This window comes from Phocoena phocoena, chromosome X (genome assembly GCF_963924675.1).
Source record: "Phocoena phocoena chromosome X, mPhoPho1.1, whole genome shotgun sequence".
NCBI lineage: Eukaryota > Metazoa > Chordata > Mammalia > Artiodactyla > Phocoenidae > Phocoena > Phocoena phocoena.
In genome coordinates this window covers 38,365,618-38,489,686 of record NC_089240.1, presented here as the reverse complement: position 1 = coordinate 38,489,686, position 124,069 = coordinate 38,365,618, and the positions used below count along the sequence as shown (strand labels likewise).

Sequence of the window (124,069 nt, the reverse complement as noted above, 5' to 3'; positions counted from 1 at the left end):
AGGAGAATGTATAGGCAACTTGGTGTGATGTGGTGGTGGGTTTGTTGTTTGTTTCCTGTTAGTTTGTCTTTTAAGTGCTGAGGAAGACTCATTTGAGTTGAAAATTCTCCTGGAGATTGATCTTAATGACATCTCAGCCTGTGGACACTAGAAACCAAGCTCCTGTATTAGAAATAGCTGATCTAATCAGACCCTGCACTTAGCCTGGGCTGCTACTTTCTGATGTGATTGTTCTTGGCATTTCTGCTGAGATCACGCAATGAGTCACTGACAAGTCGTACACAACTCCGGCAGAAAGACATTCCAGCCTCTGGCCTCCATCCATGATCACCTTGACCTCTTCTTTCACCTTTCTTTACATCTCTAATCCTCCACCATTTCTTCCGTAAGCATTCTGGTTCAGTTTATTCTCCTTGAAAATCCATTTCCCTGCAAGGCAAAATGCTGAGTGGCACTGAGCTTTTGTTCTTGAGTTTGACATATCTCTTTTACCTCTAGGCCATTTCATTGTATTATAGCTTCTTTTCCCTAACCCGCTGTCAAAAATCTTTTTAATACCAGAATCTTCCTTGGGTTTTAGAAAATCAAGCAGAAAGTCCTGGAGTTATGTGGGAATAGTGAGAAGGAGACCACCAGCTGTTTCAGAAAAGACTTAGAGCTGGCCTGGGCCCTAAGCCCCTCATCCCCACGGTTGATCCCTCCTTTCTGGTCTCGTGTTGTCCTCTACCTGCCCTTCTCCTCTTCTGCTGTTTGACCTCCAGTGCTGTCAAGGGCTCAGGCCCTTAGTCCACTGGTGAAGCCTGGGTTTGAATAAATATAACTCTTTCTGGAGCTCGAAACTCAGTGATAATGTTGGCCCTTTGGACTATGCATCCCTATATTTTGGAAGCACTCCAAGGACAAAATTTGTCTTCAAAATAATGTCCTCTAAAAGTTGCTTGGAGGGAGTTCCCTGGTGGTCTAGTGGTTAAGATTCGATGCTTTCACTGCCATGGCCCAGGTTCAATCCCTGGTTGGGGAACTGAGATCCTGCAAGCCATGTGGTGTGGCCAAAATAAAATTAAATAAATAAATGAATACATAAATAAATTAAAAACTGCTTGGAATGTTAAAACCAGGAAATACGTTATGTGTCTTTCAGAAATATAAGAGCCTCCCTGCCAGCTCCCTGAATCCTTGAGCTTCCTTTGTTTTAGGTGCCCAATGCCACAGGCGCTACTTAAGCAAAGGACAGTGTAGGCAATGAAACCCGGCATAGAAAGGAGCAGTATAACGACAAGGTTCACAGAGGGAGCCCTAGGCATCACTGGTCGTTCCCCAACGGCCATCTCTTTTTGAGCCACAAGTTAGGACAGAAGGTTGGGTATTAGACTTACGCAATATTCATCCTTCCACTTCCTTCCTAGTAGAATCTTGATTTTGTTTAGCTATTCACCCACCACTATGCCTCAGGGTAACTAGGCTGGCCACATCCTCAGTCCTAAAAGATGGGCACTGGTTAGTCTAAGCTGATCGTGGTGGGCCTGTTTCCTTTGTCAATGGTTACCTTAAGCCTGGGTATGTTACGTAATTCTGGCTAAGGGCAAAAAAGAAGCCTTCTTGAGGGGTGGGGGGTGGGGGGGCTGGAGCTTCTGGAAGAGAGTCTGTCACTCTTAAAAACAGACCCATGAAAGAAAAAGTCCCATCCCATCCTTTCTCTGGACATCATAAGTGTCTGGATGTGACACTTGTAATGGCTGCAGCCATCTAACTTTCAAGCTAAGGATGAGGCCCATACACAGAAAAGGTCAGGGCCAGAAGAGTCACAAAAAAACTGAGTTGTGGTCCTGATGCACCCCGCTTACAGCCTACCCTGTCCTATGAGTGCTGGTCATAGGAGAAATAAATTCAACAAGTTTGCATACAGATTTTCTGATACTTACAGTCCAAAGCATCCTAAAAGATACACCTGACTTGGCAAAAATTAATACCTTCTTCTAAGGCTACCTTTGGATAATAATCATGCTTATTGTTAATTATAATAACAGCTCCTTTCATTAAACATGTATTATATAGAAGACACTGTACATTATCTGATTTTATCATGAAATCACCCCCACCTACATTTGACAGATGAGGAGTCTGAGTCTCAGAGATGCTATGAGGCTGAGGTCTCAGAATCAGTAAGTACTGGACATGGCTTCACACCTACCTGGGAATTGTTCTTAACCTATGAGTGTTTTCTTCCCTGTCTACACTCCCTGATCCAGCCTTATAAGATCACTTATCCAGAATACTTAGGACCTGCACTTTTTTTTTTTTGCATATATCTTTTTAAAAATATATCTTTATTTGAGTATAATTGCTTTACAATGGTGTGTCAGTTTCTGCTGTACAACAAAGTGTATCAGCTATACGTATACATATATCCCCATATCTCCTCCCCCTTGCATCTCCCTCCCACCCTCCCTATCCCACCCCTCTAGGTGGTCACAAAGCACCGAGCTGATCTCCCTGTGCTATGCGGCTGCTTCCCACTAGCTATCTATTTTACATTTGGTAGTGTATATATGTCCATGTCACTCTCTCACTTCGTCCCATCTTACCCTTCCCCCTCCCCGTGTCCTCAAGTCCATTCTCTACCTCTGTGTCTTTATGCCTGTCCTGCCCCTAAGTTCTTCAGAACCTTTTATTTTTTTAGATTACATATATGTGTGTTAGAAGACCTGACCGTTTTTTTTTGTTTGTTTGTTTTTTTGCGGTACGCGGGCCTCTCACTGTTGTGGCCTCTCCCGTTGCGGAGCACAGGCTCCGGACGCGCAGGCTCAGTGGCCATGGCTCAGGGGCCCAGCCGCTCCGCGGCATGTGGGATCCTCCCGGACCGGGGCACGAACCCGTGTCCCCTGCATCGGCAGGCGGACTCTCAGGCATTGCGCCACCAGGGAAGCCCAGACCTGACCTTTTTGAATCACTAGTATTTCCAAAGCTTAGACATTTTTATTTTCGAAAGAGCTTTTTCTTGCTCTCTTACCACGCAATCTAGTCCCAACATCTTCTTGATGATGTTCTTTTGCCTTTTCCACAATGTGGATCAAAGAATGAAAATCATTCAACAATAACTCAACAAATATATATTGAACACTCTCTCTATTCCAGGTATTTTTCTAGGTGCTGGGAATAGAGTCGTGAACCAAAGTGAGGAAGACTCTTTCCTCATGGAATGTAAAATCTAATAGGTAGACAGTAAATAAGTCAGTAAATAAATAAATGAATGCTGCCATATATTCTGTCAGTGGAGAGACTGACAGTGTTATCAAGAAAATGTAAGCAAGGTTAGGGGGTGGGCAAAGGGTGATGTGGCAGTGCGGGATGGCTACAGGAAATTTGGTGGTCAGGTTAGGCTTCGCTGAGAAAGTGACTTTTAAACAGTGGTCTAAATGAAGGGAATGAAGCATGGTGCTATTTGGAAGCAGGGCACTGCAGGCAGGAGAGACAGGAGGCACAAGGCCCAGAAGGGAGAGGGGATGGTTGGAGTAATAAGGGAAGAGAAAAGGGGCCAGGGTGACAGGAGGAGCGGTAGCAGAAAACGAGTGGCAGGAAGAGAGGCTGGAGAGTTAGATAGGGGTCAGATCAGGTAGGGACTCTTAGGCTATACATAGTAAAGGCTTTGGCTTTTATTCTAACTGTGAAGACAATCCACTGGGGGATTTCTAGTAGGGGAGTAGGGCTGACAGATGTTTACTAGAATCACTCTGTGGTAGATACTGTGGTGCACTGCCCACATCCTACCTTCAGGACTGCTGCCCTCATTCTCCCAGCTGCTGGAAGCTGGGAGGCTGACAACTCATGGCTGTGTCCCTTTCTGTGGGCTGAAGAAAGCCCCCAGGCCCAAAGATATGCCCCTTCCTAGGGGGAGCCCACACCCAATGACTGAGCAATGAGGACCATCCCAGCTTCACAGCTTCCGTGGGGTCAGCTGATGCCTCTGTTGTAATTGCATCGGAGTTCAACTTCACTTTCTGCCCCGTTTTGCTTCCTTCACTCCCTCCCGGGTGTTGATCCCAAGGGCACCCTCCAATAAACTTTGTGCGTTCAAATCTCCATCTCAGTGTCGGCTCCTTGGGGAATCCAGTCTGCGACACGCTTTGCAATGTGGAGTCACGTACAGGAAGAGGGGAGGCAGGAGGCTAGTTCAGAGGCCAGGGCAGTTGTCCAAGCCAGAGACTCTGGTGGCTTGGTCTAGTGTAGTAGACTGAAGATATGTATTAGATATCCGTGGACATCCAAGTGGCAATGTTGGGTGGTCTGTTCACTATATCTGTTACAGTTTAGGGGAGAGGTTGGGGCTGGTGATATAATTTGGGGAGCCATGGAATTGAGTGTAGAGAAATGTCTCCTTTCAGCATTTCTGTTATATACTTCAGGAGTTCACACACCTGGTTAAACAATCTGCTGCTATATTTAGGTATTTATTGTCTGCTACCTCCCAAAGAATTTGAGACAACATCCAGTACATGTAAATATAAAGTTAATAAAACAAAAACAGAAAATCAAGGCTCATGCCAAAAGGAGTTGATAGGTGAGCAGTCAGTGGATGAGGAGAATGTGGACACGGGGAAGGCCAACTGCTACATAAGTGGGGAATCCGAGGAACTTAGCAGAGACACCCTGACCCAGGCCTGAAATGTAACTATTTCATTTTGTCGCACTGGTGAAATATTACGTCAGAAATCCTGTGGGATGGGGGTTTCTCAAAATGCACATTCAACTCACCAAGTGGATTCCTGGCACATCTCACCCTAGTGTGAATAAGCTTCATCAAATTGTAGTCAACCAGGAATAAAATCTACTCTGAAAATGAACTTCTGGGCAACATCAGGATGTTGGGAGACCCAGTGACTCCTCCTTCCCCATGACTTCCTGGGTTCCTCTTTCTGCCCTTCTCCTCCATGTCAGCTTTTCCTCGTGTCTCTCCTTGGCCTCCTCCTGGAGCCCTTTCAGTTGGTGACCTCCTCCTTTCCCAAGGTCCTGCTGATGCCCAGAGATAAGCCCACGCACCCATGGTCAGCTAATCTACAGCAAGATTGGCAAGAATATACGATGGAGAAAAGACCGTCTCTTCGGTAAGTGGTGCTGGGAAAACTGGACAACTCCATATAAAAGAATGAAATTAGAACATTCTCTAACGCCATACACAAAAATAAACTCAAAATGGATTAAAGACCTAGATGTAAGACCGGATACTATAAAACTCCTAGAGGAAAACATAGGAAGGACATGCTTTGACATAAATTGCACCAAGATCCTGCTGATGGAGGGAAGAGGGTCCCATGTGCGTGCAGTGCTTCCCAGGGGCCAGCAGGGGGATGCTAAAAGATACTTCATGGCTCGGCCTCAGAAAGATGGGTTCCCTATTTGAAAGAGTTACATGAAAAAATGGATGGGTAAGAGAACTAAAATAAAGATAGGTGAGGGGGGGAAGACTGCAATGAGTTTGACTGGCTTTTTGTCTACCCAGCTGACTGTGACCTGAGAACCTCCCCCTGGGACTTGCCCCTGTGAGCAGTACTATTTCCTCTCCCTTGGGCATCCTTCCCTATTGTCAGCCTGGAGAATGTCTACATTTTGTCTTCAGCCACTCAGCTCCAGAATATCTTTCTTCAGGAAGCCAAGGAGAGGAGAGTCATCTGGGTCCAGTGAGGGTTTTCCCCCGGGGCAACGCATCAAGGCTCTCAGTGCCAATCACACTAGAACACCTGGCTTGGTAGGGTGACCCAGACAGGTGAGCGGGGCAGAGCACAGGATCCCAGGTCGGGCAGGCAGGTGATTTAGTCGAGGTTCCATGGAGACTAGTGCAGGTGGATTCAGGGGCCCAGACCTCAGCAGGGGTATGAAAAGTCATATTCAGCAGGAGGGTGGGGAGGGTAGGAGATTGGCGGTGCCTGGGTTCCAGCTTTATCCCTGCTTCCTAGGGAGACATGGTGAGAACATGGTAGTTAAGGGGCACAGTGCAGACCACTGGCCTAGGACTGGATCTCAGGTCCCATATTCTCACGAAGGGTCTGCCTGAGGGGACAAGACAGAGGATTCCATGCCCAGTAGCCATCAGCAGTCCCCTGGGAATTCTGTGGGAGGCCTAGCAGCCTCTGCTTCTTTTGTGTGTGTGTGTGTGTGTGTGTGTGTGTGTGTGTGTGTGTGTGTGTGTGTGTGTACAGGTCCTCCTGCCTGAACTTGAAAGTGTGCCCTGCCCTGGATTAAGATTTGCTGCTGTTATTCTCTGCCAACCTCCCTAGAAAACTTGACTGAGGCTCGCTGGACACTTGCATGGCAAGCCCATCTTTCCCCCTGAACGTTCCCTGACCACCAAGACTATCGTTTCCCTTTGCTTACCCTGGCCATGCCCCTATGTTGCCTCTGCCTCAGGAGATGGAATTGTACCAGGCACAGTCTCCTTCTTTCTGTCTCAGGGGGACTGGCCATGCAGATCCAGTTTTCCTAGACATTGATCCATGAAGGATGTTATCTGCCAAGCGCTTGAAAGCACCCACCTGATGCTAAACAACCCTCATATTGTCCCAATACTGTCTTCTCTATTTACCTAACCAGGAATATCTACTTTGGACAGATTCATGTGTGTGCCTGGGTCTGGGGGCACAGAGGGTGGAGGAGAAGGTTGGCCTGACTTTGAGAAGCCAGGGGCTGCCCTTCCCGGGTGTGCCCTGTGTCAGTCCCAGCCCTTGAAGTGAGCTGAGGTGAGGCTGGATTTGTTCCTTTCTGTGCTTGTTAATTTTAATTTGTTAATTTTGTATTTCAGCCAGATACCCAGCTTCCCCTCAAGACTGGGCATGTCATAAATGATTGAGTGAAATAAATAATGAATAAATGCTTCTCACTTGGATTCCAATTTAAATCCAGGGAGCCCTGGTGAGATCTGAGGACTGGTCTTGTCAATTATTTCTTCCAGACTAACCTCCGGTTACTAATTGGCTCATTTAAATTCCTTCTTTTGAGGACACGTTACAATGGAAGTAAGATAATTAAAGAGCAGCAAACTTGAATTTGCGGTTGGATACGTTTGAAGCTATGTCATTACCATTGTGATACTGGGCACCATATGAAATTGTGGTCCAGGGAAACAACAGTCAGTTTTAATCTTTCTCCTGCAAATGATGTTTCATAGTAAAATCTGAATATTAACGGTGATCCTTGATTCTTACTTGCTTATATCTCTATGTGTACCCAAAATACTAGCTTTAAGGCAGTAATTTCCAAACTTTTTCACATCAAATTACATAGAAAAAAAATGACTGTATTTGTATGGCATATTTTGTAAATGGATAAGGTTACTCCATGCCTGGAAGTGAAGAGCTTGAGGGCTCTAGGCACGCGAGACACATCCCTGTGCCCAGAGGGCTGATGGCCTCCAGATCTCTGCACACATATAACCCATTTGGGGTGGGACTTATCATCTGGGGAGACATCAAACATCATTTAAACAAATATGTAATTTTAAATCTTTATGGAGGGAAAGTAAAGATAAGGAATTATGATGGTGAATTAATTGTGAGGAAGGGATTGTCAGGAAAGGCATCTCCTAGGAAGCGATATGTCATCGGTGACCTGAAGGATTTAGCCAAGTGAAGAATGGAGAAAAGAACCTTCCAGAGAGAGGCAACTGAGACAGAAAAGGACCGGCTATGTCTGAGGATTTATAAGCAGAACTAGATGGCTAGAAGGTTCTGAGGGAGAGAGGAGGGATAGGCGAGGATAGGGAAGCAAGCAGGGGATAGACCAGGCGAGGCCTTGGGAACCATGATCCGTCATATCCAAAGTGCAACAACAGCTATTGAAGGGATATCGTCTCTGACTGAGGATCAGATTTGCACTTTTAAAGAGATCACTCAGGCTACTGAGTGGTGTGGTTTAAAAAAACAAAAAAGAAAGAAAGAAACCAGGGCATTTTGATAGAAGACTAACGGGAGACATGATAGTAGAGGAGAGAAGTACTTCAAGATGTATTTTTAGAAGTAGTAGTAATAACAGACCACAAACTGCTACTGCATCTTCATTTTTTAAAATTAATTTTTATTTTATATTGGAGAATAGTTGATTTACAATGTTGTGTTAGTTTCATGTGTACAGCTAAGTGATTCAGTTATACATATACGTATATCCACTCTTTTTCAGATTCTTTTCCCACATAGGTTATTACAGAATATTGAGTAGGGTTCCCTGTGCTATACAGTAGGTCCTTGTTGGTTATCTATTTTATATATAGTGGTGTGTATATGTTCATCCCAAACTCCTAATTTATCCCTCCCACCCATTCATTTTTGTTTTTGAGGCTATCACTTACTGTTACTAACAGCTTCACCTGCCTTATCCTATTCAATGCTCAGAACAAGTGAAGAACTCCACTTAACAGGTAAGAAAATCTACACTCAATACCTAGATTCAAACCCAGGACTAGCTGGCTCCGGAAACCTGAGCTCTTCACACTTATGCTCTTCTACCAAGGAGGGTGATTTAACCAAGAATCTGTTTCCAAAGCAAATTCTTAGGGCTAATAAATCAAAATGTACATGTAAGAATAATAAGTATTCTCAGTTCTGTGTCAAATCTAAGAACTACAACCAACATACTTTCCTGTCCCTGAGCTAAACAATATGAGAACGAATCAAAAGTAACTTGGGGGCTTCCCTGGTGGCGCAGTGGTTGAGAGTCCGCCTGTCGATGCAGGGCACACGGGTTCGTGCCCCGGTCCGGGAAGATCCCACATGCCGCAGAGCGGCTGGGCCCCTGAGCCATGGCCGCTGAGCCTGCGCGTCCGGAGCCTGTGTTCCGCAACCGGAGAGGCCACAACAGTGAGAGGCCCGCGTACCGCAAAAAAAAATAACAATAATAACTTGGCTACTTGTCCCAGGAAGTACTTGCTCCTTGTATACAAAACTTTGAACCAACAAAAATAGACTATTTATTGAGATGAACAGCTTGCTCATCAAGACCCACTTCAAGACCCCCGCTTCAGTGTGCCTACCATCCTAAGCTATTATGTCATAGACTCTGCCAATCCAAACCAGTTTTCTGCCTTTCAAGACTGGCCTTAAAAATCACCCACCCCAAACTGAAACTTATAAACCCTATAAACCTATAAACCCTATAAACCTATAAACCCTGCCCTAATTTCTCCACTCTGAGACGCTGCTGAGACCCTGTCAATGTGATATTCGCCCTTACAGCAGTGAGTCTCATAAACTTAGCTTTGCTTGATCGACATGTTTCCTGGTGGTCTTTTGGGTGGTCAGTGGTTGACAAGTGTCTGGTAGAAAGCTCTGTTACCTATAGGGAGACCTGAGAAGAAGGTTCTCATAAGAGCACAGTATTCAGTTGTGTGCAGAATCTGAAAGAATTTGGATTAGAGAATAGAAATTTATTTGGATTGGAGAACAGAAATCTCTGTTCTCTAGTTTATTAAAGGTGCAAAATTGAAGTCTAGCTTTGTGCTTACGTAAGACAAATACACTTCTCAGGACCACAGATTCCGATCTTTTTGTGTCTAAAAAGCAAAACTGGGAAATGGCTATATTCAGGTGTGTGGTGGGGCAGGGGATGGGGCATTGGTGGGAGCAGAGGACAGCCCATATGGTTTTAAATCATTCAAAGTTCTACTTAATGCTCCAAATTCAGGTGCCTGAAATAGCAGGAATTTGAGGACAGGCCAATACTGGCATTTAACTCTTCCCTCTCAAGAACATCAGGGCCCACGTGGTAAGCTGAATAATGGCCCTGGAAAAGATGTTCACACCCTAACCCCAGAACCTTATGTGGGAAAAGGGATTTTGCAGATGTGGTAAGTTAAGGAGAGTAAAATAGGGAGATTATCCTGGGTTATCCGAGTGGACCCAGTGTAATCATAAGTGTCCCATAAGAGGGAGGTAGGAGGGTCAAAGTGAAGAGGAGGTGATGCGTTCATGGTAGCAAGAGATTGGGGTGATGTGGCCATGAGCTAAGGAATGCTGGCAACTTCTAGGAGGTGGAAGAGGCAAGGAATGGATTCTCCTCTGGAGCCTCCAGAAGGAACCAGCTTTGTTGACACCTTGATTTTAGCCCTGTAAGACCCATTTCAAACTTTTGACCTCTAGAACTGTAAGATAGTACATTTGTGTTGTTTTAAGCCACTAAGTTTGTGGTAATTTGCTACAAGAGCAATAGGAAACTAATGCAGCCCATAAAATTAAATGGCTGACATAGCAAAGGTATTCATGATGACTGTGAGAGAAGCTGATCTGCTCTCACTCCCTCTGGCCCACTTCCCAATGAACTTGACTTCAGGGTGCACATTATGGCCTGCTCTGCACGGTTCAACACCAGCAGATGGGCCCCCATCTGCACCTCCTGTGTTCCCTGGCTGATGTTGATACACTGACCCACGGTAGCTGGCTGAAGACACTTACAGGGCAAGCAGAACTCCTTTACTCATTTTCTTAATAAAATCGAATTCACTGCTAGACCTATTTGGTGTCTATTTAGTCTGCGGTGCGTGGTTTACCAGCTTAGATGTCGGTCTTTTCAGGGTAGAGTGGCTGAGGTTCTTTATGTTTAGCTCCACTGAGATCCCATAAACGGAACCTACAGGACTCTTAGGCATCGTTCAACATGTCAGGCACTGTTAACCATATATTTTTTGAATTCATATAGCCCAGAATAATATAGGCTGTTTGGGGGACCTCCAAGTTAATCCCAGTACAATATAATGTGTAATCACAATTTTGACTCCCAGTGCTCAAAGAGTGGTTGCAGCAGTTTATTGCACCAAACGACTCCAAGTCAAGCTTCCCCTCAAACCCTCCTTACATTCTGTCTCGCTACGCTGTCAAGGCAGCTTTTGAAAACCCCTCCTTCACTCCGCCTGCACTCCAGAGACCCAAGTTGATTTTCTGAAATTTTCTCTTCTTCTCCCCACTTCCCTTTTCTTGCTTTTCCCGGATTAGTTCCCTACCCGATTTAAGGTAAAAGCCATTCCACCTCTCTCAGCTCACACCAATGTTCTTCCTTACCCATTACCGAGATGGACACAGCAGAGACTGAAGAACCAAGCAGTTCTAACAAAAAAATCTTACTGGGAGATTAGGGCAGTGGAAAGGCTGTAGATACTAGACATGAATATTTTTGATCCATGTCACAACCGGAAAGTAAGAGAACCACAGGTAGATGTGTTTGGAGGAAATTCTGGAGGTGACGCCTTTTTAGTTTAGAGAAGGATGAAATTGTCTTGAACACTAGGTTTTCCGTTGGAAGGAAACAGCAGTGTTTGGCCAGAAGATGGCACTCTTTTAAAACAAATTTAGGCAGCCCTTCAGCACAGGGGGCTTGGGAGACAGTGAGTCCTAGTTGATAAAGATCTCGGAGTTCGGAGAAGGGCCAGGTAGAAGGGAACAGATGACTGTAGGGGTGAACAGTAGTCAGTGGAGCAAAAGGGATTTAACATTCAGCACTTAGTGATGCTTGTTGTGGTTTTCCTTAACATTTAGCCATGCCATCTGCTGCGGTCTGAATGTTTGTATCCTCCCAAAATTCATGTTGAAATTCTAACCCCGAAGTTGCTGGTATTCGGAGCTGGGGCCTTTGGGAGGTGATTAGGTCATGAGGGTGGAACCTTCATGAACAGGATTAGTGCCCTTACAAAGAGGCCCAGCAGAGATCCTTTGCCCCTTCCACCATGTGAGGACACAGCTAGAAGTCTATGAACCAGAAAGCAGGCCCTTATCAGACGTCGAATCTGCCAGTGCCTTGATCTTGGACTTCCCAGCCTCCAGAACCGTAAGAAATAAATTATTGCTGTTTAAAAGCCACCCAGTGTATGACATTTTTGTTATAGCAGCCCGAACGGACTAAGATACCATCTCATTATTTTTTATTTCCTTTCTCTGCCCTATGTAGTGTTCTTACCGACTTGCTCCACAGTGATGCTTATAGAGGTTTGAGGACAGATCCTCAAAACCTCCCCTTAAGCCTCATGTCCTTCTAGAAACTCCCCTTGCGTTCATAATATCTCAGGCTTTCCTGCCATAGCCACAGTGAATGTGTTGGTGTCTACAGTAGGCTATGTTCTCCACGAGGTAGCTGTGGCTCTGTCTTGTTCACTGCTGAATCAGGGAACAGAGCCCTAAGTTCTGATAGAGGAGAAGAAATTCTTACTGTTATCCAACACCTTCCTTTGTTTCCATCCTGGCCCTCCAATGTCTCAGCCAGCTTCTCCTGGCTAAGGGCTATGTCTTGCACATTTACCACGATCTCGGTGTAAAGCGGACAGTGTGGTTTTAAAAAGTTAATCCATTCAATATTGATGTGCTGCTTACCAGAATAATATCATAGTCAGCAGAGATTAAATGCTGACAAAAGAGCTACAAGTTCTATCTTATATAGTGAGGGTGCAGTTTTTCTAATAAACTTTGGCACTGCTCTCATCATCATGGCATTGACACAGCAGAAGATAAGGATTGTCTTGGGATGGGCTGCTGGAAGGGTTATTTCTTGAGGGGAATTTCTGGTCTAAGAGGGCTTTTTTCTAACTTTTTCGGCCCTATCTTTTTGCCCTTAACCAGGTCTTTCTTACCCATTCCCAGTAGTTTTACAAAATGGTTGCTGGTCTTGGTACTCGTTTTTCAGAAAATCAAAGGCATCCAAAAAGAATTTGTCATTCACGTGATGTAAAAACCAAACCTTGCATTTATTTATTAGAGACCTGAGAACGATTTGGACCTGTGAGTAAAGCCTTCATATGTTTTGCTCGGTTAGGAATCTTTTAAAGGAATTTGAATATAAACGTTCTTCTGAGGGGCAGATACTTCCCAGGTCAACCACAGTCCCTACTACTCCCTAATGTCTCATGCCTGCTGCTGTTCATTTTTAGCTGCCTGACTCCTGAAGACGTTGGATTTTGGACTCCTGCTTATAAATGCACATTCCCCACACCTCCACCTTTAATCTTTCTATTAGTAACCTGTAGATGGGGCTCCTTCATTGAGACAGAGTTTGAATCATTTCCAGAGTACCTTCCAATTTTGATTTTTGATTTTTCTTCCACATAAATAGTGAAGAATACAATCTCCTATAACACAAAAATAGTGCAGAAATACAATCTTCTAAATGCAACTCTCTTACCTAATAGGGATATGTTCACAGAGAGAGCTCCATTCTACCCGTAAAATCAAAGCTCGAGTCCACAATATCTTTTACCTGACAAAGGGCAACTCTCTATATTTTTGGAGCATGTAAAGCGGATACCGTGGGTGCCCCTCTCTGGACTCCCCAGCAGCAGGGATTCCAGGTGGAGCTCAGTACACAGCTGCAGTTCCTCACCCAAGGTAACACCCCTTCCTAGAGGGGGATACAGAGGCCAGACCCCTTTGCCTCAATGGGGGACGATCCTGAAGGGCCTCCCCAGCTCCCCTTTAGGATCTGCTGAGGCCCCGGCTGCAACTGCTTCGTAGGTCAACTCCTGCCCAATCCCGCCTTCCTCACCCCCTTATGTGTATTTCCTGAGAGCCACCCCCAATAAACTTTCTAACCTGACTCTGCATGTCAGAGTCTGTTTCTAGAAAACCCAACCTAAGACAAGCAGTGAACCGAGATACAGAAAGGCTGAGTGACTTGTCCCTGCCGTACTGATAGGCGAAGATAGATAGAATTCTGGCAACAAATGCATAAATCACATAATGTTGCTGTGAAAAGAATCCTTGGAAGCTATCAAAGGCAACCCACCCTTTTCCAGACAGGGAGACTGAGGCAGAGAACCAAAGCATTTGTTCAAGGAATCATAAGCTAATTAGGTGAGAAAGCTCTGCTCAAACTCCACATTTTCTGTGGCCCAGTCGGGCAGACAATATTCTAGCATTTAATCAGCTCCCAGGAAACCTTGAGAAAAATAAAAGTCAAACTGAACTTTGAGAATTTGGAGTCAATACCAGGTGGCTTTTTAAGCCCATCCTCCACGGACAACGTCTCATTGTGACCTCCTGCTATATGAAGCCATTTAACCTTCAAACCATCACCTAAATAGAGGAGCCAGGTCTGAATCCGAGGTGATAGTGTACTTTATTAACAAACAAAACAGTACCACACAGGCAAAATCGTACTTCAATGGCAACACATACACACATGTGTACTCCCACGTGTAGCACTGGGGCACGTTTCAGACAGAACATTAGGCGCCAAGTTCACAAACTAAACACAGTTCACAATCGTTCGATATTTTGTCTTCAGGCTAATATAAGTCCTTATTTAACAGCTGTGACAAAAAGGTTAACTTTTCAAATCTCATTCTCAACCTTACTATGGAGTGAGGCTGACTCAGCCTTCAGAACTGTGAAGCGGCTGACTTAACAGGGCCAGGTTCGATCAGCTGCCTAAACCGACTTGAGTATCTCTGGGTGGAAGAGAAGACCTATGGCATCTTGGTGCTGGACCACCTCATGTATGTTGGGAGCCCTCAGCTCCAATTTCATGCCTAAGGCACACCTGGGCTGGCCTTTATTTTTGATAATCTGGAGCTTAATGGGGCTGATCTAATTAGGATGAATTCATTGGTTTGCTAAAAAGTTTGAGGAGAGGGTGAATCACATACTCTGGAGTCCTTCAACATTTGAGACTTAGATATGTTAACAAGCTGATGACTGTTAAAACCATTGCCAGTTAAGTTGAAGTCAGCATTTCCCAAAAGGTGTGTCAGAACCGAGTTATTCAGTAAGCAAACAGAAACAACTGAAATAGATCAGGGATGTGATTTCTCAAAGCAGTTTGGTATAAAATGCAGCAAGTCCTTATGTATTGGAGCCTATCCAAGACAATACCATAATTCCCAAGTTAGCTAAAACACTTTTCAATTGCAAGGTAAGGAGTGGCAGAAAAAATCCTGCTCTTTGCTTTGAGGATGTAATTTTGGATTTACAATAAGGTTAATTATGTAATAAATTTGGGTTGGCTCCTCTGGCAATGTTTAATTCCCATTCGATAAAAAATAGACAGTGGATTAGATTGCGTTATGGGGAGATATAAAGGATATGAAACGAAATACTGAATATGGGAGAAGGTAGAAGCAGCAGACTCACCAGCTATAAAACAACTGGGTGACATTTAGTACAGGGGCAAAGACAAGGGTATCACTATTAAAAATGTCATCATTCTACTATAAATGGTATACTCTATGATAAAAGTATAAAATAATCCAGATGCAGAATGATTGACCTGATTAATTTTAAAAAAGGAATTTAATCTAGCTTATATAATAAATGTGTGGAAGTAGGTCCATCAAAATTTTAATTGATTTAAAAATTTTGGCACATAAAGAATAAGCTTCAGCTAGCTAGAAACTTCATTTAAAATGAAAGGCCTCGTTCATCAATGATGCAGGATAAGGTATTACTGGGTATCTACCACCTGGGTAGCTGAGTCCACAGAATCTTCTTAACGGCTTTATTTGATCACATCTGTGTTGATTTTTCCCAGATATTTATATTTAAAAAAAGATACTTTATGGCTGAAACCTCTGGAAGGGGTTTTTAAAAATCTGACAGTCTTTTTTTTTTTGGCTGTACCTCAGGGCTTGCGGGATCTTAGTTCCCTGACCAGGGATCGAACCCAGGGCCCCCGGCAGTGAAAGCACCGAGTCCTAAGCACGGGACTGCCAGGGAACTCCCCTGACAGTTTTTAAAATGGGAGAGATAAGAGGTGAGCACTGTTCTGAGCCCACATTTCTCCTAAGACAGAGAACTTAGTCTTCATATATAAAATCACTCAATTTCATGTCTTTTATAAATCTTAATAACTAAGGCAAGTGGGGTTATAGTAAGAGCCCTCATTTCCTTTCAGTATTTGATAGTCTTGAGAAATAACACTCTCAGCGCCCCCTCGATGCTCTTAGCTGAGTGTCCCACGGAGCCCAAAGCATTTACTTTGAAAAAATTAGTGTTCAAAGCAGGCCCCCCCCAAAAAAAAGAAAGAAATAACAATCAGAAATTTGTCATGTATTTCAGTACTTATTTGAGAGAAATTGGCAAGATGGTATTTACTCAAAGGTAACCATGTTGAAGACATGTTTAAGTTAACAGATCTGCCTAATTTTACTATGGCTGTAGAAAAAAAAATGTGCCACTAGGGGCCTTCAGAAGGCCAGGGTGTACCTGAAAAAAGGAAACTACAGTTTCCCTGGAATTGGCAGAGAATGTTATGGACAACAAGCCAAGTCTAGCCACCTTCCAGGAGGACGAGAAGAAGCCTATTGCAGTCGGTCTCACGCAGAGCGAGTCAGGGAGGCCTCCTGGGGGACACTCTTGCCACTATCTGAGTCTGCTCACCTGGGGAGCTACAGACAAGTCACAGCAAGTCAATTTATGCATTCTACCTTGGTAAACACTGTCCTCTTTAAGAAGAAAAGGAGGACAAATACAAACAAACCAGCACGAAGCCTAGATGTCTAGAAACTTCACAGGCATTAGAAGCGGTCAGGAGATTCCTGAGGCAGCTGCCCACAAGATGTTGTCCCCTCACTGGTCTGAGGGCCTGAATCCTACCTCCACTGCTTTCCCTCATCCAAAGTGGGAGCTGCTCACCTCAGGAAGCTGTGAGTCTCTGGGGTCTGGGCCTACACCTCACCCTTTGTTAAGGACTTCAAAGGACAGTCACAGGCTGGGCCTTAACCTACTCGGCCTCTACAGGGAGAAAGTTAAATGCTTCACTTCTGCGTTCATCAGACGTTTTGTGTTAAAGGGGAGAAAAACAGGACACAGAAATTGTTTCTTATGAGCATGTCAACTTTAACTTCTTGAAATTAAGAAATTGATCACAAGGTTATCTTCTACCAATCAATACGAGCTGGTCTACAGACAAATCACAAGATGGAGTTTGATCTTACGGAAATTAAGGAGGTGATACACTGAGACTAAACTGAGGGGTTAAATCAGTGCACTTAAAAATGATCCGATGACACAGCCTTTCAATTTGTCAACATTTTGCTTTTGATGATGCTGGGAAAGAGTAAGCAGAAAGCATGAAGCTGAAACTTCAGCATCGGGTCAGCAGCCTGAATTTGCACACCGCAAACCACAGGGCAGTTATCGATGTGGCAAATCCGACGATCTTCAGCAGGCCTGTCACGGAAGGCAGGTTCCTCTCCCAGAAGGTGTGGGTGATTTCTACAGCTGGAACATCCTGGATGAATGAACATAGATCTTTAGCAGAAAACTCTTACATGGACAAGGAGGGGCAAAACATATCTGTAAAATCAGTGCGTGGATCTGCCCTGGAGAGTGGCATCTACAATGACATCAGAGGCTAGAAGATGAGAGATTTTTACGTGCAATTCCTGGTCTATGCAGACGGAGCTGCCAAACTTACCTCTGATTCAGGTTCTTGGACCCATATGTCTTTCTTTGCCACCTTCCCCAAAGCATTCAAGACCTGAAAGAAAGTGGCCATGGTATTATGAAATGAGGTTCTTCGACAGATTCAAGGCCCTGCTGGCCACAGATGAGCCTCATGCGTGGAGTGAGGGGCAGAGAAGTGGACATATAGACCATCAGTGGTAAGATCTGGAAAGACCAGATGCCAACTATGTTGCTGGACTCGGGAGGGAGGGTGACTAGGCTTCCTGTCTTACCTCTCTAGCTGCCCGTTCTCCGGCCTCTACTGCTCCTTCCATGTAACCGCTCCACTGTGTGGCCGTCTCCGTGCCAGCAAAGTAAATCCTGCCCACGGGCTGGCGGATCACCCTTCAAGGGAACAGAGAGGCCACACAGAGTTACCTGGGAAGGTGCTGAGGATCAATGAGCCAATCACTGCCCTCATCTACCCCGCAGAAGACAAGGGAACTCTCAGATTGTTTCCAAAACTCTCATGCAACTCAGCCAAAGGTGAAAGGTTCCTCCTCGTTTCCTGGGCCTGCACCGAAGGATCTGAACTTTCAAGCCAGAGACGATCAGGCCGTCAGTTCGTCAATCACTAAAGGTGATGATGACCTTTTTCTAGCCAGCCAGAATTAGAAATATAAGAATGTGCATTAAGATCACACTCAGATCTATGTGCTGCATGTTTCCTGTTTGCAGCCCGTTCTGCTACCTACAGTAAGGGGTGAGTTCTTCATGAGATCACATCTGACTGCAGACCCCAGCCATGCAGATACTCCCAGGGTGCCGGGAGAAACCATGGTGGTGAGTGGGAAGACAGGGAGAGAAACTGATTTCTAGCAAAGGAAAGACCCTAAGGATTATATGTCTATCTCCTTAAAAAACAACCTCTGGTGGGCTTCCCTGGTGGCGCAGTGGTTGAGAGTCTGCCTGCCGATGCAGGGGACACGGGTTCGTGCCCCGGTCCGGGAAGATCCCACATGCCGCGGAGCGGCTGGGCCCATGGGCCATGGCTGCTGAGCCTGCGCGTCCGGAGCCTGTGCTCCGCAACGGGAGAGGCCACAACAGTGAGAGGCCCGCACACCACAAAAAAAAAAAAAAAAAAAAAAAAGAACAACCTCTGGGAGTTTGGGGTTAGTAGATGCAAACTATTATATATAGAATGGATGGACGACAAGGTCCTACTGTATAGCACAGGGAACAACAGTATATTCAATGTCCTGGGATAAACCATAATGGAAAAGAATATAAAAAAGAATGCGTATAAGTGCATAACTGAGTCACTTTGCTGTACAGCAGAAATTAACACAACACTGTAAATCAACTATACTTCAATTAAAAAAAAACTTCTGTACAGTTAGTTTCTATGGATTTATCTAGAGACTGCCTGAGGGTAGCAAAATGGGCCTTCTCTTATGAAGAGGTCCTAGTGAAGAGACCCACGGAAAGGTTGGGCTGAATGAGCAACTGTCACCTCCTACCTTGTCAGCTTTGACTCCTGCCACGTCTGCAGCCATTTTCATGAAATCTCCTAAACCGTTACCTCCGCCCCAAAGGCCTTCACCTCAACCCACTGTCACGCCTTTTTCCAACTCAGAAATCCTTAGCTTCAGCTATTCATGATCCTCATCCCATCTTCTAGACTCCAGAAGCACTCCAGTTCATCAATACAGTTATCCCTAACAAAGGCTATTCATTCTCAGCTTGAGATCTGACACAAATAGCCAACACTAACTGTCCTTTGGAAAAGGAATTGTAAAAAGCACCCAAGACCTAAGTAGATTTTCCCATGAATCATTTAATCTTTCATCAGATATTGATGACTTTCACTGAAATACTGCACAAGTCTAAAATGATTGATTCTGGCATAAACCTAAAATTGAACTAAAATCATTGCTTATTTAATAATTCAATCAAGAAAAAACAAACAAAAAGCTCATGTAAGGTAAGGGTTAACAAACCCTTCTTCCTTCTCTGTGGACACACGTGACCTTGAGTTAATCTTCTAGTTCTGTTCCTCTAGAAACCTGATGAAGGTATAATGCCATATGTGTTGCCAGGCAGCACTGCCTGTGGTGAAAATGGCTCTCTTGCATCCCCACATTGGTAAATTGTATCTGGGATGGGAAACTGTCATGAATTGTAATTATCTGGGAAGAGTCTATATAACTTTGGGCTTTCTTGAGTGTGGTACATCTTGTAACTGGGCATGTCCCTTGCGGGGACCCTGGACACTGCCTATGAGGCTGTTATAAGAGACCATGGCTCCTGTGACGCATGGGGCTTCTAAGCTAAGGTGAACTCTCCCATCTTGCACGCGTGTCAACTCCCCGTGAGTGAGGATGCTTCCCCGTGAAGAGGAATGTCTGATGCTGCTCTGCCGGCAAGACATGTTTAGCCCATGTCCTTCTATGTAGACTGCTGTCCAGGAGCCTAGAGTAGTTGTGCGAGACTAAATGTTTAGTTGAGCTCGAGAAGGCCCCTTGGAGGACACTGCAGCTTGCAGAATTCTCACACGTAGCGCCAACATCTGAAATCCTCACCAGTGCTCTACGATTATTTTATGTGCTGTCAGCTACTGTCCTAGGTACGGACATACTTCTTTTCCTATGGACATCCAGAAATATACAAACTATCTGGGACATTAGAAATAAGAATGCTGATTGCTATTTTTTAAAATTCCCATTGAGCTTTGCTTCTCTATTTCTAAGTTTGGCTCACGCCTTGTATCAACTGGTATAGCGTCTGGGTAGTACCTTCCGTACTGAGTCATGATACCCGGGGGGAAGTAGGCCGTGTAGCAGCCCCCGGAGTACTGCTCCTCACACCAGTTCTTCTCTTCATAGTGCACCGGCTGCAGTTAAATGGGGAGAAAATTTCAAAGGGAAGACAAAGCTGAAAGGCCACCAGTCAACAATAAAGGCTCTTATGTACTTTGCTTTAACAGAAAGTTTACATGAAAAAAAAAGCAGCACTGCTCCTGGGCTCTGCGACCACGTGTGCTAGACTATCTAGTCACCTTCTCACGGCCACCTCTTCCTGTCTCTCATTTACAGATTCAAGGCATGTGTATGTCTCCTTGTTAGAATCTGCACTGCTTAGGAATCTTGAGAGATGAATCTTCTCTACCTCCAGAAAGAGGGACTTTAAATGTGGGAAGTTAATAAAATATAAGGAAAGTATTCAAAGACGTTGGATAGCTACAGATGATTAAAATCCATGAGGATGAAGATTTTAAGTGTTCTGTGAGAAATAAAATTATAGTCTGTACCAAAAAAAAAGCAGCACCGTTTTTCTAACTTAAGGGGAAACACGACAGTACCAAGTAATGGCCTTTTGTGAGGTACCAACTGACAAAACGTGTATACTTTGACTTTCTCAACCTCTTGCCCAGGAGAGACGTGAAGTATTCCAATATCTGGAAGACAGGGCATCTCCATGCAGATTCTGATCAGAACCTGATCAACAATCAGATTCTGGAAAGGTCTGCTCCAATCTCCGCATTCTCTAAATAACAGACTTTACTTCCCCATCTACCAAGGCATTACTGCCGGGAAAAAAAAGGGTGGGAGGGAGAAGGTAGAAGAAAAGCACAGTGTCTAAGAAAAAGGCTTTTTTCAGAACCCCTTCTCTCAGCTGGAAACGTGAATGATGGGAATCCTGCTAAAAAGGGAACAATTAAAGATGAAAAATGTTTCCCAAGGGACATGAGAGAACCTTCTCTGATCTCCCTAACACATTCTGCAAGTTTATTCTTTGAACAGTTCAGAGATAATCCCCTGAAAGAGCCCCCAGCTATCTGGTAGGGCCTTTAAAAAGAATTTCATTCTCATAATTGCTTTCAGTGGTGGATTGAAAGCACTGAAATTTCTAAATGAAGTGTGAATAGAGTCTTCAGATAGAAAAACAAATTAGTATGACTTTGACCTGGGCAGAGAGTCCAGATTCAGTCTATCTTATCAAGTATATACTACTGTGCCTTCACCAACAAATGACGATACAGCTGGGATTTTATTTTGCAGCAGTCATTTGACATTGACAAGAGGGCAGGGCCTCTGTTCTGGGAACTGATCTCAATCACCCTGGAGATAATACCTGTAGCTCCTGCCTCTCATTACAACTGGCTGCCAGTTATCCAGTGAACATTTAAACAGCCCAGGAAACTGCTGCATCAGAAATTGCATGCACTGACAGCCGCTTTTAATGGTGTTTTGTGATTGCTGAAGTTAAACCGCCAGTAAGCATATTCCTTCTCTTCATAACACTGTCAGGAAACCAGAATCTGCTTTGCTTTACCACTTAGAGCAAACAGAGCAGAACCTGCTAGGGATTAAAGCTGGGGATTTCTTACTTGTAAAGCTTCTTGGGATCCTAGCACTTTGGCGTACAGCTCACAGATTTTCCTCTTCCTATAAAAAAGAACCAAAAAATGTTAAGGAAGTAATGACTGATGAGTACAGAATAAACACAATGAGTTCCAGGGCTCTTGCCAATGAACTAGATTTATTAAGGGAAAAATGAAAATCAATGGCCTTCTGTATGAACACTTCCATGAATCTCTGCACTCAGATTAACTCTTTTCCTGAATACAGTCATGTGCTTTGAAGATGCAACAGAATTTTTCTTCTCTTTTACATTTTTGCCTCTTTCACTACCTAATACCATAGCTATTCAGTTAAAATGGGGGAAATGAGATGAAATTCAGTTTTAGGAGTTGATTCTAAGTCACTTTTCTGGAATATGTAAAATTCTAAAATAATCTCTTTTACAAGTCTATAGTAAGTATGATGGTGTCTTTTAACTATCCTATATTTATGTTTTAAAGATCTATGAACATATAAAGCTCATTTAATCTTTTTTTTTTTTTTTTTTTGCGGCACCGCATGGCACGTGGGATCTTAGTTCCCCAACCAGGGATCGAACCGCACCCCCTGCCGTGGAAGTGCAGAGTCTTAACCACTGGACTGCCAGGGAAGTCCCCATTTAACCTTTTTTTTTTTTTTTTTTTTTTTTTTTTTGTGGTACGTGGGTCTCTCACTGTTGTGGCCTCTCCTGTTGCCGAGCACAGGCTCCGGTCGTGCAGGCCCAGTGGCCATGGCTCACGGGCCTAGCCGCTCCGCGGCATGTGGGATCTTCCCAGACCAGGGCACGAACCTGTGTCCCCTGCATCGGCAGGGGGACTCTCAACCACTGTGCCACCAGGGAAGCCCCCAATAAAACTTTTTTAAAAAGCGCTCCAAAATATTTTTTACAGGCTAATAATCAACTGTAAAAAAATATGGAAAAGGGTTTAATTCAAATCTGTAAGACAAGCATTAGAAGCTAAAGAGACAAAAGGCAAAACAATGTTGAGCTGGGAAGAAAGGGGGGAAGGGAAGGTTATAGTTATTAGTAATAAACAGATTTTAAAAGACGCCAATTTTGGAATTCCCTGGAGGTCCAGTGGTTAGGACTCTGCACTTTCACTGCCGGGGGCCCGGGTTTGATCCCTGGTCGGGGAACTACGATCCCGCAAGCCATGCAGCACAGCCAAAAAAAAAGACGCCAATTTAATGTTGCCAAGTTATATTAGAAAATATTTTTTAAATGTGTCCCCAATCTCTCTGAATAATGTGGGACAAAATGTAACTTTATAAATTTATCCAAATGCTCACACTTACACCATTTATACAGCTCCTTCAAGGAGCTGTTCATACTACAGATCAATAATGATAAAGGAAAGGCAGAACTGGAAGAAGTCTCAAGACTACTGTCCACCTGACTGCCTCTTTCTGTCTAATCCAAGCCCCTCATTTCAGACATGAGGAGGCTGAGGCTCAGTGCACGGAAGAGGCTGGCTCAACATCACTCAGCTAATTAATGGCAGGTCGAGGGTCTACTCTCCTGAGCATCCCTCCTATAGTAAGTGCTCAATAAAATTTTACTGAATCAAAATCCATCCTCAGCCAAGTATGGTACCATCTTTCCTATTCTATGATAAGATAGGTGACTGATTCTTACCTACTTCACATGAGTGTTACAAGAAATAATTCTGACATTTTGAGTCAATTAGAAAACAAAAGTATTGACAATCATTATTCTGAAAAACTCAATAATGCTTAACTTATTTTCAGTATATAAAGAATAATAAAATCTTTGTTAAAACAGAGTGAACCTTAAAATCTAATCAACCTACTTCGTAGGCAATTTTTCATTCATGAACAATAAACTAGTAATAATAGAAATATAAGTCATTATTTACTATACTTCACATTATTAAATGAGTCAAGGATTAGCTCATACAAACACATCAGGAAATTATCTTCTCCATCCCTTCCTCCCATTAATATAAAAATTTTTTAGAAAAGTTATATAAGATAAGGATGTTGGAGCAATGCACCGATTGATTAGCTGGACTCTAAAAATAACACAACATACTTTACTATTTTTTTTTAATTAACTAATTAATTATTGGCTGCGTTGGGTCTTCATTGCTGCGCGAGGGCTTTCTCTAGTTGCAGAGAGCGGGGGCTACTCTTCGTTGCAGTGCACGGGCTTCTCATTGCGGTGGCTTCTCTTGTTGCAGCGCACAGGCTCCAGGCGCACGGGCTTCAGTAGTTGCAGCACGCGGGCTCAGTAGCTGTGACTTGTGGGCTCTAGAGCGCAGGCTCAGTAGTTGTGGCGCACGGGCTTAGTTGCTCCGCGGCGTGTGGGATCTTCCCAGACCAGGGCTTGAACCCGTGTCCCCTGCATTGGCAGGCAGATTCTTAACAACTGCGCCACCAGGGAAGTCCCAACAGAGCATACTTTAAATGATGGCCAAAAGAGGTCATTGTGCAAGTTGAATTTACCCACTGGTTTCTAAATCTGGCTGCTCATCATAATCACTCAAAAAGCTTGTTAAAAAATACAAGTACTCGGGCCCCACCCCTAACCTACCAAATCATAATCTACCAGCCTCAGAAAAATTTTCCAAACATTCTTTGGGAAATGTTGATGCAGTTGGTCCTGAGAACCATTACTTTAGTCAATGACATTCGGAGTTCTAAGGGTTTTTGCCTTATAAAAATTTTGAGAAGTTTAGCCACTATGTGGAATCATAACCAAATGTCTACATCCAGGCTGGTATTTATTTTACTATTAATAAGGAGGGAATGCAGGAAATCCAAAAGAAAATGTCAAGCTTAGTGTGACGTAATGAAAAAAAGCACACATTCGATGCTATTTTTGACTTTGTCAGAAGCTAGCGGTGGAGCCTTGAACAAATCATTCCCCATCACTGGACCCCCAAATTCTTCCTCTATTGAGTGAGTAGGCGAACAACAAAAGGGTTCCCCCTTCCTGACATCAAATCTCACGGCTGCTCAAATAAACAAATCCGTGTGCAAACGTGGGAACTTCTGTGGCCTTTCTCTGACTTGCAAAGTCATCAAAGTAGCTCTCAAAGCAAGGGCTGCTAGTGGATTTGCTGCTTAATTTTTAAATCAAATGCAGAGAGAAGTATACATTTGCCTGCGTATTGGCCCTCTTCAAAAGCTAACAAAGGATTTAGGGTTACCCTAAAGAAGGGAAGCCCAGAAATGTCCAGAGGCAGCCCCCCCCCAACAGCCTAATGAGTGTTTCCAGGTAAGAGTTCCAGGTAAGATTTTACTTGAACAAAGGATCCCAGTGCAAAACAAAGCAAAACAAATACAACAAAACAGGAAGAGAGAAAGGGAGACAAAAAGAAAAAAGCCATTGTCCTAAAATAATTGTTTTCTACTGGGAAGCTCTTGGGAGAAGGGAACATCAGAGCTGTATCCCAGATAATCAAAGGAGCATACTTTTATGTATACAAGTTGGAATAGGTTGGAAGACCTATGTATAGATTTGCTTTTCAGAAAAAGTACATGTCAGAGAACCTTGGAGAAAGACTAATGGTCTGGCAAGGTGATTGGGACTTGTCCTTTTAAGCTTTATTCACAGCTAACTTTTTAAAATGATTTTTCTCCATCCATTTACTGGGAAAGCCTACCTCCCGACCACTGTAAAATGAACACAAAGATGTGACACTAAATTGCTATACGCATATGGGCAAGGACTGAGTCAAGGGGGCGTAGTGAAATACAAAAAGGTTGATTTGTTGAGATTTTGAGATTAATGAATTATTGCAGTTTTCACAATGCTGTCATCCTGTTGTTAGTGCAACAAGCACAATATAAAGCTAACTTTTTATACGTTTCAGGTGTAAATACTTACCTTAGTTCTTTATGGACTTTAGCAAGGCGGTCAGCTTTTCGAGCAAGGATGAAGCTGGAGAGAGAGGTTACATTTGAACGATTAGGCGACAGTGGTTTATCTTAAGAGTTGTCTCTTTAAAGTGTTCTTGCCTCCACCTACTCAGCATTAATAGACTCTCCCACACCCTCCCATTATTTCCCTCTACTAGAGCAAATGCCAGACTGTCTTCATCTGCCTCTCTGTCCTCCCTGCTAGGCTGTGGGATCCTAAACAACAGGTCACCTCCTACTCAATATTTTACCCCCAAAGTTTAGCACAGTCCTTGGCATACAGTAGGAAATGAACTGTCAGATGAATTAATGTTGCTTTAAATGATTATCCTGGTAATGACTGTTGCTGTCTGACAAGTACTTGATAAAAGCTGGAGAAACAAATATCAATAAGTGCTTGTTGGGAATTCCCTGGCGGTCCAGTGGTTAGGACTCTGTGCCTCCACTGCAGGGGGCACGGGTTCGATCCTTGGTCGGGGAGCAATGAGATCCCGTATGCCACGAGGCGTGGCCAAAAAAAAAAGTGCCTGTAGTGGCTGCCATGGTGGGCCACCCAGATCCCTCTTCAGGACCAAATGCTCATTACCCTCAGCTCACAGCCAAACCCCTCCCTAGCAATTGCACTCTGTAGCAGAGAACTGCCTGGTGCAAGGTCCCATCCCTTCCCAGAATGACTGGCTCTGTTGTGTGGTGGGTACCAAAGCCCACCCCCTCGTCTCAGTGCAGACACCTCTGAAGGGCCATCCCCGCTCCAGAGTTTCCCAAGGGATGGCTTTGGCCTCTGTTGGGGCAACACCGGAGCCCAGCCTCTCCCTCTGCTCAATCCTGATTCCTTCCCTTCCCCCCAGGTAGCGGTCCCCATAGCAGTTCCTGAAGAACCTCCTGCACCCAAATCTCCATCTCCGAGTTGGCTTCCTGGAAAACTGGCCTAGCATAGTCCTCAAATTCAGTGACTCAGTAAAACTCAGTTATAATCTCTCTGCTTCCCTTTAATCAAATAGATTCTATTTATTATACTGATATTACTAATTGCATGTATATTTTAAAGAATTGAATTGTGACAAGAAATCCTTAGTTATGCTATTATTAGAAAGCTTTCAAAAAATCCAAATGAGCTAAAGGACAATGAAATTATTTCTCCATTTAAAAAAAGTTTTAAAATTGTATTCTTTTGTTCTAGACCGAAAAGACAAGTAGATCAAGACTGAAAATGTGAAGGGCTGAAAACAGGTATTTCATCCTCTCCCTCAAGCTCCCCTCCCAATTAAACTGTTCTTCAATTTGATTGGCAATTCCTTTAGAGTTGTTATTCGAGATCATTCTGCGAAACAAAGATACAAAGCTGTGGACTGTTTAAGAAATTTGAACCATTGAACTTCTGGGGACATAGTCATGATTTTGGTTGATTTAACTAACACTTTATGTTGTGGCTTGCTGGTAATGATTTTAGTTAAATTTTAGGTTTCTGCAAGAATCAATCATTTTAGACTTGTGCAGTATTTCAGTGAAAATCACCAACATCTGATAAAAGATTAAATGATTTATCTGAAAACCCTTTTAGATCTTGGGTGCTTTTTACAATTCCCTTTTCTAGTGGGAAGCAGCCGCATAGCACAGGGAGATCAGCTCGGTGCTTTGTGACCGCCTGGAGGGGTGGGATAGGGAGGGTGGGAGGGAGGGAGACACAAGAGGGAAGAGATATGGGAAAATATGTATATGTATAACTGATTCACATTGTTATAAAGCAGAAACTAACACACCATTGTAAAGCAATTATACCCCAATAAAGATGTTAAAAAAAAAATAAATGGCAGTTAGGTTTGGCTATATCTGTCAAATCTCAAGTCATGAATGAAATAACCTCTTTGATCTAATTGTAACAACGGACAACTATCATTGAACTTCCTTTGGTGTTTTATTGGAGAAATTAAACATCCTGGCTTTGGGTTGGGAACATTTCACAGCTCTAAAGTACAAGGTCCTTTCTAGTTTCCAAAAGGCACTAGTTATCACAAACAGTGCTGGGCAATTATACCACCCCTGTCTTCAAGGCTTTCATTGCCTAGAGCAAAGAGCAGGGTAGAGGCAATATAGCTTCAAGGCAAGAACAGGGTGGAAGCGATTGTCCAGATAAAACAGATCAGAGTATCACTTTCTAGGAGCTGCCTAAATAAGCCCATTACCACCTAGAAGGCTTCTGCAATACATGTCCTTGTTAAAAAACATAAAGAAACGCCGGAAGAGCAGATGCCGCAATATTTAATACCCAGGGCAAGAAGAACATCAATATTCTTTCATCTACAGTTGGATTGATCTTGACCGACAAGTCTCCTGAAACCTCTGCCTCAACCTCCTGCATTTCTTTGGCACATAGAAGGCGACGGCAAACTGCCCAAACAATCTATGTATTTTCTTGCCCGGGGGGGGTCAGAGATGAACAGGGTGCAATGTTCCTATAGTCTTTACATTGTGAGCACCTGCCCTTACCAGGGAGGCTGGTGCTATTTCTTATATTTTACAGCCAGAGAAGTAGTTATAAAATGTCTTGTTGGCAGTCCAGTAGCATAGCCTTTTTCTAAGTCCCTAGGGTCATGGGTCTGCTCCTTTTGATTTTGTAATTTCCCTTCAGTGACGCAATGCACATGAGCTCAACTCTCCTCGGGGTGAAGGGGAAAACCACTGGTTTCTAGAGTCACTGACTGCTATAGAAGCTGTGCTCTTTTATTGCAATGTGGTAGAATAAATAGCCCTTTTGTTTGTATTGCTTTGAGGAGGACTAAAAGACATGGCAACTGGGAGGCTACGGCACTCCTTAGAAATCTCTTTGTGGGAGCTCCGATTCCCTCTCTGGACCCCTAGTCTCCAGAGGGCAGAGCAGCTGTGTGAGGGGATGGTAGGAGAGAAAGAGAGCTCTCCTCTTCCAGACACAGAACCTTGCCCTGGACCATCCCTGGTGAAGTAGCCATAGAGTGACCTACTGGAAAAAGTGCCCTACACTCAAGGCCTGGTTCTCCTTTGAACTGCACTTCCTCATTAGTCATCCATCTTATCTCCCAGGGTAATAATTAACATATTTTTCTTCACTTTCTTTCTTTTTTTTTTTTCTTGGCTGTGCCACACAGCTTGTGGGATCTTAGTTCCTCGACCAGGGATCGAATCCGGGCCCTCGGCGGCAAAAGCGCGGAGTCCTAACCACTGGACCACCAGGGAATTCCAACAATTAACATATTGACACTTGCTAGGTAGTGATGTCTAGAATGGAGAAAGGAATAAAGCCCAGAAAACATTACTTTGGAAGGTTTTACAGGATAAAACAGTTCTCATTCCAGAACGGTTGTCAACATCCTGTAGGCAAGGTGGTCTACCATCCCGCCTGTCTAGCTGCGTTTTTTTCTCTGTCCTCCACGTGTAAGTTTATGGGGGAAAGAAACATATGGGCACAAGTTCAAAGTGGTGTTAATTTTAGTAAAGTTTCTCAGTGTTCTTGTGCCACATACTCTAATATTTTCATACATGGAAACGTGACATAAATTGTAGGGCTATTTAGCATTGCTTGAGCTCTAGTGCAAAACAACATGTTCTGCCAGCACACACACCAATACATCAACAGAGTTTGAAAAATGCAGAACACCCAGCTCTAACTTACCCCATGATGGCGGGCAGCGATCCATCTGGCTTGGTGTCATCCAGGGTTATTGAAATCGGAGCTTCCTCGTCTTCGATGATCATACAGCCACAGTAATCTTAACCAGAAGAAAATCAATAGGAGACTGAGTAACCTCACCAGAGATTTAAGAGGGATATATATATATATATATATATATATATATATATAACTCTTTTGCTAAGAGGAAGGCAAATCTTAAACTATTGGTCTTTGCCCCAACTCTAGAAGTTATTTACTATTAAATACGCACACTGACTATACAAGGATGTTTGGTTGGTCACCCAGACACATTAGAAAATGACCCATCTCGGTGACCTTTACATAAAGGTCAGGTATGATCAGTGCATGAGTAAAATGAAGATGGCCCTGGAGTCCTGGAATACACGGGAAAGAGGGGGGTGTGTTAGAGGGAATCGCCCCTGTGGAACCATGGAAGAAGTGGCAGGAAGGAATCCTTTGAGTGTGAGCTGGAGGCTTAGCGACAACAGACACCATATCTGCGCAGACTCTGCCTCATTTTATCCTTACAACACCCCAACAGCAGGTCTCATCACCATTTTACACAGAGGCTGAGGCTGAGAGAGGTGAAGTGTCATTTGAGGCCTCACAGCTCGTAAGCAAGTGGAGCCCAGGGATGTGTAACTTCAAAGGAGTGCTCTTTCCATGGTGCTCCTTTGTCTCTGCTCATGAAGAGTAAGTGGTGAGACATATGCCAGGGGTCTGGGCAATGTGGTCCCGCGACCAGAGGGACCTCTTCCTTCCCCCCCACTGCCAGCAAGCGCTCTTGGGGTCATTTTGTGTTGCCCGGGGCTATGAGGAGTGGACAGACTGAGATTTCTGATCCTTTCTCTACCAGCTGGAAACACTTATCTTTTTTTCTGTTCGGTGTGTAGCATAAAATGTTCCTAAAAGAGCATGGTCTTTGCTTAATACAATTTAAAAATGAATAAGTGCAACCTACCCTTTTTCTTCCAAAAGGCCTCCTTGTAATACATCATGCACTTAATGACAGCCCCCATTGGAAGACGCTGAATTAACTGGTTTCTCTCTGAAGGAAGCTCTGGTCTGAAGTGTATCTTGGCAGTCAAAGTTGGAGGGACGGCACTAATTACGTATCGGCACTAAAACACACAGACACAAGATACCATCTCAAACCTGAGTCGCAGTCTTTGCAGGGAGCGTGAAACATCACATTTACCATTTCGAATGACAGTAAGCAGTAACAATGTACAGTATGAGGCCACTGTGAGGCAACAAAACAGAATAAGGCAGTCGACCAAGTCCGGTAATTTGGAAGACCGAGTCAGAAATACGCCAGCATTAATTACGCCACTGCTTGGATTATATTTAGTTAGAAGCTACAGAAGACAGGAGACCTATTTAATATAAGTTTCTCTTTTTTTTTCGGCCTTGATGTGCGGCATGCAGGATCTTAGTTCCCCCACCAGGGATCGAACCCGTGCCCCCTGCTGTGCAAGCGGGGAGTCCTAACTAATGGACCACCAGGGAAGTCCCATAATATACGCTCTTTTTTGACGAAACTGAATTACCTCATAAAGTTGATGATTCAATGTCTCTATCATGATGTTGTCACCTGACTGGTCAACATAGGTGACAGGACACCTCAGCTTCACTCTGTCCCCGAGGAGCTGCATTATCCGCTCGCTTACTTGACCAGATCCACCTACAAACTTCCGTTCCTACAGGAGAAGGCAGGCAGGGAAGGAAATGTTATAAAAGCCCAAGGAAGGAAGATCATATTTACCACTGATCAGAAACCTCCAGAAAGTCACAGGCCATATACCTCCACCCTCTGCACCCTTAACTATTGGAAGAACTCATTAGGACAGAGGCAGTCTACCAAGATACCTCAATCATAATGCTCTACACAGCGTCTGGTGACAAAAAGCTGTTACCAGCTTATAAAATCACAGAATGGCGGGGGAGGGATAAATTGGGAGATAGGGATTGACACATACACACTACTATGTTTAAAATAGATAACTAATAAGGGCCTACTGTATAGCACAGGGAACTCTACTCAATACTCTGTAATGGCCTATGTGGGAAAAGAACCTAAAAAAGAGTGGACATATGCATATGTATAACTGATTCACTTTGCTGTACACCTGAAACTAACACAACATTGCAAGTCAACTATACCCTAATAAAAATTTAAAATAAAATCACAGAATCAGAAGGAAGGTTCCCCTATACCACTGGCACCTTGACCGAATGCAAGTAACAGCAAGTCCGTGGGCTTCAAGTGCCCAAGAGTGCAGTGCATAGAGGGAACCCTGGGACAGGGAGGATGCTGCACTTCTCCCAGGGTATGCGGTTTCTTTCTTTCTTTTTTGTTTGATATTTTAAATAATTTAATAGTGAAAAAGTAAAATATATAAACCACTTATATGGTATAATCTTAATGAGGAAATACATTAAAATGTTAACAGTAGACGGGGTGAGATTATGTGTGAAGCTTTTGTCTTTATTCTTTATGTTCCAAGTATAAACACAAACTATAATGACCTTCTCTTTGCTAAAAACTGTTCAACTCAAGACAACAACCCTTGATTGATCTCCTTCAACGGGCAAGGCCCTGGCATTAGGCTCATTAGAAGACACAAACAATATAGCAGACATGAAGTTGCGTGATTTTTGGAACCAAAAAGGCCCACATGTGACCCAGCAGCCGATGGGTAGGGGGGCCTTGGCTTCATAGTCTGTACGGGAATCTAAACTTTCAGAAGATTTCTTTTTTTTTTTGATTAATTATTTTTTTCTAGTTTCACTGAGATGGGGATGCGGTGCTCTCAAGGATCACCTGGTCATCACCCAATGATGTTCTAAGAATCCAAACCTCAGCTCTTGAGAAACTTTTGCCAAAATGCCTGCAAGTTTCACTGCGGGGGCCGAAGGGTGAAGACTGTAAGACCACAAGTGCTCTGCCCTACTGCCATCTGCTACACTCACCATGGTCACGCTTCCAGCTTAATCTAGGGTCAGTCCGTAATACAGTGCATTTTGTAAGAACCAGGGGGAATGTCCTTAGCCTGCTGTAGAAGATTCTTTGAATGGTTACAAATACATGTAGGTAGACTGAAGAACAGCCCAACATTTGACAATCACCTTCCGGAAAGCCTGTGTCAGCAGCCACAGAATGATTCTTACACTTGAATAACTGGCTATTGTTCTAATGACACAACCACAGTTCTTTATAAAAATATTCCCAAAGCAGTTTAGCCCTAAATTCATGATCCATCCTTCCTCACAAAACTGGGACCATTTAATTTATAATGTGACTTCTGTTTTCCGAGAGTTACTTTGAATGTTAGTATAGTGGAAAGACCATGAACTATTTCCATTTGTGTTCACTATCCACTCCTTCGCGTCTAGTATTTCTGGAACTAAACTATTAAAGGATAAGTCTAAGTTCTTTGTAAAGATACTGTGATAATGGTCTGAGATTCATAATGTGAACTGTGCCCTCCAAAAGGTCATGTGGAGTTTGCCTAGAAGTATCTTGGCTCCCCTGAATGAGGGATGTAAATATAAAATAAGTCACGATATCTCGGAAAGTAAAATATAGGTTAAAAAGAGTAATGTGGGATTTCTAAGTGTAAAGACACTTAAAAAATGCAACTGCCTTAAGTTTGCTAAAGCTAAGGGTTAAATGGGCAATAACTCTTGGGACCACGAGAACAACTTGGGGACTTCTGGAGATCTCCCAAGGAAAGGAACATTTCACTCAGTTGACAAGGACTCTACACCTCACACTATGAAACAGAACATAAGTTAGAAGTAAACTGATCCTAATTAAACCTTAGCCCATCGAGGCAAAACATTCCTAGAAAAGAGATATCCATTTTCTTCCGATAAAGGATAGCCTTGAAACAAAGAATCTCAGAATCTGGAAAATCAGGGAATTAAGATTCTGGTTTCACCACTGGTTTGCTGTGTGTCCAGCCAGTGAGTCAAATGAGTTCATTCATCAGTAATGGCAGTAGTATGGAAGCTGGGCAAATGCTAGTGGGCAGCAAAAATTTAGAAGCCAAAATGTAGAATTTACTATTGAAAGAGTAACCAATAAATCACTTGAATTAGGAGAAAGAATAGTCACTTCCATTCTCTAACAGTTAACATAAAATAATAACTCCGAGACACAGAATGGGACAAAAAAGCCTCATGTCTGGAACAGAGATGACTTGAAGTACAATTTTACAAGTACTAGAAATTTTTGGAAATAAGTTGATTTTAGTAATTTAGCTCCTCCTACATAAATAGTCTAATTTTACCTACTTCCAAAAGGAAGGAACTGAATTCCTCAAACCTAATTAATTCAAAATGAAACATTCTTTAGTTGTGAACTTATTTTCAGGAACAAGAAAAGGAAATGAGAAATTTTGTTTTCAGAAAAGTTTCTTGGAGATCGTTTCAAAAATCCATGTTTCAAATTCACTCATGTTTCAAAATATAGAAGCAAGTATTAAGGTACTGCACTCGATGAGGGCAAAATCACAAATGAAGTTTAGTGTGAGAATGGACACTCCATACCTGGCCCCCATTGGTAATGGAGAATATCCGAGTGGTGCCTCCACACTGCTTCACATACCACAAGAACCATAGGGCAGACACCTCGTGGGGTTCAGAGGTCACATTGATATTCACAAAGAGAGATGCAAACTGCCTAGCAGTCCTGGTCACAGAACAAGAGCGGAAGTCAGGAGTAAATACGTACATGCTTCACAGGACATTACCTTTTTAAAACACAATTTAGCATGGCTGGAAAACAGTTCTATTGCTTTTGAAAAAAAACAACTCATGGACTCAATTTCTGAAGGAATGCAGATTTTAACTCTTGGGGAAAATAAACTTTTCCCTTACTTTTAGGAAATTATGGGTTAGTCCAAACATGCTAATCCCAATGCAATCTAAAGGGTTAATATGCTTGTCAGAGTTCATTAAGGATATTGTCTGCATTTATTTGAACAAACTTTCTCTCCTTAACACCCCCCCTGCTCCCACCCTGGTCCAGGCTACCACTGTCCCTCACCTGGCTTAAAACAATGGTGGCTGCTCCTGGGCCCTCATGATCCTTCTCTACATTACAGCCAATTAAGTGTTTTAACAGTCCAAAACTTAAAAAACAAACAAACAAATAAAACCCCACTCTGCTTAAAATCCTTCAGTGACATTCACAGCAAAAGTCAAAAGTCTTGAATATGGCCAATATATCTTGCACCATCAGCCTGTCAACAAGTTCTCCAAACTCTCATTCCATCACTTCCTCATGGCATCTTTATGACCCAGGTATACTCTCCATTCATTGCTAAAACGTGTCAATCTCCCCATCTCAGGGCCTTCAGAAGCTGTTCCCTGTTCCCTATACTGGGGTGGGGGAGCATTTCCCACACTATCCAACCATCACATTTCCCGCCATTATCTGTGGCTAATAACTGGAAAATATCATGCCTCAACCATTTATGCTTCCATCCATCTCATCATTCAGGATTCATTCCTGAAAGAAACCATCCCTCCCCTTCCTTATTTTTCCCCATCTACTAAGGCTCGCTACTGGAACATCATCCCCGCCACTAACCCTATCTCCTGTCTCCTCCATCCACTATGGCTTATTCCTGAAAGATACCATTCACTACATCATCCATCTTTCCTGTCTTCCCCCATCACTGTGGCTCACCCCTGTGAGATACCAACACCCCACACCATCTATTGGTCCTGTTTTATCCAATTCATTATGACTCGTTTCTGGAACATATATCCTCCCCATACCCACATGTCCGATCTCCACTCATCCAGTGTGCTCATTTGTGGAAGATATATGATCCCCCAACACCATCCATCCTTCAGTCCTGTATCCCCCATCAATTGGCTCATTCCTTTAAGATACCATTCACTCTTCCTGTCTCTCTCAATAACTGATACATCATTGGAGGAAAGCATCCCCCTCACCATCTATCCTTCCTGACAGTCCCCCACCATTAATTGCAGGTCATTCCTGGAAGATACCATCCTCCTACATCATCCATCTTTCCTGTATCCCCCATACACTGTGATTCATTCCCGGAAGATACCATTCTTCACACCCAGCATGCACCAACCTGTCCCCCACCCCCATCCACAGTGGCTCATTCCTGAAAGATACCATCCCCCACATCACTCATCTATCGTGTGTACAGCCCATCCAGTATGGCTCATCCCTTCCTGATACCTTGCACCCAGAACATTCACCCTACCTGTCTCCTCTCACAATCACTGTGGTTCATGCCTCATGATACCACCTTTTCACACCATCCACTCTTCCTGTAGCATTCCCCCACCAAGCGCTGTGGTTCCTTCCTGGAAGATGCCATCACTCCAATGGCTTCCTGTCTCCTCCTAACCACTGTATCTCATCTTGGAAGATACCAGTTCCCTCACTATATTACTCCTGCTATATCCCCCATCATTGTGGCTCATTCCTGGAAGATACCACCTCCTCACACAACCATACCATCTAATCTTCCTGTACACACACCCCCACACACATAACTGGGGCATTCCTGGAAGATGCCACCCTTCCCCCACAAACACACACCACTCATAATTCCTGTCTCCCCTCATGCACTGTGGTTAATTCCTGGGAGATACCATATCCTCACTCCATCCACTATTCCTGTCTCTCCCATCAACTAGCTCATTCTTGAAAGATATCACCTCAACATATAATCAACCCTTCTGTTTCCCCCCATTTTACTATGGTTCATTCCTGGACCACACCATCTCCTCACACCATCACTCTTCCAGTCTCCCCCCCACATACTGTGGCTCATTCCAGGCACATACCATCCAAACATCATCCATCTTTCCTGTCTTCCCCATCTACAGTCACTGATTCCTGGAAGATACCATCCCCCCATGCCATCCACTCTTCCTATCCTTTCCATACACTATGGTTTAATCCTAGGCATACCATCCCCCCACATCATCCATCCTTCCCCTCTTCCCCTACCCACTGTGGCTCATTCCTGGAAGATGTAGTGAATGGTATCTTCCTGGAATGAGCCACAGTGATGGGGGGGGAGGGAAAGGAAGAGGGGATGGTGTGGTCCAGGAATGAATCACAGTAGAAAGGGGGGAGACAGGAGCGTTCATTGTATGTTAGTATGGTATCTTCCAGGAATGAGCCAGTTGATGGGGGAGAAAGGAATAGTGGATGGTGTGAGGACAGAATGAGCCAGTTGATGGGGGAGAAAGGAACAGTGGATGGTGTGAGGACGTGGTATCTTCCTGGAATTAGTCACAGCAGGTAGGAGGAGACAGAAAGGTGGAGGGGTGGGGGGAATGGTATCTTCCAGGAATGAGCCATAGTAGATGGGGGAAGACAGGAAGAGTATGAGGAGATGGTATCATCCAGGAATGAGCTACAGTGACTGTGAGGGGAGACAAGCACGGTGGAAGATGTGGGGACATGGTATCTTGCCCCCCCATCACTGTGGCTCTCTCCTAGAAGATACCAACATCCTATACCATCCATTCTTCCTCTTTCACCCCATACACTGTAACTCATTCCTGGAACATATAATTCACCCCACAACTACATGTCCTGTCTCCACCCATCAACTGGCTCATTCCAGTAGATACCATCTACTCTGCCTCTCCCAACAGTGGTTTATCACTGGAAGAAAACATTCACCTCACCATCCATCCCTCCTGACTCCCTCCGATTAACCGATATTCCTGGAAGATACCATTCCCCCACACCATCCATCTTTCCTGTCTCCCCGTCCACAGTGACTCGTTCCTGGAAGATACTATCACATCATGTAACCACACCATCTAACTTTCCTGTTGACACTCTCACTTCCCCATTACCCTGATTCATTCCTGGAAGATACCATTCTCCCCACCCACCATGCACCCACCTGCAGTTCATTCCTGGATGGTACCTGGTTCATTCCTAGAAGATACCATCCCCTCACCCATCCCCCCACCCATCTCACCCTACCTACTTGGTGCATTCGAGGAAAATATCATTCCCTTACTATATTTACTCTTCCTATCCCCATCAACTGCTGTTGATATCCCCATCAACTGCTGTATTCCTGCAAGATACTATTCCCATCTTTCCTGTTTCCCCCATCCACAGTAGCTCATACCTGGAAGATACCATATTTCCACATCATCCACCCTTTTTGTCTCCTCCCTACAACTATGGTTGACTCCTAGAACATACCATTCCCCTATACCATGCACCCTTCCTGTATCCCTCCCCCCCAATCCACTATGGCTCATTCCTGGAAATTCCCATCCAACCACACACATCCTATCTCCCCCACTCACTGTGGTTCATTCCTGGAAGATACCATCCTCCCACACCATGCACTTTTTCCTGTCTACTGCCATCTACTGTGACTCATTCCTGGAAGATGGCATCTCACACCATCCATCATTCCTGTCTTCCCCCATCACTTGTCTCATTCCTGGAAGATACCATGCTCCCACATCATCCACCCTTCCTCTCCCCCCACCCCAGTCACTGTCGCTCATTCCTGGATGACACCATCCACTTACAGCATTCACTTTTCCTGTCTTTCCCATTCACAATGGCTCATACCTGGAAGATACCATGTTCTCACACCATCCACCTTTTTGTGCCCCCCATCAACTATGGCTGACGCCTGGAACATACCATCCTCCCACACCATCCATCTTTTCTGTTTCCCACATCCACAGTCGGACATTCCTGGTAGATACCATCTTCCCACACCATCCATCCTTCCTGTAACCCACCATCCACTATGGTTTAATCCTGGCATATACCATCTCCTCACACCATCTATCCCCTTACTGTCTTCCCCTATCCACTGTGGTTCATTCCTGGAAGATACCATCCTCCCACACCATATATTTCCCCATAGGACCACAATCCACTGTGGCTCATTCTTGGAAGATGGAGTCTCTCACACCACACATCATTCCTATCTCCCCCAATACTTGTCTCAGTTCTAGAAGATACCTTGCCCCCACCTCATCCACCCTTCCTGTTTCCCCCTACAGTCACTGTAGCTCATTCCTGAAAGACACCCTCCCCTCAAACCATCTAGCTTTCCTGTCGGCCCCTGCCCTCACCCCTCCCAACTCACTCTCCTTCATTGCTAGAAGATACCATGGAAACTTCTAGTCTCTCCCCAAAACTGACTCATTACTGGAAGACAACATCTTCCCACACCATCTACCCTTGCTGTCTGCTCCCATTAATTGCATCTCATTCCAGGAACATAAATCCCCCTATCTCATCCATCCTTACCATCTCCCCCTACACTCTGTGGCTCATTCCTGGAATATACCATTCCTCCACACCATGCACCCTTCCTCCCCAACCCCCATCCTCTATGTCTCACTCCTAGAACAATCATCCTCCCACACCATCCATCTTTTCTGTCTCCCACATCCACAGTGGCTCATTCTTGATAGATACCATACACTCATCCTGTCCCCACCATCAACTATGGGTCAATCCTGGAATGTAATGTAACAGGGTAGAGCTAAATCGGACTCTACGTTGGACCTGTTTCTTTGACTTTAACCTTTGCTTTTCGTTGCTTTTGTTATTCTAATCACACATAATGGCCTGCCTCAGGGAACCCTGCCCCTCTGCTGTTCAGCTCACAGGGAGGCCATCTGACCCCGCCCACCTGTGAATGGCTGCAAGAAAGAAGAAACTAGGAGATGTTTTGCAAGACTGATGGCCCTTTTACTTTACTTCCTCACCGCCTCTCCCTCTCTGATTCTATAAAAGAAACTGGCATCCAGGCTCCGAGAAGATGGTTTTTCAGAGACACTAGTCTGCCATCTTCTCAGTCTGCCGACTTTCTGAATAAAGTCATATTCCTTCCCTCAACATCTCGTCTCCGATTCATTGGCCTGTCGTGTGGCAAGCAAAGAGAGCTTGGACTTGGTAACAATAACATCCCCCACAGGATCCATCCTTCCTGTCTCTCCCCTTGCACTATGGCTCTTTCCTGGAAGATATCATTCCACCAAACCATCCATCTTTCATGTCTCCCTCCATGCACTGTGGCTTATTCCTGGAAGACACCATCCTCTCACACCACCCACTCCTCCTTTCTCTCCCATCAACTGGCTCATTCCTGGAAGATACCATACCACCACACTGTCCATCCTTTCCCTTTCCCCCATGCACCGTGGTTCATTCCTGGTGACACCATCCCACCAAATAAACCATCCTTACTGTCTCCCTTATGCACTATGGCTTATTTCTGGAAGATACCATTCTGTCACATCATCCACCTTTCTCCATCTATGCCCATCCACTGTGGCTCATTCCAGAAAGATATCATCATTCACATCATCCATCCTTACTTTCTCCACCATCCACTGTTGCTCATTCCTTGATGATACCATCCCCTCACACCATACTCTTCCTGTCTCACCCATCAGCTGACTTTATTCGTGGAAGATATCATCTCCCCACAGCATCCACTCTTCCTGTCTCCTCCATCAACTGACTTATTCTTGGAAGATACCATCTACACATACCATCCCTCTTTCCTCTCTTCCCCCATCCTCTGTGACTCATTCCTGAAAGATACCATCATCTCACATAAAATATCTCTTATATCCTCCACCAACTGGTACATTCCCCAAAGATACTATCCCCACACCAGACACCCTCCCCCATCTACTGTGGCTTATCCTGGAAGACACCATCCCACCACACCATCTATCCTTCCTGTCTCTACCCATGCACTATGGCTCATTCCTGGCACATACCATCTTCCCACACCATCCATCTTTCCTGTTTCCCCTGTCAACAGTGGCTCACTCTCAGAAGAAACCATTCTGCCACATCATCCACTGTTCCTGACACCTGCATACAATATGGTTTATTCCTGAATGTACCAACCCCACACACTATCCACCCTTCCTGTCCTCCTCCGTGGTTAATGGCTCACTCCTGGAAGATATCATCCTACTGCACTATACATCCTTTCTGTCTCCCCTCATGCACTATAGCTCATTCCTGGAAGATACAATCCGACCCGTCTACCCTCCTATCTCCCCATCCACTGTTGCTCATTCCTGAAGATACCATCACCTCACACCATCCACTCTTCCTTTCTTTCCCATCAACTGGCTCATTCTTGGAAGATACCATCTGCACACACCATCCATCTTTCCTGTCTCCTTCCATCCACTGTGGCTCATTCCTGAAAGATACCATCCCCTCACAACATCCATTTTCTTGTTTCCCTCAACTACTAGATCATTCCTGGCATACACCACCTCTGCACACCATCCACTCTTCCTAACTCCCCCATCCACTGTTACTCCTCCTGCAAGATAACACTTCCCCACACTAAACACCCTTCCTGTCTTCCCCCATCTATCATGGCTCATTCATGGAAGATACCATCCTCTCACACCATCTATCTTTCCTGTTTTCCACATCCATTAGGGCACATTCCTGGAAGATTCCTTGCCCCGACACTATCCATCCTCCCCTGTCCCTTCCCAACCTCTGTGGCTCATTCTTAGTTGATGTACTAACTCCTTGGTTTCTGTTTAAAGATTGCTTCAACAAGGAATCTCTCCTTTGCCATCAGACAGGTCAGGTTCCCAGTTTCAGTCTCTCCTAGAATTATGTAATATGTGTATAATGACAGTCTCTCCTGCTAAAAATATATCAACTCCGTGAGGTTAGGGGCCATGCCTAACAAGTTCACCACCATTCCTCAGTGCTTCATACTGTGCTTTCACATAGCAGCCCCAAAATGCTGGCTGAATGATCTGTAAGTAACTCAGCTAATAACACAGATTCTCAGTGAAAACATATCGTTTATATTTTTCATTAAAATAGACTAGCTTCCCTCCAGTTCATTTATATTAAATTACTTTAATATCTTTCCAAATTGCTTCTGTAGCTGACCTCTATATTATCTGAAAACACAATTACTTCTTTTACTGCAAAGCACACAACCGTTTCATTAAAAAAAAAAAAGTTCAGCTTCCTTCACCTACTTTTCTTCTTATGTTTTAGATACATTTTATGTTCAATCCTGCTCTGAGTGTCTAAAGGGCCCCCAAAGTTGCTACTGATGGAAAGGTCATTAAGTTTCCTCTTAACTTTTTTCCTATAACTTATGAAGAAAAACGCTGCAGTTCAAGATAGGATAGGAACGATCTGAAGGGAAGATTTAAAAAAATGTTTTAAATAGTCAAGGTTACTTTGTCCAGCAGATTTTTTCGATGAGATCTTTCATGGTCATCTTGTCCCATTCCTCTGCATGTGGTGCCTCCCACGGTGCATCAGCTGGAATCTGCAGAGAAAGAAGGGCCCACATTTAGGTCTGATGGTTACTGCCCACTGCCCTGCCAAGAGGCCCTCAGGAAAACCTCTGAAAACTGGTTTCTCTGTCTATGTTGGACTGTGTGATTGGCATAGAATTCTATGTATAGATAGTGGTGGGTTTGGGATGGATAGCTCTTTGGATTCTACGCCTTAATGCTGTTGCCAAAATAATAATAATAATACATATATATGTATAAATTAATATGTAATTATGATGGTCAACATCATAATTATTATTGAAAGCTAACACCCATTTTAAAACTTTGGGGAAATGAATCCTTCTCTCTTTTACTATCTCAAGTGGCATAACATATGGATAAGATCACTATAAGTAGGACTCCCGGCAAAAATATGTCACATAAATTCTCAGTGGCATAGGTTGAAAACACAGGCACACACATTAGCATCAGAGACATGTGGGTTTGAATCCTGTCCCTTGTTGTGTGGTCTTGGGGAAATTATGCAACCCCTTGGCACTGATTTTCTTCATTTGTAAAGCAGAAATACTACCAGCTTGGCAGAGTTGTTGGGTACACTGGAAATGATATGCATCAACGTCCAGAGCAATGTTCCCTGCACTGTGGAAGGATGGATACTAAACATTTGCTGTTGATATTTCAGTAACAGGTCATGTGCAAGCTGCACACACACTTTACCTCCTTTCCCATGTTATCCATTGTCCGCCACAGATTGTTGTAATCCAGATAGGCAATGGGATTCCACACTGGAGGGAAGGCACCCCGAAATGGATAAGTTCTCCCCTGTAACATTTAAAAGCAAAGGATAATACCTTAAATTAGGATGACATTCAAAAAATCCCAAACCAACCAGCCTACGAGCCATTTTCAAGGAAACAGGATCCTCTACTGTGTCAAAAACATCACCTTTGATGGACAGTAAATATATTTGACCTATACAGGCCCCAAATTTCAATTAGATTAGCAAGATTTCCCTGGTGTTATATTACCCGTTTTTAACTTACAGGAAATAATAGCCTTGAACTTGTTTCTACTTACATAGAATAAACAAACAAACAAACAAATAAATAAATAAAGGTAGCTCATCCCGGTATCTCACATTGATGCCACAATATTCTCAGCTCCTGAGTTCTTATCTAATCTCTTTGAAAGGATGTTCCCATTCAGATGAGAGCAGGATGACGACATGGAGGACTGTCTCTGGACCACATACAGGACTGGAATAACAAAGTGGAATATCTCAAACTATGTCTTAAGGTTCACATAGGCTAAATAAAGACTGACTAGACTATGGACCATGCCCAAAGTCAAGAATCAAAATATTAGAAATGTGGAATAATGGGCATTTGCCATTTTGGGTTGTCCAGCATCTGTTCCCCTTTCCTAGTAAGCACTTTGGTTTCTTCTTGGGAAACTGAATCTTCTCCTCTGTGAATAGATGTGTAGAAAGGACAGTCCTGGGTACCATCTCCCATTCCAGAAGGCGATGGGTTAGATTCTTTCTCTCGCCTCGGCCAGGCTGTGAGTCTGTGATATGAGTTTGGCCAATCACACACTCTCAGAGGACTCTGACCCTGCAATGGGTCACCCAAGCACAGAAGAAAGTTGACTCTGGGTTCTCCTTCCCCATGGCAGCACGCTGAGCAGATGCTTCCTGCTATAAAGACCATGGTTGTGGTTCCTGCCCCTAAATTGCTAGAGTTTCCCTGGTCTCTGCCCATTCTCAAGTGTGGCCCTTTAGCCTCCCATTGATTTTGTGGGCCCTCTGATATCCTTTCAGTAAATCCTCTCTCGTGAGCCTGAGTTGGTTTCTATTGCTTGGTACCAAAACCTCCAACACAAAGACAGCTAATTATTAGCTGCCATTTACTTCATTTCAGTTGTGTGACAGGCACTGTGCTACTGTGAGGGGAGGGTGAATCCTTAGGAAAAGAGAGCATGTCTAGATAGTTTCTAAGACTTTATTTCCTTCTCTTTTTTTGGTCGCACCGCACAGCTTGCAGGATCTTAGCTCTCCGACCAGGGAATGAACCTGTACCCTCTGCAGTGGAAGCACAGAGTCCTAACCGCTGGACTGCCAGGGAATTCTCTTTATTTCCTAATTTAATTCCTTTTTCTTTAAAACATCTTGTAAACCTTCATAAGGTGAAAACATTGTCTATTAATACAATTTTGCACAAGATTTTGATTTTATCAAATAGAAACATATTCAATATTTGTAGAAAGGCTACTATGTGCACTGAACAATATTAAGAGCTGGATTTTAAAAAAAGGGCTAAAGCAAAACTCCTGACCATCAAGGCAGGGACATGAGACATAAGAGCATTTGTATTCATGTGCGCACATTCATACACACACACTCCAACTGAGTAAGAATATATGGCAGATATTAAGTGACAAAGAAGTAATTTTCCCTTCCACAGTAGCAAATTCAAATAACCTTGGCAGATTATGTGACCTGATTTCTTATCTGAAAATGCTATGCTGCAGTGCTCCAATATAACTTTTTAAGACTCCAAATCCTTTATCATCATCACTACCACCATCACCGCCATTATTACTAACATTTATTGAGATCTTTTTCCATGCCTGGTACTGGCCTAAGCTCTTCATGTGTGTTATCTCATGTAATGCTCACCCCAACCCTCTGGAGGCAAGAGCTATTAATATTCCCGTTTTATAAATGAGGAAACTAAAGCCCAGGGATATTAGCTAGAAAACAGTAGGACAGAAATTTCCTGCTCCCAAAACCCTTGCTTATAAACCTTGAGATTTCCAGCTTCCTATATGGTTGATGGAATGTTGAGATAGTTTTGTCCTAGAGACATCTTAAACTTCCTGATTAAAAGAAAGAGAACTTTGAAATATGAAACTTATCAGTCTTCCACACATCTTTTATGTTTCTAAGGAATAAACAAGGAAACGAAGAAGCTCTGGGGTAACAGGGTCAACTTTGGAAAATGCAGAAGCATGTTCTGAGAAAAACAGGCAGACACAAAAATAACTATGGAGAGGAGAGACACTGGGTTAAGTAATAGATCACGGGCAGCCTTCAGAACAGTTGGTTCTTGTTATAATTCTTCCCTTAATTGAAATGGGGAAAAATCTGTATGTTCCTTACGTTCAAGTAATAGTCTCATACCAAACTGATCTTTGCTTTGAAAAAACTTGTTTAAAAAAACCCTTCAATGGGCTTCCCTGGTGGCGCTCGTGGTTGAGAACCTGCCTGCCAATGCAGGGAACACGGGTTCGAGCCCTGGTCTGGGAAGATCCCACATGCCGCGGAGCAACTGGGCCCGTGAGCCACAACTACTGAGCCTGCGCGTCTGGAGCCTGTGCTCCGCAACAAGAGAGGCCGAGACAGTGAAAGGCCTGCGCACCGCGCACCGCGATGAAGAGTGGACCCCGCTCGCCACAACTAGAGAAAGCCCTCGCACAGAAATGACGACCCAACACTGCCAAAAATAAATAAATAAATTTATAAAAAAAAAAAAAAAACCCTTCAATATGCATAATCATCTGGGGACATTAAGTATTATAAATAAAATTCAACAAAATGTGTCCCACATTCCCAATGAACTTCTTCACGGGATGATACCAACCAGAATATGATTTCACACAAGGTCCTAAAGACCCCATGATCTGAGCTTTGATAAACAAAGAGAGGTGGCAGGAGAGGTGAAGAGTTCAGGGAAAGAGAAGGGTCTAGCCTGGCAATCTTTTTTAGAAATGGGAGCCATGGAATATTTTAAAAGAAGATCATAAAGGCCCACCATGACGTTAATTTTTATCCTGTTGACAGAGGCACCAAGTTGATAAAAGGATTTCATGAGTGTTTCACTCAGCAGTTTTTGGCTTTTCTACTCTTTTTTTGGGGCTACGTCGGGTCTTTGTTGCTGCGTGGGCTTTCTCTAGTTGCGGCGAGCGGGGGCTACTCTTCGTTGAGGTGCGTGGGCTTCTCACTTTGGTGGCTTCTCTTGTTGAGGAGCACGGGCTCTAGGTGAACCAGCTCAGTAGTTGTGGCTTGCAGGCTCTAGAGCGCAGGCTCCGTAGTTGTGGCGCACGGGCTTAGCTGCTCCGCGGCATGTGGGATCTTCCCGGAACAGGGCTCAAGCCCGTGTCCCCTGCATTGGCAGGCAGATTCTTAACCACTGCACTACCAGGGAAGCCCTGGCTTCTCTACTTTTATTCCACAGAAAAATCTAAATTTGCTAAAGAAATGCATGTATGTGGGAACAGGCACGTACCTCTTCCTTTCTCACAAGCCCCTGGAAGGCTTATTTCCTCCATGCCCTGCGTCTAAACTAAACAACTCAAGACTACTTTTTGCATGTGTAAATCTCTAAAGTAGGGCAATGGGAGGGCCTAGAGACGGCTCTTGGTTGGGTAAGAACTGCTTCCGAACAGACCTTCTCAGTATCTTAAATGTGATTCTATAGTTTTCTCACAAAAGTGTCAGCTGTTTTGCAATCCTAAACCACTTCTCAGCAAGAAATGCCTTTAAGACCTAAGAGTGTGAGGCAGGATCTCCTGGAATACTTCTACATGGCTACTGCTCTTTAAAAATAAAAATTAAAAAAAATCTTGGGTAAAAGTCAAGTTCCATTTTGTGCCTATACTATGAAACCTTCCTACCCTTACTAAGTGGCCTTTAATCTCTAAAATGTCTTTGACACAGCAGAAGTTGATGTCGAGTAGAATACAGTGTCCCTGGAATTGTGCCCCAAATACTTAAGTTCCTTTGAGAAACCACACCTTCAATCTACCAGTGTTCATAATAAAGGGAGACTATTGCCAGGAGAGGACAGTTTTTTTTTTAATTTAATTTTTTTTATTTCTTGGATGCCTGCCCAATGAGGGCAGGGGGAGGGCGTTCTTAACACACTGATGCTACTGAGCAAGCTATTTTATGTTATTAACACTTTATTATGAAATATGCCATATATGATAAAAATAGATAGCTTAAAGAGGAATAATAGAAATGAACAACCATGTGCACACCATCCAATTTGAGAAGCGTGATATCACCAGAAATTTAGAAGCACACCATGTGCTTCTCCCCATCACGTCCAGCTCCCTCTGCACAAGAGGGAGCCACTGTAGTGAATTTTGTGTTTACCATTCCTTTCCTTTTCTTCCATCTGCCCTGTATACATACGCAGATGATACACTGTTTTGTTTTGCCTATTTTTGAGCTTTATATAAACGGACTAAGACACACACTGTCCACTGTGGAGCAGTGAAAATGAATAAACTGTGAACAAACACTAATCAACATGGATGTATTGATATCTTTAAAATATGTTGGTGTGGGAATTCCCTGGCAGTCCAGTGGTTAGGACTCAGCGCTGTCACTACTGGGGCCCCAAGTTCAATCCCTGGTTGGGGACTAAGATCCCACAAACCGTGCAGCGTGGCAAAAAAAAAAAAATGTTGGTGAAAGAAGCAAGTCAAAGGATACATGTAGTATGAGTCCATTTATATAAAGCTCAAAAATAAAGAGAGGACAGTTTGTGGCTCCCACATCATTCTTCATTGTTGGTCCTATAAGATAAGCCAGCAAGTAGCATTCACCGATTGGCATGTTAGAGAATTTCACCTCTCTGTACTTTTATAGTTTAGTTAAACAAAAGGAAATGAATGTTGGGACTTCCCTGGTGGAGCAGTGGTTAATAAACCACCTGCCAATGCAGGGGACACAGGTTCGAGCCCTGGTCCGGGAAGACCCCACATGCCGCGGAGCAACAAAGCCCATGCACCACAACTACTGAGCCTGCACTCTACAGCCCGCGAGCCACAACTACTGAAGCCCGTGCGCCTAGAACCTGTGCTCCACAACAAGAGAAGCCACCGCAATGAGAAGACCGAGCACCGCAACGAAAAGTAGCCCCCGCTCACCGCAACTAGAAAAAGCCCGCGTCCAGCAACGAAGACCCAACGCAGCCAAAAATAAATAAATAAATTTATTTTTTAAAAAAAGGAAATGAGTAGTATTAAAGAATATCATAGGCCACGGAGGAAAGCTGCCAAATATTTTTCTTTAATCATCTTGAAAATAAACAGATATGTTCTGCATTGATTTAGGAACATATCTGCCCGACCCATACGAATCCCTTGGCACCCTTCTAGTCCCACTGTTTTGTGACAGGCCTGTAAGAGAAATCTTTTGGTGGTTTATTTTCTATAGTTCATAACAACGCTTTAAATAAAGAAATCATCTAAAAAGAGACCCATTAAATAATATCGTGTTGTATTAGTAGTTAAAAAAATCATCTTCTTCCTCTTTCCCTATGCAGGTAGACAAACTCTTTTCAAACATTATACATAGTGCTACTTTACCCAGAAAAAGCCATCATAATCGACATGGAAACATCTATCCTATCTTTTTTTCTTTTTTTTTTGGCCATGTCACGAGGCTTGTGGGATCTTAGTTCCCCAGGGACCAGGGATTGAACCTGGGCCCTCCACAGTGAGAGTGCTGGAGTCCTAACCACTGGACTACCAGGGAATTCCCATATCCTATCTTAATGTATTGGTTCTCCCAAGTGGCCATCTGGTTCCTCTGTTCTTCTTTGCAAGACCCTTTCTTCTCTCATCTACTGACTCCCCTGGGGTCTGATCCTCAGCCTTCCTTGGCCCATCCATTTCCCTGGAGAACTCATCCATCGTCTGGATTTATTATTATTATATTTGCACAGTCTCATGGTTTGCATTTTTCATGCCTCTGCTCCCTCTACCTCTCACACAACTTCAAGGGCTAGCAGCACATTCCTAAGTTCATGACCTGATTTTCATCTTATGCTCAGTCCCCTCTCTTAGGACTTGTACAGCTAAAACAATGGGCACTTGAGTTGTGCAATCTCACCCCTGGAAAAAGAGAACCATTACACTCAGGTATAAATAATGCCATAACATCAAGAATAAAAGGTTTCAAATGCATTGTTATGCCATCTTTCCCAAGGGACTCTAGGTATATATGGACATTACAAACCAACCATTTAATATAGAAATAATATGAGTTCTTCTGGATGCTGTTGGGTAAGTAAAGATAACTGAGAGGGCATTGAAAAAAAATATTTTTCCTCTTTCACAAATGCCATTAACTCAGGAGAACTAGGCAGTTAGAAAAAAGATGAAAATATTACACTGTGAGGATGAGCGGCTGTTTTTCTTTAACAGCTTTATTAAGATATCATTCACATACTCTATAATCCATCCATTTGAAGTGTACAATGCAATGCTTTTTAGTATATTCACAGAGTTGTGAAACCATCACCACAGCTAATTTTAGAACATTTTCATCACCCCAAGAAGGAACCCTTACTCGTTAAAAGTCACTCTCCATTCTCTCCTACCCCATTTCGAAGAACTGCCAAACTATTTTGCAAAGCAGCTGCCACCCTTTTACATTCCCACCAGCAATGTATGAAGGTTCCGATATCTCCATATCCTTGTCGACACCTGTTATCGTCTGTCTTTCTGGTTCCAGTCATCCTGGTGGATGCAAAGTGGTATATCATTGTGGTTTGGACTTGCATTTCCCTGATGACTAATGATAGCCAAAAGTCAAATCTGGCTTGGTGAGTGGAAGGTCATATTGTTGAGCCCATACATTATCTCCGTCCTTGATGCCATGGCCACTTTGTATGTGGACCCACTGAGCAAGTGATAGTGGAAACAGATGGTGTGATGGCTTTGTACTGTGTCAACTTGTTCAGGCTGAACTGGATTTCCCAGAGTTTTCTTTCCTATATATTTCTGGTTAGGGTCACAAGAGAGATTCTTATGGGAAATTTAGAGAGTAAAAGTGAAGCAGCCACTCATTTTGTAGTTCACATACATTATTGCTGATTTTCATGGCATGAGATAGCGTCTGAGCCTGCAACTACTCCACCCTTCCGGGATCCTCCTTCAGCTTCTACAACTTCTAGGCCTGGTATATGTATTTAGCACTATGATGAAGGGTCCTGGCTTCTGCAAGACATCCACAGTGTCAAGATCAGAGGCAACAAAGACTGACCTGGACTTCAGCTCACACTTGTGGGTTCCAGCTTGTTCTTGGCTTTCCTCCATCATACATCTATCTTCCCTTCCTGACTGCCTGCTCTTCAAGCTCCAGCATCAGATGCAAACACAAGAGCCTTACAAAGACTCCCACAATTAGGTAAGGCCAAATCCCTATAATAAATCCTTTAATAGTTTTGCTTATCTCACTGGACTTTGACTGATTATCCTAAGGATGGATCATCTCGCACCTGATTATTAAAGCTTACTCTGCAGCAGATGCCCAATGGTCAGCATTCAACATGGGACACAAGGGCAACCCCAGCCAGTGAGGGACGAGGATAAATTATCTCAGCTTCTCTGTTCTTCATGGGGCAATTCTTTGGCACATTCCACACAGTTCCTCAGGGAGAACTAGGGGGAATTGAGCCTCAGTTGCCCACAGCTGTAACAACTCATTAACCCTTTATTGCCATTTATTCCCTTCCCTCCTATAACACTGTCTTCAGGCTCTATATCTGGAGGTTGGTAAAGTGCTATATTGAGATCCCTTGGATATTCTGAGTGATATACACTCCTATAGAGAGTCTGGGGGGAAATGTGTCTTATACCGAAGTCTACATAAGTTGATATTGGTGTTTGATTGTATAGTACTTGAGTGGAATAGCTGAGACATTAGAGGGTAGGTGGACAGACCATTTTGAGAACTTTTTCTTTGGGGACCTAGAGTTTTTAGGGAAAGGTACTCTTCACTGTTACCAGATTTGATCTAGAAAGATCAGTATCACTCTCTAGTGAGAATGAAGGGGCTTTGGTCCCGGTAGAGTAGTGGTTCTCAACCAGGAGTGATTTTGCGCCCCAGGTTATATTTGGCAATGTCTGGAGAAAGTTTGCGTTGTCACAACTGGATGGGGGATGCTGCTAGATATCCTACAATGCACAGGACAGCCCCATTACAACAAAGAATTATCCAGTTCCAAAAGTCAATAGTGCCCTGGTTGAGAAACCCTGCTGTAGAGTAACATATAAATGTGAGCGAGTATCACTAACTTTTCTGGAATCCTACCCTTTCCATTTGCAAGATTCCTGGATTTGTAGCAGAAGTTGCCCAAAAATAACTCAGGGTGCAGAGTATGGGGATCCTGCCATCAGGCCTACTAAATTAGGGGTGTGTGGCCAGGCTATCTATGTTTTTAACAAATCCCAGGTAATCCTAATGTTCACTAAAGCTTGGGTCTTATCACATTATAGTGTTTGTATAAAATTCCTCTTATTCATTTAGCTATGCATGTTGTCAAATTATTTGAATGAAGAAAAGTAAAAGTAAAAATACCTACACCATTTCTTTTTAGTCCTTATCTCTATTAAACTTCAAAAAAGACTAAAGGAAATGGGGACTTCCCTGATGGTCCAGTGGTTAAGACACTGCACTCCCAATGCAGGGGGCCCGGGTTCAGTCCCTGGTCAGGGAACTGCAGTCTGCATGCTGCAACTAACAGAGCCCACGTGCCGCAACTAAAGGAGCCCACACGCCGCAACTAAGACACAGCGCAGCCAAATAAATTTTTTTTTAAAACTTAAAAAAAAAAAAGACTAAAGGAAATGATGATTTCTGTTATGGCTGTCCATTTTCTTCATTAATATTTATTTCCTCTTAAATCTTTTTCTTAAAAAATCTTTTAGTTACTTTACTCTTCTTCCTTACATTTTTGATTTTACTATGTCTGGATTCCATGTCTGATTTCTCTTGCTTTTCACTGCTCCAAGGTAAAATCTTGTGATCATAATAAGTGAGATGCATCACAGGGTGGTACATTTGGACAGCTTTTGATAAATTTAGCAAGTTCACTATGTCTTTGAAGATATTCAGAGGTCCACATTATATATGTATTAAGTATTATTATTATTGCACTTCACAGATGCTGTGTATTTTTTTTTTTTTTTTACAAACTGAAGGTTTATGGCAATCCTGTGTTGTCAGATGATGGTTAGCAGTTTTTAGCAAAAAAATATTTTTAAATTAAAGTACGTACTATTTTTTATACATAATGCTGTTGCACACTTAATAGACTATAGTATAGTGTAAACATAACTCTCATATGCACTGGGAAACAAATTTGTGTGGCTCACTTTATTGTGATATTCACTTTATTGCAGTGGTCTAGAACCGAACCCGCAATATCTCTGAGGTGTGCCTGTGTGTGTGTGTGTGTGTGTGTATAATTTGTTTAAACCCAGCTGGTACCTGGCAGAGGCAGAGTTCATGTCTCCATGCTTTTGGTTCAGGCTCCCCCGGCCCCTACCTCTGTGCCTCAGTCTCCATGTTAGAAAGATTGGACCTGCAGTGGCACTGAGCTGGATCTTCCATCGAGAGCCTATTAGGATGTGCTTCTAGGCCTGGAGGTTGTAGGCATGAGTGAATATTGATCTGAGAGAGACATGGTCCCAAAGATCTCACCTAACTGCCTAGGTCGGAAACCACTTCAGCTTCCTCTGGTGCACTAGAGCACTTTGTTCATTGCCCATGGCACTTTGCCATTTTCTACAATGTATTAAACGAAATTAAGTACATGTCTTACCTTCTGGACTAGTCTCAACACACCTGAGAAGGACTATGCCTCATTTCCTACATTGCCTTGTAAATACCAAGGTTCTAAGAAATGCTTATTAAATGAAGGAATAAAAAGAAGAGTGGAATTCTTGCTTTTTTATAGCCCATCTCATATCACATCTAGTTCCCCCAAGCCCCAGAAAGGGTCTGCTCTCTTTCTACACAAATGACCCCCTCTTTTCCCGCCTCAGACAAGACCTTCGAATGAATGCCAATTTTGCACTGATTTTTCCTTATCAATTCACAGGCATACCTTTTCTAAAATAGCCATAATCAATATTACCATCAAATTTACTAGAATGCACTATGTGTAAGGTGTGAAGGGAAGAGAAAGATGGGAGACTCACTTTCTTAGGGAACCTAAATCCCTAAAACCATTTTCTATGTTTGCATTTCTCACTCTGATCTTTCTGGGTGCTATATGAAGATGAGTTCCATGGTCATAAATCTGGGGAATCCTGGTTTATAGTTAAACAGCTTTTTTTTAAAAAAATTGCTGGTCCTCATAAGACTCCTAATTTGCTAATGGACATCTTGGCTCTCAAAGATAGGATTAGAATATGGAGCACTTCCAAAATTTATCTGACCAACAAACCTCCTCTTTCGCAAAGCACTTTTGGGATTAATATTGCTTGGAAAATATTCCCTTAGGCATGCTTTCTTCATATTCTGGCTAGCACTGGTAGGGGCCTGAGAGAACACAGGAAAACATAGGCTAGAAAGAAGACCTACAATAACCAGAATATTTTCCAAATGCTACAAATGGGAATAAATCCTCACACATACCTCTCCTGCACAAAAGGGTACATCATCCCACAATACTGAGTCAAACAGGAGAAATCAAATGAAGTTGTTAGGGGAACCATTGACCGAAACCGCCTGCCCTGGCCAGGCACCATAGTAACCACTTGCATGAGTTATCTTACAGCAGGAGGTCCTAGTAAGGAACACAGAACTAACAAGCTACCACCAACTAGAAGAATTCGGGAAAGGTCAAAAGGAGAGAGGAAATGCCAGTCCACATGGCCTACCATCTTCCCAGAATCCTTCTCGCTGGAATCCATCTTGGCTGAGCGATGCACGCGCCACCAGCAAGGACCCTGAGTCAGAATGAGTGGCCAGAGACAACCGGAAACTAACCCCATCACCATAAAACCCCAGACTGCGAGCCATGTGGCAGAGCAGTTCTTCTGGGTTCCCTTACCCTGCTGCTCTCCACCCAGGCACCCCTTCCCAATAAAGTCTCTTGCTTTGCCAGCATGTGTGTCTCCTTGGACAATTCATTTCCGAGTGTTAGACAAGAGCTCACTCTCGGGCCCTGGAAGGAGTCCCCCTTCCTGCAACAAAATCACTTGTACATCTAGCTAAAACTGCAAGTGCTTTGTGCTGAGTCTCAGGTCTGGGCTCTGCCCCCTTGGAACACGGCAGTATAGAGGAAAAATACATCAGAGCAGGTGGAGAGGGTCCAGGGCAAAGCAAACTTCTTGCCAGAGAGGCTGTTAACTGAGAGTATTCACTTTGTGTATCCCAGTGACCGGGTAGATGCAGCCCTGCCCCTCTACTGGATGGAGTTACCTCAGTGATGGCTCATGTGATCACAATGGTAGAGATGTGATAAGGGCTTGCACTGGGAGAGAGGGTGGACCAGCAGCCATAAGATTCTTAGCACAATCTTCCCAACATTTGGACGTCAGAAAAGTATTTTTTAATACACTACAGATTGGGGGGAAAGTCACAGATACTCAGGACTTCTTGGGTGTGTGCCCAAATAATTATGTAGATTAGCAAGTGACTGCACCCATGTCTGTGTCTCAGGGTTTCCTTTTATCACCTGCTGCTGGTCAGGAAGTGTGAGCCAGTAGTGATTTCCTCCCATGTCTCTAAAGCCCGATGCTTTTTTCAGAGACATTTATCTGTTGGGTATGGCTGTGGAAACTAGGCCACTGGGTACTTTGGCAAACACACAAAATTAAATCTCAACCTGAGGTTCACTGTGTATCGTTTGAGTCTGACAAATTACATGAGAGCTATGGGAATGAAAGCAAATGGACTAATAGTTCGGTAATTATTTTCTTTGTGTGAAAAACCTGATATGAGTAAAGTCTTTTAAATGAAAAGGACCCAGTTCAGCAGCTTTTGGGATCAAAGTGTTGATTACATTTAACTATAATTAACACTCAAATTTTCTGTGATTCCACCTAGAATTTTCTTCTTCTAGTTGCACTAAACCCAAGCACAAGGCAAAAAATAAAATGAAGTGCTATGAAAACAATACTGCACTGTTCAGATATAAAGTATCAACATTATTTCCATTATTTGTCTCTCTTCAGTTCCAAGTTCTGTGTCTGCTAAGGTTAATTATCAACTAGGCTTTCACATCTGTCTGTCGTCTGTCTGTCTGTCTCTGTCTCTTTCTCACTCACTTCTGTAGGACCTTGAACCAAATACTTGCATTCTTACAACTTTCTCCTATCTCTAAAGTAAGAATAACTGTCCCTAAAACTCTGAGATCCACTAGGTTTTCAAAAGGTATTCGTTCATTGAGTTTGACACAAGTGAAAAAGCTTGGAGTCCACACCTGAGACAGAAGGCTATATAGTAGCATCGATCTTGTTAAGTGGCAGGACAGGGCAATGACAGGAAAGACTTTCTGGCAGGGTCAGCGGGACAAGAGAACTTCCCTTCTTCAGGAGGCCCAGAATGGACAAGATATGGGATTTGAAACTGAGTAGGACCCTGTGGGTGTCCTCCCTGTAACAAATCCTTTCCATGGCCCCATTTCTACTTCATAGGAAATAGGCTTCATTCAGCCTCCTAGACCTTCCCTAAGTTCCAAAGGGCAGATTCAAAGAGTTGCTAATGAGGGAAGGAAGGGGGATGCAGAAACGAAGGAGGAGCAGTCAAGAAACAATAGTGCATACTGAGCCTGCGCTCTAGAGCCCGAGAGCCACAACTACTGAGCCTGTGTGCCACAACTACTGAAGCCTGTGCACCTAGAGCCCATGCTCCGCAACAAGAGAAGCCACCGCAATGAGAAGACTGCACACCACAACGAAGAGTAGCCCCCGCATGCTGCAACTAGAGAGAGCCCGCATGCAGCAACAAAGACCCAGCACAGCCAAAAATAAAATAAATGAATAAATAAATTATATATATGTTAAAAAAAAGAAACAATAGTGCAGCGATGAAAGCAGGGTCCTGGTTCCTGCTCGAGGAATATACATAACAATATCTTTGAGTGCTTCTGCAGGAACTAAGGTCCCCACCCAGGTGGAGGATGGTAACTTCAGGCTGAGCACAGAGGTTCCTGGAGCACCGCCCTGTTACCTCACCACCCACCAATCAGCAGAAAGTCACACACCCTGCAGCCCTCACTCTAAATTTTGCCTATGAAAGCTTCTGTCGGAAAACCATTGGGGAGTTCAGGATTTTTGAGAATGAGCCACCATTCTCCTTGTTTGGCCCTGTCATCAATCTTTCTCTGCCCCAAACTCCGACGTTTCAGTTTGTATGGCCTCACTGTGCATTGGGTCCTGGAACTTGCGTTTGGTAACAGATTCATAGGACATTAGGGGGGTTTTAAAGGTTTCAACTATTAGAAGGCTACTCTGCAAAAGTTTATGATTAAGCCTTTTGGTTGGGGTATTTGGGTGTGTGCTCTGAGGTGGGAATAGGGGCTACAGAGGGAGGAAGTAGAAAGCAAGGATGGGGGAGCCTGGGGGAGATATGAACCTCAAACTGGCAACTACATTCTAACCTGAAAGGTCAGAACCTCTAGGAGTTGCATAATCACAGAGACTAGAGCAGTTTCTCTTGAGGAAGCTGCTTTTATGTTTCATTCTATTCACAGGGTTCTTTTTGCCGTCCAGAATGCCAGGGCCCCACCTGAGGAGGTGATCGAAAAGTTCCACAGCCTCAGTGAGAGAAATGCTTTGTGTCTGACCTAATCCCCTTTCTATGCTGCCAGTGAAGGCCAGTCCAAGGCAGGAGGGTGACTTTAGACTCGTTCTCAATGAATGGCTAGAAAATATCTTCTGTAGTGAATTACTTCCTATTAAAAATGAATAAAAGGAAGATGAAAAGCATTCTGTGGATGGTAGCACAATATGAATGTACTTAATGTCGCTGAATTGTCCACTAATTATGGTTAAGATGGTAACTTTTATGTCTATTTTATCACAATTTAAAAAAAAATAAATGAAAGGGGAAAATTGAATCATTAACGTGACTTTGCTATATAGTGGGCTGTCACTTCAACTGAGTAGAAACTTCATTCTCTAGAAACTAAACCTGAGATTTACTCCTGAAAGTTTAGAGGAAAAAGAAAGGAGCCTTTGAGAGAAAATGGCTAATGCAGACCTAGCTTTCTAAACAGTACAAGGCTTTAAGAGTAATTTCTGTCATTAAGCTTTCCTATGATCCACAGGAAGTAAATGAAGTCTTTTAAAAATGGAGAGGAAAAAAAGAATGGAAGTTACTAGCAACTGTTTTTTACAAGCTATGTCTATATATCTTTATACTGAATACTTGATAGATTAGAGTGAAAATATATAAACATTTTGAGTCTCTCCGCTTTTAAAATCCTATGTATAATTATAGTTTAGAGAAAAAAAATCCCTTTTGTATTACTTCATTTCTATGATCAACAAAGAATTTTTTATCATGAACACAGGCCCATTACCACTTGGCTGTCCTTACCTAATTGTCTTTCTCCATCTTCTACTCTGACTTATACAAATTACTTTAAATCCTCTTTTTTTCTTTTTTAAACCAGGCAGAGTATAATGGCATAAAATAAAATACTCTTATCTAGATCATACTTTGATTATTAAGTTTACGTAAGTCACTTATGAAAAAGAATATACAGCCAACAATTCCAAGCCATGCCCCCAGACCTCTAGCCTTAGTATTTAAACACAATAATAGAATCCGTCTTCTTCCGCCTGCTGAGCCTAACTGGGCTGGCCTCAGGGTTTCTCAGGAGTCAAGTGCTCACTGAAGGCCAGTGGGGGACCAGATCTATGGCTCAGGATACAAGAGAAGAGGCCGCTCTGGTGAACAGTACCACATATGACTCCTAGGCACACCCACTCCCCTCCAACCGCTGGAGTCCACAGGAGCCCTTACAGCTAAAGTAGCATCTTAGGACTCCAAAGCCTGTTGGGGTAAGGTGATTTTTGTCATATCTTGGAGCAGTTTATTAAAGGGGTTCACAAGTTAACTCTGCTCACAGAATAAGGAACAATGTGATATAACTCACAGAACCTGGGCTCAAGAGATGGAAAGCCTCACTTTGGCTCCTAATCTGTCTGAGCCTCAGTTTTCTCATTTGTAAGATGGGAGAAATAATGCTTATCACCTCAAAGGATCATTGGGAAGCTCAAATGTAACACAGGTATAGGCACATTACAGATGGAAGGCAACACCAATGCACAGAGCCAGGAGGGATGGATCTAGGTGATTAAAAGAAAGACACGAGGGCTTCCCTGGTGGCGCAGTGGTTGAGAGTCCACCTGTTGATGCAGGGGACACGGGTTCGTGCCCCGGTTCGGGAAGATCCCACATGTCGCGGAGCGGCTGGGCCCGTGAGCCATGGCCGCTGAGCCTGCGCATCCGGAGCCTGTGCTCCGCAACCGGAGAGGCCACAACAATGAGAGGCCCGCGTACCGCAAAAAAAAAGACACGACAATCAACATCCCTACAAGAGCCTAACACCTTTGGCTTCTTGAGTTTCCTACTGAGAGGGGTTGAAAGTGAAAGTATAATTTTCTTTGACAAAAGAAAAGAGTTCTATGAGTTGGTATGGAAAGGTGTTAAAAGCAGCTTAAAAATATATTGTCCCGAATCCAAAGGAAACACCCTATTAGAAGCAAGAGGTCAAAGACGCAGTTATATCTGGAAGCAGTAAGACAAACTGATAAAAAGTACATCCTCTGCTTTCAATACAGCCTACTGGCTAAAACAAAGTTCACCTCTTAGCAACAACAAAAAAAATTACTTAGTATTCCAGAACACACACGTTCTGAAAAGCCTGTGATTTCAGTCGTTGGCATAGAAACATGGAGTAAATGGCTGTGGGAAGAACAGAACGAATACTCGGAAAAATTGCTTGCTGAGCTGTTACTATCAGGAAAGCCTATGTTGTTTTAAATAAATCTTTATCACACCATCCTCTAAAAACAAATGTGTGGTCTATATTTATAGTCTTGATTTTTATTTAGAGAGGATGTGAAAAGCAGGGAGAAAGTGAGAATGCATGAAAATGTCAATGTCTCCTTTAAAGTAGTTCCTGCAAAATGCCTTGCTCCATCTCTGGCAGTGTTCTCCCTCTTGACACCCTACCTGCATTACTATGATCTGGAGGAACCCATGGAAAGAAAAAAAAAAAAAGAGGAATCAAGTATTTCTTTCTTCTTCTCCAAGACCTGGCACTGCTAAACTTAAGTCTCCACAACTCAATGAAACTAACTCATAAAACGATCATAATGATGGTGCATCTTCTTTACTAATGCAAGTAATCAATCAATCGATCCAAGAGGCATTCAAGTCCACCTGCTTCCTTTACACCTTCCAAAAGAAAAGAATCCATAGAGAACACTTTAAACATATCTAGCTGACACCACTTCAAAGCCACCTTTTAGGTTAAAGACATGATTAATTTATATTAACTTCACAAATCAGATGTAGTCTCCGAAATAAAGCCGTATTGAATTCACAACATTCATAAAACCTGCTCACTGTAGGAACCAGTCAAGAACCCTATTACATGAGAATCAGGATCTACTAAACCAGAATTAGAATAGAGATTCTATTCACAAGATCCATGAAGGATAAAGGCAGAAATGTTAGCGAATATTATTTATTTACTTATCTCCTCCCTTGAGATGGCAAGCTCCATGTGAGCAGAAACTTGGATCATGTATCCACCGCTGTATTTCCAGCCTACAACAATATCTGGTGCAGAGGTGATTGTCCAGTAACGACTTACTGAAACAGTGAATGAGTTTAGCATAATGGATCATAAAGAATATGGCTTGGTTTAACTAGACAGTGGCAATCTTCCAGTGATTCACCCACTTCATTTCAGTGTTATTTACAGAAAAGAATACACTGTATTAGATTACAGAAGCTGGGGTTGTCACGAGAGCTGATGCAGGAAGTGTCACAAAAACAATTTGCACTATTAACCCAATCCACTATCATGCCAGGGGGAAAATGCCTTTTTTTCCCTAGAAGCGAACAGAACAGTGAGAGTTGAGATATTCTTAAATAAGTGGAATTATTTTTTGCTATACAGTTTATCATCAGTCTTACCTGGAATAGTTAGATGAATATCTTTCTGCTTTTTCCCTAATCTGGCCTCCTCACTTTCTAGTTTCCTGGTCATTATAAAAACATCCACTACCCTGAGTATTTCTCATTGCAGAAATGATATGATTTATCAGAAACACTAGCAGAAAGGCACTTATTCAGATAAAATAAATTAATCTCTAACTGATGCACTAGTTTTTTACCTTAACTTTGCTGTCTACCTTGGGTGAAAATATGTGTTCCTTGGCAGGGTAAAGTATGTGAGAGGACGGTTTAATGGTAAGTATTTATTTATTTGCTGCCCTGCGCGGCTTGCGGGATCTTACTTCTGCAACCAGGGATCAAACCTGGGCCACGGCAGTGAAACCACCAAGTCCTAACCACTGGACCGCCAGGGAATTCCCTAATAGTATTTCTATTCTTCATCTTTTTATTAGATGAGATTGTCTTAAATGAAAAGAACAGTGTTTAGCATCTTAAATATGTCCTTATTTGTAAGTAAATCCTAAAATTCATGAAGAGCGTATGCTCAGGGGGTAGGCAGACCATTACTAGTTTTATACCTCTGTTCAAGTCACTTTACCTCACTGAACCTCAGTTTTCTCCTCTGTAAAGTAGAGCATAAGTTTGCTCAGATTCCAGGATAATCATCAGACTCATATGCTTCCCAGTTGGACTAGACAGTGAATTTATATGACTGTTTAATTAGCAGTTGAGTGCAAAGGATTTGGTTTCTCTCCCTACATTAAATATGATAATACAGGTAAAAGTGCTCCATAAAGGTTAGTTGCTATTACTCTTACCTTTGTTATCACTTACTAGTCTGGGTAAACAACATGCCGTGCAGAGATGACAAAGTGGGGAAGCAAAGGAGTTTTTCCTTTTTGATCATGGCCTGTTGAAGCCAGCATTCATAAACACTTTGTATAATTCTTTTGTAGTTTCTTCATTTCTCCCTTGACCTCTGAACCTAGTTTTTCTAAAGGCTACCGGTTTGTTTTTTCATGTGTCTCACTGCCAGACTTTCCCAAGCATCCCAAACCAACCCAGATCAGCTATCAGAGTTTCCCAAGATTCCTGATCTCCCTGATTGCACATCAGTGTGCATATACTTCAAGTATCCTTCATTCCCTGCTCTGAAAGGCCCTGAAGATGCCAGACCCACATGATTGCTGCGGTGGAGGCTTAAATGTGTCTGTTGAGAAGTGATGTGGTTACTGGTGTGGGAATCCTGGCATTAGAATGAGTAAATAAACCCTGTCCTGATGACTCTAGTTCCAGGAAATGGGCTACAATGTCAGATCGGAAACTTGATTTCTCAAGGCACATTTCCAGACTCCAGCTGCTCCATGTTTGGCTTCAGTAAGAAAGAATAACATGGGCAACAGCTGCTGTTTCTTGAGTGGATATCAGCACTTAGAGTTTAAACAATCTCTTGTTTAAACAGTAGGAAACTGCACAACTGAGCTAGACTTCCCAAGAGTCATGGCTAGGTGCAGAGAAAATTATCAAAGTGTGCAAAGAAATGTCAGGTAAGGATGAGGATGAATGACCCATTCAAAGTCTTAAGAAGTGGCCTCAAACTGTTGTGTTCCTTGGGGCCTTAGAACTGCCTCATAGGTGCCTCAGGGGCTGCCTGGGCTCTATGTGTGTGTGTGTGGGGGTCTATTTCTGGTGTCTCCCCCACCTCCAGAGGGAGGGGAAGGAAGGAGTGTAGCCTTCAAGGGCCATAGTGGGTGAGGTGGAGGAGAACAAAGCTGAAGCATGATCACTTGCAGTGATTCCAGGAGTCCGCAGGGATTTTTTAAAAAGAAGAAGAAAAGAAAGGCAGAGTACTACTTTAAAGCTGAGAACCTACTTTTATGATTGCTTTGAGAAAAAACAACTAAAAGCAAAACCAAATGCTTTCCCAAATAAAATGCTCCCCTGTTGGTCAGTTGAGTCAAACATCAGGCTTACCTTGACATATTGAACAAGACGCTCATTTACGTTCACTTTGTAAGTTTCTAAACCCAGTTCCTTAGATAACCGTAAGATCCTGTTCTGGGTTGGTCCCACATAAGCCCCGCCAACGTCTACGTAATCAACATGTTGGTTCTGTAGAAACAGAAAAAGTGTCCGGAAGACTTTAGTTAGAACTCTAAAACAGATGTTTCTATGTCTTATAAAAAATAACCCTGTTTATTTTTTACAATTTAAATGTGCCTTACATCTCTCTTATAAAGTGCCACTGAAAATAGCAAATCTTTCTACTCTACTCCAACCCTATAGTACACTCGTCATTAAGCAATCCCATTTGTCGAGTTATTGGTGAGGCTGATTCAGCAATAACACGCATAAACAATAAAGAACACTGTAGTACGCCCTGCCGATCTAGATCCTTTTCAAAGCATTTAGCTTTATTTTCTATGCTTTTCTTTGGGGTTGTTGCTGGAGGGGTCACCCAGAGTTTTATTAGACCTAATTCTCTGATTTCCAGCAGATGAAATCTTCAATCAGCCCACACTGGTGGGCTCCTGATTCTATTTTAAAACACTTGCAGGGAAGAATGCATCATAGGAAAAGAGTACCAAAAGGTATGAAAAGATTCATATACCTAAAAAATATTTTATAAATATGCAAACCTTCCTCCATAAACCAAAATTTACTTTCCTCTTCTTAAATGCACTTTTCCATTTTTCTCAGCTGTTTTAGTAACACATTTCCCCATGGTTTAATCAATAAATTGCAAAAAAAATTAATAAATAAAATAAAATTGTGCATTGGTGAGTAATAATTCCTCCATGTGTTTGTAATAACTTCTTATGGGTCTGTTTCTATTTTGTTGTTTATACCAGTTCTAATTCGCGTTGCCGTTTCTCCTTGTTTGCCTGATCATTTTTTATTGTGTCCCACTGACTGAATTTGAGAAAATATAGAAATTATCTGAATCCTGGGAGGATTATATCTTTCTCAGAGAGGATTTATGACTGCTTCTGCCCAGCATCTGGGGACACTAACAATACTAGATAACTTTATTGCATTTTGTGTGCCTGAGACAATTTGAAGGCAGGCTGAAATGCAACGTGGCCTAGTCCTTTTGCTGTTTACCCTTAGCGCTAGGACACAGTCCAACCCAAAGCACAAGGAGTTTACCAACACATCCCTCCATATACACACTTTGGTGGGCTCTGGACTTGACCTTCAGTTGCCCTAGCTTTGTAAGACTTTTGAAAAGTACTTCTCAGTCTCTCACTTGCTTCTTCAGTGGTCAGCAAACTCTCACTTCTCCACTCCCAGGGGAAAAAGCAGGTCAATGTTTTCTGGATGTTGGTCTAGTGATTCTTCACTATCTTGTTAGCTCTCTGATGCTTTGAAGGTGTGTGTGTGTGTGTGTGTGTGTGTGTGTGTACACAGTGCAATTTGTCTAGTTTCCTTATATGTAGTGGGAGGGTTGGGATAATTTACCTAATCTGTTATTTCCAGAAAATCGATTGTCTAGAATTACGCAACCTTGCCTTCCTGGGGTAATATAACCTAATATTATCTTTCCATTGCAAGATATGCTTTGCTAACATTTTGTTTAGAATTTTTATATCTGTGTTTATAAATGAGACTGAGATTGCCCCATGATTCTCCTTTCTTCTCCAGCCCTTGTCTGTTTTCTTGTATTACAGTACTGTTAATCTCATGAGTTAGAAATCATACTTCCTTCTATTCTCTAGAAGGCGTTCGTATATAAATAGAATAATCTCTTCTTTGACCATTAGGTAGAACACACCTGTAGAGCTATCTAGGCTTAGTGTTTTCATTGTGGGAAAAATTTAAATTACAGGTTCAATTTATTTTGTGGTTAAAGCACTACTCACGTTTTCTATTTCTTAAATTTCTTTCTATTCTTAAATTATATTTTCTCATTATATATACATTTCATATGTTTCAAAACTATTGCTTTAAAGTTCATGATCTCTTCTTTACATTTATTTATTGTTTATTGTATCAGTAGTTATATCTTCATTTTCATCCCTTTTATTGTTTAGAGATGTCTCTTTTTCCTTTTCCTTGAAAAATCTTATCAGACACTTGTCTAGTTTTAATAGGACTCTTCAAAGAATCAACGTTTGTTTCATTGATCATCTTTATTGAGTATTTTCTATACCATTGATTTATGCTCTTTTTTCCTCTTTTTTGGATTTTTTATACTCTTAATTTTCTAATTCCTTGCATGCTTAGCTCATTCATTCAACAAAAGAACATACTTTTGTTCTTTTCTAATACAAAAATTTAGGCTATGAATCTTCCTCTAATATGGTTTTAGCTACATCCACAACTTTATTTTAGTATTTCCATTATTGTGCGGTTTTAAGTATTTTCAAATTTCCATTACAATTTCTGTCTAGATCTATGTTTCTAAACGTTTTGTCATGTTTTAATTTCTACAACTGGAATTTTTTTAGTTATCTTTCTGTCATAACTGCATTGTGGTCAAAGAATATGGATTATATGATATCAATCCTTGAGGCTTACTTTATGACCTAGCACATGGTTGATTTTCAAAGATTTTCCATTTCTGCATGAAAAGAACATAGTCTTCTGATAAGTAATATGCATGTTTTATACATGTCCATTAGAAAAAGATTAATTGTGCTCAGCCTTTGTTTGCTTCATTTATTATTGACTTAGAAAAATATGTTAAAAATCCCCTACACTATTGGGCATTTATCTTTGATTCCTGTCAATTTTTGCTTTATATTTTGAGGCTACATTATTCAGTATATACATATACAAGTTTAGAATTGTTCGGTCTTCTGGGTCTTTTATCACTATGTATTGAAACTTAATTCAATGAAACATTTTTTTGTTTAAACCTTATTTTGTCTGATATTAATATAGGTAAAATAGCTTAGATTAGTATTTGTATACTATCTCTTTTTCTATCCTTCGGTTAGAGTTTTCTTTATTCTGACATTTCCCCCCTTTTAACTGAGAAGTTTAGCCCATTTATATTATTATTTCTTTTAAAATGTCTTAACTTTACTTATTTTATTATGGCTTTCCATTTGTCCCACTTTAACAGTTTTATGCCTGATTTCTTCTTTTGGATTAAGGGCTTTCTTCCTTTTGTTTTAAGTTTTTCTTCTACTTGTTTGGAAGTTATACTGTCAGGCCTATTTTTTTTCTAGCTATATTAACATGCATACTTAATATATTCTAAAGTTTATCAATATATTATCTTTCTATTGAAAAATACAAAACCTTCATGCATCAACTGTGATCAACCTTCTCCTAATCTGTAAACCATAAAAGTACCTTACTTCAGGTTTATTTGTCTCCCAACAAATTTGATGTTATTTTGTTTTATTCTGTTGATGTTGCTGAATTTTATTTAAATATTTACCAGTATCTTTGCTCATTGTCTCCTCTTAAATTTCAGACCTTTAATTTGTTATCATTTTCCTTCTTCTTAAAACACAGCCTTTATAATTTCCTCTAATCTGAGTCCTAAACTCTCTATTTTTGTCAGTCTGATAAAAAGATAGTTCTAGCAAGTAACAAATTCTGGTTATTTTCTCTTTCTCTCTCAGAACAGTGAAGATACTGTTTATCTTCTGGCATCTGTTTTTGCTGTTGAAGGGTCACTCAACAGCAATCAATAAGTCTAATTATTGATTTTTTTCAGAGTATGCATAATTTGTCTTTCTCTTTTTTTAAAAAAATTACTTTTAGACTTAAAGGAATTTTTTTAAGATCTCTTTTCTTTGGTATACTGCAGCTTCTGTGTGTGGGTGAGAATTTCTTTTCCTTTTTCATGCTGTGGACTTGTTAGGTTTCCTGGTATCTTCCAACAATGCTGGAAAATCCTCAGCCATTATTTTTTCATACCATCATAACACTATCTTTCATGTCTTAGTTGCTCCTGCCCTTGCCCCACATAACGTATTTTCCAATCTTTATCTCTGAACTGCATTATAGATAATTCCTTCTGATCTAGTTCACTCATTCACTTCAGCTATGTCTAATACACTGTTTAATCTGTCCCTGAGTTTTTTCATTTTAATCAGTACATTTTCATTTCTAGAAATTATTTTTAAACTACTTGATCATTTTTTTAAGTTTCTTTTCCCTGCTGCTAATTTTAAGCACGTCTTTTCTTTAAAACATGCTACAGTAATTTTTTATTCTGTGTATACTTCAACTATTGCAAAATCTTTCTGGATCATTTTTTCTATTTATTTTCCTTTAGTGCCTTGTTTCCTTGTATGCTGTCACTTTTGACTATGAGTTGCTGATTTTCCTTAGAACTTTTTCTGTGTAAGTTATTTGAGGCCTGGGTGGAAATGATTTGAGTCTATTTCTGCCAGCCACCTTGGCACTTTAAATATTCTGTCCAAGGTTTTTCACACCATATAGGTAGTGTAAATTTAGATTGAAGCCATGGATGAAGGCAAGCTTTATTTTTCTCCCTTTTAGAAGGGTAAGGTTTATTTCTCTTTCACTTTCATGTACAGAGCATAGCACAGAGGATTACAATTTGGAGTGTTTCCTATTAAATTCCCAGGTTCTGGATTTTATTTCCTGTCCCCTGCATGCCATACAGCCATCACAGTGGAATTGCAGAGTCTTCAGGGTTCAGCAGACATTCGAGGTGAAAGTCAAATTTTGAGCTCATTTAATCCCTAGGCTTCATGTTTTTACTTTGCTTTGGGGATTCATTAGTTCATTCAACAACTATATCTTGAGTGCCTACAAGGTGCCAGGTACTGCTCAAGAAACTTCTGTTACATCAGTGAACAAAATAAAAATCCCTGCTCTCAAGGGGCTTTCATTTGGTAGGAAGAGACAGAAAATGAACCACAAACATAATAAATAAGTATCTTAGAAGTTGATAACAACAGTGAAAAAGAAAAAAAACAACTAGAGAAGGACAGGGCAGATTGAAACTGCAGAGGAGAGAAGGAAAGATTTCAGCTTCAAATACAAGGGACATGTAGGCCTCTGAGAAAAGGTGATATTTGCGTAAAAGACTTGAAGGAGGTGTGGGAGTTATCCATGTGCATATTTGGGACAAGAGCGTTCCTGGCAGAAGAAAGAGCCACTGCAAAGATTCTAAGGGAGAAATCTGCCTGGTGTGTTCAAAGAACACAGGCCAATGTGTCTGGAACAGAGTGAGCAAGGAAAAGAGAACTGGAGATGAGAGTAGAGAAGTTGCAGGGCGGGGGTTGGGGGGGGAAGGGGGCAGATCATGGTATGTGTCACAAGACATTGAAAGGACACTGGCTTTTACTCTGAGTGAGAAGTGCAGCCTTTGAAAGGTTTTGAGCACAGAAGTGCCAAGATCTGACTTAGGTTTGAAAGGTTCATTCTGGCTGTCGCACTAAGGCTAAGGCTAGATTATAAGGGACAAGGGTAAAAAGCAGGGAAATTATTTAAGAGGCTACTGCAGTAATCTGCCCTAGAGATCACGGTGGCTCCCACAGCTGGGCGCCACGGAAGTGGAGGGAAGGGTTGAATTCTGGGTATATTTTGAAGGCAGAGCCAAAAGAATTTCCTGACAGAATGAATGTGGGGTCTCACAGTGTTGAGCATGACTCCGAGTTTTTTTGGGAGTTGCCATCCTCCTTTACCGGGAAGGCTGCTGGGATAGTGTTCTTTTTTTTTTTTTTTAAATCAGTTTATTGGATTTGTTTGTTTCTTTTTTTAAATATAAATTTATTTGTTTATTTTTGGCTGTGTTGGGTCTTCTTTGCTGTACACGGGCTTTCTCTAGTTGCGGCAGGAGGGGGTTACTCTTCGTTGTGGTGCGTGGGCTTCTCACTGTGGTGGCTTCTCTTGTTGCAGAACACAGGCTCTAGGCACACAGGCTCAGTAGTTGTGGCTCGTGGGCTCTAGAGCACAGGCTCAGTAGTTGTGGCACACAGGCATAGTTGCTCTGCACGGCATGTGGGATCTTCCTGGGCCAGGGCTCGAACCCATGTTCCCTGCATTGGCAGGCAGATTCTTAACCACTGCGCCACCAGGGAAGCCCCTGTTTCTTTTGTTTTATTTTGCTATTGAGTTGTATGAGTTCCTTATAATTTGTTATTAACCCCTTATCAGATAGATGGTTTCCAAATATTATCTACCATACTGGTTGGCTGCCTTTCATTTTGTTCATGGTTTCTTGTGCTGGGGATAAGCTTTTAATTTTTATTTTATTTATTTATTTATTTAGGCCATGCCACACGACATGCGGGATCTTAGTTCCCCGACCAGGGATCGAACCCGTGCCCCCTGCAGTGGAAGTGCAGAGTCTTAACCACTGGACCACCAGGGAAGTCCCTAGAATAGTGTTCTTGATGAAGAAGAAAAGAAATTCAGTTTGGAGGTGTGAAGTTTGAGATGTCTGTTCAACATCCAGGAGATCTGCAAACTTCTAAGTTCAGGGTAGCACAGTATATTTTATTCAGCATTTTATTTTAAGAGGGAGAGTCAATCAGGCTTCCACTCTGCCATAATACCAGAAGTGATCTGTTCCTTTGACTTCTTTCATCTGTCCCTCATATAATCCTAACTTTCCCTTTTACTAACTATTGGTGTTGTGCTCCAAACCTTCTCTAGTCTCCAACATCCTTTTTAAGACAGGAAGCACAAAACTGAAGTCAGTATTCCAATAAAATTTAACAAAGACAGTAACCGAATTCTTGGGAGTTTCCAAAAAAGATGTCTTTAGAACACAGACACTATTTAAAGTAAATAATCCTAAGTGAAGTAGTAAAAAGCATGAGGCGTTTTACAGAATGCTTCTTTACAAAGTCGAAACATTTGAAAGGAGGTGCCCCAGATTCAGCATGAAGATACTGGAACTGTAATACCATATTCTGCTATGTTGCCCCTCAGTCTTTAGGATCTTGCATTTGATCTCATTATTCAGCCTTTGAAGAGGCCACAAACACGCAACTATATTAGGAAACAAATAACACCAACCCTGTGGTAGCCTTGCAGGCATTTCAACTTAATTAATTTGGTCCTGAAGAATTATGGGGGAATCACACTAGGGAAAATTGGGAGGTTCTGAACAAATAGAAGATCTATTTGAACAGTTGCCAAGTGACAATATCAAATTTGACATTTCGATACTTAAAGATCTAGAGTAATTTTTATGGCATCTCCTCCCCAAATCCTAATTGATTATTCTAGTAGAAGCAACTGTAAGAATATTAAATTCAGTTTCTGATTAAATACCATTTCTGTCCCTGCTTTGTAAAGCCCCCCTTTTTCCCTTCTATTTATTTTAAATCTTATAGATGTCAAGTCCTACTTTCTAAGCATTTCAGAGTTCCTCTCTCACATACCTAAAGGGAATTTTAATATGATGCTTAATACGCAATAGTTCCTGTATGGTGCTGGCATATATAAATGATGTAGCATGAAAAAGCAGCCTGGGACAATAACAGAGATGGGGATAAGCACGTTGGAATTCTCATTTCCCTTGTACAAAGAAACTTGTTCTTAACTGAAAAATCCGTAACACGACGGATGCTCCTATTTAATAACCAAAAGGTTTTAGAGATAAGAAAAGTAGGGCAAAGGGACAACTTAATACCTATCTCCAAAATAAAGGAATGTTTTTCAGAAAACGACAGGCGAATCATATGTAACAAGCTGGTACAGGCAGAATATGCAATCTTTCTTTTGCACTACAACACATTGCCTTCAATTAGAACTTGAAGTCGGAGGGAGCTTCAAGTACATTTAGATTATATCTCACTGCCCAGATGAGAAAAGTGACATGTAAAGTGCTAATAGTACTTACCCAAGGTATGACAGTGTGTTGGGCCAGTACAGGGGCCAGAATCCCAGTCTCCTCACTCCCAGACCAATAGCCTCTCAGAGGACTACATCTGAGGAGGTACTCAAATTCTCCAAATGCAATTAATCTGGATTCACATTAATTTAAAGCAAGCGAGCATACACCAAAGAGCAGCACTTCTGTAGCATCCCCTACGGATCTTATCAAAATGCAGAGTCAGATTCAGCAGGTCTGGGACAGGACCTGAGATTCTGCATTTCTATCAAGTTCCAGGGTGATTCCGAGGCTGCTGGCCCACAGGTTACTTTGAGTAGCAAGGCTGTAGGGTACTCTTAGAGCTGAGCAAGGTAAAAATGGCTTATGATACATCCCTGTACATCTAAAAAGGCAGAAAGTGAATGACAGAAGGGGAGCTTGGCTTGGGGTGACTGAAATGGCTGGTACAATATCCTAGTTCAGATGTTGGTCGGCTATTTCATATCCATTTATATTCCCTCTTTCCCATGCCTGCTTCTATTATGCAGCCTGGAAATGTTAGAGACTTGCTTTCCCAGGCTCCCTAGCAGCTCAGGGTAGCTGTGTGCCCCGAACCTAGCCAATGAGACTATAAAGCAAATGTCTGCTGGGGTCTTCTGGTAAAGGAAAGGCTTTGTTGCAGATAAGACTGGGGCCGCCTCTTCACGCTCTTTCCTGCCTTGAGTGAGGACTTGAGGCTGACAGATGCTGCAGCCATCTGGTTACCATTAGGCAATAAGCCAACGGGAAAAGAATGGCTGAGCAGAAAGACAGAAAGAGCCTAAAGATTCTATGACAAAGCTGAACCCCGGCCCCAGCCTGGACTACCTACCACCGGACTTCTTCTTATGTAAAATAACTGAATGTTTGTATTGCTTAACCCATTGTTATTATCACTGCATAAGCCATTCTGTTATAAATCTGACACATCTCCTAATTAGATAGAGGCTTCCTCTCCTTCCAGTCACTTCAACAGTCTGGTTTTGTCCTTACTGCCAATCTCCAGCCTTCAGCGCTGTTTCTGTGCTCTAGCAAGGGGGCTCATTAGTGACCTTCTAAATGCCAAACACAAGGGCCCCTACTCAGCCTTCATCCTGTGTCAAATGCCCCTGGCATCTGATTCGATGTATCACCCCTTCTCTTTCCTCCGCTGATTTTCATGGCACTGCCCTAATCTGGTCTTCCTCCCCAGCCTCCACTGCTTCTCTCTGGCTCCTCTGCCTCTGCACCCCCTTTAAATCTTAATGTTTCCCAAACTTCCCTCTTTGTCCGTACTTCCTTTCTACCTTACCTTCTTCCCTGTGTACTTTCATCAGTTCCAGATTTCAACATCCTGCAACCATTTCTTCAAATAGTAGTAAACACCAGTTAGCATGCATTTTTCCAAAACGGTGATGTAAGCCCAAGTATAAGAAGGCAGTGATGTAGCAAGAACTGGGCTTCCTTATGTCTAGCTGACCCCACCGGAGCAGCACACCTCTTAGGGAACAAGGACTAAGGAAAAAGCGACACAGAAATATGCTACATTTGCCTCTGCTTACTGTGGTCACACTTCTTTTAAGTTGTGTATTCTTGGATAAATAAATAAGGAACCTATACTGTGTGTGTATGTCTGTGTGTGTGTGTGTGTGTGTGTGTGGTGAACGTACAGTCACTTCAAGTCCAGCCCAACCGTAACCTCACCTGAGACGCTATATACTCTATTTAGGTCTCTAGTATGGAAATGACGACGCTGTATTGAAGTTATTTGTTCACGTTTGTTTTCTTCACTAGAATGTAAGCTACTGAAGGTCAGAAGCTGTCACTCTTTGGTGGGTGCTTGTTGAAAAGAACAGATACTTATTTAATGCAGTAGTTTAGGGTTATGGAGGACCAACGGCTTAACTGCATAAACTCTTGAGATTTCCTCCAGCTCTGTGACTTCCAGTGACCCCCATCTCTAGTTTGTGTGAGATTTTATACGTTAAGTATTAAAATCATTTACCCTCACTGTGTATGTTCTTCCTCCAACTCTGTCCCGGGCTTCTAAAACCAAAACATTAACTTCATGTTCTGCTAAGAGTTTGGCGGCAGATAATCCTAAAAGGAAAAAAAAGGAAAACAAAGTCGAGGAACATATTAACACCTATATGTGAAACATTCAACATTTAAACAGGTCTACATATAATATAAATGCAGGTATCAGACACAATTCATTGACTGTGCTATCTAATAAATTCTGAGTATACTGTGATGAACTGAGCCACCAATTTTATAATCTAGCATATATTACATTATCTATCATAAGTTAATTTTATTATCTATCATAAGGTTGGTTGAAAAATGTAATAATTTAAAAAATGTATTTGGGGGGTTTTGGTGATAATCATATGTAAGGGAATTTGTTGAACCCCTAAATCAACCCTTATCACGCCACTCTTCTAGAAATCCTGATTGTATAAACAGAAGTATGTTTTCCTGGAAATTCCCCCTGGCTTACAACAGCCCCCAGTATCTCTGTGCTTTTCTCAATTTAAACTCCCCCTATAATGACCTCCTATCATTTAAACCTGGATTACATGCTTGCTATATCATGTTTTCCCCGCTAGATTAAAAGTTACCAAAGGCAGGAAGCACGTTTCATACTTTATTCATTGGCTCAAAGCTGAGTACAGGCTTTCACTCATAAACAAAAACCTTCATAGAAGATAGATTTTTAAACCCAGTATAGTAAGGGAATCCCCTGGCAGTCCAGTGGTTAGGACTTGGTTCTTTCACTGCCGTGGCCCTGGTTCAATTCCCTGGTCAGGGAACTAAGATCCCGCAAGCCACACAGTACAGCTCAAAAAAGGCAAAACACAAGCAAACAAAAGTATAGTAATACCAGAAAAGTAGAGGAAAGTGTTGTGGATTAACATTATATCAAGGGTGCATGTTATCAACATGACTTATCACTGATGTTAATCTTGTTCACCTGGCTGAGGTAATGTTTGCCAGGTTTCTCCACTGTAAAGTTATTCTTTTTTTCCCCTTCCATGCTATACTCTTTGCAAGGAAGTCTATGTACAGCCTGCACTTAAGAAGTAGGGAGGTATGTCCTACTTCCTTGAGGGTGGAGTATTGACATAAATGACTTGAAATTCATCTGCACAGGAGATTTGCCTCTTCTCTCCCATTTATTTATTTACTTCACCACTGACTTATATCCCTATGGAGTCATACATAGTTGTTTTATACTTTGGGTTATAGTCCAATACTATGTTATTTATTTTGTTGCTCAAATTGTTTCAGCTTTGGTCACTGGGAAGCTCTTGTGTCCCTCTGATGTGCCTGCATCATTATGTGTGTATGCGTGTGTTTGAGCACTTCCTTACTTTCTGGCATTAAGAGATGTTCCAGGCTCTTCTTGTCTTTCTCTGCCCAGCCCTACAATCAGCTATTTCTTCAGTGAGCCTTGGTGCCTTTTATTGGAGAACAGTATTAGAAATCAAGATCTGGGTTCTAGGTGTGCCCATCACTACTGGGCTATCATTGCTTCTGGGACTTCTCAGCTCACAGAGTAAGGAAATAAATGTCTGTATATACATTTTTAAATCTATCAATACATTTTTGCACTTCAAATGCTATCTTATACCTAGTTATCTTTATCCTCCTGTTACAAAAAATACGAAGCAGACTACACAGATAAACATACTTCAAGGAGAAAAAAAATGTTAGAATATTAGGGTGAAAGGGAAATAAGAATGACACCAGGGATAAGTTTAGTAAAATGATACAAATGATACCTAAATATGTATACCAGTGGTTGAGGAGAGGAACTATTCTTAGTGATTTTAAAACTCAGTAACTTGACAGTTCTAATGGTATCTATCCTAAAGACAAAGATCAGTGATCATTTTGTGGGTGCTAGGATTAGAACTATTATTTTGAGGCCATTATGTATATAATGCAGAATAAAGCAAATGAGTAATCAGGCTGCTGTCACTGAGATCCAGGGTTTTGGGCCTGGAGATCAGGAAATTTAGATGAAAGAACAATGAAATTAAGTGCAAATTTAGGGCAGGAAATATACAAGATGGGTCTGGAACCTCAAGTCACCAGAAAGCAAGGAGGCTAACAGAGACCATGAGGAGTATGACAAAAAGACTCAGAAACCTACCTAGGTGAACTCCCACTGGCTAGAGATGGAACAATTTGAGTATCAAGTAAAAATAACAGGGACTTCCCTGGTGGCACAGTGGTTAAGAATCCACCTACCAATGCAGGGGACTCGGGTTTGAGCCCTGGTCTGGGAAGATCCCACATGTCACGGAGCAACTAAGCCTGTGTGCCACAACTACAGAGCCCGCGTGCCACAGCTACTGAAGCCCGTGTGCCTAGAGTCCGTGCTCCGCAACAAGAGAAGCCACCGCAATGAGAATCCCGCGCACCGCAACAAAGAGTAGCCCCCACTGCCTGCAACTAGAGAAAGCCCGCGCAGCAAGGAAGAGCAAACGCAGCCAAAAATAAATAAATAAATAATAACAAAGGCAATGGCTTAAATCCACTCATAATAATACTAAACAAACAAACAAAACCTCTCATTGGTCACCTTTGGAGAATGCTAAGGAACAAACTTATCATTTAAAAAAACAAAAAAGGGTTTTCCCTGGTGGCACAGTGGTTGAGAGTCCGCCTGCCAATGCAGGGGACACGGGTTCGTGCCCCGGTCCGGGAAGATCCCACATGCCGCGGAGCGGCTGGGACCGTGAGCCATGGCCGCTGAGCTTGCGCGTCTAGAGCCTGTGCTCCGCAACGGGAGAGGCCACAACAGTGAGAGGCCCGCGTACGGCAAAAGAACAAAAAAAACCCCAAAAAACAATTTGGCATTCATTCTACCCTTCTTATTTGCACCAAACCTCAAGGCAACCAAATAGCTAACAAAGGGAGATTTCGCTGTATAAAAGTATGCTAGCTAATAAGTGAAGACAGGAATAATTAGAACATCAGCATTTTGCAACCCCTAATGAATTAATAGATCTGGTGCAATGATTGTCAACAGCTGCTAACATGACCAAAAAAAGATAACCAGATGTTACTTGCCTCTTAATGGAAGCACATACCACCATGTATGAAGTAGTTACAAAGAAGGAAGGAAGGAAGGAAGGGAGGGAGGGAGGGAGGGAGGGTGGGGAGAAAGGGAAGGAGCAAACAATCTAAATTCTAATGTGATCCAGCCTCTAGATCTGATACTTAGGGGCCAGAAAAACATGTTAAATAATACCACTGGGGTGCAATCAACAAAATCTAGATTATAGGATTTATACAGGAGTACCCTGGGTTTTTCTGTTTGTTTTTTAAAACAACTCGCCCCCTCCTGCTCTCTTTCTCCTTTCTTCACCAGCTTTTCCTACAATAAACCTCTTACATGGCTAGTTATGTCTTGATGTCTGCTCTCAGAGAAGCCAGACTGACAACAGTATTTTGTTCATACACAGAATGGTATGAAATATACATAGCCAGAGTCAAGGATGAGTTTGGGTCTGTAAGATCTAAAATGCAGGGAGGCTAAACCATAATATCCAGCACTGCTGTCTGCTAATGTTTGTATGTATTTTTGACTCCTTCAAGTACAGTGTACCCTTACACTGCTAACATCCACCCAAGATTTAGGTGTGCAACGAATATTTGGAATCTGCTCACAAAGAAAGGCATCCCGTGACAGTTTAAATAAATGCAAACCAATGTCTGCAAACCTTGGTGCAATGTGCTTTCTGGGACACAGCCAAAGGCTTCTTCTGCTGACCATCATAAAAAAAAGGATGAAGGTGTAATGAAAAACATGTTTATGCATAAATCTTTGTTGTTATTTCTGACTATTTCTGTAGGATTAAGTCTTAGAACAGAGATTACTAGGTCAAAAGATTTGAATAATTTTTAGGCTCAAAGCACCACTCTGTATTTAAAAGCAGAGAAACTCAAGATGCAAAAAGTTGAATTTCTTCCCAGTTCCCCTTAGTCAATCTAACCATAAACCAATTAGATAGATAAAAACACCCTTGGGTTTGCTAGAATTACTCGAGTAGCTCCTCTTCTAAAGAGAAGCAGAGGTGGCTCTGAATTCCAGCAGCAGTGGGACCTGCAGCTGTCCAGCCCCCAGAGGCAGCCTGGCAGTTGGTTTAGCACTTTACATCCTACAGATCAATTTCAGGTGCCTTTCCTGTTGCCTCTCACAACCATTCTTCAGAATAGATTTCATTACCCCATATTCCAGATAAGGATACCAAGTGCTTGATATGCCCACAACAAAGTCTCCTGACAAGTGAAAATTTTTACTTCTTACACCCTCACTTATAAGGCTGAAGCCTTAATAAAATTGAATCTAGTGTGTAATTCTCAACAAGTTTGGTGAGTGGGGTTCAGTGCCAATAGTAAATAAACACTACTCCAGAGGCTAAAGGAGGGGAGGGAAGCAGGGCTAGCTGAGCCAGGACAAATGAGCACACCAGTGACAAAGGTCGTTTCACACTTTGGCATTTAAGGATATAAACAAAATTTAAAAGGTGGATGGACCTAGAGTCTGTCATACAGAGTGAAGTAAGTCAGAAAGAGAAAAACAAATACTGTATGCTAACATATATATATATATGGATTCTAAAAAAAAAAATGGTTCTGAAGAACCTAGGGGCAGGACAGGTGTAAAAACACAGACGTTTTAGAGAATGGACTTGAGGACATGGGGAGGGGGAAGGGTAAGCTGGGACGAAGTGAGAGAGTGGCATGGACATATATACACTACCAAATGTAAAACGGATAGCTAGTGGGAAGCAGCCGCATAGCACAGGGAGATCAGCTCGGTGCTTTGTGATCCCCTAGAGGGGTGGGAGGGAGGGAGACGCAAGAGGGAAGAGATATGGGGACATATGTATATGTATAACTGATTCACTTTGTTATACAGCAGAAACTAACACACCATGTAAAGCAATTATACTCCAATAAAGATGTTAAAAATAATTCCCAAAATAACAAACAAACAAACAAAAAGCTGAAAAAAAAATGGTTGCTCTGCATTACAGGAAAATGATTGGCCCTATCCTGGCAAGGAAAGTTTAAGCTCTTAGTTTGAGAAATAAGGAACATGTTTAAAACATTTAAAAGGGATTCCAGAAAAATGGTTTCCAAAAGGTCTTGGAATTTGAAGGGGGAAGATTTAAGTCATTTAGAAAAATATTTTTTTAAGATGCTGAATAAATTGGGGGGGGTACTGTTTCAGTTTGCATGTTTATTGTGAAGAAGACTCTGATAAGGAACCTCCATGGTAATTTAAAGCTAGAAAATACAGAATATGGAAATACAATCAAGATGCCATTAGAAAAAGTTATTTTTGAATAATAACTAATTTTGAATAAATAACTCAGTAAGTCATAAATAAAGCACAGGCAAACACTTGCAGTCCAGAAAGGCTTTTTCTAATATATTGACTGTGGCTGTCTGTTGATTCAAATGGAAAAAAAAAAAAACCTAAGATAATGTCTGATTACATCTTGAATCAGGCATCTTGAATTATATTCCTTAATTCTTTTTTGTTATTATTCTGTGTATCACTATGCATCCTACCCTCCCCTCACTACAAAATTCAGTAATCACTTATAGAAAAAAAATCGTATGTCAACTCCACAGATTAGTTTAAGGGCTTTTGACATAAATTTCAAAATAAATAAATAAAAGCCTGTCTTTTTTTTGGGTAAATGGGATAAAATTGTTAGAAAAGAAAAGGTTTTTTTTGTTTTGTTTTGCTTTTTAAGAAAAGGTTTTTAAGTCTGAAGGTAAGTCACCAAATACAATGTAGCTACTAAAAAACAGATTTTAAAATCAAATATTTTTTTACTTTCAAATCAAATATTTGTTATGAAAAGAGAAAATCTCATATTAAACCTATTTCATCTTGTTCCAAAGAAATATAGATTAGCCAAAGCTGAGAGCATTGTGCATTATAGCTCTTCCGGTCATTCATTTTCTATCATTTAATGGCCACATAGAATCTAGGACAATAGAAGAAGCCTGCTTCCCACCCACCTCTCTTGGCACCCCTCCCCACCTCCAAGACAGGGAAAGGGTTTAGCACAGGGGCTTGCTGATAAATGGTTAACAACCATCCCTGGCCTCAGGGGATGGAGGGGACTCCTGATTTGCAGCATTTGGGTTTCCATGGTGTATATACACTCTCCACATGGCTGATTCAAAATCACCAGTGTGATTACTACCAATGTGATATCATTGACCGTGAAACTGGGAAGAGAAGTGTTCAATCAGGATCAGTCCTTTCATGACAGTAGAAGCTGGCTCCAACACACACTGTCAGACCTATAGACTCCTGGCCTCAGGTCAAGTCTCAAGTCTGGGAGAGAGTCTATTAGATCGGCAAGTGTATGAGATTCATTGGTGTCCTAGACTCTCAAGTGTCCTAGTGTCTAGCCTGTGAATCTCCCATGGGTGTGTTTAAAGGAAGAGGTCTAAGCGGGCACAGGCAAAATATCCCTGCCCCTGCACCAAGAGCTCTTCCTCTCCCAAATCATGGCAAACTGAGCCCATTAGGAGGAAAAGAACCCCAAACTCCCAAATGTCCTGTGGTTTTCTGTGACAGTAGAGAGCCTGGAGAAGCTAAATGCACAGTTTGTTAAAGCCCTATTACGTACATAAGGATCTGATCACTTTCAAAATGCAAAAACCTGAAAAAGGGAAAATAGCAGATTATGGCACAAGAGAAACTTTAATCACTTTGCAATTAAGTATTTTAAATAGGGATAATGAGTTTAAAACATGGGCTTCCCTGGTGGCGCAGTGGTTGTGAGTCCGCCTGCCGATGCAGGGGACACGGGTTCGTGCCCCGGTCCGGGAAGATCCTGCATGCCGCGGAGCAGCTGGGCCCGCGAGCCATGGCCGCTGAGCCTGCGCGTCCAGAGCCTGTGCTCCGCAACAGGAGAGGCCACAACAGTGAGAGGCCCGCGTACCGCAAAAAAACAAAACAAAACAAAACAATATGGGCTTCCCTGGTGGTGCAGTGGTTAAGAATCCGCTTGCCTGTGCAGGGGACACGGGTTCGAGCCCTGGTCCGGGAAGATCCCACGTGCCGCAGAGCAACTAATCCCGTGCGCCACAACTACTGAGCCTGCGCTCTAGATACCGTGAGCCACAACTACTGAAACCCGCGCCTAGAGCCTGTGCTCCGCAACAAGAGAAGCCACCACAATAACAAGCCCGCGCGCTGCAACGAAGAGTAGCCCCCGCTCCCTGCAACTAGAGAAAGCCCGCACCCAGCAACGAAGACCTAATGCAGCCAAAAATAAATAAATAAAATAAATAAATTTATTTTTAAAAACCCAACAATATAATTCCTCTTCTGGTTTCTCTCTCTTCAACCATTTGGGTTTTAGAGAAACCAACATAAAATAGGTCAATGGATTTATTAGAGAGGCTTAAAAAAAAAAAACACCAAGTCTGCTAAAAGCACACCTCATATGAGAGTTTAGGCAATTGTTAATCCTGGTTATTAGATCAGGAGAGCCTGGGTGAGATGATGTATCCAGCCAGCAGTGCTGTTGCCATGGCAACCTCAAACCAAGCTCCAGCTTCTTAAAGCCACTGCCCATGGAAACTGTTTCCACAGATTCTGCAGTGCTTCCAATGTCCTGAGATGGTTACATCCCCACAGAAATGGGATAGGAAACGATTTAAGCCACACAGCACACCTGGAGAAGGAATTAATATCAGCAACAAAGTCTTTGAGGAAATGGTCCTTTGCTTCCTGGGCTATAAATCTGTACTCCTGCCTTCTCTACCTCACCAAGGGCTCTTTCCTTTACTTCTTCAAGTACACTCACATTACGAAAAAAGAGAAATTTGTCCATTTGACTCGTGCTACCCTTTCCAGTTCAATTACTGATTTTCCTCCTACAACAAATGATTAGAACAAACCTTGAAATGTAGCATATTCCTCATGAAAAATGTCCAGTGACCCCACTTTCAATACGGACAAGTGATATAATCATCTGTCACAAGCTGCTGTATTTTTCTTCTTAGCACACATCACCACCTGGCACTCTATATACATCTGCTGCTTCCAACCACTGCAATCTTAGCCACTCTTGTCCAAACCATTGTGGCCTTTTGCCCTTGTCCAAGGCAACATGACCTCTTGCCCAGAGATCTGCCTCTTAAGTAGTGTGTTATATGTGTTAGACACCTTTGCATCCCTAGAATAGAGCCTACCGTGTTGCAGGTGCTCAAACACTCATTGCAATGAACAGAGGAACCACATACCAAGAAAAGAAAACCATGCTCACCTGGATGAGGGCAATGGGGAAGTTTCTAATGCTACTTAGATTATATTTATCTCAAGCAACTAAGAAAGACTGACAAGGACAGGGTGTCTGGTCATTTAAACCTTTATGCCCAAGTAAATTTGCAGATTCTTAATACTACTGGTACATTTTCTGGTCTTTGAACCAGTATTACGCTTTTTTTAGCAAAAGAGAATGGAGAATATCAATGTGCACACAAACTTGTCCCCGATACATACATACATACAATACAGCCATTCTTATTATCTATCATCTATCTATCTACCTACCTATATCTATATCCATCTGTATTTTGTGCTTCCTTTCAGACAAATAATTACCTGCTTTTGAAAATGCCAAATCTTCTGATCCCTTTGATAAGCTAAAAAGACAGAACTGTCTCAAATGATAAATAGATAAAAGCTAACAATTAACTTCAATTTGCCCTGAATTCAACAGACTTGTTGTCTAGACAGTTCTAATTTATTTGATTATTGTTCAGCATTCATCTTCACTTTAGATAAATGGATCTCACACGACTTAGGGAATGCAATTACTCCTTAATTCATTATTTGCCCCATTCTTTCACTGAAACTGAAAATACACCAAGTGTATTTCCAAAATGTTTTATGGAATACTAGTCCTCAAGATGCTCTGGGAAAAAGTATCAATGTTCATGGAAGTTGGGACATATGCTGTTTCTCCTTCTGGGAAGTGTATGGTGCACACTGGCATAGTAAAGGCTCTGATAAGTCCTGCAGTGAAGAGATTCGTTTAACTTAGCATTTCTCCACCTTTTGCCTTAAAAAAAATTACATCTCAAAAAATACACTTTGGGAAAGCTGGTTTCGGCTCTTAAAATACTGTCAAATATTTACAGTAATAAACTCACCTGGGCAGAGTCCCAAGTGAACAACGCCCAGAGCACAAGCTAAGTGTTCAAGCAAAGCTTTAGTGTAGCTATGGCTTATGTTCTGCTGGCTCTCCTAGTTCTTCCTGTTTATTTCTTAAAGTGGTATTTTTCTTCAACTTTGACGTTCATCACCACCTATGAATGTGTACAGTGTACATCACATATTAAATACTTTAAGTTAATTTTCTATTATTCAGTTAAGTGATCTCTGACCAACAGAATTCTTACATAACTGCACATTTGGACTCTTGGACTGAATACTCCGAGGAAAATAAAATGTACAGTCAAACAACAGTTCATACTAAAGTTTTAGAAGCAATGTTCCCAAAGAAGGAAAAAAGCAAAACCCATAAATTTTGCTCAAATCACATAGTGAGTGCTCGATCAATATTTATTGAATGAATAAATAAATGAATGAATGAAGAATACATGCAGACATGCAAGAAAATGGTCTTTCACTTAAGCCACAGCCCACAGCTAACTCATTTAATCTGAAAAAAAAAAGTCACCTGAAAGGTCATCCTTGTTACATTTCAGAATTTACCCAAAATCCACAGCACTTCTGTCAAGCATTATTTTCTCCATGAAACCCTTTCCTGTCTGTCATTTCCTTCTCCCTTTTTGTGCCACCACTGAAGCCCTGAACCAACCTCAAACACCAAGGGCACTTCAGGTTCATGGTTGTAACCCCTGCTACATAGAGGGGTCCCATGCCTCACACGGTCACTGGAGAGACAAATAGACTAACATAAATTAAGAGAACTTAACTCCTCCATTTGGGTCTGAATTTTGTCAGATGCCTTAAATGACCAATGTCCTTTATAAAGTAATTACAAATGCATATTAAATTGAAATGTGTATTTAATATCGATGGCTTCAATTCAATACGTAAAATCTGTAAACACCAATCTTAGAAAACTATTTAAAACTCACATCAACCACCACAGCCTTCCATTTTCTTCACCAATATTGTCTCCCCAAATTCTTTCTTTTCAAAACATGGCAGGTTCACTGTTATATTTATCATGGTCTTAAGGTAGGAAATGGAGGTGCCTTATTTTTCAGCCTAGATGTCTTGACTGTTTTTATTATTGTCTATTTACATATTCACTACTGGTAACTGTCTAATGACCTAATAAATCCTTTGAATTCTTATTTTTCTTATTTTTCACCACTCTGTGAGTCTCAGTATCAGCCCCAAATCTTTATATTATAGGGACAGTGACAATGAAGATGTTTCCAGAATATCAGATGTTGGCCTGGTGCAGGGAAAAAAAGTCTATGCATAAAAATATGCTTTTATTTTTTGTGAAAAGGTCCAATAGCTTTCATCAGATATTCAAAGGGACATTTGCTCCAAAAGGTTAAGAACCACTGATCTAAACTATTCAAATAATTGCTATACATTGTCCTAAAACCACCAGGAATGGACTTTTCAAAAAGGAAATAAATTCTTCATATAAAAGTCATCCATCCTAATAGGGTGCCTAATATTTTTAAATTTAAATGTTCATGAAGCAGGGGAATTTCCTGGTGGTCCAGTGGTTAGGACTCCGTGCTTCCACTGCAGGGTCACTGGTTCGATCCCTAGTTGGGGAATTAAGGTTCTGCAAGCCGGGCGGCCAAAAAAAAAAATGTTCATGAAGCAGTAACATGTGATGTAATATAGTCTAAAATATGAATTACTGTGAAACAACAGCCACTAGTTTTTAGAGCATCAAGCCTCAAAGTAAAACAATAATAAAAGTTTACTGCAGTTCTGTGAATGAGCCTATAAAGCAAGCCTAAGTGAGGTGGGGTATATTCCAAGGTCAAGTTATGCCACTAAGAATACTGTGGCATTTGGTAATTCATTTGACCCTCCTGAGCCTCCGTTTTGGTCCCTTTGAGCTATTACAGGCTGCAATTCTGTGACCCTTGAACATGGTGAATATGTAATTAATTCAACTCTCAAAGCTTATCACCTGGTTTTTATGTTCTTATTGACAGTCTTACCTAATAAATCAACTGAATATTGCTGTAAAGTGGGATTTCTTTCCTTTGGCCTGGCAACAACTAGAAAAGGGCTTTTAAACTAAGGCTCAGAGGAGCCATGGAAAAGGTGTGAATGAGCACCTGTAAGGCAGACCCAGATCCTGAATTAAGTTAGTGTAGGATGTCAGTATGATGGATGATGAAAACCATTTCCAGAATGCAACATGGAAGGAAAAAGTGTTGGGGAGAGGGTCCAAAAGAGAAAGCTGAAGACATAGACCTTTAGGAAGCCAACTATACTGAAAAAGGTACTGGAAGATATATCATACGTAACTTAATCCAACCTCTAATTTTACAGCTGACAGAACTGTGGTTCAAAGATCTGAAGCTGCCTTAATTCATAAGACTAGATGACAACATAATAAAGAACAGATTATCCAAAGGAGAACACAAATTGCTGGTAAAGCTGTAAAACATTTTTCAAATAAAAGGAGAAAGCAGTCCTAACAATCAACTTGTCTCAAACACTTACAACATTTAAAAATGTAACTGACGTCTTTTGATTCATTTTGTGCAGTTCTAATCACTCAAATTTAAAATGAAAAGTAACTGCCTCTATGAAATCTATCTCATACATGCAAATGTAGTCTTCAAACCAGTGCTCATTGGATGTCTACACTCTTGCAAACCCCTGTATGTGACATGAAACTACAATATTACCTCAGTCTTTTTGCATATACCTGCAACCAAATACGGCAAGATTTATCATATGTAAAATATGTGTATGTCACACCTGTACAAAGATCGTATGACCCAATATTTGCCAATAACAGACTCCCACATTTCCTTTTCTTAATTATTGGTCTCTATGATCCAATTATACTATAGTTATACTATATTTATACAATTATACTATACTTAGATCTATTGGGTTTGGTTTTGTTTACCTTTTTGGGCAGCACCACGTGGCCTGTGGGATCTTAGTTCCCTGACCAGGGATAGAACCCATGCCCCCTGCAGTGGAAGCATGGAGTCTTAACTGCTGGACTGCCAGAGAAGTCCCTAGATCTATTGTTAAATATATTTTTCACATTAGCTGAGTATTATGTATAGATTCATATCAATTAGTATTGGCCAAATGCTAAAACTGCCCATTAAATGTCAGATAAACCCCAGAGCTCATTCAACTATGAAGATATCAAAGAATCAGAACCCAAATAAATGTAATTCTTGTATTCTTTCTTCAACATTAAAAGTTAATAAAGTAAAAGAATCCTCGCTTATTTTTATTTTTTATTTTTTTTGCGGTACGCGGGCCTCTCACTGTTGTGGCCTCTCCCGTTGCGGAGCACAGGCTCCGGACGCGCAGGCTCAGCGGCCATGGCTCACGGGCCCAGCTGCTCCGCGGCATGTGGGATCCTCCCAGACCGCGGCACGAACCCGTGTCCCCTGCATCGGCAGGCAGACTCTCAACCACTGCGCCACCAGGGAAGCCCCCCTCGCTTGTTTTTGAGAAAACAAAATTAGGGCCAAGAAGTGTTCTGAAAGGCAGAAAATTCATGCTTAGCTGGCAGTGAACCTCAGTACCTAAATAACCAAGGCACTGAAACTAAGTGGCATATTTTTTAATGTAAGCTTTCCTTAATCACTACAAAACTGTACGGTATGTGTTGCCAAGTTCTGAGCTAAAATGCCTAAATCACTCCTAGCAGAAATGATTCTTCAGGGTGATGTATTTCAGCAAAAAGGGAAACTGGGGTATGTTGTGGACTCGCTGGCAGGATTCAGAACATTAGTCAATCTTCTTGCGAAATGGCTTTTCTGTCTCCGATGATGAGAAAGATTCCATCCCAGCTGCTCTTACACAGCACAGTGTTCCGGGCGGCTGTGCTCTCAGTTCTTTTAGTGGAGCTCAGCTCGTGGATACAAATATAGGGAGGTTCTATTGCTCAGTCACTATTTGGAAAAAGCTCTCTCTCCAAGACACTTGGAATTTAATTTCAAAAAAACATGGAAAAATTCTAATCACCCAGGACTATCCGGTGTTATGATGAAAGCGTTTTCACTGTGCCCTGGCTAAATGTGGGGCAGATGTAGCACACTGGGGTAATCTCAGCAACTACCAGGATCACATCGCTAGAGGCACAGTAGGCAACTGTTTTCCTCCAGTAGAACTCTTGTCATGGGTTTACGTTAAACACTACTCACGTATGGCTTAGGGCCTCCTGACTCCGTATCTGTGCTCATCCATACTCTCTTGTTTGGTGTGTCTTTTTTCCATCCTCTTATCTCTACCCGTTAAAATCATACTTATCTCTCAGGGTCCTGGCATTTTCTTCAGATTCATAATATTAATATTTCTCTCATTCTATGCATGTCAATTATTTTCTCACTTGATTACTTCTTGCAAGAGGATGGGGCACCTTATGGGCAAGGACACTTCTTACTCCTCATTATATACCTCTTCTAGCTACTGGCCTGGCATACGGTAGAGGCTCCCAAAATGCTTGAACGAGTCCAGGCCCCAGGGCCACCCCTACCCATAATGAGCTGCTTTGAGGGGTACAGAATTCCCTTTCCCTAGATGTGTTCAAATCTACAGCCAGATAATTACTAAGGAGATGCCGTCGAGAGGATTAAAATCTTACGTGATTGGACTACACCGTCTTTTAAAAACTCCTTTGGCCCAAAGACTCTGAAGTATGCACTGTCCCCCGGAGGTGGGCGTTTTCCACCCCTCTTTTCCTTTTATTCTCTCTCCCTAAAGAGAGCTAATTCAGAAATTCTCAGTTAGGAGCAGATTTTAAAATCTTATACCACTGGGTTTCTGTCACTTGTTGTATCTGTGTCAGCTTATGAGTAAGAAGTAGCATGTAAAGTCAGTGACTCAACTGCTATATTTAAAATAACATCAAGAAAGAGAACATAAAATAAGTTCAAATGGTCAGATATAGATTACAAGCTCCACAAGAGGAGAGAAAAATCCAGAGAACCAGAACAATCAAGGAAAAGAGCGTTAATTGGGTATTGAAGAACGGATAGGATGTAAATGTTCAGAGAGAAGCACTTCCGTGTTAGGAAAAAAACAAAAACAGGGAAGGAAAGGAGGGACAAAATAAACATGGTGTAGCACTGGAGACAAAAGAGCAGTGTGACTAAAGCTATGTTAGGGATGGTGGGAAATGCTACTGCTCCAACAAGGTGGGACTAGATATGTGGAGGGGTGGGTGGAGCTTGAAAGGCTGGCAATATACTATTGAACATCCTGAGCAGAACAAGGTGATGAAAGAAGTGTTTAAAAAAAATCAAGTCTGGGATGGACATGAAGGGAGAGCCCAAAGTGTGGCCACTGGGAAGATGGTCATAACCTGGTGAGTTGAAGGGGTTAAGGTTCTGTCCGGGGGATGGGGGAGACACAAGAGAGGAGACAGCTCAAAGGAGGAGTTAGAAGGATCTGTTGACTGGGTGTAAGAGATAAAACAGAAGGATGCGTCAAAAATGATGGAAAGGATGGTGGTACCAAGAACAGAGTCAAGGAAGTGAGGAAGAGAAGCTAGGTCGGAGGGTAAGGAGGCTTTTGAACATGTTGAATATGAAGTAAGAATAAGACAATCAAGTGTGAAATACCCAAGAGCAGATAAGCTACGGGACAGGAGTTGGGAGAAAGTAAAGGATTCAAACTAGAAACTTAAGAGCTTCCTATAGATAAAGGGAAAGGAGAGGCCCTAGAATGAAAAAGAGAGGGAGTGCGTAAGAGCCTCAAAGTGATGAATAGCTGAACCTCGAGGCCGTTTCAAAAGTAGAAGGTCGCAAGAATATGGGCACAATGAAAGGAACAGAAAAGGAGCAAACAGTGTGGGATAAAAATTCAGGATCCAATAGTGTCACAGAAGGCATGAAAGAAGTTTCAAAAAGGACTTGGTGATAGATGATGGATAAGGGCCAGAGCATGTTGAAGTTACCATTATACTACTTACAAATGAGTGCGGGGTGGGGGCTTCCCTTCTCAATTACTAATAGAGTACATAAAATTACTTAATTGGTGAGTGGGAGGAAAAAGGGATTTTGTGGCTGTAAGACATGCTGTTCCATGATTTTTAATGACAAAAGGGAGATATTAAGATGCTGCTATTCTTTGTGCAAAGATAGTTATGAAGAAATGAAAGATAATTCTGTTCATATGGACTGCTTTTGAGGAATTGAGGATTTGTATGCTTCTGGGAGCTATTTTGTTATATAATAGGAATAACACTGCATATGCAAAGTATTGGCCATATATTATAAGTATGTGGGTAACATATTAAAATGTGCCGGTCCTGGCAGAAGAAATATCCAAAAGCATTTAAAACTGGTATGGGGACTATGAAGTAATTCATGGGATACTGCTAAGCACACACAAAGATGAGGTGTTTCTGAGCTCGAGAACCCTTGGGAAGTAATGCCTCTCACCTGCTCGTGAAACACCCAGTCTGTGTGCAGGGTTTATCCTAAGCCAGACTTGCATCTACTTTCATTTTAGTTGTGAACCATCTGGCAAGACACCACAGCCAGGAAGCGATGTTTCTGGTCAGTTTGGGTGTTAAAATCAAATCTGACTGATAAGAGATGATATTAAAGGAATCCCAGTGCCTGTTCCACTGTCACTGATGAAGTGGAAGTTGGGTTCTGGAATAGGAGTGTGAACTACTGTGCAAGAAATGCTCTCTTCTTCCCCCAAGTGGAAATGAACAAATTAATAGTGACCACGGAAAGATCCAGGTTTTGAGGAGGCTGAAGCTTATATAATTTGGGTGCCCTCTTCAAGACAAAAAAGAAAAGAATGCAAAAAGAAAATACAAGATTCAGCATGAAACTGGTTATTTATTTAGAATGAGAACCAGAAGGGACCTGCAGTTGTAAGGCCATAGAGCATTAGCATGATCAGCTACATGGTAAATCCAATTCTGCTCACGACCAACTACTTGGAGTGAAGCGTGGAAAGGGAGAGAGAGCCAGTCATCAGGCAGAGAAAAAGTAACAGACAAAATGCTCCTTAAGGAATACTAGAACACAGAACAAGAAAAAGACAAGAATAAAATCCCAGAAAGAACCCTGAATTGTGAAATATGAATGGTATAGAGATGGGAATAGAGACAGAACTCCTAATCAATTTACACAACACATTGTCATCATATTTATTTTCCAGTGACGAACAATCATATTGCTTCTAGGAGGCTCGCATACAAGAACTAGGCTTTTAGAAACACCAGTCCACTTCATTGCAGGCAGTCAACAAGTGTTTGTTGAATGAATAAATAAGCTAATAAATGAATGAAGGGAAACAAGAGAAGTACTTCTTTTTCGTACTGTCCACCAGGATCTGCTATCCTGATGCTCCAACATACATGCATGTTTTTATTGGCACTGGCTGGAGTTGTCAAAGCAACAGCTCATGCCAATCTCTTCTCTGGTGATTAAGACTGTTATCCGAAACAGGCCAAGTCAAAAGCTATCTTCACCCAAAAGAGTCTCCTCAAAAGGATTATACATAAAAATGGCTACTTTGGGGCACTCTACTTACTCCCTCCCACCTTATTTTTCCCTCTTTCTAAATTAGATCCTGCAGGTATATTTCAGAAATGATTAACATTCTCCCAAGTTGTGGACAGACTAGTATGGGACTCTAGCTAGAGCTGAAACACAATTTCTAAATTTCAGACATTTTACCAATTATGACAACATAAGTGACAAATTTAATATATCAATCATGATGAGGTTTCCAGGAAGATATGGGAAAGTCTTATGCATCACTCAGCTGGTCAGCTACAAACCCAAGCCAGGACCAGAGGAACCCAGGCTTGCCAGCTGTCTCATCACAGGGCAAGGTTCAGGCAGTGGGGAAAGACACAAACAGGACATTCCCTTATCTGCCCTCAGCCCCTGCTTCACAGAGAGATTCCCTTTGGATAATAAATGCCCTACACTTTCCGCAAGTTCTAAAAGAAACGGCTGGAGTAGGTTAAAACTAAGAGCCCACCTCTTTCCCCCCGCCCCCACCTTTTTAAAAAAAAAAAAAAAAAAACCTTTCCCTAAAAGATTCTTCCTCCTTCCTCTCCAGTTACCAAATTTTCTAAGGAAAAGCGCTTTGAGAAGAGCAGGACTGAAATAACACTGAATACTACCAAAATCCGTATACTGATGTTCTGTTTAGGGCAAAGGGCGTGAAATCAGTAAGGCAAAGCAGCTACCTCAGGAATTAGGAGTGAGGGTCTTAAATGGGTGAAAATCATCGCCACTTCCCCGGTTAGGTGATTTGACATCTGCAGAGTTACCTCCGTTTCTAGGTTTTGTAAAATAGGGACGAATAAAGTACCCACCTTACAGGACAGCTGAGGATTGAGAAAATCCACGTAAACTGCTAAATATAACTGCACGGCAAGAGCTAATTAAATGTTAGCATTTCATAGTAGTAGTAAAATTATTGTGCCTGCCTCCCCCAGTTCACACCACCAGCAAACCCGGCTCAACCCCACCCCCCTCCTCGCAGAATCCGGGGCCCGGCCACTGTTGCACTCTCGCGTGCACAAGGGAGACCCCCACCAAACGCCACCTTGCGGCTGCAAGTCCCTCACCCCAGGCCGGCCAGGGTCGCTCAGGCTAGCGCTACGGTCCACACTGACCTGAGATGCCGCCTCCTATCACGACTACGTCGAACATGCGTCCCGCTCTATTCGCCTTCTCCTGACTCTCCATGCTCTGGTCGAGGCTCTCCCGGGTCGTGGGTAGAGGAGTGGGGCCGGCCAAGGGCGGAGCGGACTTTTCTACCGACTCTCGGGGGGAGCCCGAGGGCGGAGCCGATTCCTCCACCGATACCCGGGCGGAGCCCGGTGCTGAGGGCGGAGCGGACCCTGGTACTGGTACTCCCGGGGACCCCGGGGGCGGAGCCGATTCTTCCACCGATGTTCGGGGGTAACCTAGCTCTGAGAGCTGGGTGGACTCTTGTGTTGACACTCGGGAGGAGTCCGAAAGTGGGATAGATCCTCGTACCGACCTCTCGGGGGCGGGGGCTGAGAACCGAGGTCGGGGCAGACCCTTGTACCCATTCTCGGGAAGAGTCCAAGAGCGGGGCAGATCTTGGTGCGGATAGCCGGGGGTAGTCGGGCATGGAGACCTGGCTGGACTCTTGTACTGACAGTTGGGGGGAGCTACTGGGTGTAGGAGGTCCTCGTACCGAACCCCACGGGAAGCCGGATACTGAGGGCGGGGTGAACCCAAGTTGTGACACTTGGGGAGTGTTACTGGGTTGTGGAGGTGCTGGTACCCATATTTTGAGGAAGCTGGGCATCGAGGGCGAGATGGATTCTTGTACCGACCCTTGGAGGGAGTTCTTGGTTGTAGAAGTTCCTGGTATTGATACCCGGGTGGAGTCGGGTACTGAGGGTGGGGCGGACCGACGTCGGGACAATCGGGGGGATACTGAGGGCGCGACAGATCCTTGTATAGATGCCCGGGGGTTGCTGGTGTCCGAGTTAGAGGCTGGGGCGGCTCCGTCCGAGGTGGTCGAGCGGGTCGCAGGCGTAGGGATCCGGTCGGTCTGGAGGCGGGCGCCAAAGCCCTAGAGGCCAACCTTGGTGTCTGTGTCAGTTCTTAGGCCAGGAGCATGGCTGAGTTGGGAGGGCGCGCTGTGTCTCCGGGAGCACCCCGCGTCCGCTGCGGACGCGTTCGACAGGGCTTTGGAAAACTGACGGCAGACGGTCCGCCACTCTGAATGGATGCTCCACATGGGCGTAGAGGACGAGGCCGCGCACAAGGCGGAGGCCGGGTTCGAGAGCTGCGCAGCGGGGTCCCCGACTCTGGGAGCGCTCTATGCCTCGAGCCCGCTCTCGCCGCCGCCACCTCCGCCGCAGCTGAAGGAGGCCGCTGAGTTGTGTGCGCTCATTGTTCTGGAGCGCGCGCGGGGGGCAGGCCTGGGGGGGCGATGTTCTGCTCCCCTCCGCCCCTCCCTCACGGGCGCGCGTCTCTCCCGCCCAAGCTGGCCCGGATCCGCACCCTCGGAGACCCGCCCCGAGAGCTGGGCCCACTGCAGGGTGGGGAGACGAGGCGCTGAAGCGGCCTGGCTCCGCTTTCCCCGCCTGTACGCGGCGCGCGCGCGCGCGCGCGCGCACACGGGGAACCCTCCCGCCAGGTGTGGCCTGGCTACGCCACCGAAATAGGGGGTGTGGCCTGGCGAGAGTGTGGGCGTGGCCACACGAGGGTTTCAACCTGGTGATTTTATTTTTACGCTTTAACTAAAAGGAGAGGACTGAGGGGGGTAGGGGGTGGGCTCAGGGAAGCGGGTACTGAAGGAAGCGGATCTAGAAGAAGTGGTCGCAGGGCCGCCCCCCCACCTGGTTTGGCTCTTTTATGACGTCACCAGGAGCCTGTGAGGTCTGCGCAGTCGCACTCCCTCCCTCGGGAGGGGGTTGGGGTGGGAACTACCCCCAGGGGGAGACTTTGCAGTTATTGGTTCTCAATGGGGTTTTTCAAGCTGAAGTTCTTAACCAAAATCGAAGCAAGTAGGCGAGAAAATTAAGAGCTCAGCTATCACAGACTAAGTGGGGCCTGCAGTTTAAAAGCGAAGGTCAATGGATGACTAAGGCGCAGAACCAAATTAACACGTGTTTCCTCATCCTACTGAAAAGAGGACTATTTAGTGCGTATATTTCATTGTGCAGTCAGGCTCTTGTCTTGCTAGTTTTATCCCTTCCTTAAATTTCCACCTTATCCTCCTAGAGCTGAATTTGTCATCACTAGAGCCCTCAAAAAGACGTAATTTTCACATGAATTCAGAGTAAGTGTTGAGAACTCTAGGAAGTTAACTAGTATCCATTCCCACTTACAAACATTTCTCTTGCTCACCTGCCCACCTCCCCCCTCCATTTGTATCAAATCGTATCTTGTTGAAGAAACTGTAAAGAAATACAGATTTGGTTTTTTCTTTATACAGTTTTAATAGCTTTTACTTTCTAGCAAAGGGGTTGAGACTTATGACTAAATAGTCTTAGACTTTGAAGCAAAGAAAGAGGAAATAAGGAATTCAGCCCTTTCTAATGTGATTCTGTCCAACTTTCTCATTTGTCCCATTGCTTTATTTTCATTCAAATATTTGATTTCATACTACGTGCTAGGCACAGGGCATGGCACTTGGGATACACATGTGACACAAGACAGCTGGAGACCTTCAGTGACATACAGCCTACTAGAGGAGCTGCAGAGGAAATAAACCACATGCTTGGTGTGTCAATTCAAACTCTGATAAATATTATTTTGGAAAGGTCCATAGTGATAAAGTGTTCGGGCGTCTAGACCATTCTGCAAGTTAACTTTGGGAGGGGGGGTATGTAAAAATGTCCTAGAAAGAGAGAACAGTGTGGATGGAGGCCCTGTGGTAGAAAGAAACATAGTTCATTGGAGTAGCTGAAAGGCAACCCATGGAGCCATGGCAAGGGGACAAGCGCGGGAGGCAAAGCTGCTGAGATCAGCTGGGCCAAAGTGAGATCCTTAGTCTGTATTCTAAAGCAGTAGGAGTTCAGCTAGAGATAAAAATGTGGGAATCTTATTAAATAAATAATGGATGGAATAGATGGGCAGAAATATGAGTATTTTCTCTCTTTATTTTACTTGTTTGTATTGTATATTTTATCTTTTGTAATAAAAACAGTACAAGTTATTTTAAGATAGATATATAAATAATTGTGACATTCTACAAGTATTATTTCCTCCCTTTGAGGCCTTGGGCAAATTACTTAACTTCTCTGTGCCTATCTCCTCAACTGTAGAATCTCTTAAGTTGTTGTATCAGTCAAGGTTCCAGCAGAAAATGGCACACCTCATTTGAAGAGAATAGCACAGAGGAAGTATTTTAAAAGATGTGGGAAGGGAATTCCCTTGCCGTCCAGTGGTTAGGACTCCGAGATTTCACTGCCGAGGGCCCGGGTTCAATCCCTGGTTGGGGAACTAAGATCCCACAAGTGGCACAGTGTGGCCAAAAAATAAATAAAAATTAAAAGATGTGGGAAGATGGAGAGAAACCACAAGGAATCGTGCAGTACCCACAGGCTGGCGACAGCAAGAAGGCATGACTATAAAGGGGTAGGGGGAGAGAGCAGTAATCAGAACCTGGTGGCAGAGGTGTTTAGAAAGGGCTACCTGACACTAGCTGTGGCCTTTAGTTCAGAAAGGCAGTCAGTCCACAGGAAACCCAGAGAGAGGGAGCCAGGACATATAAACACCCAACCTCCCTCTCCTCCCTCCCTCCAACAATCTCCTGCTGGTCCTCTCCATTGACCCAAGCCAATCAGAAGTTAGAAGGCAAGGAAGCCTGTTGATGCAGTCCATACAGGTCAGCCTTCAGGGAACATAACAGGTTAGAGAAAAGTGGTGGGTACACCTGGAAGGGCCAAGAGAATCTCTGTAGTGAGGTTTCAATGAGCAAATGAATATAAAATACTCGGATAATTACTCAATACTTGCCCACATTTTAATTTCTAAAAACTACACTATATTCATGTCACGGACTGTTATTTACTTAACCATTATCCTCTTACATTAAGCATTTAGTACTTTCCATTTTTTATATAATACATAACATGGGGTTGAACATTTTTGTGACTAAAGTATTGTACATATTTCTTAGAATTTCCTTGAGATAGAATCCTAAAAGTAGAATTACGGGTAAGAGAGTGGTGGCATCTTTAAAGCTCTTTGATTGAAATTACCAAATTTCTTGCCCAAGAGATTGTCCAGATTTATACCTCATCAGCAATGTCAAAGAATGGCTGTCTTCTTACCACCTCAACTCCAACATTAAGCAAGTTAACTTTTTAACCTCTAACTTGAAAGTTGAAAGTCAACATGGTATTGCTATTCTAATCACTGTTTCTTTGGTTATTAATAAAACACTTTCTTCACATATTTAATAGCCATTTCAATTTCTTCTGTAGTAGATGATCAACTCTTGTCTTTCTGTAGTTGATTTCTGTAAGTGCTTTATACAATAACGTATTAACCACTTGCTTGGTATTTTCACTGCAGATAGCTTTTACAACTTATATTTTAGTATTGTTTATGGCATTTTACATATGCAAAAAATTTAAATGTATGTGAGTCTATTCTTTAGTGACTTCTTCCGTTGCTTTTAAACAAATTTTATTTATTTGTTTGTTTGTTTGTTTGTTTATGGCCACGCCACTGGCTTGCAGGATCTCAGTTCCCCGACCCGGAATTGAACCCCGGCCATGACAGTGAAAGTGCCGAATGCTAACCACTAGACCACCAGGGAACTCCCTTCCGTTGCTTTTAAACTTAGAGAGCTGAAGGGATAAAATCTATGTTTTCTTTGGTTTTTTGATGGTGATATTTTAAAACGGAATTATTTAATCCTAATCTATTGGTGTGTATTTTGTTATGTGCTGTAAGGTGAGGTTCTAAATAATACCCCTCCCCCCCAAACACACAAATAGTTAATCAATCATAATAAAACTATCTGTTAAAGAATCCTTGCATTCTCCACTGATTTGTTTTGCCTCATATAACACATATACTGAGATCTGATTTTGAACTCTTTCTTTTGTTATATTGACTTGCTTATTTTGCCACATTACCATCAATGCCACATTGATTTACTTATTGTTGCTTTATAGTAGGTTTTACCAGAAGAAAGGATTAATCCCTTCCCAATGCTCTTCCTTACAAATTATTTACTATATTCTTATATATTCTTTCTATTAATATATTCTTATATATTTAAATGAATTTTAGAATCGTTTCATCAATTAAAAACTCTTTTGGTGGGACTTCCCTGGTGGCACAGGGGTTGAGACTCCGTGCTCCCAGTGCAGGGGGCCTGGGTTCAATCCCTGGTCAGGGAACTAGATCCCACATGCATGCCGCAACTAAGAGTTCGCATGCCACAACTAAGGAGCCCACCTGCTGCAACTAAGACCCGGTGCAACCAAATAAATAAATAAATACTAAAAAAAAAAACCTCTTTTGGTTAATTTAATTAGGATGATGATTATCCCTAAATGTGGATCTACGAAATTTATATTTGGCAGCCTCTTTTAACATCTTTTAAAAAGATGTCTTTATTTTCAGAATACTTATAGGAAATTGTCTTATTTATCTCTGAAATTAAACAATTTTGTGAGAATAATATGAGTCTGAGTGTGTGTGCGTGCATGTGTGGTATGATAACTATTTTCAATCTGTGGATTTTTAATTTTGGGTTTTTATTAATCCTCATGATAGGACAGTTATTCTTGTACCCTAACTTGGATTACAAAATCTGTTTTAAGTGGTTTCTTCCTGAGAAACACCTGTAATTCTGTTATTAGAGCATCCTTCTATGTCCTTTATCATTATTGTCATCTCTTTGTCCGTTTCTTCTGAATTCTGAGAGAGCTAATCATGTGTATCCTTCATATTACTCATTTAATTTTCTGAAGTTCTAATTCATTCTTTACTGTTTCTACTGTAGATTTTGACTATGCCATTTCAGTTAGGATTTTTTTAAAAAAATTTAAATTCTTATTTCATCCAACTCACTTTCTATTTGCCATGTATATCTCAGTATAGTTTTTTTCTTTTGACTTCCTAATTTTGTTTCACAGAGATCTAGTTTTATGCATTCAGCATCAACTGTTTTTGAAAAGGCTCTTCTCTGTCTGCAGATATGGATTGCACTCTCATACACTGCTAGTTCAAGTGCAGAATGGTACAACCCCTGTAGAGAAGAATTTGGTAATATCTAACAAAATCACTTATGCATTCACCCTTTGAACCATCAGTCCTAAATCTAGGTATTTACCATAATGATACACTTCCACAAATAGGAAAAAACATAATTTTTCCTATTATTATAATAATAATAATTCCATAATAATAATTCCATAATTATTGTGGAATTACTTTTAACAGCAAAATATTCAAAACAATTTACATGCCCATATGTAGGAAACTGGTTCCATAAACTTTGATATGTCTACACAATGAAACACTATGCAGCCATTTAAAAAAGGAATAAAGGTGGTCTCTAGGAACTGATATGAGTGATTTTCAGAATATAAGTGATAAAATCAAAGTATGAAAAAATACATATCTTTATGTGTATATACATGTGTGTGTGTGTATGTGTGTATTTGTACCTTCATGTAAGAAAAACATTAACTTATATTTGCAAAAAGAAACACAGGAAGGATAAATCATAAATGGAGAAATGTATGACAGTGCAGTGGAGGGGGTAGGGATGGAGTAAGATTTCTCTGAGTATTCTTTTTTTAGTGCAACTTCCATTAGGGGTCTTCATGCGTTCAACTAAAACCTTCAGACTCACAAAACTACCATGGGCCAAATTTGGCACCTCACACCTAACTTTTGGGAGAGTGGATTGGTACTCAGAACAACTATACACGCAACAATAAGGAAATGCATAGTAATATGTCACAAATATGCCAGTGGAGATCATGCAGTCTTCAAACATTATGCTTACAAGGAACTTTTTCACGGCATATGAAAATTATTATGATATTACATTGAGTGAGAAAAGCATGATAAAAATGTAAATGGCATGTGGTCTCAATTGTATAAAGCGAAATGTATAGGGTGGAGAATCACTGAAACATTAAGCTAAAAATTTTAGTTTTATTTTGAAATAATTATAGAGTCACAGGAAGTTGCAAAAATAGTGCAGACGTCCAGTCTACCCTCTTTTCAACTTCCCCCAATGGGAACATCTTATGTAACCATAGTACATTATCAAAACCAGGAAATGCATTTACAAATGTTGGTATGTGCTCACAGGCAGCACTGAAGTTATTTCTGAATGATAGTACTCATAAGCCCTTAGCAATAATACTTGATTTATATACATATCACTATTGAAGTGCTAACAAACACTTTAATTTTTAAAAATATTTATTTATTTATTTGGCTGCGCTGGGTCTTCGTTGCTGCACTCAGGATCTTCCTTGCGGCATGCGGGATCTTTAGTTGTGGCATGCGAACTCTTAGTTGTGGCATGTGGGATCTAGTTTCCTGACCAGGGATCAAACCCCGGGCCCCCTGCATTGGGAGCGTGGAGTCTTAGCCACTGGACCACTAGGGGAGTCTCTAACACTTTAATTTTTAAAATACTGTTATTAGGTAAAGTCTGAGTAAGATAATATAGTCTAGTTAATTGTATTGTCAATGTCAATTTCCTGGTTTGGCCCTCCACTCTCCCTCCCCATCCCCAGCTCCCAGCACACACACACATTCTATGCACCAGCAAGAGCAGCACAATGATTCATAATTTTTTTTTTCTTTTTTTTACTGTGCTGCTTCTTGGGCTTCATTCTCCCTCTATATGAATTTTTGCCTGGATATTCTCTATCCATTCTTCTAGACCAAATCCCAAATGAGGCTGCCACAGGTTGTGTTCTCTGAGAAGCAAAACTTAGTTGGAGCTAGGAATGCAAAAGGTTTATTAGAAAAGGAAAAGGGCAGAGGCAGGTTAGGGCAGGAGCCAGCAGGCAGCAGTGCAGCTCTAACAGTCTCTGCCGGCTTAGCGGGAGCTCCAAGCAAGCCCCACATTGGGTGGGAATGGCCAGTCCGGAGTACCAGCGCCCTGCTCAGTCATCACTGGGAGTTGCCCTAAGAAGACTGCTTTTCCTTAATTATTGGCTTGTGCTTCCCCAAGAATATTGTCAAGGAGGCTGTAAAGTTGAGGCAGATCCTGAAGAAAATCACACCTAGAGCCCATTAGCTAACCACACTCCTCACTTCTGGGCAGAGGGTCCTTTCTTTTTGTTTTCTTTCTGTCAATTAAAAAAAATTTTTTTTATTGAGGTACAGTTAATTTATAATGTGTCAGTTTCAATTGTACAGCCAGGTGATTCTATTATACATATATATTCTTTTTCAGATTCTTTTCCGTTATAGGTTATTACAAGATATTGAGTATAGTTCCCTGTGCTATACAGTAGGACCTTGTTATTTATAGAGGGCCCTTTCTTGAAGGGGAAAATGAGTGGCACACGTCTGCCACAGCACCCAGGGCTGGCTTCCTAGGCATGTGACCTGGTCAGTCCCACATTCAGAAGGGCCCTGCCATTGTTTTAACGTCCTGCTGTCACTGTCTTGAAACTTAATAATTTTATCTTTGAACTTGTGTTTTGTAAATGAAGTCCAAGGAGACAATGGCGCATGCACGTGAACTGAGGAGATAAGCACAAAATGTATGTTCTCTGTTCTTTATCGCCACATTTGCATGTAGCATTAGTGATGCCCTTTTTGAACAAGAGGCTTTGCATTTTCGTTTTGCACTGGGCCATGCGAATTATGAAACTAGCTCTGACAACAGCCCTCCCTGATCAGGCTCCAATCTTGAATAAATGTCTATCTTCTGATCCTACTGTGAGTATTACATCTTCTACTGCATGTAGTATAAATGTATTAAAATATATATCTGTTGCCACATTATGGGTTCTGATTTTTCTTTTAGTGTACTCCACTCTTAAAAAGAATAAGTGCCAAGAATTTATGCATTGTTTCTGTTATTTTATCTGTGTTTCTCCCTCTAATTTTCTACCCATCTCTTATTCCATTGTAAATTGTTACAAAACAAAATTCAACTGAGTAAAATTTTAAGATCTCATTGGCTTTATTCAACGATTCATGAATCAGGCAGCATCCAATCTAGCAAATAGAAAGGATCTCCAAGGCGCTGTAGAAAATTAAAGATTGTTTTAGGCAGAAGGGAACAGGAAAAAGAAAGTTATACTAGGCAAAAAAACGTAATGGTGATTGCAAGGTTACTTTTCCTTAGGGGATGACAGGGGTCTATCTGCCTAACCTAACTAGTGCTTATCAGGCAATTTCTGATTGACTAGTTTAAGATTCCATTTCTAGGATAGCTGAAATTGTAATTGAGTTTCAGTATGATGATGTGGGGCTTAGCATAAGTAATCCCATTTGGGACTTGTTGTCTTGTTTTTAACAAAATGAAAGAAGATCACTGTGATTATCTTTGTGGAAGAGACAGTTATCCCCCAATATCTGTCTTCCATTTCTTCCTTAGGAATAGAGCCCACAGTTTTTGCTGCCCAGAATAAAGACTATAATTTCCCAACCTCCCTTGTAGCTAAGTGTGACTAAGTTCTGGCAAATAGATATAATTGGAAATATCATGGGAAACTCCCAGGACGTTTTCTTAAAGGGAGGGATTGTCCCCTCATCTTTCCTTCCTGTTACCTGGAATATAGACATGAAGGCTGGAATTCACATTGTTATCTGGGACCATGAGATAAAAGGAGGCTGGCAGAGTAGTAAGATGTAAGGAGTATGTACATTTCTAGACTTGTTTAAAATATAAATGTACTTTATTTACATTTGGCTGCATTGGGTCTTCGTTGCTGCACGTGGGCTTTCTCTAGTTGTGGTGAGCGGGGGCTACTTTTCATTGTGGTACACGGGCTTCTCATGGCAGTGGCTTCTCTTGTTGCAGAGCATGGGCTCTAGGTGCGTGGGCTTCAGTAGATGTGGCAGGTGGGCTCAGTAGTTGTGGCTTGTGGGCTCTAGAGTGCAGGCTCAGTAGTTGTGGTGCAAGGGCTTAGTTGCTCCACGGCATGTGGGATCTTCCCGGACCAGGGCTCGAACCCGTGTCCCCTTCATTGGCAGGAGGATTCTTAACCACTGTGCCACCAGGGAAGTCCCTTCCAGACTTCTTTACATGAGAGATACACTTCTTTTTGTTTAAGCCATTATTATTTAGAGTTTTCAGTCACGAACAGCTGAGTTTAATCCTTCTGATATAGTTCTTTAAATGAATGTGGAACAGTAAATATGTGTCTACTGTTGTCCTGCTCAAAAAGGATACTCCCAACTGTTTCTGTTTAGGTCCACCTTCCCAGAGGCAAAGATTCTCCTTTCTTGCCTCCCATCCCCACCTTTTGATCAAGGATGGGGTGGAAAAGGAAACTTATAAACATCCAATATTGTTGAAAATTGTTTGTCCGGAGGTTATCAGTTGGCAAGGTGAGGGGGGAGGGGGATCCCTTTTACTCAGCACTCTGGTTATTGTGGCAGAAAATTCATTCCTCCCATTCTTCAGTCCTTCTTCCATTTGAGCCTCTACTTTGCCATCTCTTTCCACTTTGCCTAAACTCTGTCTCATCTAATCTCTGGGAGAAGAAAAGCTGGCACACACATTTCTGAGACTCTTCATTGACACAAAAGGTAGAAGTTTCTTTGAATATTTAAAAAAATATTTTATATATTTATTTATTTTTGGCTGCATCGGGTCTTAGTTGTGTCACTCGGGATCTTCTTTTGGCAGGCAGCCTCTTCGTTGGGGTGTGTGGGCTCCAGAACGCGTGGGCTCTGTTGTTTGTGGCACGCGGGCTTAGTTGCCCCAAGGTATGTGGGATCTTAGTTCCCCGACCAGGGATCAAACCCATGTCCCCTGCGTTGGAAGGCGGATTCTTAACCACTGGACCACCAGGGAAGTTCCGAATATTTTTAGTGTACCTTTTTGTTTTGTTTTGTTTTGTTTTTTGTTTTGTTTATTTATTTGGCTGTGTCGGGTCTTAGTTGCGGCACGAGGGATCTTGGTTGAGGCATCTTCATTGCAGCATGCGAGCTTCTCCCTAGTTGTGGTGCGCGGGCTCCAGAGCACGTGGGCTCTGTAGTTTGTGGCACACGGCACTCTTGTTGAGGCACGTGGGCTTAGTTGCCCCGTGGCATGTGGGACTTTAGTTCCCTGACCAGGGATCGAACCCGTGTCCCCTGCATTTGTAGGCGGATTCTATACCACTGGACCACCAGGGAAGTCCCTTAATATATCCTTATTTCATCTACAGTGTAGACTGGAGGAGTGAAATTGGCCCTGAGTGTATCAGTGAGAGCAGAGGGGGCAGGGAAAATCATGGAACACAATCAGAATAATACTTTGAGATATAGCCCCACTGTGGGAAGGAACCACACTGATTATCATGGTAATAACCAGAGATGGTATCACTGAGATAGGACATATGTGGGCCGAATGAAATTCTCAGAAGTGTGTACCACATACAAGAAGAAACAGAAACGTTTGTGGTTGAGTTTCTTAATAAGTGACAGGTGACTTAAGTTCAGAGTGGGGCGTTGAATATAGAGCCGTGAGATAGGAACTAACTATGTCATCTCAGCTGGTCAAGGGCTGAAGTTAAGTTTCTGTACTCAGACCACAAGAGCTTCTGGCCCCTTTAAAGAGGTTCTTGTGTGCGGTGACAGAGGATCAGGGAAAGGTAAGTCTTTCCAAGCACATCAACATCAGTTCTTTCCCAGACTTCTGGTCAGCAATGATATTGAATCAAGCCCTTTGGATAATTTTTTTAATGCCGTCTCTGGCTGTCTGCATCAATAGCCCCTAGAGGGGCTGTGTCTGACATTTATAAACGTGTTTACTCTTCCCTTCACCTAAATAGACGAAGAGTTGGAGAACCCTCTGAATCACGTGGCTCTAGGCAATTTGAAGTCCAGCCTCTTTAAATCATTCCTTTAACTTTCAATATTTCAAGACAGAATTTGAACAAGATGATTAAAACAACAACAACAACAAACAGGCAGTGCTCTCCTTTGAGCGGATAAACAATTAAGCTCAAATCAGCCTCACTTAACAGATGCAGCTCCAGGCATTCCCACTGACTGGGACCAGGAAGGCAATGTAAAATGGTAAGGTAAACAAACAATTATCTCTACAATTTGATCAATATGGAAGTGAAACGACAGGCAAACAAGACGTCCCTTAGAAGCATCATCTTAAGAGGGACTTGAATTATAAACTATATAACTGCTTTCAATTTCCTCAACTTGTTCTGTTGTATAAATACTGTTCGAAAAAGCTGAGGCCGTGTGCTGGTTATTCTCCATTTCTCCCTTCTCTACTGTGATTTTCCACCCTTCTCTGCCCTGCTCTGATTCCCATGGAATACATGGCCTGGGCACCCCTGCCTTTTAGCTTCTGGTTGGGTTGGGCCATAGGAGTGGGGGTTACCAAGAGAGTGAAGGGCAGGAGAGAAAGTTCAGGGTGTTTATTCCATCAACATCAACATCTCTGCCCACCCACTCCCCACCACCCCCCGCAAGTTGTGTGAGGTCATGGCCATGGTTGCGTTAGCCTCATTATTTTCAATAGCTTCATGTTCCAAATTAAAAAGAAAAAACTGGAGTTAACAGCTCTTGCTACAAGTACAGAGCACCTGTGTCCCCAGAAATCCTTTCAGTTTACATCTGTGATACATTAAGATAAATTTTAAAAAAATTTCCTGCGGGAACTAAAATCTGAAATGGTGATTATTATAATAATTTTTTTTAAATGATGAGAGTCACATAGGGCCATCAGAGACAAGGCAAGCTGAGAGAGTTATGGATAAAAAGTTGTCAACAGAAACTATGCAAATAGCAGAGTTACCAGACACTGCACAGTCTTCGGACCACTTCTCTATGATTTGAAGAGAGGAGGGGTCTAGGAAGCCTTGGGTATTGTCTCTAAGCATGTAGTTTGGTACATAATGGGGACTTTTCTCGGTACACACTAGCAGACCCAGTGTGGGGAGCGTACAAGAAGACCACAGATTTTTAGGACAGGGGTTCTTAACTGAGGGTCAACTAATAGAATTCAGGAAGATCTGTAATCTTGAGAAGGGAAAATCTCACATCTTCACTTTTGATGCCGAAAACTCGGCCTCTGTACACCAGCGCCACATTGAATCTTGGAGACAGAGTTTTGGGTGAAGTAGACAAGAATAGCTTTATTGCTTTGCCAGGCAAAGGGGGACACAGTGGGCTCTTGCCCTCGAAAATGTGTGTCCCAACCCGGGAGGATTTGATGAGGAGTTTAACAGCAATGGTTCAAGGATGGAGTTGCTGTTAAGGATCAGGGTATGCGCAGGGCCTGCACTCCTTTAATCTGGCCTCAGGTAGTCTCTTTTTTGTTTTATTTTATTTAATATATTTATTTTTGGCTGCACTGGGTCTTGGTTGCTGCGCGCAGGCTTTCTCTAGTTGTGGCAAGCGGGGGTTACTCTTCGTTGTGGTGCACGGGCTTCTCATTGCAGTGGCTTCTCGTTGTGGAGCACGGGCTCTAGGCACATGGACTTCAGTAGTTGCGGCACGCAGGCTCAGTAGTTGTGGCGTATGGGCTTAGTTGCTCCATGGCATGTGGGATCTTCCTGGACCAGGGCTCGAACCCGTGTCCCCTGCTTTGGCAGGTGGATTCTTAACCACTGTGCCACCAGGGAAGCCCTCAGGTAGTCCCTTGATGAGCTTCTCTGGTTCCTTTAATCCGGCCTCAGGAAGATGTTAACATCTTCCATTTGTTGGGGGTTTTAGTTCTGTAAAGAGCTCAAAGATATAGTTATGTGTATCACTTTAGGCGGTACCGTGACCTTGACCCAAGGCTGCACTATTTGCTTTTTCTTTTCTTTTCTTTTCTTCTTTTTTTTTTTTTTTGGGTCACACCATGTGGCATGTGGGATCTTGGTTCCCTGACCAGGGATGGAACCCCTGCCCCCTGCATTGGGAGCATGGAGTCTTAACCACTGGACTGCCAAGGAATTCCCAAGGCTGCACTATTTTCTTGGCTACTCCTCAGTTGTCTCTGCATCCCCTCCCTTCCTTGATTATCAACTGTTTGAAAGGCTTAGGTGCCCAGGAGCCCCACAGGGTCCTGCTCGGTTTCACTTTCACTAACCTCTAACTGAAATTAGCATGTTTTTCAATTTTGAATGTGGGTAACAAACAATAGAAGTATTAGCAATACCTGTGACTTTGTCACCAACAAGAATCACAAGCATTGCTACATCATATAGTAGTTCTTGCAGCTATCTTGTAAATCCTTTACATTAATTACAATACTTCAAAATTAGTCACAAAGTCCACTGCTAGACCTTGCTATTTAATGCACTAATAAAGAATTGCCCGTATTATTGTATTATAAAAATGTTAATACTTTGATAACTGTGTTTTGATGTAATTGGTTTCCTTTGTAATCTTAGATCTTTTACTTTATTAATTTAGAAAGATTATTATCCAGACTGCCAAAAGGTCCATGACACAAAAATCTTTAAGATCATCTGCCTTAGTCAATAGCTCTGACTTAGAAGTCATTGAAAGTTTTCTAGTCTCTATTGATTTTTAGGTCCCAACGACCATTTCAGTCATTACCTTTTTTAAAAAAAATAAATTTATTTATTTTTGGCTGCGTTAGGTCTTTGTTGCTGTGTGCGGGCTTTCTCTAGTTGCGGCGAGCGGGGGCTACTCTTTGTTGCTGTGCTCGGGCTTCTCATGGCGGTGGCTTCTCTTGTTGCGGAGCACGGGCTCTAGAGCGCAGACTCAGTAGTTGTGCTGCGCAGGCTCAGTAGTTGTGCTGCATGGGCTTAGTTGCTCCGTGGCATGTGGGATCTTCCCAGACCAGGGATTGAACCCGTGTCCCCTGCATTGGCAGGTGGATTCTTAACCACTGCGCCACCAGGGAAGTCCCTCAGTCATTACTTTTTGAATGATCAGAACAGATGTTTGGCTTCTGCTGAGTCTAGGAGGGAGTAAATTCCATGGATAATGCTCCCAGGAACACTGTCCCTGGGGACAGAGAAATCCATTCTCTATTACTTTCCCTGTTCCCATAGAAGGGTAACAGAATATGCCACACCAAAATGTCACTTTGGCATAAAGATTATTTTGATCTGGAGGCAAATGGGAATCAACAGAAGCAAAATGAAGCCTTCTAGAGCTTTCCCTATCTAAATAAAAGCAGACACTTCTGAGAAATGAGGACTGCCATAAATCCCCTCTTCCAGGAGAGTTTTATGGCCATGAAGAAGATGGAAAGTCAGCACCAAAATTGACCCCCCACAAATAACCCTTACCTTCCATTAGTTTTCTGCCCTGTATTTACCTTCCAATAGTTTGCTACCCTGGGAAGCCTAAAACCCTGTTTCTTTGTCTTGTCAAATCTCTGCAAATTTATTGTTCTGTTCTTAAGGGACTATATAAGCCCAAGTTTTAACCACTCCTTGAGTTTCTCATTGCTGAGTGCTCCCATGTGCATGCATGATGCACATGTTAATAAATTCTGCTGGTTTTTTCTTATTCATCTGTCTTAGTCTATTTTATAGGGCCTCATCTGGAGAACCCAAGATGGGTAGAGGGAAAAGAGTCTTTTCTTTCCCTACACCATTTTGGAAACCTCACTTGCCTGCAATCGAGGAGCAAAGGACAAAACTACCAAGTTTGATAGGTCAAAGTCATGGTTTGCTTATAAATACCTGATGTCCCAGCAGAAACAGCAAGCAGCCCTTTGAACACTTTAGACTAAAATTTTTTTCTGCCCTATTATCTTTGGGCTACATGGAGTTACCACTGCAGGCAAGTTTCCAGTTGTTCCAACAGGACTGCTTCCACCTTGAACTCTTATCAACAACTTAGATTGTGTATTCATTTCTATTTGCATTGTTCAGCTTCCCAAGGGGATTGCATACTTCCATATGACAGGAGCTGTCTGAGTTTCATGCCAGTAATTATACTTACATAGGATGGCACATACTTACCATCATCACTGAAGTTATTTCTGAATGATAGTCCACACAAGCCATTAGCAATCATCCTTGACTTATATACATATCACTATTGAAATGTTAACACTTCAATTTTTAAAATACTGGTATTTGGTGAATTCCAAGCAAGATCAGTAGTCTAGTTAATCATATTGCCAATGTCAATTTCCTGTTTGGCCCTCCACTCACCTGCCCCACTCTCCACCTCCCACACATACATTCTATGTACCAGCAAGAGCAGCACAATGTTTCATAATGTCACCCCTTTGTTTGTGCTGCATCCTGGGCTCCATTATCCCTCTGTATAAATTTCTGCCTGGATGATCTCATTTGTTCTTTTAGGCCAAATTAATCATTATCTCCTCATGAAGCTGTATCTATCAGTAAATGTCGTAGAGTCCCATTTGCTTCAAGGGTCTGCCTTTCTAGGCAATCCAGCTTCCTTTCTTTTCCCCCACCTCCAAATAATCAAACTTAGGGTTTTTCTTCCCTTCCTCTCATTTCTTTTTGTATTGTTTGTCTTTCTCATCATCTTCTTGCCTGTTTCACACTTGCCACTGTCCATGTCAGAACTTTGAGGTGTGAACCTATTCTTTCTGTTTTGTCATTATAAACAAGATCCAAAGCTCATTCTCATCATATTATCTCAAAGCCACTTGCCAAAAGGATCCAGAGAATACTTAGGGTGAAACAACGGTTCCAAAGCAGCCTCAGAGGGAAGATATATTCAGTAGGATTAATCCCTTGCTTCGAGGAAGAAGACAGATCCAATATTCCTAACTTGTTTAGGATATCTGCTTCCTTGGCTGGCACATTAAATCAGGGATAGCAGACCCCCAGGCTTCTGGCCTTTCTTTGCTATCACTGTCTCTCTCTCATTCTTTCTCTCTCTCTACTTAGCTCTTACCCAAGTGAAATGTAAAATCTTTCAATTGGGTTTAAGTTTTAAATACTAATGGATGCTTGGGGAAATTGGCCATGGGTGGAGTTTTATGAAAAGAAGAAGTTCTGCAGGATGATATGTGTCCTCACATTCACTTCCTAGCCACCTTTCCTTGCCTACAGAATAAGTTGCAATTTGTTAGGTGAGTGCCTGCTGTGTATTCTAGGGGCCTTTGAATTTTTTATATCCCTCTCTCTTGGATGGAGGAAGTTTAGATTATATTGGAGCCAGGATTTTATTTGCTCAGTATCCTACTTTGCTCTCCCCAAATCTCTGAGGGAGAGATTGTTATTGTTGATATTTTAATAGAATATCTCTATCTCTCCCAGGGGTATTATTACATAGCTGATGACCCAGTGACTAGAAAGTCACTAAGTAATTGTCCCTTCCATAAGATTCTTCCAGTTCTGCTGCTAGTCCTTATGTAGCTTTCCAAGCAATCCTTTAAAAGACAGGATGTATAAATTTTATATCCCTTTTTAAAGAAATTCAGTCATCATATCTTTTTTTTTTTTTTTTTTTTGCGGTACGCGGGCCTCTCACTGTTGTGGCCTCTCCCGTTGCGGAGCACAGGTTCTGGACACGCAGGCTCAGCGGCCATGACCCATGGGCCCAGCCACTCCGCGGCATGCGGGATCTTCCCGGACCAGGGCATCGGCAGGTGGACTCTCAACCACTGTGCCACCAGGGAAGCCCAGTCATCATATCTTATTGTTTTTTACAACCTTTGTTCTACTGAATATTATTTCTTTTATTACTTATTTATTTTTATTTGTTTTTGGCTGCACTGTGCTGCTTGCAGGATATGGGGCCACATCAGTGAAAGCACCAAGCCCTAACCACTGGACCACCAGGGAACTCCCAATTTTTAAGGGCTTTATGGAGGTATTATTGACATACAACAAACTGCACGGATTTAAAGAGTGTAATTTCATACGCTTTCACATATGTATACACACCTGAAACCATCACCACACTTAAGAAAATGAACATATCCATCAGCCCCCAAAGTTTCCTTGAGCCACTTTGCCATCCTTCTCTCCTGCCCCTGCCAACTCCTAATTCCTAGGCAGCCATCGATCTGCCTTCTGTCACTGTAGATTAGTTTGCATTTTCTAGAATGTTGGATACACAGACTCAAAATAGAATGTATTCTTTTTTATCTGGCTTCATTCAGCATATTATTTTGAAATTCTTCCATGTTATTATGTGTATCAATAGTTCATTCTTTATCGCTGATATGGGGTATCTGTAGATATTGGACAATTGTAGATATACCACAATTTCCTTATCCACTCACCTGCTGATGGACATTTGGGTTGATTCTAGTTTTTGGTTATTGCAGATGGAGCTGCTACGAACATTCATGTGTAAGACTGCATAGTTTTATACTTTCATTTCTCTTGGATAAAACCTTCAGGTGGAATGGCTGTGTTGTACAGTGGGAATGTGTTCAGCGTTTTAAGAAACTGTCAAACAGTTTTCCAAGTGGTTGTACTATTTAACATCCCTACCAGCAATGTACAAGAGTTCCAGTTCCTCCACATCTTTGCTATATTCTGTTGAATACTGAGTGCTGTCTTGACAACATGGACTTGCTCTAATTATACCTAAGGAGAAAGTCAGGGTTTTTTTTGTCTGTGCTGCGCACCTTGTGGGATCCCACTTCCCCGACCAGGGACTGAACCCAGGCCCTCCTTGGCAATGAAAGTGCAGAGTCCTAACCAATGGACCACTAGGGAATTCCCTTTGTTTTCGTTTCTGGTATAGGAGTGCATGTAAATCTGTGGTTGAGACAAATAATCATACTGTTATAACAAATGTTATCTGCTCTTAAAATCCAGGTTTCTATTTCCTTCTTATAGAAAATCATATCCCACTGAAAAGAAATAAGACAATAAAATTCAAGTATTAAAAAACAAGAAAACCGTTTACTTCATATTTCATAGCCAAGGTATTTTAACACATATCAGGAATAAGTTTTGCAAATTTATATGGCAGGAGGATAGATGATACATTTCTCATCACATTTTTTGGGTTTGAAATGTAAAATTAAACAGTCAGATTGTTTGATGATGAACGCTTTTTTTTTTTTTTGATAATACATAAGTGATTTGCCAAGTACTGCTCTGGTAAAGGAATAGACTTATATGTATTAAACCCATCCAGGGCAGTGATACTAAGGAATTAAGTCACAGACCAAGCTATCTGATGAGCGTTTCCTCCCTCAAGAATTATTGTTTGAAAAAAGCAGACAAATGCAATAGAAGTTTGTCTGTGTTTCTAGTCCCTCACTGTAGATTTTGCTCTGGAACGTTTGTACAAAACATAAAGAGCCATTACTATCACTTCTGGCTGTACACCACTCAAATAACACAGGGACTAACTAGTTAATGATGAATCAACTCTTCCTGCCAGAGCTAACACCAGCAGGATGCAGTCTCGCTGCTAGAAAGTCCTTGGGCTCTACTGTTGATGGCTTTATGGGTTGAGTCACCTTGAGGCAAATTCCCTTTGGTAGTTCAGTAAATAAAATCTTTTCACTGTATTTGCTAGAGCAAATACAGTTAGAGCAATGATCCAGGGTTTCGGACTATTTAAAAACCCTAAAATTCTTGAAGTCATCCCACAGTGGTACAGTGTTTTAACCTTCTGTTGTATTGTGTTCCAATCGAAGTTTCAGTGAACCATTCTGTCTGATAGAGACGACAGATGTGAATGAAGCCATGTCCAAGACAAGAGGGATCATCTTAAAATTAAGTAAAACTGAGATACACAATATCTTTTCAGTATCTTAAATTGTTGAGAAAAAAAGTATTTTAAATGAGGGATATAATTGTTCAAAAGCGATATCAGGTGGAAGAGAAATTTTCCACTCAAGAGCAGAGAGGAAATACAGAATGTATGTATCTTTTAAAATTTCACTTAGCATTAAGTTATGGGTGTTTTCCGAATTTGTATGAACTCTTTGTAATCATTTATGATTGCATAACAGCCCATCAAATGTATATATAGACTTAATGTCTCACATTTGTTTTCATGTTTTTGCAAATTGAATTAATGTTGTGATGAAAAAAATATGTAGAACACAGCTTTTTCCATATTTGGAAATGTTTCTTGAGGATAGAGTCCAAGAAATGGAATTACTTTAACAAAGGATATTAATCTCTTAGTTTTACTATCAAACGTTAAAGTACTTCCCAAAAAGATTGTGCCAATTTGCACCCCACTGGCAGTAAGAACTTGTTTCATTGAAACCTCACCAGGGTTAGGCGTTTTATAATTTTTTAATATATGCTAATTTAATAGAGAAAATATTGCTTTGTTTTAATTGCATTTTAAAGTAATAGAGATTGTTCTTAATATTTGCTTGCTTCTGAGTTATCTACTCATACCATTAAACATTTATATCTTTTGAAGTATCCATGCTTTTATTTATTGATGTATATGAGCTTCTTAGACATTAAAAATATCAACCCTTGGTCTATCCATGCACAATTTACCACAAACGAAAAATCGGCACTTCTGCCTGGGTCTCCAGTTCTAAAATAGCTGTAGGTTGAAACATCCCTAAGACCAAAACTAAGTCTAAGCTAAATCTTTTTTTTTAATTGCAGTTTTGTTACCGACCCTCCAGAGTTGGTCCCCAACAAGGGTCCTTCTGCCTGGCGTCCTTGGAGCCAATGGAAGGAGACAGAGCTCAGTTCAGAAGCAAAAGGAAGCTTTTATTCTTTTTTTTTAAAACATCTTTATTGGAGTATAATTACTTTACAATGGTGTGTTAGTTTCTGCTTTATAACGAAGTGAATCAGTTATACATATACATATGTTCCCATATCTCTTCACTCTTGCGTTTCCCTCCCGAAGCTTTTATTCTTGAACAAAGACGGGAAGGAGGTGCTCGCACATTCTCTCCGCTACTGGCCAAGCTGTGGGCGGGGCTGCTTTGTGGAGATCTGTATAGCGGGAGGGGGGTGGAGTTCTCGCGAGACGATGCCGGCGCGCACCATCTCTGCGCACGACCCGCCACCACCATCTTGAATCCCCGTGTCGGTGCTGCTGGCTGTTTCGCGCTAGGAGCCCCGGTTTTCAGTGCTGGGTGCAAGGACTCTGCACGCGACACCCTCTGAGCAAGCGAAACTAGACAAAGCACAAAGGAAAAGAAAAAGGTTAGACTTTATTACCCAGGTTCTATTTGTATTTCCCCGGCATCGTTAATGGGCTTTGCCGGTGACGGTTTAACGTTGACCTCCTTTCATAGTGTCTCAGTTTACCGCTGCCAAAACAATGTTCCAAGGAAGATATTTTATGCTGCGTTCGTATTTTAGCTATTTGCGCTCATGGTCTTTCTGTTTCCCAAACTTATAATACCTTCTGTATTTTGTAACAGTTTGTTTGAACCCTGTTCCCAGAAAACTGACTGAGCCAGAGCTTAGTGTATAGCTTATTGTATAGGAAGTAAATTCAGGATCATTCTCAGGATCACAGAGTGCGGGGAAGTGAAGGAAGCAGGACCAGGTGGGGGTATACTGTGCTGCAGACACAGCAAAGGTCTCAGCTGATTTCCCAGGGAGCTCTGAAGCTGGGATGGCCCTTCAGAGTTGTTATCTTGCCCTCAGATAATGGGACTAGGCTTTCTACCCCAACCTTTAACTGGTCATTGGATGAAGTTTGCTCCTAGAGAGGGAGTGTGACCTTGTGGCAGTTGGCTGTTTTTTTGGCTTTTGGCAGTTCCTGGACAGGGACTCAGCTAAGAACTATCAGCCGCCAGCGTTCCTGGCCACGGGGATAATGAATGTCTCAGTTCTCAAGGTGGAATTTGGGCTGATGGATCACAGCATCTGCTACAGGATTGAAAACACTGGCAAGACTTGCAGTTCTTTGGGTCGACCGACTTCTTCTCTGACATACCTGGTCTTCTCTAGGCCTGAGAAGTTGAGTATGGCTTTGTTAAACCTAATCTGGTCTCAAGTCCAATCAATTCTGGGTCTTATATAGTACTTTATCTTAGAACTTTGGATCAAGTTCATGCTCTTGCTGGGACACAGAACTGCCATTTCTGTGTGGCTATGTAGGTTTTATCAGAATTACACATACTCATCTTATTGGCCCAAGGAGAGGCCTGCACCAAGCCCTCCAGATCTGATAGGATTCTGGGAAAACTGGACTCCCTGAGACCATTATATACCAAAGTGGGTCTCACGTCTTCCTTGTCCTCTAAGGTCCCACATTCTCATTCAATGTGGACTTGATAGTTCTTGATTGGTTCATAAATCAATCAGTCTTGAACTTAGATGTTGACAGAGTGGTTACCCAGGCATTGGCTTGAATGCTTAAATCAGCTTTGAGGTGAAATTTGTAGGCCCCAACAGATGATATTCATTTTGCAGGGTCATTTCTCTTTAAATATATATTACTATCTACAACTAGGGAGCAGATGTGCAGAGGCCCCTAGAAATAAAAGATGGCTGTGCTCAGAACCTAGCTATATCTATGGTAAGGCACGGTGAATGCCTAATGAAGAATCATAGTTTCATTGCTCAAAAAAATGCCAGTGCCACTCAAAGCAGGTAAGGAGGAGTCAAGGGAGATGTTAAGGGGAGTCTTGAAGATTGGCAGCACTCACAGACCATCTTCTTATCAGACCCTTGTCCCTGAGATGGCCCAACCCCTTTGGCTCTGCCTCTTCTCTTCCAGATTACCATGTACTCATACAAAGAGTAGTGAGAAGCATAATTTACTGCTCCTGGAGTCAGAGGAACTTGACTCTAGGCTTTCTGCATGTGCGACTATTAAGAAATTAGGTAACTACCCTGAGCCTCAGTGTTCTCCTCTGTAAAATGGGGGCAGTGGTCCTGGCCTGGTTCTTGTGGTTGTTCCAATGGCATTAATGTATTAATACTTTATTTCTTGAGCATCATGGAAGTACAAGGTGTTCCACTTAAGTCAATTTTTTCAGATAATAGACCCAACTTGGTGGCATAATATTACCTAATTTTAGCAGAAATCTTTTAAAGACTATGTTATACACTTGAAGTTTTGGAAAGTAGTTCACAATAAACATAACAATCTTTTTGATCACTTAGGCCACCATTATGAACATCAGTTGTACCTTGATGTCATATGGTTCATATAAGCTATGTTTTTCCTCAATTTTAACTTTTAAAAAAAGATATAGTATACATCCAGAAAAGTGCACAAACTGAACACAGCTGGGTAATTAGCACTCAAATAAAGAAACAGAACCTGCACCCCTCCAAGAGAAAGCGTCATCCTGACTCCTAGTAGCATAGATTAGTTTTGCCTTAAACACTATCTCACTGTAATTATATTTATTTAACAAGGAGAATTTATCATCTCTTCTTATATGCTCTCACAAATTTTATCTTATGTGTAATTCAGTATACTTTCATTCTGCCTTGTTTATTGGTTAGTTTTTGAGCAGTTCATTTATTCAGGCCACGTTTTTGAATATTTGCTATATGCCAGGCATTGTTCTAGGAATTGGGGACAAGACACACATAGTCCCTGCCCTCATGGAATTTACATTCTATTGGGAAATACAAACAACAAAAGTAAACACATAAAATTACTACAGATTGTCTTTAGTGTTCTGATGGGAATCATTAAAGTGCTATGATAGGTGGTAAAGTGAAACACTTTTAGTGAAATTATCAAGGAAGGTCTTTTTCAGGAGTGATGCTGAGGTTGAGTAAGAGCCAGTCATGCAAAAGCCAGGGGAAGCGTGCTCTAGGCAGAGGAACAGCAAGTTCAAAGCCCCCAAGTTGAAAAAGAATTTAGCATATTCTAGGAACTAAGATGGGGCCTATGTGGAGGAGGTGGTTTTTTTTTTTTAAGGTTATGATAACTTCTTTTTTTTGGAGGAGGTGTTTTGAATGAGGGAAGTGTGGAAAGGTAGTCAGGAAAACATGTAAGGTCTTTCAGGGCATGGTGACAATTTTGGATTTGATTTTCCGAGCAGTTGGAAACCATTAGAAGGTTTTACATAGGCGAGTATAATGATCTGATCTACGTTCTAGCTGCTGGATATCGGGAGGAGACAAGTTAGATGGTGTTAAAGACTAGACAGAAGGCTCCAAATGGAGTCGCTTATGCTAAGCCCCACATTACCAAACTGAAATGTAATTTAATTACAGTTTTGCCTCTCCCAGTAATGGAATCTTAAACCAGCCAATCAGGAATCTCCTGATCAGCACTAGTTAGGTAATCTGACTGATAAACCCCTGCCATCCCCTAAAGGAAAGTCATCTTGCAATAATCAGTCTGCTTTTTTGCTTAGTCCAACTTCTTGGTTTATGCTTCCTTCCGTCTATAAAATCTTTTACCTTGCATGACTCCTCAGAGCTCCTTTCTATCCTGCTGGATTGGATGCTGCCCAATTCATGAATTGCTGAATAAAGCCAATAAGATTTTAAAAATTTACTCAGTTAAAGTTTTATTCTTTAATAGAGGCTACTGCAATAGTCTAGCTGAAAGATGCTAGTGGTTTGGATCAAGATTGAGGCAGTGGAGATGGAAATACCAGTCAAATTCCAGATCTGTTTTGGAAATAGAATTGACACGGCTTCCCAGTGAGTTGGATATGGTGTGTGTGTGTGTGTGTGTGTGTGTGTGTGTGTGTGTGTGTGTGTGTGCGCGCGCGCGCGCGCACGCTCGGAGGGTAGGTGAAGGAAAGGAAGGAGTTCATGTTGACTCCTGGGTTTTTCCTCCAAGCGACTAGATGAATGGTGGAATGGTGGGGTCACTATTTACTGAGGGGGGAAGCTTGTTTTTTTTCACCGATTCATAAAATTAAGACAATGTTTTTTTCATCAAAGTATTCTCGTAAAACCTATTATAGTACTAGGTGAATGTTTGTTAAATAAATGAATTGAATATCCTTTAAGATCAACTGTTTCTTTTATAATGGTCAATGTACTTGCCCCTAATAAGTCCACACCTTTTAATTTCTTATTTTTAATCTTATGCGGCCTGGAAACCTGATAATAAAATCCTCTCAACTTTCTGCAATTACATCTACAAACGTTTCTCAGCATTCGCACCAGTCTTTTCCTCATTCCTTCCAGTTGCAGTAGAAACTGTGCTCTGAATTCTCTCTCCTTAGTATTCTTATTATTTCTGGCCATTGTCATTCCTTCTCTTCCTCTTCATCTCCATCTTCCTCCTCCACTTTTATTTTTAACCCTTTCTTTTCTACACTCTCTTTCCCATCAAAATGTAAATCTGCAAATATCTCCCATTCAAAAGACAAAGGAAAAAAATCTCTCTCTTTTTAAAAATTGAAGTATAGTTGATTTACAATAGTGTGTTAGTTTCACAGACATAGAAAACAACTTATGGTTACCAAAGGGGAGAGAGAGGGGGGAAAGACAGAAAAGTTTCTTTTTGTCTCATCTGCTTCACCTATTGCTTATTCAATCCATTCTCATTTTCTTGCCCACTCACTGTCCAAGCTCTCTCAACTCCCTTGCACAACCAAACTTCTAGAATGAATTGTCTATACTTGATGTTTCTCCTAATTCAGCTCCCACTCTAGCAATCTGTATTCTGTCTCTACCACTCTGCTCAAACTGGTTTTGCCAAGTTTATCAGTAAGTGTTTTGTCACTAATCTAATTAACGTTCCCCAGTTGTCATTTTACTTGGCACTCAACGTTCCCTCCCTCTCTGAGGCACTCTTTTCCCTTTCCTCCTGGAGCAGTGCACTCTTGGATTTCTATTTACTTTTCTGGTAGCTCTCTCTCCGACTCTTTTTCTTCTCCCTCTTTCTGGATGTTTTTGCCTTTCGTTATATTGCCCTAGGCATCCTCTCTTCCATTCCATGTCCTCTGACTGGGTAGCTCATTTACCCCTGTGGCTTCCTTTACCAGCCATACGGTGGAGACTCCCAAGTCAGACGTCTCTTGTGAGCTCCAGACAAGGTTCATCCAACTGCCGCTAAAATATCATAACTTGTGTGTAGGCACCATAAGCTCACTCAACAGGCCTAGAACAAAATTCTTCATTTCCCCTGCCATCACTACTCTCCCTCCTCTATTATCTTAATGAATGACATCATCTTTTACCTGGCTGGAAAGTCAGCCTTCCCTGATTGCCTTCACTAGTTTAGGTCTCCCTGCCACGTGTTCCCTTAATTCTCCTCCAATAATGACACTACATTTGAAAATTTGTTTTATAGTACTACATATTTTATTAAAGTCATTTGTTCAATGCAGTATTCATGAGGGCAGGAACTGTTTCTATTTTGTTGTCATAATCCCAACAACTAGCATAAGGAGCTGACCTATAGTAGGTGTTCAGTATTTGTTTAATGAATGAATGAAATATGTTAGAATTGTGAATTAACTCAGAATGATAGTTTGGGGCTGTCTAGTATGCATAAGTTACACGGGATTTAGTGCATGAGCTTTCTTTTAGGTGATTAAAGGGAAGGTGAGGAAAAGGCATAGATGTTTCCTGTGTATTGTTAGACATTTCTTCAGCACTCTTCCTCTGATACTCATTAAAAATATGTTCCAGACCTGAAGTGAAGTAAATGCTATCCTGGTTTAAACCATCACTGCCTACCAAAGTAGTTAAGCATTAAATAGACAACCTAAATTTCGTGGAAAAATACGCTTTTCTTTTAATAAGCAATTCTACTAATTGTTCTAGCCAGTCCTTCCATTTTCAAAACCTAGTCTCGTAATCAAAAGTGAATTTGACAGTCCTCCTGTGTTTAGAGAGTTTTAAGTTATTAAAGTCAGTTTTTATTACGGTGTTTTCCTATAGTTGTTTACATGTATTTTTATTTGCTTCTGTCTCTTAGTGTGAAGTAATAGAAAAAATATATATTGGCCTCTGCCTCCGGTTCCTGGCACAGAGCTCTTAAAACCCTTGTAATTTCCTAAGTGATAAGAGTACTAAGAGCATCTTTTGTTCTAATGAAACAATGCTTGGTGGGCTCCTGGATGGGGACTGGTCACCAGAAAGACCAAGCTATGACTAGGAGCTTGGAACGTTCAGGCTCATCCCCCATCTTCCAGGAAGGGGAGGTGGGATGGAAATTGAGTTAATGATGAATCTTGCCTAAATAATGAAGCCTCCATAAAAATTCCAGTGGTATGGGGCTCAGGTTGATGAACACATGGAGGTGCTGGGAGAGGTCCTGGAACCTCTATGCCCTTTCTTACATACCTTGCTCTATGCATCTCTTCTGTCTGGATGCTCATCTGTACCCTTTATCTTATCCTTTTTATAATAAACTGGTAAGTAGTGTTTCCCTGAGTTCTGTGTCATTCTAGCAGATTATCCAACCCAAGGAGGGGGTTGTGGGAACTCAATTTATAGCCGGTTGGTCAGAAGTACAGGTGATAACCTGGGACTTGTAATTGGCATCTGAAGTGGGGGTGGGGCAGTCTTGTGGGACTGAACTCTGACCTTGTAGGATCTGATGCTAACTCTAGGTAGATAATGTCAAAATTAAATTGGATTGAATTATAGGACACCCAGCTAGTGTCTCAGAGAATTGCTTGGTGGGGGAACCCCCCCATTTGGTGGCTGGAAGTGAAGCGTTCTGTGTGAGTAATAAAGAAGAGACACACAAGACAAGTGAGTTTTTCTTACTCAGTTAGCAAGTCATAGAGTTGAAGTGAGAAAATAAATATTAAAAAAATCAGTACTAAGTGAGCATTGCATAGTATTGGTGGACTATCACATGAGGAGCGTTGTAATCTAAGACTGCTAATTCCTTTAGAGCTCAACAATGTAGGCTTCATTTCATCTTCTTCATTTTCTATATTCTTAAAATCCTTAAACATGTATGAAAGATTCATTGCAATATGAAATCTCTGTTTAAAAACTACAAAAGCAGCTCTTATGTAACACATTTTTTTCATACAGAAATCCTTGCACCATTATCTAGATACCACAGCTGTCACTGCTTTCATGGAATATATTTCCTAAATATAGAACAATAATCACATGATGGGTGCACATACTGTGCAAATGTCTGGAAGAGGAAAATGAGACTGACATACATATTTGACATTATAAATATATCACAACTTGGCATATTGACATAGTCCCTTAAAGACATAGAGCAAGAAAAGAATCTCAGGTTTAAGACTAATCCTGAAATTACATAACCTTGGCCTTTCTCAGTGATTTGTAACTTATAGTAAGGCAGTTCTGCATACACACGTGCATAACACAACCTTAATAATTGCACATTTCATCTAGGGTTAGGTATCTTGGTATATCAGGATATGAGTTATTCACTTATGAAAACTTCCCAGGAAAGCCTAATCACTGACAAACAAATGCATCTTTTGTTTTCCTTAGACCTCAGGATTCTCAGATTTGCCAAATTCTGGAGTTAGTCCTAGACCCATGGAAACCTGTCTTTCTCTTCTGAGAACATCTTGTTCACTGCCAAGTTTACTCCATGGTACTGTTAGTCAGGGAGAGAGACTAGAACAAAGTTTACACCATTTATTATACTCCCAAACTGTAATGCTGTCCACCTAACCTGAACATGATTGAATTAGGATATGTCTGTAATAAGTGCTTATGCTTTACTTACAACAGATCTGAATACAGATCAACTAATTTTAGATTAATGATCACCTACCAGTAGTATATTAGTTATGTAATGCTGCATTACAAATCACCCCAAAAGTTATCAGCTGAAAGCAACAAACATTTATTACCTCCCAGTTTCTGTGGGTCAGGAATCTGGGTTCTCCTTAGCTGGGTCTTCTGGCTCAGGGCCTCTCACGAGACTGCAATCAAGGCCTTGGCTGGGGCCACAGTCATCTCAAGGCTCAGCTGGAGGAGGACCCACTTCCCACCTCATTCATGTGGTTGTTGGCAGGATTCAGTTCCTTGTGGGCTGTTTGGACTGGGGGCCTCAGTTCCTCCCTGGCTGTTGGCTGGAGGCCATTCTCAGTTTCCTGTCACGCGAGCTTCTCCTTAGGACAGCTCAAAACATGACAGCTGTCTTCATCAGGGCAAGCAAGCAAGAAAAGCCAGAGAGAAAGTGAGCAAGGCAGAAGTCACAATCTTTTTTGCTCTAATTTCTGGGAGATTTCCTCATCTATATTTTCCAAACCATCTATTGAATTTAAAAATTTTTGCTGTCTTGTTTTTGAGTTATAATAACTTCTTTTGATTGTTTTTTTACATCTTTATTGGAGTATAATTGCTTTACAATGGTGTGTTAGTTTCTGCTTTATAACAAAGTGAATCAGTTATACATATGTTCCCATATCTCTCCCCTCTTGCCTCTCCCTCCCTCCCACCCTCCCTATCCCACCCTTCTAGGTGGTCACAAAGCACTGAGCTGATCTCCCTGTGCTATGCAGCTGCTTCCCACTAGCTATCTATTTTACATTTGCTAGTGTATATATGTCCATGCCACTCTCTCACTTTGTCACAGCTCACCCTTCCCCCTCCTCATATCCTGAAGTCTGTTCTCTAGTAGCTCTGTGTCTTTATTCCCATCTTGCCCCTAGGTTCTTCATGACCGTTTTTTTATTTTTCCCTTAGATTCCATATATATGTGTTAGCATACGGTATTTGTTTTTCTCTTTCTGACTTACTTCACTCTGTATGACAGACTCTGGGTCCATCCACCTCACTACAAATAACACAATTTCAATCGTTTTTATGGCTGAGTAATATTCCATTGTATATATGTGCCACATCTTCTTTATCCATTCATCTGTTGATGGACACTTAGGTTGCTTCCATATCCTGGCTATTGTAAATAGGGCTGCAATGAACATTTTGGTACGTGACTCTTTTTTTTTTTTTTCCTTTTTTGTGGTACGTGGGCCTCTCACTGTTGTGGCCTCTCCCGTTGCGGAGAACAGGCTCTGGACACGCAGGCTCACTGGCCATGGCTCACGGGCCCAGCCACTCCGTGACATGTGGGATCTTCCCGGACCGGGGCACGAACCCGTGTGCCCTGCATTGGCAGGCGGACTCTAAACCACTCCACCACCAGGGAAGCCCAAGTCTTCTCCCTTGTTTTTCTTGATGAGTCTGGGTAATGGTTTATCAATTTTGTTTATCTTCTCAAAGAACCAGCGTTTAATTTTATTGATCTTTGCTATCATTTCCTTCATTTCTTTTTCATTTATTTCTGATCTGATCTTTATGATTTCTTTCCTTCTGCTAACTTTGGAGTTCTTTTGTTCTTCTTTCTCTAATTGCTTTAGTTGAAAGGTTTGGTTGTTTATTTGAGATGTTTCTTGTTTCTTAAGGTAGGATTGTATTGCTATAAGCTTCCCTCTTAGAAATGCTTTTGCTGCATCCCATAGGTTTTGGTTCGTCGTGTTGTCATTGTCATTTGTTTCTAGGTATTTTTTGATTTCCTCTTTGATTTCTTCAGTGATCTCTTGGTTATTAAGTAGTGTGTTGTTTAGCCTCCATGTGTTTGTATTTCTTACAGATTTTTTCCTGTAATTGATATGTAGTCTCACAGCGTTGTGGTTGGAAAAGATGCTTGATATGATTTCAATTTTATGAAATTTACCGAGGCTTGATTTGTGACCCAAGATATGATCTACCTGGAGAATGTTCCATGAGCACTTGAGAGGAATGTGTATTCTGTTGCTTTTGGATGGAATGTCCTATAAATACCAATTAAGTCCATCTTGTTTAATGTGTCATTTAAAGCTTGTGTTTCCTTATTTATTTTCATTTTGGATGATCTGTCCATTGGTGTAAGTGAGGTGTTAAAGTCTCCCACTAGTATTGTGTTACTTTCGATTTCCTGTTTTAAAGCTGTTAGCAGTTGCCTTATGTATTGTGGTGCTCCTATGTTGGGTGTATGTATATTTATAATTGTTATATCTTCTTCTTGGATTGATCCCTTGATCATTATGTAGTGTCCTTCCTTGTCTCTTGTAACATTCTTTATTTTAAAGTCTATTTTATCTTCACCCTACTTCCCACTCCTGTCTCCGCCCATGAAGGGGCTTCCTAGTGTGTGGAAACCTTTCCTCCTTCACAGCTCCCTCCCACTGGTGCAGGTCCTGTCCCTATTCTTTTGTCTCTGTTTATTCTTTTTTCTTTTGCCCTACCCAGGTACGTAGGGAGTTTCTTGCCTTTTTGGAAGTCTGAGGTCTTCTGCCAGCATTCAGTAGGTGTTCTGTAGGAGTTGTTCCACATGTAGATGTATTTCTGATGTATTTGTGGGGAGGAAGGTGATCTCCACGTCTTACTCTTCTGCCATCTTGAAGCTCCTCTCTGTTTCCTGAATGTTATTTTGTTATAGTATCCTAGTGTTTTTTCACCAATGCCATATTTTCTCTTAACTCCCTGGGGACATTAATGATTAAAAATTTATATTCATTACTGTTCAGCTAGAGAGGCAGAGCCACAAGGATGTGTGTGTGTGTGTGTGTAAATCTTTGTGTCTGATGCTAGCATGTGAAGCCCACAGGGCAGGCAGTCAGGAAGGAAAGATGGCTGTAAAATGAGGAAGAGAAAAGGCAGGCTAGAACCCCACAAGGACAGACTGAAATCCATGTTAGTTTTTGTTGCCCCTGACCTTAGTGGGTGTGGCTGTGATGTTTCCTCAAAGAGTAAAACACACACACACCTGCCTCAGGAATTGGAGCTGCTGTAGGAGAATCCAGGGAAAGGTAGAACAGTTGCAGGTCCAGCTGCTGCCTCACACCAGTGAGTGAGTCAGCAGATCAGCAACAATATGTATGAGCTACAAAATGCCTGCTGCTTCCCTTCTGTGCTCCAAAGTTCCCAAGACTCTCCCCTGTCGCTGACCCTAACTGGAAACATACAAGAAAGGGAATTCTGGAAAATGTAGTTCAGCCTAGCCAAGCTGACACATTGTAAAGCCACCACAATTACCAAGCCATTTGTATAGTTTGCTAGCTAATCAGTTATACCACAACGCTTGAAAATGCATCTCATAGAGATTTACTTAGTCATCCAACATTTATTGAATCTCAGTAGGTACAGTCCCTGCTTTCAAGGAATTCACAGTTCAATGGGAAAAACAGAAAAATCAATGGAGAGCAAGAGTTCAGAGGGAGTTCCAGAACTCTACATTCTCTGGTTACAATAATCTATTCCTCAGTCTCCGTACCACCATTGACAGGAATGAAAAGAAGACCAGAGCTCTGCACGTTTCTGGCAAAACCTCCATGTCCAAGCCCTCTTCCCCCTTCACTATCTGCCTTGAGAGCACCAGGAATGATCTCACAGTGACGTGAAGCCCATGACAGCTCCCATCTCAGCTCCCATTTGTCTTCCTTGCTTTGTTTTTCTTTGTACCACATACAGCATTTTGACCCACGATTCATCTCGCTGAACTATTTGTTTGTCTGTCTTTATCCATTAGAATGTAAGCTTTAAATGGGCAGAGAATTCTGTATGATCACTGTTATGTCTTCAGAAGAAACTGCCTCACACTTAATATATGTTCAATACATATTTGGAAATAAATCATCTACTCATCTCAAGGAGGTAACCCATGATACCTATCATGGTTTTATTAAACTGAGAAAGAGATGGAATGAATCAAAGGTATTCAGATGCCATATTTATCTATCAGTTTAGATGGCATGAATGTTCTGGGAAAATTCTCTTTATTCATATATTTAGAAGAAATGATCCACAGAAACAGCCTCAGTGAGCTACCTAATCTTATCTTCTGAGGAAGAGTGTAGAAGAATGCCTATCTTGCTCCTTGGTGTTTTTGACAGACCACCACAGTCCTCTATTGATTCCGGTTTTCTTAAAATTGTGAAGATTTTTTCTAAAATATTATTTGACCCTGAGCATATTTATATAGTTTTTCCTACTCATCATTTTTAATACCCCAGCAGTTTCAGGGTTTATAGATAAGCTAAGGTAGTAGTCCCTAGATGCCAATTGGTCTCAAAAGTATAATTTAATGTCTTCTTCCCAAAAGCAGTTGTTTGGCGTTGCTGGTATGCAGTGCCAAATCTGGGATTATTTAAGCCAGATGAAAGTAAGAGTAACTGAGAAGTGGGGTTTAAGGGTCATTAGGATTTTCTGCAGAACCAAACTGCCATCTGTTGCTCATTACATAAGAGGCAATGCTATGTGCTCACCAAATGCCATTTCATTTTCTACTGTCTGGATACACAGGAAGGTTACAATTCCCAAATTCCATTGCCTTGAGGTTGTAGCCGTGGCACTGGATTCTGGATAATGAGTTGGCATGTAGAAGTGGGTGGAGAACATGTTTTCTAAATGGCATAGCTTCTATACCTTGGGTGACTGAGTGTATAACAGTCTCCCATTGACTGTATTGATTGTATAATGTGAGTGAGAAGTAACCTTTTGTCGGGTTAAGCCACTGAGCTTTTACGGTTTGTTATTGTTTCCTGACTAATCTACCCACCTTGGATAGGAACCTGTGACTGAACTGGAAAATTCAGAATTTAGATTAGAATTATATTCTGGTTCCTAGGCACACATCTCAGAAAAAGCTACTTTACTCCACAAGGTCGGAAGTTTCTAAGTAAACTAGGAGTTTGCTGGGATCCCTCCCTTCTTTCTTAAGAGGTGTTATCTGCTTATCTATAACCATAGCCAAAAGGTTTGGTCTTATTTTCTGCATATGCTCTCTCTCCAGGACATTTCTCTTAGGGGCTTGGTGCTTTCTGCTGCCTTTGGCTTAACTGCGGGAAACTTTCCAGGGCCGGAAATCACCACAGTGTTCTCTCTCAGAGATATGGGGGATTCCCTCTGGCTACTCTGTCCCTAAGATAAAGTGTTTTTAGAAAAGAGGAACAGAGAGTAGAGATATAAATCAAAGTTCTTGTTTCATTTGAGTTTCTTTTCCATCTCCCAAGGGATGCACCCAGAGACATAGGTCTTCCCTTGGAGAAGGCCACCCTTTGCCAGCTCCCCCTAATTCCTAATTGGCTTTTCTCTCCTTAGTTTTGGCCTCTGCTTCCCAAGGATACTATCTTTCAAATCTTTCAGTCTGAATAGTCTCTCCTCCCTATCAGGAGAACCACATCCCATCCCACAGAAGAAGATTGGTGTGGCTCGGTATTCAACACAGAGCTGCACCACCCAGCTCTTTCTTCAAGGAAGGCTTTGCCTTCAGGGTCTGCCTTATCTGCAGAAAGAAGCCTTGTGGGAGCTCATGCCCTTCCAGGGCAGCCCATATCCAGTGACTAAGAGCGGCAGTGGTATAAAGGCACTGCTGTTTTGTCCTGATAGGAGACAACTCTGATGAACAATCCTATCTTCAGAGATCCTCACTGGATTGAACTGGGCTGTATTGGGCCTGCACTGTAGCTCAGCTTCTCCCTCTGCTCCCCTTTCTTTTAAACATATTGATCTCTAATAAGCATCTTGTACCCCAGACTCTATCACAGTATCTGCTTCCAGAGAACTCAACCTGCAAGAGGTTCTCTGGATCCTGTCCGGTTCCTGAAGTCATCACTAAATCTTCTGCGTTTTGCCCGATAGACCTTGATGTTTGTCACCAGTTGTTCTGCAGGCAGTGGTGGGGGAAGGGTGTGTGTATCGGTAGAGATCTACTACTGACCAGGAGAGCTGTCAGCTATGCAGCTCCAGAACTCAGTGACCTACTCACGTCTTTTAAATGCTATCACTCATTTCTTTTAGAGATCATATAATCCAAATACATATTGAGAAAAAATATTCCCTCAATTAGCAAAGAGCTGTCTCTGCTTTTAGATACAGTGTAATATGTCTCTTTTCTTGGTATTATTTTGAGAATAATACAACTGCTATCATTGATATTTCTGCTATAACTCAATAATTCAATTCTGCTATGGAAAAGAAAATTAAATGGGACAGATGAAAGCCATGAGAAGTGTTAAGCATAAATAGTAATAAGTTAGAAGCTCATAAGATATATGCAAAATTCACAGGATCTGTTAAGTATAGATAATGAGTAAGCATGTAGCTTGTGAGACAGGCAGAACATATAAGAGGTTTTAAATTTAGACAGTAA

General features: G+C 42.0%; 1 protein-coding gene across 2 annotated transcripts; it reads right to left on the bottom strand.

The window, feature by feature from the left end:
• Positions 1 to 16,772: 16,772 nt before the first annotated feature.
• On the bottom strand, positions 16,773 to 89,480 carry MAOA (monoamine oxidase A). Of its 2 annotated transcripts, XM_065900850.1 has the most exons (15): positions 89,203 to 89,480; positions 71,343 to 71,437; positions 61,534 to 61,671; positions 42,327 to 42,431; positions 41,547 to 41,638; positions 33,852 to 33,993; positions 30,848 to 30,997; positions 30,259 to 30,418; positions 29,277 to 29,373; positions 25,599 to 25,652; positions 21,733 to 21,790; positions 20,138 to 20,235; positions 17,636 to 17,747; positions 17,374 to 17,436; positions 16,773 to 17,187 (listed from the first exon to the last, which is right to left on the bottom strand). In XM_065900850.1, the coding sequence occupies exons 1-15, from the start codon at positions 89,273 to 89,275 to the stop codon at positions 17,041 to 17,043; spliced, it is 1,584 nt and encodes a 527-aa protein (XP_065756922.1). In that variant the 5' UTR covers positions 89,276 to 89,480; the 3' UTR covers positions 16,773 to 17,040. The 2 variants fall into 2 exon arrangements, with proteins under 2 accessions (XP_065756922.1, XP_065756923.1); XM_065900851.1 differs by lacking the exon at positions 71,343 to 71,437 and having other exon boundaries at positions 89,203 to 89,317.
• Between the last annotated feature and the right edge of the window lie 34,589 nt (positions 89,481 to 124,069).

What these genes read in the sequence shown, in the direction of transcription:
- MAOA (XM_065900850.1), bottom strand. Translation starts at nt 89,275, where the DNA reads ATGGAGAGTCAGGAGAAGGCGAATAGAGCGGGACGCATGTTCGACGTA. An exon ending in AAAGTCCATAAAGAACTAAG is followed by an intron (nt 21,791 to 25,598) that starts GTAAGTATTTAC and finishes TCTTTTTTATAG; the next exon opens with GAAGAGGAAAATCTGTGAGC. An exon ending in ATCATGACTCAGTACGGAAG is followed by an intron (nt 17,748 to 20,137) that starts GTACTACCCAGA and finishes GTTCCCTTGAAG; the next exon opens with GGTGATCCGCCAGCCCGTGG.